Below are 144,179 nucleotides of genomic sequence, written 5' to 3' on the forward strand. Positions count from 1 at the left end.
ACTGTCGCCCTGTAGAGGATCAGACCTTTGCATGGGGGTAAACTGACATGAAATCATAGAACTATAGAATCAGTTGAGTTGGAAGGAACCCCTACTGGCCATCTAAGTCCAACTTCCCTGCAAAGAACAGGAACAGCTCTGAGTCATCCTTGCAAGTGCCTGCAAGTGAAGGTGACCGTATTCCATATCTAAACCTTTTGACTCTCTGCCCTTCCAGGACAACAGAAAACTGTAAATTGTGGTTTCTTCTCTGTTTCGAGGCCTATACGCTCGGCCAACAGTGCAGTCTTCAGTCAGCACAGGAAGGGCAGGAACAGACTTTGGCAAACATACATTCTACCATATCTTTAAAGGTAGAAGTATTCCCCTGTTATGGTATAGACATTTTCCCTTTATTTTTCATGAACATGAACACCAAGGAAAAAGAATCTATTATGTACAATTGGTATTTGAAAGGATCAAGAAAAGATTTCTTCCCATGCACGTTCCTCGTGCATGTAACCTTTATCTACATTTAACATCAGTTTTTAAGCACTTATGCTCAACAATCTAGTGATGAATGCATTTCTGTTCATGTGGGGTGCTGGATTTGTTTATAACTAGTCTTATGGGTTTTGCTAATTTCTTGTACTTTGCTAAGAAATTGCCAAACATGTTATTAATCTTGAGTTCTCTGTAAGAAACACAAATAAACAGTGAGTCATTACTGGTTTTTGTGTTTTGTTGGTGGCTTTTATTTTGTATGGCTTTTTGTTTTGTCCCACCAGTGAAATGATAGCAAGTAATTCCTCTGAGTGAGAAAATAAGGAAGGTCGTTGCATCTACTTGGCATGATTTAAACACAACGTACTTCTAGAAGGGCAGAAAACCAGAGCCAGCATAGTCAATGTGTTTCTCTCTCACTGGCAGCTCAGCCACACGGGATGCTGAATAACAGCTGTACACACTCTGGTAAGAACTTCTGCCCCTTTGATTCCTTCCTGAGGCTGTGCCAATGTCTGCGAGGAAAAGGCGAGCAGCGAGCAGAGCGGAGCTGACCCAGATTTCTGCAGAGCTCTCCATGCCAAACTTTCACTAGAGCTGACTTCTCTTTGCAAGATTACTTAACCTCTCTGTAATACTACTGTAAGCATTGGTACTATTACTCATAATAGGAACAAGAACAATAAGAGAGCACGAAGAAATAAAAAGATCATGCTTTGCAAACCTGATGCTGCAATAGCTGCCGTTTGGTGGCGAATGGTTATGAGGAGTTTTGAGTTATCCTAATGATAAAAAATGAGGAAAAAAACCCAAACATCACAAATAAATACTGGCTTTTAAAGACTGGCTCATGTAGGTCTGCAGCTGTTTGAGAGGTGCTTCAGTGCCTTGCAGAGGATTGCCTCTTAGCCATCATGCTCCCTAATCTAAAACCCAGAGATGCCAAGGGGAGGAGGTTTGTTACTACACTGGGTTTCAAACTGAGAGATAGCCTAAAAAATGTGGGACATGGAAGACAGAGTTAATCTTTAGGCTCATCCTGACCTCCTTCAGAATTCTGGGGAGTTTAGCCCTTGATATGTACTCAGAGCTTGCAGTGTGAATTGACTGGATGCGTCTCAGAATCACTGGTTGGTACGCCACAGCAGACATACCTAAAGGATCAGGACAGATGGTAAGACATTCCATAGGCCCCACCTGCATCCCAAAGGACTTCTGCAAACTGCCCCACCGACTGATCTCTGCTCCATTTCAGTATCTGCCAGGTGGAGTAAAAATACTTCAGCTTCCAGAAACTTGCCCAGAAGAAATAAAACAACCATGAGACTCTCAGACTGCAGCAAAGGAATAGTGACATTACGATGGGCTGAAGAGAGGATCCAGGCCAGCACCACCAGAGTCTTTTCTTTGAGAAACTGACAAGTTCAGTCACTTGTTCCTAATTTCCCATTACTGTGAAATTCTGAATCATGCTTCAGAACCGGAAGAGACCTTTTTCCAGGTGCTCAGCTGGTTGAAGTGTGAAGGACAAAACACTGTTGACAACAAGGGCTGTGTCTCTTTGTCATTGCTGAAGATGTGAGTTGTGTCAGAAAACAACCTTCTGTCTCTCCCTGCAAAAACCACCAGCAAGTGACCAAATACTCTGCTCTCCCTCTCCTGTAGGCATCAGGCATTTCATAGAATCATAGACTGGTTGGCTGGAAAGGGACCTTAAAGCCAGTCCAGTTCCAATCATGGTCTGGTTGCTCCTCACCAACTCAGGCTTCCCAGGGCCCCATCCAGCCTGGCATTGAGCACCTTCAGGGATGGGGCACCCACAGTTTTCCTGAGCAGCCTGTGCCAGTGCCTCTCCAGTCTTTGATTAAAGATTTTCTTCTGAACATCTAACCTAAATTTTCTTGTGCTCTTCCCTTCTCAGGCAACCCCAATCATATTTCCTCTTCTATGCATCCCTAGGCAAACTCAGTGACTTTGACTGAAATTATACGTGATCACACCAGCTAAGATGCTGGCCAGATGTCTATACGTGTCTGTGTGACTCATCTGAATGTCCCAACAGCTAAGAATGGGAAAGAAAGAAGATGCTCAGAAGGTGACTGTCCATGAGCCATCTCTGTGCTTACACCCAGCAGATTTTGCCCTTGAATCTCATGAAGGCAAGTTTGCCTGGCTATATCCAGCATCTTGTGTTTCTCCTCATCAATGTTTGTATTAGTGAGAAACAAGTAATTTGGAGGGGAGGATGAGAAGAAATTTGTAACTTTATAAGAACGTGACTGATGTCTGTTTCCATGAGCTTCCACAAAGAGGGAGGCTGAGATAGTGACCTTCTGAGCTGGTCTTAGCCACACACACAGGCACACAAGCTGAAGATCTGCAAATACTCTTCCCCATATCAAACTTCCCAGGAGCAGGCAGAGTGGGCTCATCTCCACTGCTGTATCTGGAAGACTGAAAATGTCACACATCGTGATAACCACATTTCCCATCTTAAAATTGCACTGGTTTCTGGCTTGCTATGATAAGCAGGTCAAGGAAAGGAGAATGCAGTTTTTTGCCTTTATCTAATGACCATGAACTGTTAACCTTGCCCATCCCAGAGGAGCTTTTTGCCAAGGAATGAGTATGCCCAAGGGAAGATCATGGCCCAAGTTGTACTAAGCTGTCCATGTTGAGAACTGGGCTGCAAGAATGGGCAGCTATGGTACCCGTGGATCCTTGGTCATTCTCATGTGTGTTACCAGACAGATTCAAAAAGGAAAGAGCAAACCAAACCAAAGACACTGATGCCCAGGGTGGCTTGTACCCTTGCAAGAAGATGGCAATGTGCACTCCCCGCAAGACTCTTGCTTTACTGGGTGAGATTCCCATCCTCCTTGGCTGCCCAAGCCTCCAAGAAGTGAAAGGACCACGTGCTGCTGTGCAATCCTCCCCGCAAACTCTCAGCATCTCTGTTGTTCAGCAGGTGGCAAGGCCCATGGATAGCCTTGCCTCCATTAACACTGGGGAGACTCAGATCACTGGGTATATGTGTGTGATCAACTGCTGGCCACATTGATGGCTCACTTTTTTTTTTTGTTTTCTCATATAACTTAACCTCTCGTTCCACAGAACAGAGAAAAGGCATGGAAACCCTTGGCATCCATTGTGTGGCCTGATATTCTTGCCCACTAAATGCTCTCCAGGAACCTTTTTCACCCTTTTGCTGCTTCTCTTCTTCTCTTTACATCACTGTCTCTCTTTCTTCTTCAACAAGTACTGTGGGTCTGTCTCCATCATAAAGCCCAGAGCCATTCAGGTACTCGTCCTCCTTGTTGTACTGCTCTGGTCCAGAAGAAGGCATAGAGTTTTCAGATATAGAGCCATTTTTTACATAACCTGGTAAATTCCGGTGTCCATTGAGGGTCCCTGGTATAAGTCTTGTATTGAGATGAAGGGCAAGTGCCCCTCTCGTGGCTACATTTGTGATGCTGGTGTGGGAAACCATTGGTCCATAACTGTAGGTTGTGCTCCCACTTCGTGCTTTCCTTTTAAAATCAAGTGCTAGTGTCCACCTGCTCCATGACTTCTTTATTTCTGCTTGGACCTGAGAGACAAGGGGAAAAAAAGCATGAGTAGAAGGAGAAGGAGAGAGAAAATCATCAGGAGGAGGTAATATCTGCATGAATGGGAATACTCTGGAGGATGAAGCTGGAACAAACATCTTGGGTTCATGCTGCAGGACATAAGGAACTTATCTGTAGTTGCATTTCACCTTTAAATCCATAAACTTTGCCTATAGCAGCCTCATGTTTGTTCAAGAACATAATTCAGTGTGCATTCACTGATCAGCTAAGTTTTTACTGTGAAGGTACAGAGGGGATTAGAAGAAGCAAAGGCAGCTCAAAAACAATCTGAAAATAAAAGCACATCACTTGAAATAGAATAAAAACATCAACAAAGCTTGGCCTAACAAAAGAGCTCGATGATTAGACAGCTATTCTATCAGTCCTCTTTTACTCCTGACACGGCTTTGATGTTAAGTGGCACTAAACAGCACTTGTGCTGGGAAAAGGAAAAAAAAAAACAACACTTTTTTTCCCCCATTAGCTACTTCCAGTAGTTCATCAATTGATGCAGATTGATCTGTGTGTCTTGTATGACCAAAACGAATATATGAACTTCCTGTGTAGATGGACAGATCTTTCAGTGAGTGCAAACTAGGGCTGCAGCTCTCGAATAAGAGGGGTACACTGATGTGCATCCACTTTACCACCCACCTTTGGAACAAGCTTAACACAGGTAGGAGATAATTAAGAAGCTTGTGACTCTTACCTCTCCATTGCAAAAACAGTATATGATGGCAACAAAAAATCCCTAGAATGAAGAAGAAACAGCACATTAATGTTAATCGAAAGAACTGAGATGTGAGAAAACCACCTACATTTTTCTGCTGGCCAATAGTTTACCCAGATCTTCGTGGGGTCAGTGGCTATTTTATCTCAACCTCACCCAGCAAGAACTGTGGAAGTGCACAAATGCAAGCTTTGTCCCCATCTCCTTTACAGTTTATCTAAACTTTCTTCTTCCCAGACCCACTGTTCACCTTTCATTATTCACACCAGTTGACCATGATGATAGGTAGTAGAACATAAACCAAAAGTTAATCACTTGGGGAAGGCATACAGTGACCATGCAACACAACTCTGCTTGCAGACAGTTGCATATTCCTGCTGTTGTGTCTTATATAGGGCCAGTCCTATAAATGAAACTGTATACTGCTCAAACCTAGAACTGAGGAATGAATTCACAGGACTGAAAGACAGCTCGAGAGAAGTAAATTTGAACAAATTTGAAACAACATGTCTCTGGATCTCTACCAGCTTATGTCTGGTCTGGAGCTACATGGATATTGTGGGGCAAGATATCTTTCAACAGCAACACACTGATCCTTTTTACACTCTGTTTTGCAAATATAAAACACACCCGCTGCTAAAATATTGTCAAATGATCTTGTGAATGAAATTTGGCATACTGTAAACACAACCCTGTTTCCAAAGAGAACATTCTGCACTCTCGTTTCCCTCTTCTCTGTGTTGAATATCCCATGGTCTGTGTCCATGGTTTAACAGCTACAACACAGTTAACAGTTACCTGGAAAGAGTTGAACAGCATTTCATAGTGCATTTGAACTTGCCAAAGAATCCCTGACACATCTGTGTATGGCATAGCCATGAAAACAATATAGTGAACGCCAAACAGAGGCATAAGGACGAGGGTAGATTTCAGCAGCTTCCTGTAGCAACAAGGAAAGAGAAAGACAAAGAGGAAGTCAGATGGAATGAAACTCCCAGCCAGGACAGTCCATCCCATACCTTGGGTGTCTGTCATGCATAATTTCATTCTGACTAAACATGCACCCTTAGCTAGTCCTGTATATCTCACATTTACAAAAGCATTGTGTCCATCTGCAGTTTCAAGCTATTTCTTTCCTTATGACTTGTGACACAACCCCGTCTGAAGGATGCTTCAGCACATCTCCCTCTCTACACACATCCCTATGGGATGCTGATGTAGGTACTGGAGATGAAAGCACCAAGGCTTCTTTGTCTCAGACCTTTCACTATACTGGGACAGTAACATGGAAAGAAGGTGGAGAGGTGATATGGACCTTTAACGTTCTCTTCCAACTCAGTGATTCTATGAGTCCATGATCTCCTGGAAAACTCCTGTTTGAAGGAGAAGTTCCATCTCAGCTCAAGTCTTATAGGAGGGGATAGGAGTGAGCTACAATGAAGCCCTGAGTACTTGGCTGAGTTTGCTCCTGAGGGAATCAGCCTTGCCTGGAAGTGATGCTAATTGAAGGATTAAGTCTGCTGCCAAGAGTTACAGCAAGTCACCGAGTGTAGGCAACTATTGAGAGGGGCAGACATAGCTACCAGAAAGCCCTGGTACCATCTCTGTCCAGCAACTGGAAACCACTGAGGGAATGTAAAACATTAAGGAGCAGGCCTCATCCAAACCATAATTAATAGCAAGCTTCAGCCAGGGATAAATAAATAAATAGATAAATCAGAGCTCCGACAGGGTGGCAAAGGAAAATGGAGAGATATTTTCCAGCCAAATCTCATTCCTGCTTCAAATGAAACATCTTGTGTTTGGAGAGTGAGATGGTAGCAATGAGCTCATGGTTTGCAGCCCAAATTAATCTGTTCTTTCCCCTCAGTGTGCATCCTGAGGATCTGTCAGCTCAAGAGATGATGAGAAGCCTTGGGAGCTCTCAAGCAGCTGAGGTGGCTCAGCAATCTGCTTTTTCTGTCCCATTTTGACTATGCTACAAATACCCTAAATTATCAAGAGAATAGAGCTGGCAAGGCAAAAGAAAACAAAACAAATGAGGAAATGCCAGATTTCCAGCAAAGTTTCAGGAAGCACCCAGTGAAGGGCAAGTTTAACAAACAGACTGTGTTTTTACAAAGCACAGGAGGGAAATAAGCAAAGCTAAATAAAACAGCACAAGTTTTAGGGGTATCAACAGCATAAACAATGGTTTTATTTTTGCACTCTTGGTTCCAGGCCAGCACAGTCACTTCCAAACTATCTGGAGGAACTGAACTCCTCTATATACTACCAGGCAGGTCCCATGGGTTGTATTGGAGAAGTTTAGGAGAGATTCAAATGGCTGCTGATCATTCTGCATTACACAGAAGATGACATTCTCCTTCCCTTGTGTTTGGGTGTCTACAGTGTCTTCAGCTGAACCAGCCACCCTGGGCTCCCTCTGTAGTTAAGTGGGGACTCTGACCCAAAACATGAGGAGGGCTTGTGACTCACCTGTACTGTTGTCGTGAGTCACACCTCCCTGCATTTGTTTCCCGTAGCTTGGTTGCTAGGACTCTGATAATATTGATAAAAAGAATAAAATTTACCTGGAAGAGGAAGAAAAAGAAACAAGAAGATATAAAAAGAGATTCAGTCAGTGCTCATATTGGCCATTCAGTGTCTCCCCCAGATGAGTCAAAGGGCTGTGGCATACAATGACCTTGTGATTGTGCCGCGTATGAGCTGGAAGATCTTCTCCTATGCGAGAGATGACGTCCCCAGGAAAAACCCTGTCTTTCACATGAAGGTGGCTTACAACTCTGTATGGGACATTTTTATGGCCTTATACACTTCTCAGTCTGAGTCTGGTGTCCAAGGAGCAAAGTGAAATTTGGTTCTACTTGTCACTTACAGTCAACCCAAGATTAAGGTTGTCTTAGGCTGAAAAAAGCATTAGAATGTTGTTTTTCCATGTTTCCATTGAGGAAACTGCATCATGTGGAAGACACAGAGTAGGCATAACTAGATATGACAGATCAAGAACACAGAAGGACAATATAACTCTCTGGAGGGGTGTTTAGTGTGGACCAGATAAGGACAGTAGGGACAGCAAAAGTAGCAGAAAAAATATATTTCCTAGTACATCACTGCTCAGATGCTGAACCAGGCTAACCCAGTCCATGCTCATGGTGAGCAGTGCAGCAAAAGGTAACATCTCTCAGTTACACTGATACTTATGAGAGGTGAGAAACAGAGAGATTTTGAAGGGATTCCTGGCTTTTTGATGTCCGTGGAGTTTGGTTTCATTGGGGCCAGGATTATGCCTGCTGTTGCCCCAGACACATTTGCTCTTGGTGATGTGGTGAGGCCATGTGCAGAGCCATTGTGTAAGCACCTATATGGCAGCATATTGCTGGGCTAATGCAGATGCCTATGGGCTTCTCTGGAGGTTCACAGTGATCACTTGACTTCTCAGATAACAGTACAGCAGCATTTCAAGGAAATATATTACCATACCACACACAGGCTCATAGGGATTATTGTGGACCTCTAGTTTGATCTCCTGCAAAATACAGCCCATAAGACCTCCTTGTATTCATTTTGGTTTGAGCTACAGCAGATCTGGGCTTCAGTGTTTCCATGACGGAGATCCTACCACAACCATGGGAAGTAGTTCCAATGGTTAATTATCCTTGCTGTTAAAACAAGTAGTTCCCTGAACAGCTGAATGAACACAGCCTGGTTTGCTATGGCTTTGTCTTCTGTGGTTGGATTCTTTCTCCTTTAACGAGGTGCAAGTTCATTTCAAACAGCTCTGTGTTAAAAAGGAGGAAGGTCACATTACGCCCTTTTCCTTGAAAGGGCATTAGTAGAATTTTTCTCCTGTATCTATTTGACTATTTTCACGAGGTTTGTGGGAATTTAACATTGATGCAACCCCATTTGGTTAGAATTTACAGACTGGCAGAAGGGTTCTGAGAGGGATGGACAAACCATAGGCAGCCTACAGATAAATCAGAGAACATGGCCTACAGGCATATATAATTAATTTTCATTGGAAACCAATGTTTAAAGAAAAAAAAAAAGTAAGGAAAAAAGAAGCTTTGTTTCTTTTATGAGTTTTTTCCAGTTTCAAACATGCAACAGTGATGTCTTGTTCAGCCTTTGTCCACTACATTGGAGATACTCAACCTTATCATAGTCAGGAGGAAAACTCCTGTGACTTTTCCTCAAACGTGTGCTAAGTTATAAAAGAAATACAGACAAATTAATGGCATCAAAGGTAGAAACAGAGTGAAGGGATTTCATACCCCTCAGCCTTTAATTCTCTGCAACTATATCCAGAAAATGCATAGCTTAGTCCAGTAACATATGACTAGCCAGTGTGGGAATTGAAAAAGCAGCCAAGTGAACAATATAAACCCACAGAAATTAAACAGAAACAACCCGCAGAATATTTTTACATGATAAATAGCTGCATTTGCATATAGCCAGGGTACAAGCACAGCAGAGCCTCATGGAGGAACGTTATTTTTACAAGGACGAGCCTCAATTGAGCTCTTTCTTCTCTTCTAATTGGGCTTTAAATTAAATGCAATGAGGTTGCTGGCATTCGTCTAGTTGAACTATCTGAACTTCTCCATCCTCCTATTTCATTTCCAATGACCACGATGTGGTCTTGGTGACTTGTTTCTTCCAAGGTGCAGAACTGATTGATAGAGCCAGGTGGAGAATTTCTACCGAAAGCAAATTCTGAAGAAGAAAAAAAAATCCCCCTCAAATCCAAAGCAGCTCACCTCATCACACATATGATCACATTCTGAAACTGCCCTGTTGCTCATGTGCAGATGGGCTGGCTTTCTTCTCACCCACCCTGATCATAGCTCAAAGGACTCCTGCTTTGTGAGTCAGAGCAAAGGACACAGAGTTTGATGCAAAACCCACTGAAAACTATAGGGAGATTCTTACTGACTCTGTTCAGCTACTCATGGTTGCGTGTAATGGGAAGTTAAGACATGGACATGTGGGTGTGGAAAAGCTCTTTTGCTTGTACTTACATAACTATTAGAAAATAGAGGACTATAGAGAAAGACAGGGAGAAGAAAGAGGGTAATGCCTGAAAACTGAAAGCAGGTTCTCAAGCTAGTTTGGACTCCACTGAAAGACACCATGACCCACTAGCTTTCCCTCATTCAGCTTGTCACAGTGCTTCCCATTGCAGGCGCCTGGTGAGAGTACATGAAGAGTGTAATTAGAGCAGGATAGCTTGGCCCACTCTTTGCACTGTGAAGGCATCATCCAAATACAGTCACTGCCTCCCAGTTGTTGTGATCAGCCAGTACTCACCACGATAGCTGCCAGGATGGGCACCTGAATAATCCATTTTAAATTGCCAGCACTCAAGTCCCAACACCTGAAAAGAGATTGACATCCCATCAGGATACCATTGGTTATAAAGACCAACAGACTTGGTGCCTCCTTGGGCAGATCCTCCCTGGCAGGCTGGGGTTTCTCTAAAGTCTGTTGGTTTGTAAAGGCCTGGCTCTAACCCTTCTAACTCGCCCCTTTTCTGCTGTCATACCATTCAATGCCGAAACCTCTGTTAAGTGCATTTAAAGCTGTACTCTCTAGATGGTGGAACAGCTCTTTCTATAGTCATCAAGACTGATCCCCTCGGGACAGGAACCCACCCTTTCCCAGTTCTTCACTTTTTTAAGAGAAAAACATGCACTAAAAATATTTTTGGTTTTATGATAACAAAAGGGGCTATGATGGGCTTTGCACTGGTTGAAATGGCCTAATACTACCCCTTGGAATAAAAAGCCTGCACAGCATTCCTCAGGGATCTGTCCTGCCAAATACATGGTGGTACAGATAATTCTGTTTTTTTTTTTCACATTCAGATTCTGTGTGCCTCCTTCAATCTTTCTCTCAAGGCGAGACCCATTCTACACAAAAGCCTTTATCTTCTTTTCATCTCTAGCCCTTATCCAAGTGAAGACTGAAAGGGAAAGCTGTTGGTAGCATGGATGTTCACCTATGGTCTTCCATCTGCTGACGAGGGGCTGGACACTGTTTCCTCCCATGAGTTTCCAGCAGCCATGGAATAAGGTCACTTGGTGTTAATTACTCTGTTTGAATTCTCTCCAACCACAGAGAGAAGAGTGCCACAGGCCTTTCTTTATCTGAGCCAGACAGCCCCCAGATGGCAGCTGCAGTTTTCATTTCATGGGCCAAACTCTTCCCAGGCAACTATTCAAGGAAAGTGAGAGACAGGGGCAGAGAAACCACCAGTGCTGACTGAAAGGTTGTACGAGGACGAGTCTGTGCCAATGCAGATGTGTCATACTTCAGTAGCTGCGCTACCAAGTCTTTCCATGCTTACAGCTTAAGTTTTTACCCTTTGGAAAGCAGTTTCTTCCTAGGCAAAGCCATTTGAAAAGTTGTCTGTGGCCCCCTCAAATTTCGATAGCAAAATTTTGGGTGTAGATGAAACCTGTAGATGAAACCTGTTGTGTGGTCGGCCCTGGGCTTTGTGGTACCAGGGATGCTATGGGTGCTTTCTTCAGCTTAATGGAGGAATACGGTGTCTTGGGGTGTTTGTGCAGGACCTAAGAAGTGTCTGATTTGGGATCTTTTTTTCTGACAGTAGCCAGAAGTTAATATTTAAGGATAATTGGGCTAGAGGGTTATCATACTATTCCTGAATAATTCTTCCAGCAGTCTGTAGTTCAGGATGACAGTACATTACTGAGTGTTTAATATGTCTGGAGGAATTTATCTTAGTTTTTATGAAGGCTTCTAAATTCTAAGTCCATGCTGGAATCCACCTCTCCTGAGGCAAGGAGTTGCAGCTTCACCTCCTCTGACTGTGCTGAACCTCCTACCTCCCAGCTTCGTGCCATGATTTCCAGTTTTCTACTGGGAGGAGAAGTGAATGACTCAACTCTACCGTGCTCTGCTGGTCATTCATTCATGATTCAAGCCATTCCTGACTCTGCCTAGCTGTGAAAGAGTTTCCTTCAGCCCCATGGATAACAGCTGCAGGTGTTCACATTCATTCAATTCTGTAAAATTCTGAGAAGCCAGGAAAGTTGCACCCATGTTAACCATATCAGTTTGCAAACTCACCTTAACAGTTTGCTAACGTCATAGTGGGAATTGATTCTGGCTTTGCCTGGTTGTTTTTTTTCCTTTTGATTCACCCTCAAAGTCACCTATGCCAAAAACCCTACAAAGGCATCACATAGGAAAGGGAGAAAAGCAAATCCAAGCAGACTTACTCTGTGTCAGCTAGAGTGGCTCTCACGCTGGCCCACGCTGTAACAAATACAGCAGGGAGTCCTGCAAAGAAACACAGATCAGTGGAGTCAGTATGGAGCTGAGGTCTCTCTTAGGCATAAGATCAAGTAGAGAAGGATAGGGGACAGTAAAAGAAGGAGTTTTTAAATGTTCAGGCATAATCTAGACAAGGAATGTATGATCATTGTGGCACTGAGTGGCATGGTTAGTGGGCACAGTGGAAACAGGCCGATGGCTGGATTAGATGATCTCAGTGGTCTTCCCCAACTTTAACAATTCCATGATCTTGGTCTTCTAAGATCTTCTGTAATCCAGGTGTTTTAATGGACAAATCACCCACAGAAAGGAAGAGTTTCATGGAGACCAAATTGCATGGTCTGGACAGGTTCACCCTACTGAAGTCTCCTGGCTCTCAAAACAGAGCAGCTTGCTTTTCCAAGCTGCCCACCATGAGTGGTCTTGGCTTAAGCAACTTTCTAGTTCATGTTTAGAGATGCTCAGCTGGTCCAGGCCTAAGGAGGGCCATGGACTTGTCAGGATGAATCACCAAGTTCCTGTGTCATGTTCTGGTTCTGCCTTTTAGAGACACGGGCTGTAGGACTTGAATGTGTGTGACTGCTCTGGCCAACTGATTCAACTAAAAGCAGAAATGGGTTTCATACAATGCATCATTCCTAATACATCTATTCCTTTGCTCTGACTTCAAAGGAAGGTGGGTCTGGAATCAGGCTTGGAATGTATCGCACAAAAAATGGCCTTGCGTACAACCAAGTGTTGCACTACATCCTGAATGCAGCAACAAAACAAGGTTTAGGCATGCCTTTGGCATCTTCCCCTGTTCATACCTCCCATCCATCCCAAAATACCCTCTGCAAGGCTTTATCCATCCCTTCTCGGGACGGAGAGCAGAGCTGAACAGGTGTGAGCTGTGTGGTACCACTTCCTCAAGGCTAAGAGACACATCTTGTCCCATTTGATTTAAAGGAATGGATGTGGCATTCAGAACAAACTCACCTATGAGCCTTAACTGAACCACCGTACAAACGGCACTGCCCTCTGCTCTGTGTACATAAATACACACTTTTCAGTCGTCACCAAGACAATACCTGACTGATACACCAACCAGAGCAGTAAGAGGCAGCCATCAGATGAAGGAGGAAATTTTGGAGCTGATTTTTTTTTTAATCTATTTTGTTTTGTATGAAATGTCAAGGGCCCTTTCATTGCTTCCGACTCTCTTCAAGTTTTCTTTGCTCCATTTTGATTTTTACTGGCCTGGATGGTTTAAAGGCTTTGCTAAGTATGAGAAACTTGCTGTATGAAGCGGGTAAATGCTGGAATTTGGAGTAATACTTGCAAAATACTCTAGCCTAAGGTTTACTCCCAAAGGAACCATCCTCATTTCAGCACAGTTACACTGGGCATCATCTTTTCCCTGCAAAAAGTAAAAGAATCACCAATATCCAAATGTAATCTTCTATTTATTTTTTTAGGGTCCAGTTCTGCTTTATTTGTACAACTGAGTCCCCTACTGGCTTCCCTTAAAAGGCAGGATCAAATCCACAGTAGCTTCCACAAATTCCAGAAGAATAACCCCTTTCAGGTGGGAAAAAAAAAAAATATATATATATATATATTACAAAATAAATAAAGGCGACATTTATCACCGATGACTGTAAATATGCTGTTCACAGTCTAAGCTCATTGGGGCTCGGCGTGCACAGGCACACGCTTAACTTTCAGCATGCACTTAAGTCTCATTAGAGTGCTTAAAGGCTTTCCTGACCACGGACGCTTTCCTGATCTGGGGTGTGGGGCAGGGACGCCTGTCTCATACACATGTGGACAACGGGGCTGTTATCTTGGTTGGAACCTTTAAATGCTGTGGTAATATAAGAAAGCATAAATAATTAAACACAGAGCCTCACTCAGGTCCAGAGCAGCAGCACAGCCTACAAAGATACATTTATAAGGAATGCACCCTGCTTTACAATCCCCTGTGATGGAAAGAAAATACTTAACCTATTGCACTGGGAACCCATGAGCATGCTGAAGATTAGGGCTTGGGGGTGGCGATGATTTATTGTAACAAGCACCATCTATTTCCTCCTCAGTGTTAAGGACCCATCAATGAAAAATACATGCATGCACCAAACTCCTGGCTACCAAAAGCTTGGATGTGTGTGACTTTGCTGATAGCGCTGGTGATATCCTCATTTCCATCAGCTGCCTGTGCTCAGAGGTTTGCTGCCTGCCTGTGAGACTGCAGTGTTCGCCCATTATGGTGATGCTCTAAATTTGAAAGATGGATTGTTTCAGAGATTAGATGCATTGGACGCATACTTGTTCCTCCCTAGTCTGTCCCGTACTTCAGAAAGGACACTGTTCCCATTCTTACTAATCCTGTGTTGTGTTCCAGGTTCCTAGCAACAATAAAACATACAGGAGAGGTTAATTACATCTAAAAATCCCCTCGTGTATTATTGTGGGCTCCCACCTCAGTCTGCTCAGGCAAGCTTAGGGAAAGGATCCTGGACATTTTCTGCAAGACACACAAACTGAACTCCTGGCACCAGTTTTATTGCTATGTTTGCCTTTGTGCAACTAAAACATGATCCTTTATTGTGATCATAAATATTCTTGCACTCACAGAAAGCAGAATGAGTCCTCTCTCTACCCTGTTCTTAGGTGGAGTTTTTAGTGATGGAGTCACCATCCCCAGAATCATGGAGATGTGGCACCTGAGGACATGGTCAGTGGGCATGGTGGGGTGGGTTGGGTTGCACCTGGTGATCTTAATGTTCTTTTCCAGCCTCAGTTATTCTATATTTCCATGGTTCTAGATTCTTTCCACATCAACACAGCGTGTGGATTTTGGACCACCAGATGATTTCTATAGTTCAACCACTTTTTCCCACTCTGGTAATCCAGTCCATAAGCTGGCAGAGTCAGAAGGCTCAGATTTCCCTCCAACAACTCTCTAACTTTCAGGGATGGATCACTAACTCCTAGGTATCTCCATTAAGAGCAATACCCTGGGATGAACCATCTCTGCTGCTGAGCACTCGTGACACCCATAGACAGGAGAACCATTAACCAGAGCATCAGGACTGAGCACACCTCCAAGTCAGACATCTAAATGTACCCTCAAGCAGGCAAGTGCCCATGAAGATATAGCTCTGCAAGGAAGAAAGCCATTTGTGATTAAACGCATCTGGCCAACTCTCCAAGGGAAGGGTAGCATGTCTCCAAAAAGCCCGTGATCTTATTGGCTGTGTGTATTCTCAGATGCAGGAGCAGACGGCTGCATGTATGTTCTCCCCATGCCTACAGACACAGTGTGCACAACTGGGCGGCGATGCTGTGAGTGACTTCTACAGAATCCACATTGTATGCGCTGTGCATTTCCAGTTAACACACACAGTGTGTACAATGCAGGTGCTATATAGTCAGGTATGGAACAGGCTGCCCAGGGAAGTGATGGAGTTGCCATCCCTGGAGATATTTAAGGGATGTGCAGATGTGGTGCTTAGGGTTATGGACTGGTAGTGTTGGGTGGATGGTTGGACTTGGGGTTCTTAAGTGTATTTTCCAACCTACATGATTCTGTGGATCTATAATCTCCCATCAGACAGAAAAATTGCAAACCTCAAGCTAGACAAAGCCTGGTGGCCACTCCTGCCACTTTTCTTGCATGCTCACCATGCATGTGTCTTCTGGCAAATAGATAAATGGTGAATGCATCAAAGGTGCAAGAGAGGTGGCTTGCTTTGGTGGCTACAAGTACTTTCAGGCAAGGATGATTTTTGCAGAGATAAATGTGTAGGGCTTCCCATCATGTTTCATGTTGGATACTAGGAAACGTTTCTTCTCAGAAATACACTGGCACAGGCTGCCCAGGGAGGTGGTGGAGTCATTGTCCCTGGAGGTGTTCAAGGAATGTGGAGATGTGGCACTGTAGGACATGGTCAGTGGGCATGGTGGAGATAGGTTGGGGTTGGACTTGGTGATCTTAGAGGTCTTTTCCAATCTTAATGATTCTGTGATTCATCAACCCATGGATCTGTTGGTCTTGCTCAGGTCTTCCTGCAATGCTCGCTTACTTACAATGAAGCTGAAAGCCAGTGCAGTCCAGCCAGAGGAATTAACGTGGTGTGAAGGAAAAATGCCAGTGGAATCAGCTTGGGTTTTCTGGCTATTGGTCATGCTTCTTAGACTTCCTTCATAAAACAGCTGCATGGAACTTGCAGACTGCTGGGGAATTTATTGTTGCCCATAATACCATTATTTATTTATTTTTGTTGGGTGCTGGCAAGAAACACATTCCTTTCTGCCACCGGTGCCTCCTTTGCAACTACACGAAGGGCGCTGCTGACTTCCGTGGAGCTGTGCTCCTTTGTGCCAGTGAGGACATAGACTGAAAAGACCCGACTGGAAACCTTTGGATCTGGCATCAAAGACCAAACTGTATGTTCTGGTTTCCGCTGTAGACTGGAAATAAGCTGTTATAGGGAGATCTTTTCTTCCCTTCACCTTGGAAATTTCCAAATGGGATAAAATCCTCCCTTGTTTATCATTGCGCGAGCAAAATAAAATAAAATAAAAATCCCACTTTTGGGGGGGAAATGTATTTTCTATACCCCCATGGAACCTCATAATTATTTATCACCAATTCCCTGTCCTTCACTGCTGTGGTATGGGCAGGATCCGGTGCCCACTGCAGGGAACTGGAGTTTTTCCACTGACTCCAGTGGCTCTTGGATTGGGTTGCCCTTTTCAGTGCCCAAAAGCTATCAAAGCAATACGTCTGTGCGGGCGTGTGTGTGTACATTATCATGCTAATCAAAACAAAGCAAAAACAAATGCAACGGGAGGGATCCTATGTTCTCATTCCAGAGGAATTTAAATGAAGCAACCTCAAACTTTTGGAAGAGCACAGATGATTGGTGTTGTGACAGGTGTGACTTCAGCTTTGTGGTCGCACAGATAAAATGATTATTCTCTGGCAGTGGTTGGAAGAATTAATGAGAGGAACCCATGGCTGTTAGATTGCTTTCCTTTGGCCGCGTTATGAGCAGCATCAAATAGTTTTTTTCTTGTTAAACCTATGGCATTGTTTTCCAGCTGATTCCCCCGCATCCAGAATTTGCTCTGGGGAACTGCTTCTCCAAATCTTCTCCGTGCTGTGCAGTGACATTTTCTGAATAAACAAATTTTATGTAGCTTGAAGGTTTGGAAGAGAGCGTGGGGTTTTATTTGTTTTGTCTTAAAAAAGAATATTCTCTGTCTCAGAGAAGATAAGGTAAGAAATGCTCCATCCCCCAAATCTCTCTATTTATATCCATACAACCCTACAGATTGGATAGGACTCAGCTTTATCTGAGAGATGGATGCCCACTCTGGTCTGACATGGTGCCTCCCATCCTTATGAGGCAGCACTCGTTGCTCCTCATAATATTCATATCCTATGAATACAAGATTAGCAAGGAACTTTTGAGGAAGGAGAAAGGCTGGAGAGAGTCCTGCAGGCTGATTTACTTGCATGTTCATAGAATTGTTTGAGTTGGAAGGGACCATTAAAGGTCATCTAGTCCAACTCACAAAGCAAAAAAGTGCCATTCTCCCTAACCTCAGATTTGCACTATCATCTGGTTTGCTTGAAGCCCTGCTGTAATACATGGTGCCAAAGCAAAATAGCAGCCTGCCATTCATTTCCTGGAACCCTTTCTAATAGTTCTTCATGTTACACATTTACCATTCCTTCCTATGTTTGCAGGCTGTGGATACCTACGCCCCGGTTTGCCCAGATTTTTAGGTATGCCATGATTCATTCAGAACTCAAAAGCCTGGGTTTTCTTCTGGAAGAAGGCATGCCCTAGAATGGGGATGGTGTAGCACATACACTTATCTTGTCCTAAAATGTAGTCAGGATGTGGCCAGGTGCATTTTGGAGCCTGGAGCTGGGAAGTGGCCCGGGGCCATATAGTTTAGAGGTAACCATGGGTATCTCAGAGCTATTTTTGCTGCTGTAAGCTCCATTGTAGACTCACACCCCATCATTTGTAGCTGTGTCCTTCAGGATCATCTAATATATTTCCTGTTCTCCCTTCCAGTCTCCATGCTTCAGACAACGGTGGGCAGTGTTTTTATTGTCCTCATCCTACCCACACCTCGTAACTCCTTGCAAGCCAAAGCTTATGCCAAAAGTGAACAAAAAGCACATTCTCATCTGAAAAGCCTGTGCCCAACAATGTCTTCCACTAATGAGCACCCCCTCTGCACCCACATCCCTTACTCCATGAAAAGATTGCTTGGGTTAAAAGGAGAAAGAAAAGAAAAAGGTTTCCCCACAAACTTCCTTCCAGGGATCCTGGAAGTATCACCATGTGAGTACCACAATTCAGAAGCGATAAAGGATTCATGACAGAGTTCATTGTCCTTGCAAGAGCCACCCTATCTACTTACCCCAGCCAAATAATGTGAATCCCCAAAGATACTTCTTCTCTGAGAAAAAAGCCATGAAGATGAGGCTGTGGAGATAGAGCCCTTCCACCAGAATCCAGTAGTAATTGGTTGCCAGGAAGTAGAGGAAGAAGGTAACCGCTACTTTGCAACCCACCTGCAACGACCACAGAAAGACGGGGTTAGAAACACGGTGTGAAATTCTTGTTCTACATAAATTCATGTTTGCCAAGATGGGCTGAGAAGCAAGGAGAAAGCAAGAAATAAATCAGAACATTCTCTAGCAGAGTTTTTTACAAGGAGGGGTTTACAAGAAGAGATGAACAACTGAAGAAAGCTTCTCCTCAGCTTGACACCATCTCCTCAATATCAAGTCCTCAAGAACCATCTAGATGACATTCTCAGGTATATGGTCTGATTTTGGGGTCATCCTACATGGAGCCAGAAGCTGGATTTGGTGATCCTCATGGGTCCCTTCCAACTTGGAATATTTGATGACTCCATGCTTCTAGGTGAACAAGGAGGTGTAGAAGGGCTGGGATACGTGGGTACATAGTGAACTGATACTTTCCCCCAAACCCAGAGATGAGAGGTTCACCCACTTCCTAGAGTTTCTGTGCTTTATCCTTTTCCTATTACTCATGGCCATGTTAACAAAAGAACTGTGGCCAAGTCACCTTGGGCTGGGTGAACCTGGTGCAAGTCACCTCACCTGGGCCCACTGTCACCTGGAAGTGTGACATCTTCCAGAGCCCACGGAGGGATTTCACCCCAAATCAAGGCATTTTTCTGCACAGATCTGAACTACTAGGTGGGAAATCTAGCAGGTCCCTGATTTTTGATGGGAATATTAGCTGGCATCTCACTTCACACTGAACTACAATATTTTGCTTCAGAGAGAGGAAAACTGAATGTGACTCATTTTTCTCCTGCCCTTTTGGCAGAGTGGGGTGAAACTACCCTTGTACCAACATCCCTCACTCCAATTAGAAAAAAACTGCATAGTGAGGATGCTGCATGTGGTTAACTGATACAAAGGGATGCACAGTGCCTTCTTTTGCAAATGTGGGAAAAAGTGAGACGGAATAGAATGAAGATCAATTTAAAAAAATAACAATAATCCCATCCAGTCTTAACAATAACTTCTATATCCATTAAAAATCACCATTTATCCCCACACAGGGAGTGTCAGGCAGTAATTGCAAAGCATCCACTCCTTCTGGAAACAAAATAAATATTGATTGTTGCTTTCATCACTTGTTTGCCTGTCAGTCCATCAGAATGGGAAATGATATTTATTTTCTAATATCCCTAATAACTATTCCACCCACGGAGAAACAGAGAACAATGCAGTGAAATATTCTATGTTCTTCTGACAAGAATGCACTGAAGTGCACTGAGCACTCTGATCAGAGAGTTGCCGAATTAATGAAATGGATTTCTGGAGCAAGAAGAAAACATGCTACAAGATTCCATTTCAGGGCTCTTAGGCACAAGCTAGCAAACATTTCAGGTGCTGATTTTGTAGTAAGTCATGATCTCTCTTATTGATAACCTGAAGCAATTTGGATGGATGCCCCAAATCAGAGCACAACTGGCTACGTGAGTGTCAAGGTCTCAGAAGCTTATCTCAGTTGGCTATTTCCAAAAGGAGGTGTGCATCCTAACACAGAGGAGTCAACAGGCACGGCTCCCTGGAGGGGTCTGTGGCATGACAGCTGTCTTTGGGGAAGCACTTAGCACTGTCAGCTGTTGGACAACTGCTGTGATTATGGCCACTGAACAAACAACAGACAATAGGGCTGTTTGTAGCCAGGTCCCTGGTAGCAGCATGGGCTGTGAAACACACTTATGGAGCCAAATGAATACACAGGCACAAAGCTTGTGCTGTGAACGGTGATGTCCTGTTGGTGGAGATGCTCTACTGGTGTGTTTGAGCTAGCTCTAATTCCTTATTAATTATTTCTGTGCACTGAAGTTAACATTTGATCTTAATAAAATTCTCCCCTGTCTCTGTAGCATCCAGTAGTTTGTGGATAGCAAGGATCAGTCATGGGTGGTCTGTGGTGAGACCAGAGATGAGAAGAGTAGATAGCTTCATCAAGTGGAGACAACTTTAAAATCTAAGGATAGGCTTCAACCCAACAACCACATGGACAATGCAGATGTCTCCATTTGAGCCATCTGTGCCAGGAAGAGACACAAGTACTTCTGCAGTCAACCTCACCTGACCTCACTTAAGTTTTGACTATGGGATGGGATGAATCATACTCTCTACTGTTTAATCTGATTTCCTTTGACCATAGAAGGAAATGGAGGTGACAAGAGTGAATGAAGATATATCATTTGCAGATCCTCATCCAGCCTGACCTTGAGTGTCTGCAGGGATAGGGCATCCACCATCTCTCTGGGCAACCTGTGCAATGCCCTGGGTGATACTTTGATGGTACAGATGTTACAGTGCATTACAGCACAGCATTGTCTCTATGGCTCATACAGAGAGAAGCTCCAAGTAGAAAATGAGCTGAATACCCTCTGCAGTAAGAATGGGTAATGGTCCAACGCCTTGTTGAAAGGGGTGAGGTGCTGGGCAGAAAGGACAGAGGTATGAGGCTGCTCTGGTGATACTCACAAACTGTGACTTATCTGCTGGAGGTGCTTCAGTTATGGATTTCAGGTCTTCCTCAGAAATCCGCTCCATCTCCTCCAAAGCTGACCCAGAGTACAAGACTGCGTCCTTCACGAAGATGCTCACAGCTCTCAACATGAAGGAGACAAACAGGTGCATGTGGATGTAGTTTCTAGTGCAGTGCAAACGCCTAGAATGGAAGAAAGAGAAGAGTTGGAGTAGGTTAGCCTATCTCTTGGACAGATGGGGTCACTTCTGCTTCTTGAGAGCTCCATTCCATTGACTTCGCATGAGGACAACACAGTACCTATACTCATTTCATAGAATCATAGGATCAGAGAACCATAGAATGGTTGGGCTGGAAGGGATGTTAAAGCCTATCCAGTTCCACATCCCTACTGTGGGCCAGTTGCCCCCCACTAGATCAGGCTGCCTGGGGCCCATCCAAACTGGCCATGAGAACCTCTAGGGATGGGGCAAAGCTCTTGTTTCTCACTAGGAACTTCTGACAAGAAGCAAAAACGCACTTTGCTTCATAGAATAGAATTACAAATGCTGATTGTAAAGCGCTTTAAGATCCTTTGGGGGGAAAAGCTGGATGAGCGAATTGGACACAGACCCATAAGGTGTTTTAGAAACAGTGATCTTGCCTCTGGGGAGAAGCGTGAGCACGAATCAGTGAATGGATTTATACCCCCTTAAATCCCATCAGAAACACAAATATGATTGCACAAATAAGACATGTTCTTTCCACTTTCGGGAGAGCTTGTCACAGAAATAGCAGTTGCTTCCTGTACTATTATAGTTCAAATTAAGCTAAGTGGAATTGTTGAGCTATAAATGAAGATGAGCTTTGCTCTCTGAATTTGAAATGTAGTCAGTGAATCTCTGGATTATATGTTAGCTGGAATAAAGTCTGGCTTGGCCGCTGCTGCTCCTTCGATCCTTGGGGTAAAGACTGTCTCCACCTGTCTAGTTTGGGCTTGGAGGTGACAAAGTGATACCTCTTGAAGCAAGGAGCACTCAAGCATTTGTGGACATTAAATATCTTATTGGCCTTGCCAGTGTAGTGCAGAAAATGGGAAAAAAGGAGAAAGGGTTGAGAGGGCAGGAGGTTGGTGGCCTTTATGGGGTATGGTTGTGTTTTGGGATCATGACTCTAGGAGGGGTCTGCAGCCCGCTCTACCCTGTGTGTTTCATAGGCTCAGGCATTGGGATGCTCTGCTGTCCAAGCAAACCCCCCAGCCTCTTTTTGCTCTCTACAGAGAGGTCTGAGCACTTATAGAACCAAAGGGCACACATTTTATACCAGCTGGTACATCCCTGGGGTTTAGAATATGCTTGTATGGTGTTAGCTGCAAGGTTCATCTGCAGACACCAAATGGCTGTTTGTTGCATGGAGAACTTCCCTTTGCATCTGCTGTCTGGGTCCTGCTGTTTGCTAAGAGACGTGACTGCCAGCAGCCAAAGGGAGGAAAATGTGGGGCTTGTGGCACTGGGCTGTAGGGGTCAGAGCCCTGCTCTACCTGCTTACCATATACAGATGCTCAAAGGACAATTTTTTTCTGTGAACCATAGAATAACAGACTCATAGAATAGTTTGGGCTGGAAGGAACCTCAAAGATTATCCAGTTCCAAGCCCCTGCTGTAGGCAGGGTTGCCAACCGCTAAATCAGGTACCAGATCAGGTTGCCCAGGGCCCCATCCAACCTGGTCTTGAGTACCACCAGGGATGGGTGGTTACTCTCCATTAATGAGACTTTTCATCCCACCTCTGGTCATGATGGTAGCAAAAAACATGCAAAAACCAGCTCAATGGGCTGGATGTTGCAGGTTCATATCAATATTTAGGGACCTAGATCCCTTGGAAAGTGGAGGGGGCAGAAAGAAGAGCAAGTGGTCATTTCTAGCTCCCCAGGTACTGGAGAAAAATGGGGAGTATTCTGTCCAAGACTTTTATATGGCCAGGGTTCCCCTCAACTTGTCCCTCCTTCAATAAAGTTTGGGTTTAGAGTGGCATTTCCCTTATGAAACCTTAACCACCTAAAAATTACCCATCTAACTCTAAGGACAATTAGGAACAGAAATCTCTACATGGTATTCCAAATGAGACAAGTCTCTTCCTGGAGGTGCTTCACTTCCCATTGGTTATAAATCTGGTCCAGAAAACTCCATTGCAGACAATGGGAAGAAGTTCAAACATCCCTCCCCTCATCCCCCAGAAGTTTGATCTAAGTGGGACTAACACAGCCCAAAGCACAGATGCAACCCTTATGGCTTGTTGAAGAAGCACACGCCATCCCAATTTTATCCTTTAGGAAAGCCCAAGGCTTTTCTAGTCCAGCGATAACTCTCTTAGGTAAAAACAGAGCCGCCTACCTGAAGTATCCCAGGATAAGGACAGCAACTGTGAGGGATCCCAGAGAGATGGAGTATCCAACAGTATAAATCAAATAGAGGCGATCAAAGACCTCCTGCAGTACAAATGATGGAAAAAATAGCGTCACATTAGAACGCGTCCTCCTGCATCGTAACACATCCACTGTAGCAGTACAGAGATTCAGGCTGTTGTACCTGGAGGGGTATAAATCTTTGGGCTTGGGAAACGTTGGGCAATCACACCTGATGTCATCTTTTGGACATTAGAGCAGCTTGGAAAGTGGAATTTCTCTTTCCTAATGGCTGGGGGGGGGGGAGCTGTGATTTTTGCAATGGAATAGTGATGAAGATGGGAGTTTTGCAGCATTTTCATCCCAAAGGAACCCAAAGCGCCTTACGAACTCTCAGCCAAATCCAGAGATCACTTGGCAATTTTTGCTCAAATAGAATGCCCACTGACCTGGGATTTTTGCTGGAAGAGCAAAATTTAGCTGTAGGGCTGTGCCATACTATTGCTGATTGACTGATGGCCAGGCTGGTGGAATGCCAACTTACCATGGAAAACATGGGGAGGGCATATTTTGGCTCAGGGTTGTGAGGAGAAATCAATTCAATTTGTGCTTTTTGTTGTTTTTGATCTAAAGCACCCTATAACTATGCTTATCCAATGCAGACACAACTTGAGCTGGCCAAAATCCCAATGGAAACGGTCCTGTTCACAGGAGAACTCATAGCCATTAATCCTGCAGTGTTAGCTGCCTTGCCCCTCTATGTTTTAGAGCTGGGCCTAGAAACCTTTAGCTTTCCAGTAGATTTCGAGATGTTTTTCTTCATTCTGTAGCTGGGGCACATGTCTTAAGCCACATGTGAGGCTTACCAAACATATCTGTCTGAAAAGGGTTAAAATGCTTGCCCCATCCTGGCTCATACTGCCTTTCATCATCTGAACTCAGAAATAAACTCAGAAGAAACCAACTAATTCAGCATCTTTCTCCTTGCTCCCTCCTCCTCCACCCCCCTCTTTTCCTTCACCCCACCCGCTGGGCTGCAATAACATTCATAACACGGGGTTCTGAATGACAGCTCTGATTTTGATTTGAGGCTAGCAATGCTGTCCTGGAATGCAAAACCTCAGCCCTATTACATCAGAATCCCAAGATATGTGAATGTTTCTTTGCGGTTTCCATTGGTAGAGTGGTGTGCTTGCCAATATTAATCTAGTGCGGATTTGTGCACATGTATATATGTATATGTGGGGACAGCAGGCACTAAAAAGTGAATATGAAGAAGCTGGAGAGTTTTAGGGGAAAAAAAAAAAAAACGTGTTATAATAACTTGCTCCCTGCAAGGCCTGGTGCACTTTTCCAGCTGCCAAACTGGGGTCTTCTTTGATCTGGAAAACATTTGCCTCCATGGTGAAAGTTAAAAGAAAACCCACCTAACTCCAAGTTTTGGATTCTTGGTCGTTTGGCAATTCGGAGGTGTTACTATGCCCAGCTGAACAAAAGCATCCCTGAGCCCCATTCAGAAATTCAACCGGAAAGATCCATGTTCCTATCAGACAACGAGACCATTGTAGCAGCAATGGCCTTGGGAAGGGCCTGCTGATTGGCTGGCAGAACACTTTCAGAGGCTGTGGTTAATTCCTCTGATTAACCACAGGGCCTCTTTTTGAAAGGATGTCGAGTCAGAACTGCCAAGACATACACATGCGTGCATTCATGCACGCTACTCTGCCTGCTTGCAGACGTAGGTGCTGCATGTCTCAGCCAGCATCACAACAGGGATTCTCCAGGGAAGGCTAATTTTTGGATGGGGTGTTTAGGTCCTTGAGGAAAGCCTTGGAAGATTTACCAAAATGCTGAGACTGACCTTTGAAAGGGCAGCTCCTTACTAGTTTCCAAGATTACTTTCCTTGGGAATGGGGAGACCTGGATTCACCCAAGGGATAGAAAAAAAAAAGGGCAATTCCAGGTCTCACTCATCTCCTAGCTCAAGGGAGGTCCCAGCTGTGGAAACCGAAATGCTGAATCAGGAAAGGTCCTCCAGGTAACAAAACACTGAGTCATCTGCCAGCTGAAACAACCACCTTCATGGTCTGAGAAACCTCTTTTTCAAGCTAATGGACGATCAAATAATTCACAGAAGACCACAGAAGTCATGCATAGCCAAGCCAAGGACGTTGCTTCTATAGGCTCCAGACAGTTTGTTCTCCAACAGACCATCCTGCTACAGGAGTTCCACATGATCTCTCTGGTAAACCTGCCCTGAACTCACACTGACTGCCTCTGGTCCTCTACCATCCTGTTGGAAGTGGCAACCCAGTCTTCATAAGCGTGGCCTTGCCACTCCATGACATGCTGTTTTAAAAGGTGTGGCACTTTAAATGATGCCATTTAATTCAATTCTTGCTGTAATTCTTCACTGTTTCAACTGTTGATGCATGCACATTGAAAAAGGAGAAGCTGGAAAGAAACTAAAGGAAACAGAAGTCCACAAAACCCCCTTCAAGATCTGTGATGCTGGTGGCATGGATTATTAATAAGATGTTGTAAAATTCACAGTATAATAGCAGGATTAGGGAACATCAGTTTCACAACTGGTGTCCTTGAATGTTGCTGCCTGCCTACTCCATCCCATACCCTGCTGGGATGAGATAGTGCTGGGGGAGATGTGGGATGGATCTAATCTTCATCCTTTCTTCTTCCCAAATGAATACTTTGAAGGCATTCTCATCTCTGAGCCACTCACACTTGCTCCTGGAAGGATTTGGACAGGATAAGGTGCTCTGCTGTAGTTGAGTTGCCTTTGGGGCTAGAGAAATGGTTTCCCATCAAGTCAAGCACCATACTTCCTCTCTAGGTCATGGTCTGTGGTTCTCTCAGGCACCAGAACAGTCTATGGGCCCTTTCTTTCTCCCATGCTCTCTCCATGCATTACAAAGCTACACCACCAGACCACAGCCATCCATCTTGTACCTCCAGGTGAACTGATCTCTCTGCAGTGAACCAGCCCACCTGCTCCTTCCCTCCCCGCCTCACACCATCTGTAACTTAGAGGCCGACGAACCACAAAAGGTGTAAGTACTATTTAAGACATATTGAGTGCTAAACCTGTAACAAGACCTTCCTTTCTCCCTCCCTGTTGGTATGGTGGGAGACTTCCTCTCTGCTCCCTTTTGCATCTCAGCTTTCCACCAGCCTGACCTCAGGGTAGGAACTTTTCTACAGCCTAATGACTTTGGGAGAACAGGAAAGAAAACAGAGAAGGAGGTGGCTTCTATGTGAACTCTGAAAGTGCATGGAAAAAAAGAAAAAAAACAACAAAAACCAACAACTAAACAAAATAAATTAAACCAAGCCACCACTGGCATCCATAGGCTGCATATGCCCCCTCCCAACAGGTCTCTGCATTCCCCTCTCCCTGTGGTTTGGATAACTTCCAGGTGTGTGACCCTCAGAGCAGTTGGCTGTTAGATTTTCTTACCGTGCTCAGGGCTTGACCTGACTCCTAATTTGTCTGCTTCCACCAATGGAGAGGTAATTTGCATTGATCTGAATCTAGAGGAAATCTGTTTTCCTCCACAGAGCTCAGAACTACATCAGAGAACCAGACATGGGGCTTCAGGGCCCCATCCAGTGCAAAACCATGGCTGTGCTTTCGCTTTTATGCTGCAGCCCGTAAAGGACAATCTGTGTCAGCTCCCTTGACTTTTAGCATGAATACATGGAGTTCCTCATAGTGGATGTGGTCCCCTGGTTTGATTTTAGATAGCTTTTGTGTGGATGGCTCAATCAGTTCTGACCACTTGAGGTCCAGCAAGCTGGAAGAAGGAGGTATTTAGGGCTGCAATTCATCAAGAAACCATGCAATTAATCCCCAAGTACAACACCAACCCAGCCCTACCATGCTCACTGAGCACATCCCTCAGTGCCTCATCTCCACAACTCTGGAACACCTTCAGGGAATGTGACTCCACCACCAACTTGGGCAGCCTGTGCCACTGCATCACCACTCTTTCTGAGAAGAAATAGTTTCTAATATCCAACCTGAACTTCCTCTGGCACCATATGAAGCCATCAGGCATCCTATTGGAGTTATATGGGAGCAGAGGCTGACCCCCACTTTACCACAACCTCCTTTCAGGGAGTTATAGAAAGCAATAAGGTCACTCCTTAGCCCCCTCTTCTCCAGATCAGACAATGGTTCCCATTCATTCAAGTCTCAGGTAAGAGTCTGTCACTCTCAGGACTCAATTCAGTCGTCCATACATATGTCCCATTATTTCATACACATAATATCCTATCTAGTTTCAAGCTGCTTTTACAAAAGCAAATAAGTTTCCTATAACCCCATATTGTATAAGCCATCACCATGCAAATGTCTCCCAGACTCCAGGATATTTTGTTTGAACCCAGATATGAACATAACCGATGTTTCAGCCACTGGTCAAGGTCTTCAGGGCTTTGATATTTAACTGTCTTTTTTTACTTCCAGTGACACAGGAATGACTGGCACAGACTGAGAAATTTAAATCTATATCTCTGTGATTGCATATCTATCACCTTGGTGACTGGTGGCAAGCTACGTCCCAAATATCATTTTATTGCACCTTGTACCCAACTTTCTGCTTCACCCCCCCTTCATGAGATAATGCAAGACTGCAACATTTCTGCTGTGAAGCTGAAATGGATCCAGTGGTCTTCTGAGGGGTTGGTAGGTCATGCCAAAGGGTGGGATTGCCAGTGCGTTAGGACAGAAAAATATGTAAGGACTTTCCAGATCAAGTATCTGCAGGCTTTGGGTGGAAGCTGCTGATTCAGATGTTGCTAATGACATGTCTGAAATTAGCAGGGGCAGCACCTTATTGTTCTGAGTGATATGAAATGCCAGGAAGCCTCTGTCACTAGCTCTAGTCACTGCTCCCCTTCCTTTCCTTTCCCTTCCCTTCCCTTCCCTTCCCTTCCCTTCCCTTCCCTTCCCTTCCCTTCCCTTCCCTTCTTCAATTTTACATTCATTTTCATTTAATAAAGATGTCACTTAAAAATCTTAATGACGGGGAGAAAGAATACTTGCAAAAAGTCAGTGATTTCCAAAGCCTGACGAAAATCTCTGTGTTGAGCATGACATTTTCCTACATAATTCTCTTGCCCTCATTCACCAAGGTGTTAGGCATCTCAGGTCCCTGTAATCCCAGTGGGGACTATGGTAGGAGTCTCATACCAAAAAACCCAAATCTAGCTGCATAAATGCGTCTCTAAGTGTGCTAAGGGCCTGTGTTCACCTGATAGACAATAAAGAAAGGTCTTCAGTTTCAGCTGCCTACACCGAATTGTGAGATGCTTTGTGAGATACCTGGGGATACCCATGAGGACTCCAGACACACTCCAGACGAACATGGATTTCATAGATCACAGAATCACAAAACAACAGGGTTTGGAAGGGATGGCTGAGATCGTTGAGTCCAACCCCCTGCTAAAGCAGGTACACTACAATGGGTCTCACAGGTAGGTATCCAGATGGGTCTTGCACATCTCCACAGGAGACTCCACAAGCTCTTTGGGCAACCTGTTCCAGTGCTCTGTCACCCTTACTGTAAATAAGTTCTTCCACGTGTTTTTATGGGATACAAAGGGACTACACCTGACCAGTGTGGCCTTAGGTGTGTTCTCATGTGAAATACACTTGTATGCTGCAGTTATAAACCACCAGATGCCCTCAGCAGTCTCTAGGTGTGAAATATTTCAGCAGCACCACATTAAAAAGTGCTTTAGCATTTGCAGGAATCCATCAGGCATACTTTATACGCATAAAATAAGGATTGCACATCCAGGTTACATGCAAGAATGAAGAACAGGCTTGGATAATACATTTTTATTCCTACTCATCTATCTATCTTTGTGATGTGAATGCACAACACTTTTTGATGGTGCTTCATCTCTGTAATTCAGTACCCAACATATAAATGTGTTTTATGCCATCAGTTTGAGGATACATGAAGTTATTGGTTTCTAAAGGGACCCCAGAGATCTCAAAGGCCAGGCAGAGAAGAACTTTGGTTTTGAATAATGGAGTTCAGATAAAGCAGCTGTGGGCCATGCTGTGCCTTTCCTATTGTGTTTGGTATGTGATGGATTCCTGAGACCTCACTGATTTCTCTGGGAGCAGTAAAACCACCATAATATAAACAAGCAGTAGCAGAAAAAGATGGGATTGGTGGGCTGAGGTTAGATCTTAGGATGGTCCATTTTGCTGGGTTGGTGGTTTCCAGGCTTAGTTAACCTCCCAAATTGCTGGCACATTCCTCTTCCTCACTATTTCAGTAGATGTCACATTTACCCCTTAAGCTCATCCTTGAAAACAGGATGAGTTTGTCTGATTTCTTCTTTTAAAAGGATGTGTTTGGCTTTAGTGTTATTTTTGGAGAGGTGGAAATGAATGGAATTTCTGCTTACTGAGCAAAATATGTCATTACTTCTGATAATGTCTTAAAGGGTAAACATAAAAATGGACATAGGTGACCCACGGCCATTGGCTGGCTGTGTGAAAGGGAAGGGGTCCATGGTCAAAGTATTACTGTGCTTTTCAGAGAGGTATTGCCTTGAAAACTGCATGCTAGTGCCAGACCCCATCAGATCTTCCCAACTGTGCCACTTTTGATCTAAAAACGAGCTTCAAGAAGAAAAGGCCACTCTGAATTAGATTCTTAGAGGAATGTGAGAAAGCTCCAAGGAGAACGACCAGTCTGGGCCAAAGGTCCTTTTAGCTTTAATCTCTGTCTCCTGAGGACAAACAGAACAGAACAGATTACAGAATCATGGGATCACAGAATTGCAGGGGTTGGAATGGACCTCTAGAGATCACTGAGCACAACCCCCTTGCAAAAGCAGGTTCCCTACAGTAGGTTGTACAGGTAGGCATCCGGATGGGCTTTCACAGAGATAAATATACCCACATATAGCATATGTATGTCCAATTGTTCTCCAGGAACCAAAATCCAGGGAAAAGTCTCAGAACAAAACAAATATGTCTTTATAATTACATATATATATATATATATATATACATATATATGTGCCTGAGTTTATATATAGTACCCAATGATCCATCGAGTGACTGGTAGTAGTGAATACCCTCTCCTGATGTTCAGCAGTCTGTGGCTCAGTGACATGAAACACAGCAGGCAGACAAACAGATGGTGTTTAACCACAGCGCCTTCCACAAAGGGTGAACACTGCCCAATCTGTCCCCCTTCCTTCCCTTGTATTCCTGTCTCTTTCTAAACACTGTAAAGAAAATAAATGGTTCAGAGATGCCCTGACAGGGTGCTGGGCTTTGGAGATACAGCTCTCAGCTTGTCTCTTCAGAGGCAAGGAGGATTTCTGAAGAGCCACTGTGCAATTGGGATGGAGGACATCCATGCACAGCTCTTAGGAAGAGAGTTCTTTCCTGGGAAATAACAAAATATCTCATGGTGTCTGCTGCGCCAGTGAAGAGTTATCTTAAAAGAAGAAAATGAAAGTTTGGAAAGCAGCCCAAAGAAAACCATCTTATCTTTCCATGGCATGCTACTAGGATGCTTTCCCATGAAACTCCTTTCTATGACCCGCAAAGATTTGCCTTCTACAGACTGTGTCTGTGAGATGGTTCTTCGCAGCAAGATTTATGCTACCTGCAAGGTATTTGGAGAAATACACTCCAAGAGTGAGCTGCAGCCTACCTGCTGCCCTGGCTGATGAGTGGAAATGAATCTTCTGGGCTGTCCCTCCAGCATCCATCAGCAATGCTAATTTTCCCTTAGAAAACAGCCTGAGAGCAATTGCTCACTGGGCAGTTATGAGCTGTTAATTCTCCCAGGTCTGATGGCTTCAGCATAATTTGCTAATTTCAGAAAGCGGTTTCCTTGCTGCCCTGTGTGAAATAATCCATTACATGATTCAGGAAAAAGTAGCACAAGACACAAACCTTTTTAGGGGCTGTCTGTATGCTACTTTGGCCAATATTGTAATTGTCCCAGAGTGATTAAAATGAGGAAGCTACACACCTTAACAAACATGCGTGGATGTATATATGTATACATGCACATGGGTGTTTATTTAGGTGTGTGTGTCTGCGTACACAGCTATCTACAGATATAGGCCTATTTCTGCCATGCATATATATATATATGTCCCAGACAGGCATTTCTTTCCTAATGCTTTTTGATGCACAGCTTCATAACATTTTCTCCTGTGACATCTGCTCAGATGCTGTCCTACTCTGAGCAGCCCATGATCCCCTTTTGGAACACTGGTTAAATGCAGCTGTTAGTGGTGACGCAAAGATGCCGTGCCCCAGGGGGGGAAGTAATAATAGCAAACAATCTCTCTCTGAAGATGATGAGTCTATCTTGCTAAATCCCCTGATTCTCACATCTCTTGGCATATTTAATTCAAGCAACAACCAAAGGAAGGTTTATTAACACCAGTGCTTTGGAATCATGATTGGGTGCGAAGACAACAGCCTTCCTTGCTTCTGATAGTCACCATATGACAAGGAAAAGAAGAAGGTTATTCCTTTTTTTTTTTTCTTTTATTGTGCTTTTTGTACTGGGAGGTCCAATAGACACACTTGTCACTAAGGTGCAGCTATCTTTGGGATAAAACTTGACTACTACATGGCAGCATGCAGCATTATGAAAATGCAGATACAAGGATAATAATAATGATGATGATGAATAAAATCTGTTGTTGAAAAGCATGTGGTAATCAAGATGCAATTCCAAAGCTAGAGGAGACCTCCTTTATTTCTAAATGTTCTTTGACCTGGACAGGCATTGCTTAGGAAATACGAAATTATCCATTTAATCTGAACAATAAAGATGGAGTAATTTGTCTCACCATTAAAAATCATTAAAGTCAATTCTGTGTATCTAGAACAGAAAAATAATGGCAAAAGATGACTGAACCTTGTGTACAAAGTAATGAGGATAATAAGCTCCTCAGGAGGGTTTAATTAAAACAGCTCATAAGAATAGAGGTCAGGAGGAGTAGTGATTTTCCAAGTAAGGGCAAAGCAAAGAACACAAATGCAGCCTTCTGCATCTTGGCACCTTGTCTAATGTCTGTTAGGACACACTGAGACACCATGCAGTAGTGGAACAGTACCTGGTGTACACAAAGATGTCTACAGCTTTACTGCATGATTGAACATGTACAGACACTAAAATAATGCCTTTCATAACTAAATAACTTTATTCTCCATTCTTGGGGATATCCAAAGGCTGTCTGGACATGGTCTGGGGCAACCACCTCTGTCTGAGCAGGATGCTTGGACCAGATAACCTCCAGAATTCCCTTCCAACCTCAACCATTCTGTGACTCAAACATTGTTTCACCATTGGAGAAGCAATACAAAAACTATCTGTGGTTGGATTTAAAATTAAGAATATTCTCCCAAAGGGACTGTGTGTCATCTTCAAGACAGCTCTTCACTGGCAGTTTGATATTTGTCTCCAGCTGTCTGACAACAACCCTTGCTGCAGACAATCAGTTCCTACTACCATACCCAAGGAGAATATCTGCTAAACACCATTGAGAAACGAGAGATTTCTGCTAAATATTTTGCAAGTAGAAGAAATAAGGGATCAACCACATGAAGGTGGAAATGTCACTTCCTGAAAATGAAGGTCACACCCTCTCTGGTGGCCCCATTGACAGCAAAAGGAAAAAAAGAAAAGGAAAAAGAAAAGATTCTGTGATGCACTTGGAGAAGTCTAGAAGCGTTGAAGAAGCACTACCTAAATGGGACAGACCCAGCAAGAGATAAAAGACATCTCACTGTAGCCAGCTGCTGCTTTGCCAGTTGTCTAAATGCAAAGTAAGTTGAAGTAACACAAATAGATCTGATATGCACAAATATGCATCTAGGAGCATATAAGCCTTATATATGTGCATAGAATCTCTTTTCTGACCTCTGGACTTGTGTCTCTCCTTCAGAATTGTGACTAAACCAAAATTAGTTAAAGATCTGCTCTTACATGTTAATTTGCTTTAGCAACAGGCTTTTCCCCCACCCATCTCCAATAAACAGACCACATAGACCAGATCCTGTAGATTATGCTTTTTAACAAAGAGGTCCCGTGTTAAACAGCTACAGAAACAGGGTCACCAGTGATTTGATTAACACAGGTTTTGCCCTCTGCATGTGCATTCCCTAGCATAGACAAGCACAAATGCAAAGGAATAATTAATAATAATCTGGTAAAAAAAAAGCAATTATTGTTCGGATGGGGAAGAAGGAGTCTCAATGGTATATGACAGTATATGACACGACTTCCAGTCCCTTAGTGTCTGTGAACCTGTTCCATGTTTCCTCACAATCTCTTAGCAAAGGGAGTCATGTCAACTGAGTGAACCCTTCCTGGCTCCAAGAACAATTTCTAATTCAAATACTTCCTATCCAAACCAACACACACCTTTGGCAAGCTTGGGTATGGTTTCCAACAGGAGACATTAAGCTAAAGCTCATCAAGGGTTTTAAATGAGACAGCGCTTCTCTGGCTAGCCTTGGATGAAGCCAACACTTCATGCCCCATGTACAAATGTAATTGCCTACCCTCTCCCTTGTCTCATTGGTGAGGAACTTGGCACATTCACTGTAGTTTGCCCAGGTTCGGTTGTTGCCTGGAACCAGCTCCCAGCTTCCATTCAGGTCACACCGGCGATAAGCATGGCCTGTAGGAGAAACAAGAGGTGGTGTAAATGGAGCTAGACCTGGTAGAACAGGAGAAAACAACTGTTCAATCCAGGGGTGGATCCCAAAGAACTCGATGCCTCTTGCCTGCTTTGAAGCTCAGCCACAAGAATCCAGTTTCTATCTCCTTAGCAATCTTACTAGTTTTCTGATAAACCCCAGAGAGCAAACAAGTTGCACTTAGTTTAGGTCAAGATAGTGGCTCTAAAATCTAAAGAGAGCAAGTGTAAAGTTCCAAAGCACAGTATCATTCTCATAGTTGCAGCACTCTCTATGAAAAAAACCACAGCAATCTTCATTCTGCTGCTGCTCCTTTACAGATTTGGTGTATCTCAAGGTAAAGTTTTCCATGGTCACCCTCCTTTCGATGATGGAAAGGGAGGAGAAGGCATGGTTTCATCTTGTGACAGCTCACAGATGAAAACGTTCTCATTCAGATGTTTGTGTGGGGATACAGTTGCATGGATTGCGTACCAAAATTCTCATTATAGTTAATGAGGATGAGACCAGTTGAGAGATCTGCCTGCCCAGTGACTACAGAGGGAGACTCTGTAGATACATCTAAGATGCTCTCTGCCCTAGGTGGCTTGACCAGTGGATATCTAAGAGGTGAGGAATCCATGCTCTGTTGGTTTATGGAAGAAAAAGAGACAAGTCACTTGTTCCTACTGGACCCTAACCTGAAATGTATGTCTTTGGAAAAGGTCATCTCTCAAGGGTTGGGCTTGCTTGGATCATAGTTTCTAATAGAAAAGGCAGGACATACTACATGCAATCAGAGTGCACAGAAATGTAATTACTTATATTCTGAAAACATCGGCAGGGCTCTGCTGGGAGTTTATCTTAGTTCTCTAACTGTGCAGGCCTTGGGTGCAGAGCCTTGCCTGAGAAAAAGAGAATGCATTCGCTTTGGAAATACACTGAGGGGTGAGTGTGCTTCAGTTGCTTCTAAAAACATGCACAGACTTTGCGGCACCAGAAGTGAGCCAAGAAATGCGGTGCCTGAGGGAAAGTGTGATAGGGAGGAATTCACATGTTCTGGTTTACCAGCACTGTTCTCAGATAGCCACCGTAGGGGTCTGGGCAGTGAGTAGGGGTTAGAAAGAACAAACTTGTGAAGAATATAAATCAGGAGGATATCTTGTAGATTTCTATCACTACCTGAAGTCTGTTTCAGCAAACAGATGTGAGTTCGTCATGCTGCAAGACTACCTAATTGAAGTTATAACCCATTGTGCAGGTGGGAAATTTATGTTAAAACTGGGCTTTTCTCTCAATATATGTATATATTTCTTTACTTCTTTTTCCTTGGCTTTACCCTTGCTTGTATAAGAGTCACCATGTAAGAAATTCTAAAGGGAATTTCTAATTCCATGACCCCCAGGTCTCTCATTGCTGTGGTTTTGCTGACTGTGAGTACAGCACCTACCTTTGTGATTGAAGTCATAGATGTACTCAGGACATGGCATCGCCACCACTTTGCCCGGCACACCTTCTGGCCAGCAGACAATACCATCCCACTCAGGAAGACAGAAGCCATCTGTGGAAGAGACACAAGCATGAACAACAGTCACCATTTTGAAAGGATTGCCCATGGAACAGTCGGCAACACCAGGACTAATCTTGGGCATCATTGCCATTTTCCTTTTAGCATTTAGCTCCAGAAGGTTTTGGTTTAGAAGGATGTGTTCAGCAGTGGGACAACAGGGAGGCAGAATCATAGAATGGCTTGGGTTGGAAGGGACCACAAAGATCATCCAGTTCCAGCTTCCCTCCTGCAGGCAGGGATGCCACCCACTAAATCAGGCACCAACTCAGGCTGCCCAGGGCCCCATCCAACCCAGCCTTGAAAACCCTAAGGGATGGGGAATCCACAACTTCTCTAAGAAAAATCCTGTACTAAGGAGTTAAGTTCTGCTGTGGCTACATCACTGTGAGGCTCATAACAGTCAGTTCAGGCCTCCCTGAAAGGCACTTACACCCAGATTAGATTGTGATTTCATGCCTAGACACCATCAAACCAAATTCAGCCATTATTTACATCAGCCAATGCTATGGTACATTGTTATTTACATCAGCCAATGCTATGGTACACCACAATGCTTTGCTGCTTTCTGAGATGTGCTCACTTACCTAATTCTGAGTGCATTTTAAGTAACCCTAAGTCCATCAACGATCAATAGGGAGGTCCCATGGTAATATTTTTAAGAGCAGGTACAGAATATTTTGTTATGTTGTTACATAAGCAGTAAAGTGATGGAATCCCTGTTTCCTCCCTCGTCTGGCACTTTTTGTCTATAACTTTGCTTGTTCAAGCTTCCCTCTCCCTCTCCTTCCCAGTGATGTCGTCATGGAGAAAGATGCAGGCCATGCACTGATTGATTTGGAGCCCTGCCCATGCTAATTGCCTGGCAGTGCACACATGCTGATTGACCAGCTGCTGCCTGCAGCCAAGCACAGCTTACAATGATTGAGTTTCCCCAGGTTTTCTCCTTGCTTACTCACTGTTTTGGATTTCTGCATTTTGCTCAGTCACCAGTTTTCTCTAATTGAGCAGGGAGTGCACAGGAGAAGAATACCATGGGATTTGTTTGTCTGTCTGTTCTACAACCTCCTATCTTTTTTGGAATGAAATGGTGGGATGGTTCTTGATGGATTTTTCTTTAAATCATTATTGTTCTTCCCTTTTGTACACTGAAGAAAGCTAAAATACCCCCGACAGAGGAACCCTGCCTCCCCCTGGAAAGGTCACCTCTGTGCAGGACTATCTCTTCCTTGTGTGTGGTTTGTTTGCAGAAATCTATGATCAGTGCTTAGTGCAAGGAAAAGGAGACACAAGTCAAGAAAAATGTCCTTTCCCATCTTTTAAGTTTGCTTTGCCAAAAATTGATGGGTATGTAAATATGTATTTTAAATACTTTGATGCTCATCTTGCAGTTTGCAGGAGCTTGAAAATTCATGGAATCATAGAACTATTTGAATCAGAATTGACATTTAACGTCCAATCCCCCTTGCAATGAACAGTGGACACCTACAGCTCCATCAGGTGCTTAGAGCCCCAGTCAGCCAGCCTGACTTTGGGCATCCCCAGGGACATGGGGTGTTCACAACCTCTGGGAAACCTGTGCCAATGTCTTGCTACTCTTATCATAAAAAAACCTTTTTCTTTGCATCCAGACTAAATCTCTCCTCTTCCAGTTTGAAACCATTTTCCTCTTGTCCTATCACGATGGGCTCTGGCACAGGCTACCCAGGGAGGTGGTGGAGTCGTTGTTCCTGGAGGTGATAAAAAAAACTTTTAGATGTTGTTTAGTGGGAAGATACTGGTGATAGGTGGATGTTTGGATGATCTTAAAGGTCTTTTCCAACCTTGATGATTCTATGACTCTATGACCAAATCCAACCTAGTGCTTGCATACCCCTTCGCATTGGGCTGCATTAACTGTACCCATTGGTTAAGATCTAGCTAAAGCAACATATTTGAGATGGAAAGCTGACAGTGGTGAATCTGACCCATCTCTGCGTTCAGAGCAGTCCCTGGACTCCATGCTAATAACAGGCCTCAACAAAAGGAGCTTATCAGCAGCATACAAAGTGTCTGACAGGGAGAAATTACATGAAAATCAAAATAAAATAGAACAGCCTGCTCTTATCTGCAAAAGAGCTCCAATAGCAAAGAAACGATGAGCACAGCCAAGATCTCAGCATGTTTCTTCAATATCAAAGCCAACGTCTTTGCAATCTTTCAGCCCAACTGTAATTTATCCTTTATGATGCATGTGCTTTCACAAGATTAAATAAGAATCCAGGATTGCTTTAAAAACCTTTGGCTGGTGCGATGCCCTCCAGGGTCGGAGCTGACAGTGATCAATTCAGTTTGCTGGTATTTTGGGACATGAAAAACAACAGAAAAGCTCATCATTTAACAGCCTGATTCCTCATCTTTAATTTAGTGTTGATGAAAAGGACTAGCCTAATCACTGCCTACCATCTGAAGCATTAACTGAGAGTGGGGGCAGAACAGCTGACATTCCTTGGCATTAGTGTGATAAAAATGAGGAAGATGTTCAGTGCATGTTCTCTGTTCTGAGGATGTTCTCTGCATTGGAGGAAGAACAGTATGAGGTTTTCCTATCCATGAAAGCTATGTAAGCCCTGTCCTTTGGCTAATTATCTTGCAGGATGGATTATACCATGAAAAGGTTTGTTTATTTTTTTCAGTTCTGTATAAACATCAAAAGAAAAAGAAGGGGAAAAAAAAAAAAAAGCACCACAAAATTTGGATTAGGACAAATGTTATTTCTTCTGAGTTCTTACTGCAGAGAAGAAAATAAATAAGGATTTCATTTAGCCCTCAAAGTGCTGTTACCTAAAATAAAATAAATTCTTTTTTACCAAATAAACTTGGGTCAGCTTAAAAATGAAAACTATGGATAAACAATATTGAGGAGAGAAAAAGAATCATCTGAATGCCGTGCTTTGAAACACTGAAAGGCCCTCCACTTCTCTAACGTGTTCAGAACGACTTGCAAAGTTCAGCCTTCATTTGTAAGCAGATTAATTAAAAATTGCTCGGCAAGATTTGGTCAGAAAGAATTCATCTGGAGAAGTACTATTATGGTAAGAGTGGTCAGGCACTGGCAGAGGTTGCCCAGAGATGGTGGACACCCTGTCCATGGAGATACCCAGGGTCAGGTGGGATGGGGCTGTGGGTGTCCCTGTTCATTGCAGGGCGGTTGGACCAGATAGCCTTTAAGGGTCTCTTCCAATTCAAACAGTTCTATGATTCTAAGTACCTGGTGATGATTCTAGAAAACAGAATACACAGTGATTTGTTTTGGGATACTTTACGTCTTCCTAATCTCCCCAGAAAAGCAGAGGGTTGAAGGCACTGTGCTATTAGGACCCTTCTGGATTGCTGCAGTATCACTTGGGCAATCTAGGGGGACGTCAGCTGTCCCACAAATGTAAAAAAAAATACACCATCTTTGCCTCATCTCCCTGCATTTGAAAACTTTCAGTGCTTTTGTGTATTCACCCATAGAAATGAACCATATGGAGATCTGATGGGACTCAATCTTCAGAAAGCATCTGAGTCTCCCAAGCAGCATAAATTAATCTGTTGTAATTATCATAGACTATTATGACACAGAATCATAGAATCACAGAATGGCCTGGGTAGAAAAGGACCACAATGTTCACCCAGTTCCAACCCCCTGCTATGTGCAGGGTCACCAACCAGCAGACCAGGCTGCCCAGAGCCACATCCAGCCTGGCCTTGAATGCCTGCAGGGATGGGGCATCCACAGCCTCCTTGGGCAACCTGTTCCAGTGCTTCACCACCCTCTGGGTGGAAAACTTCCTCCTAATATCTATCCTAAACCTCTTCTGTCTTAGTTTCAAATCATTCCCCCTTGTTCTATCCTGCCCACCTCTTCATCATCCTCTAAAAGAGTAAGAAATCTGTCATCATTCCCTCCCTGCTAATTTCTTTGTGAGCGATGATTTGTAGAGACCACCCGCACATCAATTCCTTCTTCCATTGCCCTGCTGTCTCTACTCTGGTCTGCACAGCCACGTGGCACCTTTACCATTAACGTGATGGGATGATGGTTGGACTAGATGATCTCAGTGATCTTTTCCAACCTTAATGATTTTATGATTCTGTGATTCTAATTTCACCATCATCTCGAGGACACTGGTGTGATAATTGGGACCGACTGGACCAACATCTGCATCATCTCTCTCCAACTTTCTTCTGCTTTGTTCAGTCTGGAGGTCATTTAGAGTAGATGATGGGGAGGAAAGATTCCACACTGGCATTGTGCTGGAATCCAGACGAGACTTGTTTTTCTGTTTTCCCAAATATTTCCTCAAAATATTTTCTCTTAGTTTATAAAAATATTAACACTGCTAAGAACTCAGCTTCTTCCTGCTGTTTTCCAGGTCATTTCTCAAAACAGATCCACAATGAATTACAGGAAGAAATCTGAAAAATGCCCAGGAGTTTCAGGAAAACAGTGTAAAAATCCACAAGCTGACAGTTTTTCTCCATGGTCATACTTTAGAAAAATCAATTTTACAAGTTTTTCATTTAAGCTGCCTTAAAAAATAATAATAATAAAAAAAATCCAATGCCTGCAAGCAATGTGCTTTTGGCATGATACAAATGAGTCTCTCCTGAGACAATATTGTTTAGAAGGATGGATAATCAGAAGGGATCCTGTTTTTTGTTGTTGATTGAAAAGCTCTTGACAAGGGCAGGTTTGGGACAGGAGGTCGCATGTTCCAAATGAACTGGGAATGTTAATCATTTCTTTCCTTGGAAGAAATGGTAGAATTTGCTGAAGATGTAAGCCAGAAAGAATGCATAAATTTGAAGAAAACAAGCAAGTCTCGTACATATCCCACATCTGAAGTGTGTTGGACACATATCAGTCATTTGGGCAGAGCTGAATGGAGGATACGGCTTGTGTCTCAGGCATGTACATCAATGGGAGAAGCTCCTCTGCATCCAGAGTTGTAGCTGTAACACTTCTGGATGGAGATAGGGAAGGTGGGAATGGCACTGCCTCTGTCATCTCTGGCAAAACTGGGCTGGGACTTGTGTTTGAAGAGAGTTTGTGGGCACTCCTTCAGTCAAGAAACTTAAACTCTTAAAATGGGTTCAGCAAAACCATTTGGCTAAGGAGCTTGATGGATCCAACAAGAAGGTACTGTCTACAGTTGTTTCAAAAAGAAGAGATGTTCATGGGGCAAGCTGCTTTGGTTAGCAGTTCTGGGGTCCTTATTGCTGCCTGTCCCCAGAACCTGGCATAATGCTTTCATTCATCAGATTTCAACCCCTGATATATATATATTCAAGCCTCTGTCCTCTGCCTGCACTTTTGGAATGCAAAGCTGTCACAGTAGGGTTCCAGCAAAGAGGACTTTTAGGGTGGGGAGATTTTGCTGGTGGCCCTGGAGGAAAATAAAGTCCTGATCTACTGAAATGAACAACACAGAACAACACCGGTTCTTCTCATCCTATTGGTAAGCATTGTGAATGAAGATGAGCTACATAAATGGGAGAAGATACATAAAGAAATGTGTTTTAAATGGCAATGGACAAAATTAATACTAGAAATTAAGACAGAACTCCTACCCATCAGATGAGCTTTGTTCAGAATGACGTCTCTAGGGAGAACAGGTTTCATGTTCCCAAGTGATTTTAAGGTGGTATCTCACTAGATTAAATGAAGACTGCAGCATTAATACGACAGTCTGAATTATTCTTTCCTTCCTAAGGACAAAGAAGACAATCCAACCCCTCCTATAAGTGCTTGATATGCTCTCATCTCTTGGTCTTGAGATACTTTGCTCATCACTTCCTCAATATAGAAGAAACCATTGCAGAGATCAGTGTCCCTTTTTTCTTCCCCTGCTATGCTGTTGTAAACGAAGCTCTGGTTTCCTGATGCTTTTACTTTGCTTCTCAGACCACCCAACTCAACTGAGGCCTCATTCTTTCAGATCCCTCTTAACAAGGGTTCTTCCTGGAAAATCTCTCATCTATACCAACACTGACCATCTCACTTGTGTTGCCAAGACTTCTGGTCATATTATTCACAGCAGGCTCTTTTCTGAGTAGTATAAGTGGGACCTAATAACACATGCTTTTTAAGTATATGTATACATTTATTCATTTCAAATGATGGGATTTCAGAATCATGCAGATCGGATTATTTCCCCAAGCATTCCCAGATTTGTTGCCATCAGGTTGAAGGAGGTGATCCTGCCCCTCTGTTCGACCATGGTGAGACCTCACCTGGAGTATTGCATCTAGATGTTGAGTCCTTAGTGTAGAAGATAGAGAAGCATTGGCACAGGTTGTCCAGGGAGCTGATGGATGCCCCATCCTTGGAGACATTCAGAGTCAGGCTGGACCGAACTCTAACCATCTGATGGAGCTGGAGGTTATCTGTTCATTGCAGGGGAGTTGGACTGGCTGGCCTTTAAAGATTCCTTCCAACTCAAGTGATTCTATGATAAAATCTTATTTCTCCCCCTAAAGCGGTTATTTCCCAGTTATTGGGTGCCTCATAGATCCCAATTGGCATTACTGAAAACCAAACATTAGAGGATAGCTTCTGCAGCTCTGGTTGCCTTTGCTGCCAGTCACAGCAGAGCAGCCAAACCCATGGAGACCATGGCCTAGTACATCAGTCCTGGGTGCTCTGAAAGCAAATTATCCAGATCTTCAGTATGAGGCTCTGAGACTCAAGTCTCAGTTGAAGTCAACCCCAAGGGCTCAGGGAACAAAATACCCACTGAACTACTGAGGGATGTGTGTTGAGAGAGATGGTGCTGAATGCTACTTTCACAGTCTTGTAGAATACCATGAGTTGGAAGGAACCTGCATGGATTGATGAGTCCAACTCCTTTCACTCAGTGCTTTCCCAAGGGGAAGGACTCAGGTCACAGCTCTGCAGAGGCCGTACCAGCACCACAAAATATTCACTTTGGCAAGTCAAAGCATTTGGAAACCCATCAGATCACTTTCTAGAAGCTACCAGCGCCTTAGTGAAAGGCACACTGTCAATTGCAATACACTGAGCATATATGTCAAAAATCCAATTTGTTTCTCTGCATCTTCATGCCATTTTATCACAGTTCATCTTTGCTCATCTTCTAAGGCAGCACTGTAAAATCCTCTGGGCAGGCCATATGTTTAGTTCCTGGAGGTTACTATTAAAGTACCCATTCATCTTGGACTGTCATGAATACTCTCTTACAGTAGCACCGTACTACAGAGTAGTTATAGTTGCATAGATTACCATAGTTTTGGAACAGATGTGCCTTACAGTTCTCCTTAGTCCCCGAGGGCTGAAATCTCATTGCACAGAAATTGTCTTCATTATTGCAAGCCAATAAAGTATTCAGGATGGTGCATGTAAATGCTGTTTGATGTCACTGCCGTGGGACTTGTGTTCCCTCTGTGCTGCCCACTGATCAAGTGGAGGAAAGAAGGGGAGAGGGGAATTTTGGGACCATGCCTTCTCACTGCTCATCCTCTAGAGTGCAGTGGGGGCTACTCTCTTATTCACTCCTGCCTGTTATGTTTTCCTTTTCTCCCCTCTCTGTTCTTTCCCCCTGAGTCTCAATTCTGATTTCTATGTGAATGGTACAAGCATGTAGAGAACACATTAAAACCATCTGTGAAGCTGCTTGGCAGCTGGGTAAATGCAAACATGGTCTTGAGGTGTTTATCTAGGGGTATGGAATATAAATCAGCCCAACTTATTCTGGCATCATGCAAGGCCTCAGGGAGACCACATTTGGAATACGGTGTGCAATTGTGGTTGCTCTATTACGGGAAGGACATTTGGTGGATTGGAAAGAGGCAGGGAGGAGCAACCAAAAAAATGACCTAGGATTTTAGGACAGGAGAGAAAGGGAGGGCTGGATGGCCAGTGTCTCTGTGTGGGGGTGTTAGGTGCTGCAGGTTTATTTCATGGCTGGCTGTCAGAGCACGTGTGTATCATATAGATCTCTAGGTGGGCATGTGTGAGGAAAGGGGTCTTAGGTTGCACTGTCTCTGCAGCACAACACAGCAGGAGCACATATCTGTTTTGGTGAAGGATGCTCTGCATGCCTCCAAGGACATTTGCATGGCTGGCTAGGAGCATTGCATGCATCCACAAAGACCTGTGTTTGTGAACAGGTACTGTGTTTTGGGCAACGTGAGGAGTGGGAAGGGATGTGTGGATGGAGGTCCTGCATGCTATTACTCAGAGACATTTGGTGGTCTGTGCATCAGCATTTAATAGGCAAAATACCCCTTGCATGCTCAGTGCTGGAGGAACTGGACTTCAGAGGGGAAGGACACATGGGGCTGGGAGGACACAAGGACAACACATTGCTCCTTGTCACAGTAAGGCAGAATGGGAAAGCCACAAAGTTATATGTGCTAAAAGGACACAGTTGCAGAGAGATGGCCACCATGACATCGCTAGCCCATTTCACATGCTATCTGTCCCCTCACAACCCAACAGATGAACTACCACCTTCAACATCCCATATGGTAACACCCAACATGACAGTACTGGCTGGGCTCATCCAAAGCATCCTTCTGTCCTCATTCTGTGGAATCCAGCTCTTCCAAAACTCTCCTAATCTCCCTTCAGGAGCTGATAGCACTGATCAGAAATCATTAAATATAAATGTAGAAATAAATGCGGCAACAAGTATTTCAGTGCAGCTGTGCGTACTGCCATTCACCCATTCTCCATATACACATGAACCATTTACACCTACTGTTACCTCTAAGAACTGTTCCTTCTTTGCACTGAAAGACCCATAACTGCTTAGAACACGTTTCTCAGTAGGACTGGAAATCTTTAGCCCATAAACCTTTGCAGGTTTTGCACAAACAGGGAGAGGGTAGAAAGAGTAGGAAAAGATAATGGTGTTTATATTGACCTGGGGCGTGCAGGGAACTGAACACACTTGTGTCCTTTTACTTCAAGGCCACCTGAGGATACTCCCTACCTCTGAGGACAGCCTGGCAGGGTGGATGACCAAAGGAAGATGGTGTTGGGCCTCCGGAGAGAAAACCTGGTGCAGAAACTGCTTCTACAAGCCCAGAGATTGCCTAGGCTTGGGTACAGGTCCTTTAGGGACAATGGAGCAATAAACACAGGTGGGCAACCCACATAGCTTGGGTAAAAACACATGGCTTCTCAACTAAAAATAACCCCTCTCCCTAGCAAATAGGTTTGTTATTAAAAATAATAATAACAATAATACAAGGAAAAAAACACAACCATTTTGAGGCAAGCTGCAACACACCGAAGGCTCTGAGAAAAGACTGCCGATGGCCTTCACTAATAACAGGTTTGTGTAAGAATCTCTCCTCCCCCACAAAATGTCCCATCTCCTTTTCCAAACCAGGCAAAGACAGGCTTTTAATTCACGGGTGAAAAAAAAAAAATCAGGGCTGATGGCTTACGGCTGGGAATTTCACTTCATCCCCTTCCAGGTTTAACTTTGGGGTGGCATCAGGCTGCCCACCATGGCTGAAATCTAATATTTATGTACGTAGATGAGAAATTTTAGGGTTTCCTGTTCTTTCTGCAAGTCTTTCATCTAGAGACTATATTTAAAGGGGGGGAAAAAAAAAAAGAAGAGAAAAAATGAGAGAAAAGAAGAAAAGAAGCCAAATGCTTGTGGGGACAGAGGTTTTTTTCCTTTTTTTTGTGTGTGTGTTTGTTGTTTGGGTATTTTTATTTATTTATTTAAATTTATTTTAATTTTTGAGCATCTTTCCCTCAGTCCATTAGCTAAAAGTGGCAGATGAGGAACATATCCTGAAAGACAGATGTGAGAAAGCACCACATGGGGCTGTACCCATGTCAGCCCCACTTCATGTGGGTTAGAGTCCATGGTAAGTCCTGGGGCTCAGAGTTGTGGTGGTTAACCTGGAGAAAACAGCACTGTCTATCAGGTCTGTGCCAGGAGGACACAGGGGTCTCAGTCCTCTCCTAGCAACTTTAGAACTAATGAAAAGTCACATTTTTAGGGGACAAAAAGGGGGATTTGGAGTTTGTACAAACTGTGTTTTGGTACTGCTGAAGAAAGCTTACATATATATATATAAATTTATTTGCTAGGTTTTTCTTATAGACTATGGACTCTGCTAGCAGTATCAGGTGGAACAGACACACATCCCTGCTCTCCAGAAATGCTTGGTGAGTCTATGATGCATTCCGATGCTCTTAAATCCATAGAACCACAGAATCACTAAGGTTGGAAAAGACCTCTGAGACCACCAAGTCCGACACCAACCCATCCCACCGTGTCCACTGACCATGTCCCCACATGCCATATCTCTATGGTTCTTGAACACCAACAGGGAAAGTGACTCTATTTCTTCCCTGGGCAGTCTGTGCCACTGCATCACTGCTCTTTTGGAGAGTAAAATTATACTAATATCCAACCCAAACCTGCTCTAGTGCAACATGAGGCCATCTCCTGTCATCCTATTGCTGTTGTCTGGGAGAAGAGGCCGACCCCCACCTCACTACAACCTCCTCCCAGAGGAATGTAGAATCTAATAAGGTCTTCCCCTCTCCGTGGAATTCCTCCAGATTGATCCAACCCAATTCCCTCAGCTGCTCCTCATAATAAGACTTGTGAAGCCCCTACCACTGTCAAAATGGGATTTAGGTATGTGCCTTGTTAGATTGCATCCGCCTTATTTCAACTGAGCAAGACATTGCTGAGCCATGGCAGTAGATAATGCATTTGAATACTCCACTTGACAGCTATTTGCCTGGTCAGTTTTTCAGGGCATGGGCCAAGGATCAAAAAAAAAGTTAAAATTAAGACAGATTTTCTACAGATTTCGAAGTTTCCTTTCAATAAACATCTCCTTCCCATGTTTTTAAGAAAGTGAACACCACTACCTTCCATGCTCCTGTCAACCTCTTTCTTTTTTTTCCCCCGACAACGAGTTGTTCAACTTTTAGGCACGCTAGCCAGGTTTTACAGGCTTTTTCAGTAGCTGCAGCTACATGGAATCAGCCCTGACACAAAGATTAAACCAACACTGGCCAGATCTGTAGATGTAGGTTGACAGGGACAACAACTTCAATAGCTGTTTCAAAAGACTTCACCTGGAAACTGCTGCCATTCGGCACTGCAGCACAAGGCACAGACACCTGCTAACTACATTGCTAACTACCTGCTTCCAGAAGATAACACAGCTTGATTTGAGATCCTTATCTCTTCTGGGCTTGTGCTTACTGAAGGAGAGCTAATGAAATCTATGCACAGGCAGGATCATATTTTCCAGTCAAAGAGCCTATGCTGGTGTATATTTCCAGCCCAAATTCAAGCCCAAATTGGAAGAGTGCTGCACAGAAACCTGCTCCTCAGTCTTGTCCAGTAATGCTGGACTCATAGGTCCCTCCTGCAAATGGTCTTCTTCACTCACACTGAAGTGTGAAGAAGACATTTCTAACCTGTGATTAACAGGCAAATGTTAAGAGTGCAAAGCTACAGGGAGAAAAAGGGACCAGCAAATATCAGCACAAGAGTTTGATTTTGGGCTGGTCTGGACTATCCTCTCACCTCTTAAGACTCACAGACCTTACTGCAATCCTGATATATCACATTATTCTGAACAAACATTAGCGTGGGGGGAAAAAGTGCTGAAGCATGGAAGAAAGCAATGAATCTGAGACAGATCAATGCCCTCACTGAACTGAATGGGAGTCTGCCAGTTCATACCAGGCAAAGAGCTGGCCTGAGAGATACACTCAGCAGTGTGATGAGGAAAAAAGGAGGAGAATCCATGGAACAGCAGGAAATTTCAAATGTGTTTTCCTCATTTCAAAACAAAACCAAAGGCTTCAAAGTGACCGTGATGATGAGAGTTTTGAGTTTCAGTCAAGTGGGATATGTCCAAAGACTTTCATTACTTTCAGTCCACCTGGATTTGAATCCTTGGAGCCTCACCTTGAATTCCAGGACAAAAGGAAATGTGGTTTGTGGTTTGTGCCCTGGCTGAAGAGTAAGGAGATGAGAATCCAAACTTTGGCTCTGCCACAGACTCTCCTTTGAGTTCGGAGGTGAGGCGTTGAATATCCCTGTGCGTCAGCTCCCCAGAATGAGGGCAGCAACCCTACCAAGCTTTTATGCCAGTTTACGTGATATTTTGTTCTATCTAAAAACGTAGAAATTAAAAATATATATATATATATATATATATATATATATATATATATATATATAAAATCAGGGTGTCCCAGATTCACTCACTGCTTCCAAAAATACACACCATTGCCTATTACAGAATGGAGCAAATGATGTCACTGTGCTGCCATTGCACCCAAGCAGAGGCAGAATTCAAGTAGCCATCTGCCAGGTGGTATCTGGCAAGGGATGGCCAAGCTTTTGAAGAGGGATAGCCAAGCATCCATGGAACAGCATGGTAGCAGTCAGCAGATGCATACACCCCTGGATGTGCAATTGAGCTACGTAGGTGGAATTAGAGGAGGCAACACGGGATAAATCGCCTTGGGTTTCCAAAATGTTTGATGTTTAGCAGGCAATGCTCAGTGCTTACCCCAGTACCTTTCATTCCTGCTCCTCTCTATGATGATCTATGATGATCCTCTTTTTTATGTGGCTGTATGAGGAAGCTGATTCAGCTGAAAAAACAAACTTCCTCCAGAAAGACTCTTTCTCAAGCTCGCCATTTGCCCCATTTGGTCCTGCCCAAACCTGCATGCTAAGGAGAATCTGAAACAGCAAATTAAACCATGATTTCCGTGCTAAGAAAATAGGTCTCTGCACATGGGTGCTGTCTCCATCATCCATTTCTGCTAGTTGGCTGAACTGTATGATCAAGGATATAGATGCATGTTGAACTCACTCCTTGTACTCCAGGGTACAGAGGTGCCCTGTGGGACCAGATAAGATGCAACCCACAGTCAGGAGCCCATGGGACTCCATCTTCTCCTTGTTGGAGAGGTGAGATATTACTGCTGTAAGGTCTTCTGGCTGCCTCTGAGCTGGCAGAAAAAAACAACACTCCATTCAGTCTAGTTCAAACACAGGTATGCTTCTGAAGTGTTGACAAGATCAGATTTGCAGGAAGAAGCCCTCAAGGAGTGTTTTGGGGAAGCAGGGGCTGACTGCAGAAGTGTGCATCCCATAGTTTAGAGGGCTGCAAGAGGGAGGCATCCCTGCATGCAGATGGCAATGGAAGCTTACTTATCTCAAGATCCTCTTCCGATGCTGTTCTGAAAGCTGTAACACTGGATGGAGAGGGGGGGCAGACAGAACTCCACAGCGGAAATATGAGAGTCAGCCATCAGGCTGCACAGCAGTCTTACTTGGCACAGAGCTTGAGTGAGTATCTAGTGCAAAGTAGCTCTAAAACAGCCATAGGGTCGAAGGCCTCATTTCCTGTAACCTTTGTGGTTAAGAGCTTCCCTGGAGAGATGGGACTCTCAAGTCCTGAACTGCTGCTCATTGACCTCGGCCAGGGGTTTTATGCTGGAACTCTCTCCTTTCCCAAACATCCTACACCGCCAGGCTCTCTGCTGGGCTATCCCACAGATGAAGCTGCTGCAGTGCTCCCAGAGTGATAGTGGCTGTGCAAGAAGATTAGAGCTGGGCAGCTTAGACCCGGCTCTTGCTCTAGTGTTTTTTTGATACTTTCAGATAGAGTGAAGTAGAACTAATGGAAGAGATTTCGGTTTCCTTTTTCACCCCTCACATACCAGTCAGTAATAAACAACTAAGTAAGAAAGACTGAAGAAATCTCATCCTTTGACAACTGTGTGATGTGCTTTCCTTATGACACTCAAAACAGATAATCTACCCAGCATCTACTGTACTGGAGTCATCAATCCTCAATACCTGAGCCCCGAAGGGTACAGGGAGGACGTAATCTCTACAAGAGTCTCAATATCCCTATCTTGCAACTCTAAATCACCTCAGTTAAACTAATAGAAATGCTTATTGGAAAGGACCTCTTAACATTTCTTGTCCAGCCTTCAGTCTTTTTAAGACTGAGCCAACCCAAAGTTAGGTCAACCATGGCCTTGCCTATCCAACTTTTGAATGCCTCTACAGATAAGTGATCCCACCACCACCCAAGCAAACTATTTCTGTTCTGGGTACCCTCATGGTGATCACACCATCATCTGTAAGCACATAACAATGTATCCTATGTGTTAGGTGGTTCATCTAAATAGCAATTGTGTGTTTAATCTGTGATCAATTTCTAGAGACATTTGTTATCAAAAGGTGCCCTCCTCCATCCACCAACTCTAGAAGGAGCCTGGATGTTCAAGCTCATCATCAGCACTTCGACCACTTTGGCTCAAATTCATAATGTCCTCTGATGGAAACAATTTTTGACTTATAGGCATAGAAATAGTGGCATATTGATGACATGGGCTGCTGTTATTATTAAACTAGAGGGCTACGTGGACACGAGCAGATCTCTCTGACTGAAGAATCATGCTTTATTTTCTGGAAAGGCCAGGTCTTTCTGAATCAAAATACAAACACATTTTGGGGGATAACTGTCCCACGTCACTACAAGTCCAAAGTCGTGACAGAGGAGGCCTGGTGGGGTGGTAACACAAGAATAATCCTTGTGCCACCCAAAGAGAAGCTCCTCAGGAACACTTTGAGCAGTATCACAGGAGACTGCCTAAAGGCCTGGAGTGGTCACTCAGGATTTATAGTGCTCCAAGTCACAACCATTGTGCCCCAATGCATTCTGTACGTAGGGAGTTGGTACATATTAATTCTGGGAATTGTGTTGCCCTTCCCAGATTTTTTTCCATCTGTGGTGAGGGAAGAAGCAATGGGACTAAGTCCTCCATATGGCTGAGAAGAGCACAGCCTCATATGTCCCTGGGTGATTAGCACAAATAGAAACCAGACCCCAGTTTCCATATCAAAGGATGATGGGACTGGACCTAACCACTTTTCACATTGAGTTATGAAGCTTTTGTACGAAGACTAAGCATATAAGCTTTAGTCAAGCAATGTGATTATGCAGATTACTCTCTTTTGTTCTATCACCCTTTAGCCCTCTAGAAGGTCTAAAGCCACCCACCCCTTCAGACTCATGGAGCATGTAGGAGTGGGCACACCACGGGATGGAGTTTGAGCTAGTCTATTCACTAATACCTTAAGGCACTATTATTTCATGTGTACAGGGCTGTCTATAGTCTAAAGTATCCAAATGGCAGCCCTTCCACTGAGTGGTTAGCTCTTTTCCAAATTGCATAACCCTCTGTCTCTGACCATCTCAGAGATGTTCTGGCAACTCACTGCCTCATGGAATGCAGCTCTGAATTGCTGAGTGCTGAGGAGTCACACAGGTGCTGCCAAACAGCATTTTACATCTCTTAGGAAAGGTCATGGAAAGATTAATCGTGCCTTTGGATTGGGGAATCCCTTAGAAATGAGTTTGATCCTATTATCTATTGCTGATGATTGCACTGAGTCTTTACAGCCTTGACTGTACTGCTGTAGTGTATCAATCAAGACTGTTATTCTTCCTTTTGACTATGCTATTTGGGATTGAGCAGAGATTTTCTACAGAAGATGAAGCAGCAGATAAATGAATTTATTACTTGGGCAGCTCCAGATACTTTTTCCAAGGCCAGGACTCTGCATGGATCCATGGGATGTCTGAATAACACAGGATGACTCCTCTCTGCCACAACCAAAGGAAGAAAGAGCCTCGCAGTTGGAGTCAGAACTTAAAACACAAGCAATCTCTATCATTTCATTCCTTTGTTCTAACAAAGTGACTGTGGTAAAGAGTCCGATGTCTGCTTCTTGGTTAGACACCATCACTGCCTTCCCAGCCCTACTGACACTGCTGCTGCCACTTAAGAGAGGTTAATGCAAAATATTGTTTCACACGGAAGGGTTAGACAATAAGGTGTGAGACCAAGACCAGCTGGTTGATAGCACCACATTCCAAGGTAGGCAGGTGGTCTAAACTATAACAGAAGGAAATGCCTTTGCACATATGGTCTTTAATGAGGCATTAATTGGGCACTGGGTGAACAGGACAAAGAAGCACAGAGGATGTGGCTTGAGGTTTTGGCTGATATGAAGCTGGAGGTCTGGAATAAAATGAAAGGTGGGGCTTTTACATCCCCTTCCTGTGATTTCCAACAGGACAAGGACACCAGGCAGGCAGGCACATCTACTCCAAAGTCACAGCTGACACTGAGGAGCTTTTCTTGACCTGGTGATCCAGTCTCCAAGTACTCCTGCCAGTAGGAAGAGTGATATCTAAGATGCAAGGGTGAAGGTGAAAGGCAATCTAACTTGTCTCCTTTCTCACATACAGTAGCAGAAAGGACAGAATGCCCACCCAGAACTCACTGAGTGGGTGCAAGATGCCTCAATATATACAGCCCTGATGCCAATAATTAACACATGTGAGACTGATGAAAGAAGTCAATGATGGATGATTATTTTGCTGCCCACATGAGAGTTCCCTTCCTTCTCCCTCCGGTCCTACATCTGGTAGCAATTTCATAGCTCCTAATAGAAAGAAGTAGATGAGAGGGGCTTAGTCAAGCTCAGGCCCATTTGAGGAGAGCAGAGACAGTATGCTAGAAGGAAACAGAAGGAATGTGGGTCAACTGTTTTGCTTCCCATAACACTTTTATCCTGCTGTAAAAGATGATAAGGTGTACATGTGGTTTGTGTGATCTCCCATGTGTTCCTTGGGCTTTGGGTATGATGATAAGGGCTGCAAATCCATGAGTGTAATTCTTGCACTCTCCAGACCCCTTGAGTTTATGACACATCATGCTATATAATCTAACTGAAAAAACAGTCTCCTGGGCTGCTTCACTCACATGCTCCAAGCTAAACACAACAGAGTTGGGGGGAAAGGTTGGTATTGTCCCAGCCATGCAGTCTGGGTTGCTATGGGAACACTCACCATGCACCTTGGGCACCTTGGCTTTCAGGTGTCGCTCGCACTTGGCCTTGGCTTTCAGCAGTAGGAAGATCTGCTCCTCTTTGGTGATGACATCATCAGCATCCACCTGCAGTGATGGGAAGAAATGAGGTTAAACCTCAGCATGGAAGAGCAGTGGGACTCAAACTACCGAGATAATGCAGGTGTGATCTGAATGCAAAATCTCCATTGCATAAGCAGTTTCCTCTACCAGCCTTGCTCTTTCCATCTCATTTCAGCAACTGGTGTCCCAAGCAACACCTTCTGCAAGATGCCACGTGGAATCACCTGTGCATATGGCAAAGTACGCATTGAAACTGCTTATGTCTAAAACATGCATGTACACAGGGAGAGATTTCTTGAGTGGCATATCTCAGCTTGGAGAGATGAGGCTACTACCCAAGGGGAAAAAAAACACAAATAATATTGGCACAGCATTTTTTAAACACTGGTCCTCTTGGGACATAGAAGCATAGTTAAATACGGCACTCAGAGAATGGCAAAGCAATGCTATGCTTCCTGACTCCAACCTCTTGAAAAACACTGGGTTAAATCATAAAAGGCTTCTTCTCCCTTTAAGAATCATAGCTTGGCATCATGAATGCAGTGCAGTTTCCAACTTCTCACTCCGGCCTTCAGCCATGAGGCATCAGGTTTTGTCAACATACTTAGGGGGTTTTGTGAGCTGATGGCATTTGCCCCTAAAGACCGAGGAACATCATCCTCCAGAGGTCAAGGGACAATAGTGGGGAAGTGGTAGAGGCAGAATTCTTTCCCCGGAAACTACTTGCTGATACAAGATGTGCAAGACCCTCCAAGGCACTTGCTCATCATGAAAACCCATCTTGCATCATGAAGATGGCATGCTGCCATTAGGCAAGGCTGCCTTCTGGAAGAGTAGACTAGGCTGGATCTATACAGGTGCTTTGCTCATTATAGCATATAGAGTTTTGACATAATGCAGTATGGCTGCTTTCACTGGGGAAAAAAACTTTACTCGGAGAGTGGTGAGGCACTGGCTCTGCTGCCTTGGAGTGGTTGTGGATTCCCGATCCCTGGAGATGCTCAAGGCCAGGTCGGATGGGGCCATGGGCAGCCTGATCCAGTGGATGGCAACCAGCCCATGGCAGGGGGTTGGAACTGGGTGATCTTTGAGGTCCCTTCCAACCCAAGCCATTCGATGCAGACCTTACCCTCTATGTGTTCTATGTATGTAAGGAAAGAGTTGGATGGTATCCATCCACTAGCATGCCTCCCTGTTGAACACATACTTGTGAGATCTTTCAGGTTTGGGTCATCCATGTGTACAGCAGAAGAGTCTCTGGGATATCGGGGCTGGGATCCATAAAATCACCTCAAAAGCTAATTTAAAGAATGAAGTGCCCCTGAGTGGAAGCTGGTGGCTGAGATATTGGACTGAAAGAAGAAAGCAATGTAGTAAGTTGGATAAAATCACTGCTTCCCTCACTGCCTCCATTTCCCTAATATTAGTCTATCTTGGTTAGACTATAAAAGCAATAGGAGCAGCAGTTACATTTCTCTGGATTTACATAAAACTAAGCAGTCACTTGTAATAGCATAATTTAATCAAGAAGGAATGCTGTACTGTGTTACAGAAATAAACAGTCTGTTTAGTTTTTTAAATGTATAAACTTATATTGACTGCTGGTGAGACTGGCACCACTCTACTCCTGTAATGCTAAAACTTATGGCAGCACTCCACATCCAGATGGACTGAGCAGGTCTGAGCATCAGTGCAAAGTACAAGCAGGCAAAGGAAAACACAAGAAAGAGAAGTGAATTGCCTATGGAGGTGACTGCTAGTCTCAGTCCCTCTGAAGCAGGGCAGACGTGACATTTCATTGTATTACTCCCAAACTACCATCTTCAGAATTAAGGTGCCTTCACTTATTTTAATGTTGTTCTTTCTGTAAAGCAAGATAATCTGTTCTCAAGACTTATTACAAATAACGTATTAATGGTTTGTGAAGTCCAACTTAGAAGTAAACACAGATTCTAGTTTACATGCATCTCTGTAGAGTGGAACAGTGGATGTTTGAGCAGCTGATGTAGTAATAGACAAGCAGATGGGTATCTAGGTCTGATAGTGGAATTCTGAGTAAAACAGAAGTATGTTTTTCTTGTCCTTGGAAAAAAAATCCACACTAAAATCCCTCTTCAAAACCACATTAATGTTAAGGCAAATGAAAGGCAACCCTTTCCAGATGTTTGGCCAGTTCACATTTAAGGCAATATCCAGCATTTCAACTCTTTCATTGGAAACATAAAACCTCTGGGTTAAACCCTGCTATCATTTATAGCTGCACAAATCCTGAATGATTCCACCAAAGCCAGTGGAGTTAGTCTGGATTTATAGTGGCTGAATGGGGCAGAGTGCGACCTCAGGCATTTCAAATAATTCATCCCTTCTGTGCCTTCACCCTGAGATTCCTTCAGCCATGCTTTGTTGAGGGAGCAGCTCCTGCCAGCACGATGTATAGTCTCCAGGCTAGGCACAGAAAATGAATTTCATTTCCCAGAAGCAGAGCTGAAGCACTGAGCACTGTGCCCAGGGAAGAGTAGAAAAGCTAGAACAGGGCTTGGAATGGAATGGTTGTCAGTCTTATAATTCCAATACCTGATGCACTAGCTGAAAGAATATCTCCCCACTTCCTCCCCAGACTGATGAGTACAGAGAGAAATGTTTAAGCCTTTGATGTTCCTAGATGTTCCTTGAGCAGGGTGTTGGACCTCCAGAGATCCCTTCAGACCTCAACCCTTCTGTGATTCTCCTTGGCTGAGAATGATGAAGCATAATGGAATCTGAGAACAAGTTTTAAGACCGTAAAAATTATCTTTTTTTTTTTCCCCCCAGTAAATTTGTGACTATTTTCAGTCAGCATATATACAGGATGTGCTAGTTTTCAAATGGGATGTATAGGGTTTCTATCTGTCATTCGACTCAGAAGTCTGATCAAGTCCCTCTACTGCACTTTCATAAACCCCATCTTAACAGAGAGGAACATCTCTTACTTCAGTCATGCGTTATTCACACTATCTAATTGCAAAATAGATACACTCAAGAAATTAGACATATTTCAATCAAGCTTAGCAAAGCTTCCTCTTCAACAAACAATCTCGATTATCTGATCCAAATGCACTGTGGAGAGGCCTTGCTGCCAGGCAGCAAAATAAGCATCTCTACTTTCTGATACAGGAAGGTCTTGAGTCACCAGCCACCAGGAACCAGAAGCTGATAGCTGTAAGAGCTGTTTATAGCTCTGAAGACCTCAGGCTGGCAGCTCCTGGGGATGCTCTGCCAGAACAGGTCAACTCAGTAAGGCTATTTTTACATTACTATAGAACCTATGGTACCTTTTCAAGGCAACAAAACATCATACCCTGCTGTGCATCTAAGAAAATACATGTACATTTAAGACATGCTCCAGCATGGTATGCTCAGCACAATCTATTCTGTGCACCTACTCTTCAGGACTAGGGAAAAGTAGATTAAGGGAAGATACCAGTATTTCTTTTAAGCTGCAACCCACGTAGGCTTATATATTCAGCACTTCTATCATTTTCACTAAGAACCTCTACTACCTGCCCAGAGCTCAATACTTCTTAATCTCTAATTCACTGGACACACATTAGTCAGTAGAAAGGAATAATTATTATACCTCACAAAGATAATTAGCCAACAGAGGACATCTTGAACAGGATTTATCCGTCTGAGGTGTGTGGGTGTTTGTTTACCCAGGGTTCCTTAATAGTCAATGGAGATTCAACTACAGACACCAGCTGAGATTTGAGTCAAGCTACCAGCTAAACCAAGTCAGATCAGCTGTGCTTATTTTCAATCACAAAGAGGCATGAATCAGGTAAAGAAGCCTTTCTTTTTTACAGCCTGAAGCAAAGAGAGAATATATTATCCTAGAGTTTTCCCAGGTGGGTTGGTGATTTCCTCTTCTTTCCTGGTGGATGAACGTAAGCTCATAGGTTATGCTGTTGCCCTTTTTTAATCTATCTCTATCTAATTCCCTTTGTATAAGGGTTCATTAGTTTCCTTCTAAGGGCTGTGGTTGCAAAGATAACTTTTTGGAAGCTCTTATTTATTTATTTATTTTTAATATGGGAGTTCAGATTATAAGAGTTAAACTTGGTTTTATTTCAGGGTGAAGCGTGTCTCTGTAATAGCAGAAAGAGCATACCTTAAAAACAAATGATCGGCAAAACAAAGCCTTCTTGGTAAAACTTTTATTTACAAGAAGCTTCTACGTGAGGTGAGTTTCCCAATTGCTTCTATTGCTATTGACTTAATAACAAGTAAGGATCCAGTTCAAGAGTTGGGGGTATGGATGCTTTGACAGCTCTGCAATGTCAGATTTATCTTTGAGCTCCTGTATTCAATTCAGGCCATGCAACACAAGCAGCCACAAGAATTCTTCTAAAATACCTGAGAATTTAAGGAGCTTGAGGGAATTTTACCCGTATTTCCAAGGAACGGTACTAAGATGAGCCTCTTCAGGAAGTTGGTCTTTGATCATCACTGTTGTGTAATAGTAAAGCTGAAGCTATTAACCAGATCAGGTCAATAGTTGGATCAATGCTAAAGAGAAGCGTAGACAGGAAGGCTCATGTGTGCCTGTCTGACCTATTCAGCTATGTCATCTCCTTCTTTCATGACAAGGTGCTCATCTCAGACTCACCTCTCTTCTCTCATGGGCCATTACATCCTGCTCTCAAGCACTTTCCGAGCCTTGGTTCATCACAGAAAAGACCCCAAAGTTGTGTCCCTGCTCGTGTCACAGATCTGAAATTTTAATGATGAAAATACATGCGCTCCTGCACGTGAAGTTAGGCTGTTGCCTGGGGCTGGATAGGCTCCTTAGGAGGCATAAACAGTCATGTTTTTGGGGGCAGCTTTGATTTTACTCCCAAAGCAGCTGGCACAAAACATGATTGCCCTGAAGAGTGAGAGGTCTTCAGGCTGCAATCTGCACTAACAGATCACTTGGGCAGAGCTGACAAGATCTGCAAAAAGTAGGAGCTCAGTTTTCACTGGCCTGAGCTGTGAGGGCAAGAAAAGCATTTGAGGGCAATCACAGACAGGTATATCCATCTGTTTAGTAGGATGAGGTCAGCATGTCCCTGCAGACAGTAATCTCTGAAGAAGATCTGACAGCAAATCCTTTTCCACGAGCCCTTCCTAACATGCTTCAGAATGAATTCCTGCATTGAGCTTATTTGGCATCAAATTTATACTAGCTCAAAGGTATAACAGGCCTGGAAACACACAAATAGGTGTAGGGGGACAGCTTTTCCCTACTGTCCTGTGATGATGGGGTCTACCCTCTGGACACCCCAGCTTTGCCAGGTCTCTCAACTTCCCAGCACTGCTATTTTTGCCGGGGGGAAAAACAACTGTTTCCAATTGGGAAAAGATTTAGGAAAGTTTTCTCTTCCCTCTGTTCTGAGAATGCAGAAATGCAGAGCAGGAGACAGGTCAAGCTGGGAAGGGTGAAATGACAATGCTATCCAGAGCCTGTTAAGAATCTTTCTATTATTATTTATTATCATTGTTTTTTCCTCTCTCCCCTTGCCCCCAGAGGAGGCCATAGGGTAATTATGCTAATGTTTTCTTGTATTTCCATTTCATTGGCTGATCTCCCAGCCACTAAAGTAAACCCCAAATCTCAACGGGGAGGTCATATTCATCCTTGTTTATGGGACTCATTTTCAGAAATAACACTATCGTTTTTGTGAAACTTGCCTGGCAGCAGCTCAAAAAACAGCTAAAGGCAAACAGATTCCTTGGTCAGGGTTGAGAGCATCGCAGCTGCTGGACAGGCCCAGTGTAAGGGATTGCTGGTGATCACTACCTTGGAGGGCAGTAGGCCAAGTAATTGGCAGCACGGAGAAGGGAGAAGGGCATGAGAAAGAAAGGGTCTGTTGTGACAGGACAAGGGGAAATGGTTTCAAACTGAAAGAGGAGAGATTTAGATTGGATATAAGGAAGAATTTTCTTATGATATAAGGGTGGTGAGGCACTGGCACAGGTTGCCCAGAGAGATGCCCCACACCTGGGTGCACTCAAGGTCAGCCTGGATGGGGCTCTGAGTACCTGATGGAGTTGTAGGTGTTCCTGTTCACTGCAGGGGAGTTGGGCCAGATGGCCTTTCAGTGTCCCTTCCAACTCAAACGATTCTATGGAAAGTTAGATGTGAAAACATAACCCCCTCTCCTAAATTTTGCAAGAATCAAGATATCTGTTCAGATTAGGATGTTAATCCAACCATGTCAAACCAAGGACCAGATCAGTGGCTGCTACAGATGAGCATAACTCTGCTGAGATGAGAGCACCAGGCTGGTGCTAGGGGCGCTGTGGCCAGGCAATGCAGACACATGGCAAATCTAAGCCATGTCCCATAGTATCGACTCAGCTGCCTTTGGCAGAAGCTAATGAAGCTTTCTGCATAGACTGAGGCAAACTGGAGCAGAATAGAGCTTGTGGTAACACTGGATTGCTCAGAAGAAGGAAAACTTGGCAGCACGTAGGTGATCAGGAGCACAAAGTGTTTCACAGAACTGATCAGTAGTGGGGTAGCAATGTGGGATGGGGGAATAATGGAGGTTCTGGAATCTGTTACCTTGTTTTTCTTTTTTCTTTCTTTTAATGAGTGAGTTTAAATGAGAAAAGAGGGATTCTCTGTTATTTTGTCATTGTGTTTAGGTATCTTGTTTGTTTTCTGTTTTTATCCTATGCTTCCGCAAATGAGTATGTGTGCAAGCCTGCATCTCCTGACCACTGGGCTCTGCTGATTTACTGATAAACCCTGTCAAGTATATAGAAGATCCAGGAATTTGTACACATTCTTTTGGACAAAATGTACCTTATGCAGTCTCTGTTAGTGGATCTGCCAATCCTGCAGCAAAATGGGATCTTCCAGGCTGCAGATTGACTGTTGCTTAACGTGGGCCCCGTATCTGAATGTGGTTCATACAAGATGAGAGGATCTGGTAATTCAAATTTCAGTGGCAGCTTACAGCATCTCCTTCATAGAGGGACAGAGCAAAGTAAATACAGATAAATGGTGCTTACTCTATTCCAGTTTGGGCAACACTGGACTTCTGTGTTTGTTTTTTCTTCCCACTGCACAAACAGTCTTATTTCCTTTCCTCACTGCTACCTCTGTTCATCTTCTCTGGCTGCCTGGGATTATCATTATTCCATATTAAAACTATGCAGGAACAACAACAACAAAAATGCATTGGGAGCAAGCTGTTGCAAACGGGTTCTGCCTTGGGGAAGACTGGGAAGCGGGACTTGTTCTGCCTTGAGGGTCTTAGTTTACCTGAATACACATTATTTTCATCTTCAAAAGAAAAATGTGGTTTGCAACTTATTTCCTGTCAGGTTAATGCTGAAAAGATTTAAAAATACATAAAGCTGGAGTGCCAGTTGGTCCAGACAGAGATGCACTAACGATAGCAGTGGCAAAATCCATTGCCAGCTGTTAATGGCAGAAGCTGTGGGAATGGAGGCTTTGATTAGCTCAGGACACCAAGATGTTGAGGAAGATGGTGGGAAGAAAGTCAGTTCATAGCAGAAAGTCCTGTTCCTGGATTTGGGAACTGATAGCCCAGAGATGTGATGGGCTATCCCCATCCCTGGAGACACTCAAGGTCAGGCTGGATGGGACACTAAGCACCTGATGGAGCTGTGGGTGTCCCTCTTCATTGCAGAGGAGTTGGAGTAGATGGTCTTTAAGGGTCCCTTCCAACTCACATGATTCTATGACTCATGTTCAACAATAAAAAGAAGACCAGGTGGGTGCTGAGCTGAGCACTCTGCATGGTTATTTTGCCATCTGCATGCGTGTCCCTCACTCCATTCCACTGACAGAGCCAATAAACCAATCGTAGTAGATGGCTTAGTGCTTTTAAAGGCTGAGATAATGAAGATTAGTCTGAGATAATCAAATCAGTATGGCCTGGAGACAGAAGGGTGAAAGGAGGGGGGATACCCAAGAAGAGCTGATGCATCCTGCTGAAGTGGGATGCTGCCCAGGGGAAGGTTAGCTCATGAGATGCTCTGCCTGTTATTCCCAGCCTCCCAGAGGGTAAATGAAGTCGGTGGTTTTGCCTTAATCCCTTGACCACATCACCCAAACCACTGCCTGCTCCAGAACAGCAGTAGGTCTCTGCTCCTGCTAATTGAGCTTAGGGACCTTGTGATGCATCTAAGGAAAGCTGAATAGCCTCCTGCTGTGCTTAGAGACGCTCAGCCCTTCCCAAGGCTGCCCTCACCAGGCTGTCTGCGATCTGCTCGTCGTCCTACTCAGAGCCTGATCTTCCATGGTTAAGAGGCCCCACAAACCACTGAGAACTTTACTTTCCTATTTATCTATGTCTTGATGACCTGCCAATAGAAGGACATGCTCCTTCCCTCAATCATAAATCCATCCTCTTTGATTTTGTATAGAATTGTAGAAGGGCTTAGGTTGGAAGGGACCTTAAAGATCATCTAGTTCCAACCTCTTACATATTTTCTAATGCAGTCCAGTTCTCAGCATGGATTTCCCATGATTGCTATAGTAAGATGGCAGTGAATGGGAAAGAAGAAGAATGGGCATAGGAAGCTGTTGTACAGAAGTGGGAAAGCCTCATCCTATGAGTGAACGGCATTTAAAGATCTGCAATGTCTAACATGGGCATGGCAAAGTGAATGCACAGCAACCTCTTGATTTTTTTCATCCAGGAAAGGATATTGATCATGTGGGAATTCATTGTCTATGTCACACCATGTCCACATCACACATTACTAGCACTGATGAATGCATTTCCACATGCTATGTGGATGCATACAATTTGTCATCACTAGGAGGGATGGAAAACACATCTGGTCCTGCAGCACATATGTCTGCTGTTCCTTGGAGAACAGTTCAGGCTAAGTCGGTCTCACTGATACTCTTCCAACCCCATTTGCTCTCACTTTACCTTGGGGAAGCTTCACCCTTCCAGCAGCACAGTCAGGAGAAGAAAATCTGCCTGGATAAAGAACAACTTGCAGACTCGTTATAACTCATGCTAAAGGGAATTAACTGATTTAAATGCAGATGGAACACAGATGTCTGCTGTATTTGACGATAATGGCAAAAGATTTTTGGAGGTTGAGGTGATACCATGACAGCAATAGAGCAGATCTTTTATCACTTGTCACTTCTAAACTCTTGAAGATGATTACCTGTGTGTATCTCCCTCCCTAGCCATCCTGTCATGTAAATGCCTGCCTTACTACAAGATCTCATGATTTGCAGTCAGCACATGCAGCTCACCAAGGGGAACTGACATTTATGGTATGCTTCCAGGATGTGAAGTTTTAGTAGAACATCTCCCTCAGTGCTTTCCTGCTTTGCATCCCTAAAGCAAATGAGGTGGAACCCAAGAGGCAGAGCTATGAATAAGTTCCTTCCAAGCAAGGACAAAGCTCGTGACAACTGCTTAGCTGTGCTGCCAAGCAAAAGTGGTATCCTGGTAATTAGAAGATGGTGCTGGTGTAGAGAGGTCACCAGTGATCAGTACTGGTTTGAGTTATATTCTTGGGTCATATACAACACATATTACGCTCCACACTAGTGCAACACAATTACTGTAGTCATCAATTATTAATCTCAACCTAAAGCTAATGTCTAACATGTTCATATTAATTATTCCCTAAGACCATCAGGTCTTAACTCTGACTACAGAGAATCCAAAGAATGTATCTGCTGGGTGTCCAAGATTGAGAGCTCAGCCCACCAACTGTCCTCTCACAGAGGTAGGGACCATAAGGCTTAAACTCAACCTAGAAATGCTGGTGTATGCAATATAGTCTACCAGAAGGATGTAGGATTGTTCCTTGGTGTCCATCTGACAAGCACGAAGCTGTGATTCTTGATGCTCTTGTGACTTGGGGTCATGTTGGCTGTTAATGGAGCTTCTGTCTGTGCCTAGCTGGCTGAAACAGCAGGAGGGATGCAAAAAGAAGTGGGGGTCACTCTGACGCTGTTTTGATGTGCTCACAACAGCACATTTCTCTCAAACCTAAGGAATGATGCAATGAAGTGTTCTGTAAGACCCTCCATTTCCCAGTGTGTGGACCTAGCTACAGCAGTGACTTCTCTCTTTCTCCCTTGTTCTTTGGAAGCAGATGGTTTCTTTTGGTACCATACCTTCCTATCCACAGTGATTATCTCACAACTGTTAAGATTCCAAGGAGATAGACACTGATTTCTGCCCTTTCTTTTTCCATTCACATTTTCTTCAGTCTTTCAGAACTAGAAGTGGAGTCCGATAGGCCGTTAAAATGTCATTTTTTTTTCCCTCTCTTTTATTTCTTATATCATTTGCAAAGTTGCAGGGGGTTAGAAAGAACAATATGTCCTGTGTGGGTGGACTTGGGAGGAGGATGCCAAAAGCTTTTCTTAGCTCTCCAAACTGCACAGAAGCTGGATTACCTGCATTTCACAGCTAAGGGCTGTTACTTGTCTGAAACCAGATCAATAACGTTAATTATGAGAATGAAAGACCCTCAGTAGAGTGTTCAGTTGAAAGCCATTTATAGAAGTGGTCTAGGAGTAAATACCTGTTTTATTAAGAAGTAGTAACAGTAGATATACTACTGTTACAGCAAGTTTAATGGTAGCTGTTAATCAAAATTAGACAAAATGCAGCTTCATATATAAAGAAATTTTAAATATTTTATACGATGATTCAGCCACATGCACACAAATATTTTTGATTTTCTTTCAAACCATACCAGGCCCTGCTTTTCCTACAGTGTTTGTGAAATAATCATGAAGAAGTCATCTCTAACACTGTTTAATATGAACGGTTCCCTTTTTCAGCAGGGAAGGCACAGCTGGAGATGCATTTCTTTTTGGTGGCATCACTTTTAGCACGTACAACCAGAGTCACCCTTGGACCATTGGGCAATATAAGACAGAGCTGAGGTGCATCTGGGAAGGCTCTGGGCAAAAGAGGCAGAGTGAAGCGGAGAGCAATGCCAGGCTGTAAGATGAGTGCATCCTGCTTTGGGGTGCCCTGGCTTCATGCACTAGATCTCCATGCAGTGGGACTACACTGAGAACATCTCTACATTATCATAACTCCTCCAGTGTTCCACCTCACTTTACAGTCATGACACATTCCTTATTTGTTAAGGAGAACAACAGCCTTAACAGGGTGTTTAGCATCATCTGCCTGTATCAGTCTGGTGCTGAACTCAGAGCATGGTCAGGCATCTTTGCATGTATGATGTATCTAAGTGCCTACATGCATCTCTATCACCTGAAGTGAATGCCTTTGAAAAGTGAGCATGGGATTCTGCCCTTTTGCCTCAGTTCCTCTCAGGCACAACAAACACCACCTTTCCTTGTCTTATCTGTTATGCTCACCTCTTTGTGTTCATTGATGTCTCAATAGAAAAGGGAGAGGCAGATTTCAGAGCAAACCCCTGCAGTGAGCAGCAGTGAGTTGGAGAAGCATCCAGCTTCCTTCTGTAGGTATCTACTTTCCTTCCATAGGTATCTACTACTATATATCTATGTATGCTTATTGCTGTTCTGTGCATTCACGCTGGCAAATCATCAGCTTTTTTTCTTGAAGACTTGACTGAATTTCCAATACAGCTGTTCCATGTCACAGTGTGACTGATTTTTCCTTCCTTCCTTCCTTCCTTCCTTCCTTCCTTCCTTCCTTCCTTCCTTCCTTCCTTCCTTCCTTCCTTCCTTCCTTCCTTCCTTCCTTCCTTCCTTCCTTCCTTCCTTCCTTCCTTCCTTCCTTCCTTCCTTCCTTCCTTCCTTCCTTCCTTCCTTCCTTCCTTCCTTCCTTCCTTCCTTCCTTCCTTCCTTCCTTCCTTCCTTCCTTCCTTCCTTCCTTCCTTCCTTCCCTTATTTTATTTTATTTTATTTTATTTTATTTTATTTTATTTTATTTTTAATTTGGCTTGTTCTTTCATTTTTCTCTTTCAAAAGTTTCATTTCTTTTTTCATCTTTCAGCACGCTGCTGAACCCTGATAAGTGATAAAGTGCAAGACTACACAGTGGCCCTGTGCAGCCCATTAATTTTGTGAGGGAGACAAAGACTTGGCACGTTGCCCCTACGGCAGCTTGGAGATCTGGGACACCAAGTCTCCCAGGTCAGGCCAACCTGCTCCTTTCCAGAACCCTGCCTGCATTCAGCTCTCAGTGCCAGACATCCAGATGCATCCAGACTCTAATCCCAGCAATTTCCCAGCCAGATTTAGCAAAGATACAGACTTGAGCCATAGTTCTGCCCTCTGCTCTTCTCTCCCATCTGGGGAAGAAATCACTGGAAGCTAAACTCATTCTTCCCATCCTTGATGTCAAATAAGAAGTTTGGTAGATGCTCCTGAGAAGTTTCTGCTACAAATGGTCCTCCCACATCCCTCAGTCTGCTGCCCCAATGCTGGACTTTGGGATTCACTCCTGCCAGGTCACGTCTGCTGGGGTGATGCTACCACTCATAGACTGCAGGGAAATGAATATTTGTGCCCTCTGCATGCTGTGCCAATGCTGTGGGCCAGGCAGGTATGGACTGAATGCTGCCTCTTCCCCTCTGCACTGAATGTGCCAGCAGCCACAGCCGAAAGCAGAGAAACCTCAGCTTGCAGCACAGCAGCAGTGTCTGTTTGGTCCGAGGTGCACCTCACATACCCCATTACGTGGGACATGCTGAGCAGCACGGCCAGTATAGCTGAGGTCAGTTATGAGTGTCAGATGCCAATGTACAGTTAGGGCATAACAAAGATAGAAGCTAGCATGGCTTTAGGCAGGAAAGTAGTCCCTTGATGGGTGTAGCCATTGTGGTGGGGGTCAGGGCACTGTGACAATGCTGCATCTACAAATGCACCTCAGTGGGCTTCAAGTCATCTGAGTTAAGAGATTAGTGCAGAGAAATACGCATAGGGATCACCTCCTGAAGCAGACATCTCCCAAAGAAGGCCCGTTTGTCTGTGCTGGCTGTTGGCTGTTCAGCTCTGGGCATCTCTGTGACCACAGGAAGGATATTGGTTACAGACAGTGCCCAGGGCTGAAGGTGTTTTTCCAGACAAGTGGTGGAGACTCAATGCTTTGCAAAGGTGTTATGGGTGAATCATATCATCCTGCACTGTTCTCTGCTCACTGTTCTCTCTGTTCTTAAGCTGTGATGCATGCAACGATGTACATTCATGCTGTTAAACTCCTGTACCCTCTAAAAGAAGGTGCCTGCATCCAAACTGTTGCTTGGAAGTGATCTCAGATGCATGATGACTATGAGCTAGGGAGAAGGCTCTTTGGCCTGAGCAAAAAGCACATGAGGGACCACACTGTCCATTTAATGGTAGAGATAGCCACGAGCCCAGAGCCAGGAACTTCTCCAGTTTATGTATAACTTTTATCGGTAATCATAGAATTACCAAGGTTGGAAAAGACCACTAAGATCATCTTGTCCAACCACCAATCAATCCCTACCATACGCACTAAAACTATGTCTCTCAGTGTTACATCCACCCTTTCCTCGAACACCTCCAGGGATTTTGACTCCACCACTTTCCTGGAAATCATAGAATCATAGAATGGTTTGGGTTGGAAGGAATCTTTAAGATCATCCAGTTCCAGCTCCCTGCTTTAAGCAGGGACACTTCCCACTAGATCGGGTTGCTCTGAGCCACATCCAGACTGGCCTTGAACACCTCACAGAGTCAGAGAATCACTGTTGTTGTAGGGCCAATATCGTAACTCATGGGTTCAAAATCTGGAAGCTGTGAAACAAAGAGTCTGCACTAGGCTGCTTTGGTCTCTACTGAAAATATCTCTGTTGCATGAAGACCTGCTCCACTTCAAGTCCCTACACCAAGATGCATGCTCAGAGCAGCACCCAAATCTGAAGGTACTGATGTGAGACACGACAGAGAAATTAGTGTTGTAGATTCAAGTCCAGTAACTAAATGGCTTTGGAGAGAGCAGCACAGGCTACATTCTCCAGGCAGGAAAAAGGGTATGTGAGTTACTATGACTTGCTCAGGGTTTTTGGCGTGTCCATCCTCCCAGACAGACTACACCCAGTCTTATTGCTTCAGTGCTACCAGGTTCCTACCTTGGTTGCACGTAGGCAAGTGCAAACAAACCTTTGGAGCAGGAAAGGGAGGTGGATAAGGGGGAGGTAGCAAGGTTTGGGGAGTCTCTAAGTGGTCTGCCCAGCCCCCAGACCAAAAACCAGAATCCTGGTGGGCGTTGTGAAACAACATAGGCTGGTGGCATCTCCAGGGTTGCTGCAGCACAGTGCACGTATTCTCTGCAGCACTGTAGTGCGTGACACCACTAATAGCTCTGGAGAAGCTGACATGCCAGCATTCCTCAGCTGGTGCCAGGAAAGCCAGGCCGAGTACACAAGGAGTTGGCTCCCTTCTATAATCACATTAAAGGTACTCTCAGGTCTTTTCACGTTTTACTGCAGTGATGCATTATCTGTCTCATTGTTCACAGGAAGCTTTGAAGACAGCTTGGGCCATGGGAGGAGGCTCTTGCCAGGGTTACTTAGCAAGGCTGTGCTCTTGGGAGGGGGGTTGGTCAGCCACTGCACCATAGCAGAGCACCAGCCCCTTTCCTTTCCTCACTAGACTAATCCCATCATGGAATCATTAAGACTGGAAAAGACCTCTAAGATCCTCAAGTCCAACCCCAACCCGCCCCCACCATGCACACTGACCACATCCCTCAGTGCCCCATCTCCACAGTTCTGGAGCACCTCCAGGGATGGTGACCCCACCACCTTCCTGGGCAGCTGTGCCACTGCATCATTACTCTTTCATAGAAGAAATGTTTCTCAGTATCCAACCTGACCTTCCCCTGGTGCAAGTTAAGGCCATTACCTCTCATCCTATCAACTGATGCTCATCCCACATTAGATTGCCAGAAGTGCACTCTTTATTGCTTACAATGTTGGTTGAGCTTCCCTTCTTTTTCCCATTTTCTCACAGCATGGATTGTACAACGCCTCTGATATTGCCATCTCTTATGGCTTTGTGCAAATTATATAATTCCGTGTGTTTCAAACACCTTATTTTAGCAACTCTTGGAGGCTTTATGGTAATTGTCATTTCTATATACCATTTTCTCTCTAAAATGGTCCACAAAGACCATCTGTTTTAATGGAAAGAGAGGCATCAGACTGCAATACTACAGTTACCAGAGTTTTACCCAGATGACTGACTACTTATCAAAATACATGTCAGTATCTCTTCTTAGCATCCTTGAGAGAAAGGTACTAAGGAAAAAAAGACACAACCAACAAAAGAAATCTGCAAATCAGTCTCAAAAAGCTCGTTTGAGTTTGTTTATACTAGTGGCAGGATAAGGGCTTCATACTAAAGAGAGGAACCTTAGGCTAGATGGAAGAAATTCTTTACTCAGAGGGAGGTGAGGCACTGGCACTGCTGATCAGAGAGGTTGTGGATGCCTTATGCTGGGGACCTTGAAGATCACTGAGTTCAAACTCCTTGACATGGGCAGGATTGTCAGCCAATAGATCAGGCTGCCCAGGGCTCCATTAGGCCTGACCTTGAATGCTTAATCCCCCATGTAGATGATCCCCCATGATAGATGGGAATGAAACAAGGACTCTCAGTATACACTCTCAGTAAGTACTTTGAAGGCCACAGAAACTGTCCTATCTAAATGATCACTCCATAATTACTGATTATAAGAAAAAAAGAGATATCAGCTAGTTCAGAAACTTCATATGTTTCCAAATTTAGGCCACAGGTTTAGTAGAAGGGATAGAAATAATTATAGTGCCTTCTATAGCTCTTTCTACATCTTGGAGAGAATACTGAACCCCCAAGCAAGCATAAACCAGATCTAGCTGTAGAAGCCCCTTCTCATTGCAGGGGATTTGGACTGGATGACCTTTAATGATCCCTTCCAACTGAAATGATTCTATGATTCTGTGATATTAAACCCCAGTCACCCTGTGCTTATCAACCCTATTGAAGCTTCATCTCAAAATGTCCACATGGATGCCAAAACAGAGCCAGCTCTGAGATGCCTAACAGCAGAGCAGCCTACCACATAGTAGGTCCCACATGGTTCTTTGTGACCTATGGCTTCCACAAGACTTGCCGTCCTGGTTTCTCTCACCCATATCTTCATCCACTAAGCAGCTCCCAGGTATTGGCCCTCCACTGAGGCATTGCCATGCTCCCACCTCCAAACAATGAGATGGATGAATGAAGCAGAGGCCCTTGCAGCAGCTGAGATGATGATGCAGGCCTAGAGCCATCAGGCCTATTTTTATTGAACAGCATTCTGAATCAGGGGTTAAGTAGTGCCTGGGTGTGTGCACTCTTCTTTATTGGACTAAAACTCAATGCTGTTTATTTGGCAGTAGCGATCTGTGACAGTCAGAGAGTTGTCTGGCTCACAGTCATACAGTCATTTGAGCCTTTCCTCTCCCATTCCTAGGCCAAAGGTTTAGTTTTAGTTTTAGTTTTAGTTTAGTTTAGTTTAGTTTGTCAGATGCCTTACAGAAGTCTGCCCAGATAAGCTGGTCCAAAAGAGCAGGCTGGGTGTGATGAACCCTTTGCTAACCCAGGCACCACTACAACAAAGCCAAGAAGCACTGCCGAGAGTGCAGAAATCAGGCTACCTTCAATATTGATTTCCTTCCCTCTTTTCCAACTCCTTTTCTGTGCTTAATATCCCAGATATACCTGCAGTCCCTTCAGATGTCCAATCTCCTGATGGCAGCTCTTGGTTTTCCTACTCCTCCACAAGAATGAATTCCTTAATCTGATAAATCTCTTCTCAGTGCATTTTTAAGACTCCCACTTGAATTTGATCAGGAATTCCCTTTGATCTTTTGCTATGAGACACAGTTGTCTCTGGGCATCTTTTCCTCAATGAAGCGCCTTTTCTCAGCCCTAGCCACACATTGCTTAATGCCTTTATTCCATGAGTCAGTGCTCAGTCGACCCACGGGTGACCCAAGTGGCTGATTTCAGGTGACAGGTTCAGACTAAATGTAAACAGAGGAAAAACTGGGTTAGGAAGATTTCCATGAAAGGCACAAGAAATGGGACAAAGTAGATTATCAAAGGAAACAATATACCTTACTGCTTGATCCCCAATGGGGCGACCTTCTCCCTTACTGTCTACATGACTGGGTTGAAGAAGTACCTTTGCAAAAAGCAATATGAAGAAATGGAAAATGCTGTAACAAGGATAGGCAACAACACCTGGTGGGATACAACATGAAAAGGAAGGCAGATATTCTGAGTTATGTTGTTGTTTTTTTCCCCAAGGACATTCCAAAGTCATCTTAGATGTCAAAATTCAAGCTCTGCACTCCCTTTGTAGCCAAAGAGGAAAAATAGATGCTTTCAGCCATGACTGATTGGCTCTATTTTAAATGCCTACTTTTATGTGCACGTAAGTAGTGCTTGCTGTATGTTGATTTCATTCACCAGATCTCCATTATTTGTAATGGTACAGAAAGATTCCTGCCCTGTGGGTATCTACAGGAATCCCATGCTGAGTGTTTCTCATATTCTTTTCATTGTCCATCTTTTTCCTACACAGCAAAGTCAATAACAATATTAGCACTGGCTCATTCTTTCATGCTTAGCAGCAAGACTGAGCACTTGAAGGTGGTAACTTTAATAATAGATTCCCAAGAGAAAAATCAACCCAAAGGATGCCAAATGGTGATGACATTCCTAGGAGCTGTAAGGCCAGAGTGTAGTGAACCACTGGTTTGGGTATAGGTAAAAGGTCTTTTAACACACAGAACTTGTTGCAAAGGCTCCTGGGTCCTCTTTTCTCTTGTGGGGCTGATTTGTGGCTGTTAGGAAAAAGACAAAGACTGTTGGAGAGCAATTAGTTCTGCAAGAAAAGAAACAGGCACCATGAGGAATGTTGCTGCGTGGTGCTTTGTTTGTTTGTTTGTTTGTTTGTTTGTTTGTTTATTGTAATCCTGTAGGCTTTTTTTATTAATATATATATATATATATGAATATATAAGTGTATTGGACTAATGTGTTTGCACTAAATAGCTTGTATTTTTACCTGCGCTTATCTTTTGACTCTGAGAAGTGGGAGGGAAAAGACTGATTTTAAGCTTTTTCAGGAAAAAAAAAAAAAAATCTTTCTTTTCTATGAAAAAAGGCATCTTGATGAACATTCTCATCTCAGTAAGAAGCTGTTTTCCATTGGGAATAAAAAGTGCTGAGGGGAACATTCTAATCTGCTGCTACAACACATCTTGCCATCTCAGCAGAGGGTCTGCAGTTGTAATTAGTGGTTAGGGCAGAAATGTGCTGCACAATTCTCTGATGTGAAATGCTCATAAATCATTATTCCAACCACCTGTTGGATCCCAGTTTCTTCTCTTAATTCTGTGTTGCACTGGGGCTTGGCAGTCTTGAGATATACAGAGCCTCTCTTCATTGGGACCAAAGATGGGCTTTTGATCAACAACACATCAGTGCTGAGTGGAAGAATAAGTTAATTAATGAAGACGAAGATTGCTTTCCCCTCTCCTTTTCCACCTGACAGATCTTCCAAAATGGAGAGAAAGTGGAGCTTCCACGGCACAATGTAAGGAAAAATGCTGGAGGAAGACCATCACTGCTGTAACATTGCTGCTAGACTTGGCCATCACCAAGCAACAAGGCCACTGGGACTGACAGTTGGCCAACTGGTCACATTTTGTAGCTCAGAACAGAAAGAAGGCTGAAGTAAGTTTAGTAAGGTTCAGTGCTTAGTAAGGTTTTAGATGGTTAGGTGGTGAAGGGCAAAAGGAGCTAAATCACAAAAATCACAGAATCACTAGGATTGGAAAAGACCACCAAATCCAACCATTGACCCACCCCCACAGTGATCAGTGACCACATCCCTCAGTGCCACATCTCTGTGGTTCTGGAACACCTCTGGGGATGATGACGCCACCACCTTCCTGGACAGCCTATGCCAATGCATCACTGCTCTTTTGGAGAAGAAATTTCTTCTAATATCTAACCTGAACAACACTGGAGGAAAAAAGCTGACTCATAAAGAAAGCAACATGAGAAGCAACGTGTAATCATCCCAGGATCATCTTAACAATGTTCTCCACTGTAGCCAGGCCCCCACTGCATATCTCTGAATACATGAACGCTTGTTGAAACACAATAAAGAATTCCAGCATCCCTCGTGGCCTTAAAGAAAAGACTGGTAGACTTTTTTTTTCACAGTAATAGGTTGGTGGTCCAATGGCACAAGGTGGTGGGTGGCTCAAGCTGGCTCTTGAAGTTATGATTAAAGTTTAAATCCTGCACCATATGTCCGGGTGCATTTAAGTATCACAGTTAAGTATCTTGAGTGCTCCATCATTACAAGAGCTGTTTAAAAACATTTCGTCCATGTCTTTCTGTGCTGGTGTTAAGCAGAAATATGCACAGTAAAATCCTGGATTTCATCAGAAATCAGGCAAGCAGGGCAGACAGAGTGCAGTTTCCAGCTCCAGTCACAGTAAAACATAGCGAGGAAAAAATCTCCACAAAAATTGAATAAATCTCTTCCAAAGAAGTCTAAAATGTTAATGGGAGGATATAATCTACTGAGCAGAGAATTACAGAAGTGCTTGAGCTTTAGCTCACTGTCAGTACAGCTCATTTTGAGTTGAATTACTCTGTGTGAGTGGTAGCATTAATAATCATGGGGATCTGTTGTACGCCTGCACCTCTAGATCTCCCCAAACCACCTCTTATAAAAATCCACCATCCTGGATGCATGGCAGCTACTCCATCCCTTTGTTGGGTGAATTCCAAAGTGAAGGATGGAGCCCCATGGCAGGGAGGCTCTGTGTGTCTGCATGTAAGGAGATTGGAGGGAATCCCTTCTGGGTTCAATCTCTTCCAAGATCTCCCCAGTTCCTCTCTGAACTTGGAGCACTGTGATGTTTGCACATTCTACCCCACTGAAGCCACTGCTCCCTGTACAGTTGTGGTAAGAAAAAAAGCCTATATCATCTTCTGGTGCATAAAGAAGGGAGAGTCTAATCCCCAAATCAGAGAAAACTGGATACAGGAAAAAACTTCAGGTTTGTCATAGAACCACCATGGATGAAAAACACCTGTAAGATCATCAAGTCCAGCTGTCAACCCACTCCCACCATGCCCACTGACCACATCCCTCAGTGCCACATCTCCATGGCTCTGGAACACCTCTAGGGATGGTGACTGGTGTGTCCTACCCTTGGCTATCCCAGGCATATCATATCATCTGCTACGGAGCAGCCACACTCTTTCTTTTCTTTCTTCACCCCCATGACTCTTTTCTTGAACCTGCACCTTTTGTGGAATCATAGAATCATGGAATGGCTTCAGTTGGAAGGGACCCCAAAGATCACCTGGTTCTAACCCCCTGTCCTGGACAGGAGTGCCAGCCATTCAATCAGGCATCAGACCAGGCTGCCCATAGCCATATCTAACCTGGCCTTGAACAGCTCCAGGGATGAGGCATACACAACCTCTCTGGGCAGCCTATGCCACTGCTTCACCACCCTCTCAGCAAGAAATTTCCCACTAAGAGAGATTATAAGACTCCCCTTTTTTGGTTTAAACCCATTCACCCTTTTGCTATCACTGTCAGACCATGTGAAAAGTCACTCCCTCTCCTGCCTACAAGGAGTCCTCCTCTCTCTTAATCTCCAGCATAAAGATATTTCTGCTCATTACACTTGTTTATCCTCATATCAACAACACATATATGACTCTGCGCTGAAGGGAGCAGAAGGGCCAATATGTCGGCCAGACCCTCTACATAGAGAGGTCTGCTGCCTCCCGGGTGCCCGGGTTAAGGATGTAAGGATGAAGCTTCCTTCTCTAGTCCACCCCTCTGACTACTATCCCCTATTAATGTTCCAAGTTGGTAGTGATGAGGTAGGCAGAACTTCCATGAGGACTCTGAAAAAGGATTTCAGAGCTTTGGGGCGACAGGTAAAGGGTTCGGGAGCACAAGTTGTGTTCAACTCTATCCCACCTGCTTCAGGGAAGAATGAGGGATTCAATATAATGGGCCAACAGATCAATACCTGGCTCCGAGCTTGGTGTGCCCGGCAGGGGTTTGGGTTTTTTGACCTTGGGTTCCACCGGTCAAAAGGGATCTTAAGGAGAGAATTGGGTAGGTTCATCCAGAGGGCTTTAAACTAGTTATGAAGGGGGGTGGGGCAGTAGCTGGGGTCACCAATATGGAAACTGCATGCAATGTCCCTGTGCTTGCAGGAGAGGGGTATGCTTCTAAACCCCTAAGGTCTTGGCCCTTGGTGAAGGAGGAGGATGACTTGCCTCCTTGTAGGAAAAACACGAGGGCTGGTGTTAAGCTGGTGGCTGTGGAAACGCCTAATAGTAGTCACAAGGCTATTAGGGCTGCTGCTGATCGCAAGGAGGCCAAGCTCAGGTGCCTTTATGCTAATGCACGCAGCATGGGTAATAAACAAGAGGAGCTGGAGGCCATTGTTTGTTCAGAAAATTTTGATATAGTTGCCGTCACTGAAACATGGTGGAATGACTCCCACACATGGAGTGCAGTGATTGAGGGCTACCAACTTTTTAAAAAAAATAGGCTAGGTAGGAAAGGTGGTGGTGTAGCTCTCTATGTTAAAAAAGATTGTGAATGCGTGGAAATCAATAATGATGATGACAGGGTTGAAAGCTTATGGATCAGAATAAAAACCAAGGCCAACAATACCGATGTTATTGTGGGAGTTTGCTACAGGCCACCTACCCAGGATGATGAGGTGGATGAGATGCTTTATAGGCAATTGGGGGAGGTCTCAAGGTCACTCCCCCTCATTCTGGTGGGGGATTTCAACTTCCCAGACATCTGCTGGGATTACAATACAGCAGACAGGGAACAGTCTCGGAGGTTCCTAGAGTGTGTGGGAGATAACTTCCTGACACAGTTGGTGAAGGAGCCGACGAGGGGAAACAAAACTCTGGACCTGCTGTTTGTTAACAGAGATGGTCTGGTGAGGGATGTAAAGGTTGGAGGCCGTCTGGGACAAAGTGATCATGAAATGCTAGATTTCTCGATCCTTGTCGAACCGCGGAAGGGAGTCAGCAGAACTGCCACCTTGGACTTCCGGAGGGCGGACTTCAACCTCCTCAGGACTATGGTTGAGAGGGCCCCCTGGGGAGTATCTTTGGAGAGTGTGGGAGCCCAGGAAGGTTGGGAATACTTTAAGGAAATTGTCCTAAAGGCGCAAGAGCTGACTGTCCCAAAATCGCGAAAGATGAGCCGACGGGTGAGGAGGCCGGGCTGGCTGACCAGAGACCTTTGGCTTGATCTAAAGAACAAAAAGAGAGTTTACGGTCTCTGGAAGAATGGGGGAGCTACTTACGAGGATTACAGGTCTGTAGTGAGGCTGTGCAGGGAGAAAATTAGGAAAGCCAAGGCGCAGCTAGAACTGAGTTTGGCTTCTAAGGTTAAGGAGAATAGTAAATGTTTTTATAAACACATCAATACCAAGAGGAAGGCTAAGGAAAATCCCCATCCCTTGTTGGATTCTGAGGGCAACTTGGTCACTGAGGATCGGGACAAGGCTGAGGTACTTAATACCTTCTTTGCCTCGGTCTTCAATAGTTATGCTTGTAACTCCCTGGGAACGCAGCCCCCTACACTGGTAGACGGGAAGGGGGAACCAAAAGAGCCTTGCGTGATCCGTGATGAGATGGTCCTGGATCTACTTAGAAAGCTGAATGTTTATAAGTCCATGGGGCCGGATGGGTTGCACCCTAGAGTTCTGAGGGAGTTGGCGGATGTGGTCGCCAAACCACTATCCATAATTTTTCAGCAGTCTTGGCTGACTGGGGATGTCCCGGTGGATTGGAGACTGGCAAATGTGACACCTATCTTCAAAAAGGGCCGGAAAGATGATCCTGGCAGCTACAGGCCCATCAGTCTCACCTCGGTGCCTGGGAAGGTTATGGAAAGGATAATCTCAGGTATCATCATGGACGAACTAAAGGTCAGCCATGGGATCGGGCCTAGTCAGCATGGGTTTATGAATGGTAGATCCTGCCTGACTAACCTGATTTCATTCTATGACAAGGTGACCCGCTTAGTAGATGAGGGAAAGGCTGTCGACGTGGTCTACCTGGACTTCAGTAAGGCCTTTGACACTGTCCCCCATAACATTCTGGTAGAGAAGCTGGCTGCCCGTGGTTTGGATGGGTGCACGCTCCGCTGGGTGAAGAACTGGTTGGATGGCCAGGCCCAGATAGTTGTGGTCAATGGAGTGGAATCCAGTTGGCGGCCGGTCACAAGTGGCGTCCCCCAGGGCTCGGTGCTTGGGCCGCTTCTGTTTAACATCTTCATTGATGATTTGGATGAGGGGATTGAGTGCACCCTCAGTAAGTTCGCAGACGACACTAAGCTGGGAGGGAGTGTTGATCTGCCTGAGGGGAGAAGGGCACTACAGAGAGACCTGGATAGACTTGATCGATGGGCCAAGGTTAATGGAATGAGTTTCAACAGGGCCAAGTGTCGGGTCCTGCATTTTGGTCATAACAACCCCAGGCAATCCTACAGGCTTGGGGAGGTGTGGCTGGAAAGCTCCCAGACGGAAAGGGACCTTGGTGTGCTGATGGACAGTCGGCTGAATATGAGCCAGCAGTGTGCCCAGGTGGCCAAGAAGGCCAATGGCATCCTGGCTTGTATCAGGAATGGTGTGGTGAGCAGGACTAAGGAAGTCATCCTGCCCCTGTACTCAGCATTGGTGAGGCCTCACCTCGAGTACTGTGTCCAGTTTTGGGCACCTCAGCACAAGAAGGACATGGAGGTACTGGAGCAGGTCCAGAGAAGGGCAACGAGGCTCGTGAAGGGCTTGGAGAATCAGCCCTATGAGGAGAGACTAAGGAAGCTGGGGCTGTTTAGTCTGAGGAAGAGGAGGCTGAGGGGAGACCTTATTGCTGTCTTCCAGTACCTGAAAGGTTCTTACAGTGAGAGTGGGGCAGGTCTATTCTCACTACTGACTTGTGACAGGACGAGGGGAAATGGCCTCAAGTTGCGCCAGGGCAAGTTTAGGTTGGATATTAGAAAGAACTTCTTTACAGAAAGGGTGGTTAGGTACTGGAATGGGCTCCCCAAGGAGGTGGTTGAATCGCTATCCCTGGATGTGTTTAAGAGCCGCTTGGATGTGGTACTCAGGGATATGATTTAGCAGAGGTTTGTTGTTGTGGTATTGTTTTGTGGTTGTTTTTTAAGAGATAGGCTACTGGTTAGGCTGCGGTTGGACTTGATGATCTTCAAGGTCTTTTCCAACCTGAGTAATTCTATGATTCTATGATTCTATGAAAAGTCACTCCCTCTCCTGCCTACAAGGAGTCCTCCTCTCTCTTAATCTCCAGCATAAAGATATTTCTGCTCATTACACTTGTTTATCCTCATATCAACAACATATAGTCAAAAAATGTTCAGGTATTAATAACCCACAATTTTAGGGGCACTGTCTGCATCTCTTTTATTATTTTCCTCTGCTTGTTTTCACATCTGTCTTCATAACAGTTACTGTGCTTTTCTGGGAAAAAATAATAATAAAAAAAAATCAGACAAGAATAATTTCCAGCAGCCTTTTAAAATGACATTTAGAAAAAGATTTGGCTGACTAAATGCAGATGTCTCTACTTCACAACCAGGGGAGATGTGCCCAGAATAGCCACTATGTGAGTGAATACTTTCTGGGGGAACACCTTGAGAAAGATCTACCCATCCCTTGGCTCAGCTGTGCCTCATGTCCTTTTCAGACCATTCCCTGGCATGGGTTAGTGGTAGGATAAGCAGTGTACCCAACAGGCTGTTGGGATGGGTACCCCTATTCTGAAGATGAGAAGAGTTTAATACCAAGGAAACATCCCAGTTGGTGACAGAGCACTGGCAGTGTTTAGTTTCCCAGTGCCATCATTGCATTGCGTGGAGTACCAGGCATGATTTATCTCCTTTTGAAGCAGACACATAAACAGGGCACATGAATCATGCCTTAAAAGTGCCTGTTTTTCCTCAGAGGCTGTAAAGGGAGCCTGGGATATGAGCTCAGAGGGAGTGGTTCCCACCCTTGTTACCAAAGGAGAGGTGGCAAACTGCCCTCCTTCCCCTTGCACCTCCGCATCCTCTCTGTGGGTCTGTTTCAGAAGAGCTGTTTAAAACATTAATCCCTTCCTTCTTCTTTTTTTTTTATTTTTTAAATTTTTATTAAGCACTTCTGTTGGAGTATATAAACTCAACAGTCATGGCTTGCTCAGCAGCAGCAGATGTTCCAGATAAGCCATATTCTCCTTAGCAAACATTTCAACAACATTTTCCTTCCAATTCTCTTTCTGCCAGTGCTCTGCAGCAGGGAATAGCAGATCACCTGGCTGGATCCGGGATTCCTTTCTGTTGCTGCTCAACCAGCACAAAATCCACTGTGCTAATCGCCAGGCGAGTGATGATCACCCTGCACCTGCCCCAGAAAAAAATGACGTGCTGCTCTTTCCATTGCAGCCAAGACTCCATGATACAGTGAAATCTCCTTGTGATCTTTTCAGCACATACAAAGGCCTATTACCATTATTTAAGAGAAGAAAAATAAAACCCTAAAAATATCTTGCTGTATTACTACACCACACCAGTTCTCTACAGCTGAGAGCTTTTCCAGAAGTTCACTTTGGATCCTGAAACAAATGAGCCATCGGTGTGTAACAAGTCTGTAAAACAGCTAATGAGTTTGTGTCTGTGTGAAAACAGATTCTTTGTGGGGTGAGGTTGGTGGAGTGATTACGACAAACAACGCCTGCTGACATCCAGATTTGGAGGCTAAACTTGTGTGACAACGAGAAGAGTGGGAAATAACGTAGCTGGAATTGGGAGGATGTTGGAGAGCTGTGAGCAAGAGGCAGAGGTGAAAGCAGGACTCTGGGGCTGTGATTGCAGGCAACTGGAAAACAAAACCATGAAGGGAAAATCTACAAGAAGGAAGGTTCAGTCTGCGTTTGTACCCAGCAGCTGAATGGACATCACTGGTGATGAGGGAAGGAAAGGTTGGTTGTTGGAAGCAAAACGGGTGAGTTTTTCTGTCTCTGTCTCTGCCATCAGAAAATACCCTTGGCCATGATTAATAGACACTTATTAAAAAGTGCTGCCTCAAGCCTTGGGTTCAGAATTGCCCTGGAAAAGTCATTGCTCTTTTTTTTTTTTTTTTTTTTTAAAAAAAAAAAACAAAAAAAAAACAGGACGCATGCAACTTGTCATCACCAGCCTAACAGCTTATTCTCCACGACTTTGGCTTTACTGCCTGAATGTCTTGCATTCAGTTTTCAAATCTTCCTTCCCAAGAAGTCACTAGGCGACCCACTCAGCCTCTGTCTGGAGAGATCGTTTTCTGTTAAGCACCCTGCTCTGCAGGGGCTGCAAGAAATCTGCTGTGATTTCAGCCTTCACCTTCCTTCTGTATATTTTGGCAAACACTTTGGGCCTGCCCAGGACAGCACGGACACTACAGCTGTGGCTCCATGGTCCTGCTGACCGGTCGTGGTAGTTGCTCAGCTCAGGTTTATCACATCCATCTCTAGACACGTGTAGAGCCAGGAGTTGAAATTGATGATCCTTATCAGCCCCTTCCAACTCAGGGTATTCTATAATTCAGTGAGTCTATAATCTTGACAATCAGCTCATCACCCCAGTATGATTTCATCATCAGACAGAGAGTCCTTCTACTCAGCTATCAGTCCACACAAGGAAGCTATAGAGCTGTCCCTCAATACATTGGTCATACACAGGGCCCACAGCAAGCTGACCTCTAATTTAACCACCTTAGACACCTGAAATTGGACTGTCTGCCACACACTGGGGAATAACTGGTATTTATTTTCTGCATTTCCAAGGTAGACTGTGGAACTTCCCAAATCCCAGCAAGTCCTGGACTCAAGTAAAAGTACAACACCAACCATAAACATATTCTCTTTGTTGCTTCTCATGCTAAAGAGTGTTGCATTTCTTTGAGTCCTTCACGCAATTTTTGCAGTGCTGACTGCACCATAGAACTCAAATTCTCCCATGGTCAGCAGCCCCAGTGAATAAACCAAGAGGCAGAAAATGGCCCCAGAATTGAAGCTGGTGTAAATCGAGCTACCCTGCTGACGTCAGCTGGGATAGGATCTCTTACTGAAAGACTCATTCAAAATACCAGTGCTCTTGCTATCACAATACATGATTTGTCTCCACTAATATCTAGACAGTTATGGCTATTAGCACGTGCAAGTATCAAGTTATTCTTTCCCCACTTAGAAGTACTCAGAGGAGCACTGGGCATTTTGGTGCACACCCAGACCTGTGACTTTTTTGCTGATGCACATAAATGTGTCTGTGCCATAAATTCAGCAAAAGATTCAGATGATCCTCCATCTGAAAATGCAGATCGGATGCCTCTTGAAATACAGACATCTCAGCTCAGCTGTGGGAAATGAGCTCTGTGATGGAACGGTGGAGTGAAATCCTGTCTCAAGTTCTACAGAAAAACCTTCTGGCTTTTATATCATACTAACAGATCATTAATGGACATAATGAATGCTGGTTTTCAGCAGCCTGGCATCTCAGAGACTCAGGATACTCTGCTGGCCAAAAGGACTGAATGAAGAGGAGAATATATGCAGGCACACATACATATCGACACGTTGTCAAACCTTATTTCTTTAGAGGAATAAATTTAAAATGTATTTATTTATTTATTTATTTATTTATTTATTTATTTATTTATTTTGGACATCTGAGACTGTTTAGGCCTCTATTCAGGAATCAGTGAATAGAAAATAAACCTGGATGGGGAACAGGTAGAGATACTATGAGACATATAATTTAAAATGGTGCTTCTTCCACCTCTTCTGAAACGTGGGTGTTGGCCACTTCACAAGAAATGGGGTAAAAAGACCCTATCCAGGCTCAACAGAACACTCCCTCTGTTCTTCCTATGAGAACCACAGAAAAATGATGTCCCATGGTTACTGCCATGAGATGCTCAGTACTGTAGTCATGGTCTCCCAACTCCCAAAACAGCTTTTCCCTGTAGGTAACTACATGATCTTTGAGATTCCTTCCAACCCAAGCCATTCTGATGAGTCCCCATGGGCAGGTAACAAGAAGGGAAACAGGTCTTAGAAGAAGAGAAGGGAAAATGTGGCCAGTGCTGTCTGGGAAGCTGGTGACTCAAAAACAAAGACAAGCAATGGGAAACCTATCAAAATACTTGACAGCCTTAGACAGAAGCCAAATGTCTTCAGTCATAAACCAGGCCAAGCTTAGTAAAGCAGATGGTGGAGGAATGAAATCAAAACAGAAGGGCTTTCCCTCCTCATGCATGAGAGGATGCATTTCAGGTTTCCAGAGAAACAGGAGGCAGCTGGTGAGTGTTTGCTCAGGATCTCATTGTATTTGAACAGTACCTGAGTGGAGAGCATTCCACTTTATCACCAGAAGAAGGTCATGGCCATGAGATCATTGCTTCCAATAGACTCAGCATACCTGATTGGCATGCACCGTGCTAACAAGCAGGTCTGTGTGTGGAGAGTATTGCTTTCAGCTGGGGCATTTTGTAAGACTTTCTGAACAACTTGAAATAGCAGAATCCTGGTGTTAAATGGATTTGAGGGGAGTGGGGTGAAATCTGGGACCATGCTGTGCACTGGATAACACAGGAAGGGAGGAACAGTGATCCAGAGCCTTAGAGAACCAGGAAAAGATTTACTTGTGACGGACACAGTTCTCAGCATTTGGGTACATTTGGCTTGCATGTGACTCTAATGACAAGCCTTCAAGATGCAGGGTTTGTTTTGTGCTAAAAATACCACAATTGCCACGATTCAGACTCCTCTCATCTAACTTTACCTACCACAGCACCCAAGTAAGGAACGGCACTCTGTGGCAGCCTCATCTACCACCAACAGCGAGGAATGGGTTCTGGAGGATAATTCAGCCCATCCAAAACATGCATCCTGCAGGATGAGCCTGCACTGACTTTTGGGAAAGTCTCAGATGACTGGATTTTGACTTAGGCCTCATGGAATCCCATCCATGTTATGAGGGAGAATGTCCTCACATTCAGAAATAGCTTTCAGGCTGTTGGCTCAGATGGAAAAGTCTTTCTTTGCAAAGCACCTCTGGCATTCTTTGTTATACCTCAATGCCTTCCAGTGTAAGAGGTTGGTCAGCTGGAGGACAAACCAAATGAGGACATAATTACACCGTTTCTTGTCAGAAAAGACAGCAATTTAGTGGCCAAAAGTGACATCTGGTCATAAACAGCCCTCAACAAAAGGAACTTGTGAGCATGTCTCCCACTAATGGATGTCTTTGCTAACCACCAACTTGCTCAGCCCTTTTGCAGTGAAGAAAGTGATCTGAGGACTGAAATGCCTGTGTGTGGGTCTACATATATATGCGATAATATATGCTAGCAGAAACCATGAAATTTTCATTGCTGAAAATTAACTGATGATCTCCTGCTCTTATCCACCTTCCTCACTCCAGAACGGAGAGCAGTTACCTACAGATCATTACATCTGTGTCCCTGACTAATGTGGTGACAAAATGTCCCCAACCATTCCAAGCAACGGGGCAAATGAAATAGCACTATTCGTATCACAGAATCATAGAGTCATGGAATGGATTGTGTTGGAAGGGGCCCCAAAGATTATCTAGTTCCAACCCTCCTGCCGTGGACAGAATTGCTTACCACTACATCAGGCACCAGATCAGGTTGCTCGGGGTCATATCCAGCCTGACCTTAAACACCTTCAAGCCAGGCTGGAAAATCTCAATATTGAGGATTTTCTCCCCAAGGGCTTGTATGAACTTTCCTCCTCCTTTTTCAGCAGTTTACATTAAAAATGCAGACATAGGCATTCCCAGCCAGACCTTCTGGAGATGCAGCACAAACCATCACTACTGGAGTGAAGGGAACCAACATGGAGACCGTGAGCTCATATCCCGCCTGGATTAGAGAGGAATACTCAAAGAGGCATCAAGCAGCATCCACCCATTTTGTCTTTTGCTCTTCCTCTGATAGAAATAACACAAAGCAACTATACAGGCTCTTCTGGGCCCCAGACAGACTTGCCTGATGGCTGCACACTGATGTGCCAGGCCGAGATGCACACTGCATTTCCACATCATTTTCCAGTGGCGTCTAAAAGAGAGGATGGCAAGTGTCATAGCTACAAGCTATTTAAATAGATGCTACCCATTTCCTACCCTCCCACACGTTATCTCCTGGTGAGCACAGAAGGTTAGGGAACTTGGCACAGGTTTAAGAAGACCTGGCTGGAGTTTAGAGTTTGTAACAAAACCTGAAGATGAGCAAGCTGCCTGGGTGGGATTTTGTTCCAAAAGACAGCGTATGGATCCCTGGTGCCAGGACAGGACATCAAGTGTCTCGCCTGATTCTGGGAAGATATCCTGCTGAGCTGGAGGCATTTCAGAGCAAAGCAGATTCTTCTGCTTTAAAGGACAAACATTTTACTTGAGCAGCGCAGCTCTGGAGCCTCCCTTGCCTTTGGCATATTTGAGTCTTAGCAGAGGGGTATGAAGTCTACCAGCACCCAGGGGACCAGAAGCAAACATCGAGGCTAAGAAGCACAGACAGACAGTGGTCACAGGGACAGCCATTCTCACTCCAATAGGGACAGGAATGGGGACAGTACCTGCAGGCAGTGTGAGAAACTGTTCAGCCCCAGTGAAGCTGGGGATAGGAAAAGGGTGACAAGGAAAAATTCAGCAGGAAAGGAGAGGGGAGGATAAATGATAAGGAGCACTGGAGGAAAGCCATAAAGCTGTGGGAGAAAGGAAATAAAAGAAGGAAAATCAAGGGATAAACTGTGTAGTCCTGCAGCTCAGGAGAACAGCTGGAAACCAGCATCTCTGACACAGACCCATGGACGGTGTGACCATGGGCCTCTTTTACTCCCTGGGGTCTGCTTTCCCACCCTTTAGTCTGTATTAACTGTTCAGACTGCAAACTTCCTGCAGTAAAAAGAGCTCAGCTTCCTTTGGAAACACAAATCCAGAGGAGATGCAGGGCAAGGAAATAAGTAAATAAGCAGAGAGAGCATCCAAATAGAAAAGGGGTGCAGCAAAGAAAGTTTTGACTTAGGTTTTTGACACTGTGCCCTGAATACTCAGTATATCTCAGCATCCTGAGAGGGAAATGGGTTTGTCACAGCTGCATGCTAGCTGCTCCCTTCTGGTTTCATTTAGCCATGTGGGAGCACACACGCGTGTGCGAGAGGTGGAGCTGCGGACCAACCTTAACCCTGCACTTTTCTCAATTAGAAACAAATGGAAGCTCTCTGTTTTCCATTCACTGGTTTTATAACAGTTTGAAATTAGACTGATTGGGAGTTTCCTTGCCAGCTCTGTCTATCTTGGGCTAATTACATAGGAGATGCTAATTGCATCAGCCAACCTATAGAACCACAGCATTCCTCTTCTGTATTTCAAGGGGGAAAAGCATGGGGGAACTCACACTATTGGTCACTTCGTCTCTGACTTCTACTTTCTGTCTCTGCCTCCCTGACTGATTATGTTCTTGAAATGATAATGAAAGGATTGCAAAGAAAAAGGGACCTGGCAGGGTAAAACACTGTTCCAGGCTCTGGAGAAGAGCCATAGGTCTGGAGCTTGACTAACAATATGTAGAACAAAAAGTTGGAGAGAGGGAGAAACCTGTAATCCAGTCCACCAGAGGGAAAGTATGAATCCAGAGCTGGTGACTCCACCACCTCCCTGGGCAGTCTGTGCCAGTGTGTTACCACACTTTGTGAGAAGAAATGTTTCCTAATATCTAGCCTGAACCTCCCCTGGCACAACATCACCTCTCACCATTAACTGGCAGCAGAGGCAAACCCCTACCTTGCTACCACCTGCTTTCACGGACTTGGAGAGAGTGGTAAGTTCTCTCCTAAGCCTCCTCTTCTCCAGACTGAACCCCAGCTCGCTCAGCAACTCCCCGTAAGGTAAGGCAGGATTATGAGCCCTTGTTTTCCAGTGAAGGAACTGAGGTGTGGAGGGAGGCTGAGTGACACCATTAGGGCTATCCAGCAATCCTGGTCAAGGCAGGAACCTTAGCCAACAGCCAGCCTTGAAGTTAGCACTTTGTCAGGACACCCAGGCTGCTTTCCCCAGCAAATCCAGAACCTACACGGGATGCAGTGTGATGGATAGACAGAGTTCAGCTCTATCCTTAATCTTACCCTTGAGAACGCAGGGGAAAATAGGGTTCTTCACTGTGTTAGCATGTGTGAGGCTTTGCGGAAATGAATGACTTGACTGAGAACAAGACACGAAGCTCCTAATACAGGAATGGAGGATGGGAAACACTGTAAACCTTCCTGCACCAACCAGGGCTGAGGACCTTATAATGGCATGTACCAACTGACAGGTGGGGCAGAGGGGGAAAGGAGCTTTCCCAGCAACTCTGCTTTGTACTCCTTTTCCTGAGCACCTGACCTATACATATAAAATAGCATGAGGCTGGATAGACTCTTTCTTATCCATTCTGACCTTTAAAAATTCCCATATTGCAGCTAGAAAATAGAGAGCTATGGATAGAAAGCCTTCAGAATTGTCTTTTTTTATCCCTGGGAAAATCCTTTGCATTTGCATTGGCAAAATGAACCAAACCAGGGCCCTTTCTCTGCACCCATCCATCCTGTCCTGCTGCAGGATCTTCACTATCCCAGAGCTGTGATTGTCCACACCATCCTATAATGAGGAGTCTTCCCAGCTAACTTGCTGCAACTAGCTGCAAACAGGGCTCATCTCTGGGTCATTCATGCTGAGTAATATGGAGGGGCTCACCAGGTCTTCCTCAGTTCATGGTCCCCTAGATCACCCTAACAGCTGCATGTGGGCCTGGAGGAGAATCAAGGGCTTGCTTGCTAGTCACTAAACAAGTTCTGGGTTATTTCTGAACGGGATCCATTTGAAGTCTCTGCACTGCTCTTCTTCTCTCCCTTTGGAAAAGGGACCATGCCCTTAACACAAAGGGATGGAGGAATTTCTCTGCCTTGCTCCAGCAGCTTCCCGATGCAGACAGCCAGCACAGTGGGATGCTTCGAGACGTTTGCTGCCATCTATGGCCAATACTAAATAATGCAAAAGCAGGTAGAGGGCTGGGCCCTGACCTCAATCTGAGATTTCCTCTGTGCTGTGTCTCTGCGGGGAGATTTCTCTCCCATGGGGACCAAAGGAATAGGACCACAGGGGCCATAGGAATAGGTACAGGATTCATGGGAGACCAAAGTCATTTGACTCAGGGTCCACCACTAGCAGCTAAATGCAGAGATGAGAGAGACAGGAACTCTCTGTGACAGTCTGGGAGCTGGGAATGATGCTGAACAGCTGCCCCACTGCCAGAGGAGCAACACATCCACACAAGCACACAGACAAATCTACACACATTTGTCCCAGTGCAGAAGGCCTTTGGCTGGTGTTTCTGGAGCCATTTCTGTATGTCTTTCCCTTTCCACCTGGGTGCCTCCAAGGCAGATAGCTGGAGAAGAGCCAGTTCTGATTTTCAGACTCCCTTTGCCTCAGCATCCTCAAAACCTCAGAGAGCTATTTCTGATTGCTGGAGTTTGAGGCACTGTGAGGCTGTGCCCTTTCACTGCTGCAAAAAGTGGAGAAACACTAATCCACTCCACCGAACACAAAACTCAGAGAGGGGCAAAGTCTGGGATGTATTACCAAGCTAATACAAAGGGCCTTTTGGAGAGCGTGCACCATGCAGGGAGCCCTTTGCCCTCCAGGCTGGTGTAGGGGAGCCCAAGGGTGACACATGGCATCAGCACAGGAGTGTCACTCACCAGATGGAGGTCTCCACCAGACACTTTTACAGCGGATTTCCTTTGATCTACTTTGCACATTTCCTTTGTGCTGAAACTGGATCAAACATCTGCACTGATAAGCACATACCAACCAAACAACCCAGCAGTGATTCTCCAGACTACCAACATAGAGGTAGCCACCATCTCCCAAGTCTCTCTTTTCACAGTTAACTTCTCCTTCTGCTTTGATTGCTGCTGTACACAGTACAGTTACTTCATAACATGCTCAGGGGTGATTTCCCATGGTTGTGCCCTGTGCAGTTATCACTGTGCGTAGTTCATGTGTCTGTGTATCTGTGTGTGTGTATGAGCACATGATGTTGGTTTTTTTTGTAGGGTTGCCTGAACTGATCTAGCAGCAAATATACAGGGTGTGCAGCATAAGTGGAACCACTGTGGGCTTTCTAGCTTCTTCTTGAGATAATTTCACAGTGCACACCAGGGCTCAGCAGAGGTTTTGCTTTTGCAGCAGCTGGCAATCACAGAGTGGCCTGGGTTGAAAAGGACCACACAGATCATCCAGTTCCAACCCCCTGCTATGTGCAGGGTCGCCAACCACCATCCCAGGTTACCCAGAGCCACATCCAGCCTGGCCTTGAATGCCTGCAGGGATGGGGCATCCACAGTCTCCTTGGGCAACCTGTTCCAGTGCGTCACCACCCTCTGAGTGAAAAACTTCCTCTTAATATCTAATTAAACCTCCCCTGTCTCAGTTGAAAACCATTCCCCCTTATCCTATCTCTGTGCAAACAGCACATTTCCCTGGCTTCTGCCCCCATTCAGTCCATCAGAGTCCAGACAATGTGTCTGATTTTCCAAGGGCACTGTTTTCTCACTCTTAGCATCTCTAACAGCACTGTACTATTGCCACTATCATTCAGCATACCATGTCAAAGAGAAGGAGAATTTTCTTCTCAGAAAGAGTGATAATGCACTGGCAAAGGCTGCCCAGATAAGTCTCTGGAGGTGTTCAAGAGCCCCAGAGATGTGGCACTGAGGGACATGGTCAGTGGGTAGGGATGGCCTTGATGATGGCTTTCCTCCAACCTTAATGCCTCTATCTGTGCCTAAGCGTCTGAACATGAGTTTGTCTGTCTGCCTACATCAATACATCTCCCAGGGTGTTTGCATCCCCCCATGCTTGACCTGAGTTCCTGGTGCAAGTGCCACTGCACACACAGACGGCTGCGAGCATCTGGGAGCTGCACACTGAGTGCCTCCCTCCCTCTCTCTGTGCACGGCAGCAGAAAGCATTCCCAGTGTGGATGGCCACTGCTAATGGCCCAGGAATCCTCAATGCAGCTGTTTGTTCTGGCACTGGCGCAACGAGGTCCTGAAGTCAGTTGAACCGCATCGACTTCCCTGCCAGGGTCAGATTTCAGAGGTATGCGACTGGGGATGCCCCCACTGAATATTTCCAGCACCTGGCCTCCGCCCCCTTCCCTGAGCTTGCCATCACTGAGAGAAACCCAAGCCTTTTCAACACTGGAGGGAAAACGTGGCCGCCAGACAAGTGATTTACAGCCCTGCAAAATCCCATTGCCCAGCCAGCCCACGAGACAACAGTGTTGCTATTGTGACAGCCGCTTTGGTGATAGCAGAGGACCCCTGGACCAGCCCCTCTTCCTCTTTTCCCTTTCCTTTTCTTCCTTCCCTTCCCTTCCCCATGCCCAGGTCCCATTGCCCCGTGACCCTCTGACATCTGGGGATTCATGCAGCAAAGCATGCAAATGAGCCATGTGGTCCAGGCAGCAGCTCTGGCTGGTGATCTTGGAGCCAAGTCCAAAGTGCTATTTCAGCCTCCAAAACAGAAAAGCTGACACCAGAATGTGATGGAAAAGTCACCAAGACCTCCACAGCCCTGAGGAAACATCCATTCAGCCCATCCCATGGGCAAGTCTGCATGCAGAACATAGCTGATGGGAAGAGAAGGGCACTGAGCTCTTGTCAAAGAATGCCAATGGAAAGGAGTCCTACCCATTAACTACCTGCTGTATAAACTGCTTGAGCAGATTCAAGCCAACTCTATGGGGCAGGATAGTGATGTCTGCTCACTTCTCAGTCCTCAGAAGGATGGAGAGCTGTCTTGGTGTTTCCCTGCTCTCTGCTCTGTGTTCTAAGGCATCCATGTGTGCCCAGACTGCTGACTCAGGTCAATCACACTCCATAGAATCACTAAGGTTGGAAAAGACCTCCAAGATCATCAAGTCCAGCTCCAACCTATCCCCACAATCCCCACTGACCCATGTCCCTCCACAGTTCTTGAACACCACTAGGGATGGTGGCAGACAAGAACATGGATGTGTTACCAGAACCTGGATATGATTTTGAACACAGATGCCCTGTCTGCTTAGGGAAAACATGCATGCCAAAGGACCCCTTATGGGTCTGTGACAGATAGGTATAGAAATTAACTTTCTCCATCTTAAGCCATTTGAGGATCAGCATGTATGAGTTTGGGTGAAACTGGAGAAGTTGTTGCTGCAAAATGTGACTGTGGGAGCTTTTCTGTTTTACAAGAGAACATGGAGGATTTGTGGATGTATTTCAGCCAGAAACTGCAGCAGTCTCTGCAGCTGTATCACTCCCTCTGCTTTCTTCTCTTCCTCTGTCCTCCTTGCCCTCAGAGGGCCCATAGTGCAGATCAATCTGGCTTCATAAATATTTTATGAACTACTTACATAAGTACAGAAGAGACTTTTATTCAAGACCAGAATCCTGTCACCAGGCAACGATGTGCCATCAGTGCCATGCAGACAAAGCCCCTGGGACATCACCAGGAGAGCAAAAGATGGCCTCCCTGTGGTGATGACTCCATGTCTACTTGTTATGGCATGGATAGAGGTGAAATGGAGTGGAGAAGTAAGGCTGCTGTCAAAGGGGCCAAGGTATCCCCTCCTAATTTGGTTCCTTGATCTTTGAGGTTTTATCACTCCCCTCATGAGACTTATCTCATGGAAAGGTGCGAAGAGCCCACCTGGTGAGAGGCTGTCAGTCCACTTGATGCTATGTTTTACACCACTCATCACTGGAGAGTATCTCTCCATCCTATCTCCAGCAGAGTCCATTCTCCCAATTGCATTCACCTCTGAAGAGGTGGATGATGTCCTAGATATGCCCTGTCCTTCCTGTTTCATGTCTCTTCATGCCTGAGAGGTAGAGAACTTGAACGGGCTGCACGTCCCAGCTTGGAGTTCCATCACTACTGACTAAATTTCCTCTTCTAACTCCAGCCCACTAGAGTGGGCCCACTGATCTCCCACTAAGACCTCCCGTTTGTTTTCCATCAGCTCACAACCATAAGATAAAGAAGAGTGTAGCACGGAAATACCATCATTGCAAGACCACCCTGATGACTTTTACAAGAAAATGATACGCTCTTTCCCTGGAAGTCAGGCAGAGATACATGGTATTAGGGCTCCCTTTTGTTTCCTTCCTTATGGGTATTAGCTAACAAATCTGTCTCTTTCCAGTCTTCTGCCTCTTAGCTACTTTACACTATTAGATAAACCCATGGTAGAAGGAAAGGAAATTGAATTAAATATTGATCTGCTCTACCTCTGGGGAGCTCTGTGAAAGGCAGCATAGCCAGCGCTTCCTGGGTAGAGCAGGAGGAAGGAGAAATAATAACTCACATAAAAGGAGGAAGAGAGGAGAAGCATCACTAATTAGACCCAAAAATACACAGGTTGCAATGCTCGTTGTACTTCTTTGTTATCTAAGGAGACAGAAGGTACAAATCAGGTCTAGATTCAGAGGATACAGGTTTCCACACAGAACATCCATCCTTGGTGCAAGTGCAGGCTGACCCAAGTCCTTGCCGTGCTCCTGCACCTGGCTCTGCAGTGACTTTATGTGCCTACCAGAAAGTCATGACATGGAGTATGTATAAACACTCAGTAAAACGCTACCAACAGAGTAAGCACAATGAAGACTGCAGAGAGCAATGTGGCTGGCCTGCCTTCACTGTTTTGTAGGGCTGTGGTGATGCAAAGCAGCTGTCAACGCGGTCATTGCCATGAACAGCCTTCTCGTGTTAGCCAAGCCATGCACTTGGTCTGGGCATACTTGGGAGTTTGCAGCTCTGATTGCACCTTCAACGCACATGCATACGCTCAGGGCACTGAAAGATATCTTCAAGATACGGGCACGCCGTGCAAGTGCCTGGCAGCTATGAGCAGTGAATAAGAAACCCACTGAACCGAAGCCAAGTGTGGAGAATGTAATTACACAGTTAAACTCGGAGGCCACTGATGGTTACATAACAAAGGCGTAGCTGGAGGCAAATCGCTTTTGTTCTGCCTGAGAAAGGAAGGTTTTGTTGACAGCTCAGATACGGAACACTTGAAAGAGTCACCCGGGTAAATAACAACAGCTTACTACTCCATTAAATAGCTCTTCCCAGGATGAAAGGCTTCCCTGTCCTAGAGGAAGGCTAAACTGATTGAACCATTAAAACTGCAAGTCAACTCGTCCAGTCCTCAATTAACCACCACCATCTCGATATATATATATAAAAACACCACAACACCAAACAAAACAACCAACCAACCAAACAAAAAACCAACACCCTTCCAGGAGCATATAAAAAATGGAGCAATTAGTTTAGGACATGTTTGTTTCCTCCTCTCCTCTCCAATTGCATGTAGAAGGCGTTGTCTCAAGGTTTCCAAATATCCCAATCAGGTTTTTACTTAATCTATACACTGCTGGGAGGTCGCCTTAGAGAATGCAGGCAGGTCTTGGGTATGGAGGAGAAGTTGAAGGTGGAGGGCTAAGTGATCTATGGGAAAATCACATCACTTCTGATGTGTTAGAAAGAGAGATCTGAAGGACCGTGTCCATATTCTTAATCTAACATGGGACAAGCCCTGTTGTGATTGCTTTGGCAAAGTGCTTGAGCTGTTTGAGAAACTCAGTGACAGACCTTCTCTCCTTTTACAGGGTAGTCTGCTCCCCTGCCCTACTATCCTGTTAAAACTCTTCTGCTGACATTTAGTATGATTTCCTTTGCTCTAATCTGAGGTCACTACCTCCTATCCCTGAGGGACATGAGGAGCTTTTTCTTCTCTTCCTCTGTGAAGAAGTCTTTTATGTGTTGGGAGGCTGTAATCATGTGTCCCCTTGATCTTCTCTAGACCAGACGTCTCCTCAGTCTCATGGATCATGAGTTCTGGGTCGCTCGTAGGCCACCTCAGGACAGAGCTGAGTGTCTGCATGGGTGAACTTTGCACTTGTTATGAGTTTTATGGCAACCAAAGAATGCTGTCATTATTGTCTGCAGCCAAAGTTAAAGATTTCTCCCATAACCTGGGCAGAGGACATGGGAGTCTCCAGGGATCAAGGTCTCAATCCCACTTCCGAGTGGGCAGCACAAGAAATGGAGGACATATGACTTTCCAGTCTTTGATGTCAAAGACTCGCCTTACCATGTTCCGACTGAGACTGTGGGGTCTCTTTTCAGGTACTGGAGAGACTGGAACAGGATACAGATATGTTATACCTCATCTGGAAAATGCAGACTGTGAGCAAGAAACCCCTGACCCCAGGGCTGTTTTGGTAATTTTATGGCAGTTCATGGGACTGTGTAAACGAAACCAAGAGGCGGCCATGAGCCATTACCCAGTGCTTGAGAAAACACATTTCCTGGGCTCTGTTATCTTGGACAAGAACAAGATTGCTCAGAAACAATGAACTGAAGGGGTCAGATGCATAAACAATGAGTCACAAATCTTCTAATGGGTCCTTAACAACTTAATTGTTAAGAGTCTGTGCTGACAGGTCATTGGTAAGTGATACCAAACAAAGCACATCCTCATGGTCTGAGAAGACCTCTGAAGATTGCTGCGTTTTCCAGGGAGGGAGAAGGATGGGTTTTAACAGCACTTTGGCAATGCTTGGCTGCAAACGCTGCAGAGTGACACTGTGGGACATCAGACATTAGGAGGTGGTAGATACGGGGCTCCTCTCATGCGATATGTATTAATTCATGGGATTAATTGCTGAGAGATGTGGTGGCATGAAAGACTGAAGTTGTGACTGAATTAGGTTTTCTCATGGAGGAGAAATCCAAAGAGGGTTACTCAAAGCAGAGACCCCAGTGTGTAATCATGAGTTTAGTGTAGCAGTGAAGTAGATTCGTCTTTGACTCCTTCTCCTGTGGGCAAAGCATTTTCATTCTTTAAAGACTTCTGGAATTTGCTGGAGTCTTTGGATGCTCATAAATACAATACATCAAACTTTCTGCTTTGTAGTCTGGTAGGAAGAGGCAGGTCTCTGGCCTCTGCCTGAAGGAACTGCAAAACCATGTTTGTTTGTGATGCTCTTGATCTACCCTTGTGATACTCAAATAAACAAACAAACAAACAACTCTGTCTTTGATTCTGGCCAAAGTCACTTGCTTTACATAAAGTGAGAAGAAATGTTGTGATACACAACTATTAAATAGTCTTCCTTTGGAAGAAACTTCTCCTTGACCTTTATTTTGGCTAACATTTTGCCCAGAGGAGATAGACTGCCTTATGTCTCCAAACTTCATGGTATCTTTCATCTCCTAAAGAAGTTATCAATATTACATGTTAATCCATTTTTATACCCAAACAGGAATCCTTTTCCATCTCTGGACGTAATGCTGTGTTACAGCAGTGAGTTCCACAGATGAAATGTGTATTGGCATGGAAAAAAAAATCAGCTAGAGTGAGATATTTTACCCAAAAACTACTGTAGGCTACACCTAAAAGTTCACAATTTTCATCGTCTTTTTCAGGACAAATGAGAAGAGACAGGAGATAGTTTTGGAGAAAAGCGTTAAAGCCTTCCTGATAAGATTCCATTATTGTGATCTCTCAAACCCATTAACCGTGATTTTTTTCACCCATCCTGATGTTGATTTGCAGCAGAGACAATAAGAAAGCAGAAAGCTTCTCTGGACGGAGTCCAGTGTGGGTGAGCAGACACTGGGGAACAACCTCACTTCGACCCCAGATCCTCCACTACCACACCACTGAACAGCAGCTGGTATTATCACCGAGTATGTAAACTGTAATCTCTGTATACGTCCTCCCTGTCACCCTAGAGAGAGTCTTTGTATTTGAAAATAAAGCCCTCTCTGAATTGACACAATAGATTCTGGAGGGGAAGGACGGAAAGATGTTATCTTTGGCTGCTTGCCCACAGCAAAATCAGCCACCCCTTTGAAGCCAATGGATCTGTATTAGTGTCTCCTGTGGGAGGCATCAGAATTTGTAGTAGGAACACATTCTGAGCTACAGATAAGAGTCTGTTACTGTTACACTTGTCTTTCTGCAGGCAAAACACATCTCTTCTCTGAGGAAGTTATGGCCAAAGCCCAGAAATTCAGGTGTGAAGTTCTTTTGTTGACAACTACCTTAGACTCTAGTTAATACCTGTATATGTCTATAGACAAGCCCAAAGGAGCAAATCAAAGGATAGAAGAACCGGAAAAGAAAGGATCTTCTCAAAGTTGCCCAAGGATGGCTGAAAAAGATAGAAATAGCACTCAGGTGGTGCAGAGCTGTCTCCATCCTCAGCCAAGTTAACCTAATGTGTTGGTGAAGGATCTTCCCATAGACCACCAAGAGGAGCAGGAACAAACAACAGGTGATACAAACCACTTCGCATGCAGGACAAGATATTTCTAATGCTGATTGTTGGCTCTCTCCACCGACTATAGAGGAATAACCAACTTTGTAGAAGTCAGATAAAATGAAATTAATCCTAACTGCTAGTCCACGGTTCAGGAGAGGCCAGCAACTCTACATCTAGGCTAGCGTTCACATGCCATATATCACAACAGCTGGTAGCTGACAAGGTCTTAGTTAAGAGATCCCAAGTTTCTCTACAAAAGCACAGCAAACAACAGCATTTATCAGTTAAAGGTCAGAAGTTTTAAATCACAATGATCTGAAGGAAATAGTGGCTTACTGTTGCTTTAGCCACAGAAATGTGGATGCTATTGTCTGAGCAGTAGCTTTCAGCCTTTCTCTGTCCTTTGTGTTACTTTCCATCACTTCCTGGTGGAGGTGTGGACCCTATATGAAAACTGTCTGTCCCTTGGTGGTAGACCTCATGGTCTTTGCAAACATCTTATGAGTGTCCATGGCTGCTTGTGAAGCTGGAGACTACACTCTCAAACCCAGGGAAGTAGAGACTGAAATAGTGGGTACTATTTGTAGCTCCAAATATTTCTGAAGAGGTGGGAATCCACAGTCTAACTGCACCAGCCATGAAAATGCAATGAAATGGAAGAGAAAGGGACTTGCCATGATTTCCTCAGAAGTCCTTGCTCAAGTGTTTCTGATCTTTGGATGAATTCTTGTTTTCTTGCTTTTTTTTTTTTTTTTTTTTTTTTTTTTTTTTTTTTTTTTAATCCACAACAAAAAACAGTTTTCCATTTTCATTTACTTATTTTATTTTCATTTATTTCTGTTTTCTATTTTCATCTATTTAAAAGACACCATTTGATTCATAGCTTGACATTACAGACAGAAAGACCTCAACCTCACTGCTGTCTTGGTGGATTTTTATTAGTGACAAATAATTGCACTTCTATAGCAGCTTCAGATTTTGACTTGGAATGGGAACTGTCCAAACCTTCTTACAGCATAACCACACAGGCCAAAATCCACTGCATTCACATGAACTATCCCAGGGCAAGTTCCTCCAGCTTAACAAACAGAGAAGAACATCTCTGCTTGTGAGAAGTTATGTACCATTTCCAGGTGTCTGTCTTGTTTCCCAGGCTCCAGAGAGGAAAATCCCAGATCTTACCTTGCCAGTGGCCATCTAGTAGCATGCACCAAGGTATCATATTCAACTTGATGCCCTACAGTATCTCTCTTGGCTTTCAGCTTCTGTTCTATTGCTTCTTGTTGGCCCTGTGCTGCATCTGCCTTCCCTTGGCAGATATTTCAGACACATTTGAGGTCTCTATACATCTATAAATAGATTAATCCTTCATTGTCTATAGAGATTGAGCTCCCCAGGGTCAACACTGTGTTGGATGGAGCTCCATGTGCTGTGTCCAGGGAGACACCTTGACATCTCAGAGTAGGCAAGAGTATTCTCCTGCCCAGAATGCCTAAGGAAGGGAGGATGAACCTGTACCAGACTGCAAAGCAGTCTTTGTTCCTACCCTTCAAGAACACTGGGTAGGCAGCCAAGCAAGAGGACAGCGAGTTCTCACTGCTTTATCTCACACTTATAAAATCTGGTTTGCTTTGAGCCTGAGCTACTGGAGTCATGTGTTGGGTGACACTCAGCTTGCATTTTAAACAAAAGCAAGCATTTACTCTGCATAGTAGCAGAGAGAAGCTGGAGATGATTATCTACAGAGTGTCAGAATTAAAGGAAGAAAAAAGAAAGAGAAATACAGATCTTCCCTTTTCTGAAAATCTCATGATATTTTAGGCAGCTGCCATGACTGGGGGAATATATTAGTTCACATGGGTTCCTAAGGAAGGGTCTCTCTTCACGACAGCACTGGGTGTCACCTGAAATCCTCTCTAGTTCATTGTACTGCAGAGTCTGAAGGGCATTTTTCTACATAGGAGAAGGGCAAAAAAATGTACAAGGCCAATTGTTGGCATCAACTGGCACCATAAATTCAGATCATGCAGAGCTCATGGAAACCAGGAAGCTTTTGAGAACATCCTGCTGATATCTCTAACCACGATTCCACAAACACAATAATATTATTGTCTTAGAAAAAAAAAAAAAAAAAGAAAAAAGGAGGACAGCTTAAAGACCACCATGGTTAAAAGATACAACAGTAAAGCTATGAAAACAGAAAAAGGTAATGAAGAGGGAAAAAAAAGAGGAGAAAGATACACTGCTGAGCCAACAGGCTTGGACTTTGCCTTGGTAGGGCAACCTGCCCTCAAGTTTAGACATGGCTGATGGCTGCCCAGACCACAGGCAGAAGGAGAGAGTGTCAGTCTACCCTGAAGTTACATGTCAAAAGAATGAGGATTCTCCTGCTCTACCTCTACCCAACGCTGGGATTCAGCTTGTTTCACTGCAGATGTCCACTGTGTCATGAACTCACTGTCTTCAGCCTCCCAAGAGAAGGACAAAAATCAGCCATGCAGTGGTGTGACTTTGCTTCTCTTTAGGTATGTGTTGAAGCATCTCTATTCTTGCTGGATCTTTGCCTCCTATGGAGGGAACCTGGACTGCCTCCCTTGGAGATGGAGAGGCTGCACTTAGTCTCATGCCCCTGTCATTGCTTGACTTCCATAGAAGATCCCCAGATCCATGGATGCCCTTACCTTTGGGGTATTCAAGGTAGGTTGGATGGGCAACCTGTTGTGGTACCTGATGTGGTTTGCAACCCTGCTGGTAGCAAGGGTTTGGAACTAGATGACTTTCAAGGTCTCTTCCAATCCTAACCATTCTAAGATTCTACAATATCTCATCCCACAAACCAAACTATTATATCCTACCACACATGATGAGAAACCAGCATGGAGAACTGCAGACTGGTAGACCCAATCCTTAACTCCTGACAGCTCTCTTAAGACATTGTAATACCTGAAACCCGGAAGTAATAGGGTGCTATTTTCCCTGGAGGGCAGAGCAGCTTTAATCACAGCGACAATGAAAGAGCCTTGTCTCCTCCATTCCCACCTTCCAAGGAACAGGAATCTCATTGATTTCTCTCCTACATTCCTCTCTCAGCCAAAGGGTTCTGCATCCTCTTCCTCCTCTACCACCTCACTTGCTGTTGGTCATTTTGCACGCTCTCATAACTTGTAGAAGGGATGTGAAGCAAGCCCTCTGCATGGAGGTTTGGAGTGGCAAGGCAAAGGGTCTGCAGGAAGGCTACAAAGCAGGCAGACCTCTCTTCTTTCTCTCCTGCCAGGAAACCCATGGAGAGGGCTTATTTCAATTTTTTGTTTCCTTTTCCTTTCACCTTCACCCTCCCACCCCTATCAGCCCTTGCCCATCACCGTTCCCCCCCAGCACCATTCCTCCCAGGAACATCGCAGCACTGCTCTTTCATGAGCAGTGTGTGGTATTATGACTTTGGCAATGCTGAGCCCTGCCAGCACGCCTCAAACCACAGGTATCTGACCCTGTCCCAATCCCCATAATACTGATTAATGTCCCGATTCACCTCCCGATAGGGCCAGAACCGTCTGTGGCCAAGGCAGGTCAACACCCCACTCCCTGTGCTCTCCCCTCCTCCCTCCAGGCTCCTCTCTCTTTGCTTGGGGGGGGATCTGTTCCAAAAAATCCCACAGTCAGGGAGTGCAGGAGCTGCCAGCGGCACTGGGAGCCGGGGTGCAGTTACAACAAGGCCAGCTCTGTGATTATGGCACATTAAGCCCTCAGTGCTGTGCAGGCTGCTCTGAGGCATGACGTCCTCACTCCAGCCGGTCAGTTCCAGCATCCCTCCACCCCCCCTCTCCTTCTGCTGTCCCTTCTGGGCTGGAACAGGGAAGGGGCTTGAATATGGGATGCTGACATGGTGCTCACCTGGAGGTGAGGGCAGAGATGGTGTAGGAGATGTAAGGGGAAGCTTGGAGGGGAGTAAAGCTTTGGTGGCCCCAATGGGAGTTGAAACAGATTGGAGTGGGTGCTCAGAAGAGAAAGCCCCATTGCAGGTGGCCCTGGAGCCAAATCAACCCTGGAGCACGTTGCAGGGCAGTATCCACCCATCTTCTTGCAGGGATAAAAGCATCTTCATGCTTCAGGAGCACAAGGTGGTGGCTGCTGGTTGAGGCACCAACAGAGCCCTGTTTCAGGGTTGTTAAAGCTTCAGATGCAGCTGCAATAGAGACTGAGCTGAGCGTCCATGGAGTGGGATCTGCTGCAGTCTGTCATCCCTGCCCATAGGGCCACACTAGTTCTGTGGGAGGAAATAAATCAGCTGTATCTCATTCTTTGTCCCCATTAACTGTGTCCACATCCATATGTCTGTCTTTAACCCAAACAAGTGTGGTCTCATCCGAATCTTCTAGATAGGAATGGGTGATTTGTAGATGTGGGATCTGTTCCAGTGACTGCCAGCCTTGCATCAGTGTATTCCCTCACCTTGCAGTACATAGACTGGCAGAGGATGCACATGTTGAGGCTTTGATGGAACAAACATCCTTCTCTTCCTGACTCCTTCTGTTTTGCATTGGCCTTGGAAACTTGGCCTTCTTGACCTGATGCATTTGGAGGCACATAAACAACATATCTTTGCCTAGTTTGCTCTCTACAAGGTATTAACTCTGAATCCTAAGGAGGTATACGTCAATGAAGTGTTCTCTTTCATTTTATCTTACATGTCCATTTTGGCAGCTGGGTCCAGCAATAGAGCATGGAAAAACAGTTTTACCAAAAGACAAAAGGCAGTGAACAAGAAAATCCAGAAGAGAAGCAAAGACCACCATCACAGCAGTGAGACAACATATAATTAATCCTCTTGGAGAGATACTAGTGGTGTCAGTGACTAATGTCAGTATTCTTAGCAGGGTATATGGGATCTAGGAATGAGGTTGAGAAACAAGGTGGGTATCCAGGTTTGCTAGGGCTCCACCCAGCTCTGTTCATGGATGGCAGTCAGTTGACCCTTTGGCTCGGCCATCATTATGCTTATCTGGGTAACTTAAAGACCTTATCACCCCACAGAGCACTGAGTCAGCTCAGCTGAGCACATACCCGTATCGACCCCTATGGAGATCCTCTTAGTGTGCAGACTTGTTGGTACAGAACCAGGGCTGGATCTTTACTAGTGTGAAAAACAGGGGTTGATGTTGTTCCTTTTTCACCAGCTGAAGCACTCTCCCTTCCCCCTGCTCCTGCAGAAACCTGAGTCATCTTTTGCTGATGACAGAGTAAATTAGGAATACACATTAGCTGTGACTTTGAACGGCCTAATTTCCCATTTACAATCCTACAAAATATGTGCAAAAGGCATCTTAAGCTCAATTTGTTGATCAAACTGATGCTGTCCATGACACCAAGGAATGCCAGGACAAAATCAGCATTAGGAGTGAGTTAGGAGAGAAGAAAAAACAACCGTCTATTGCTCAGTCTACTTGAAACACTGATGATTAATTTGCTCGAATCTCCTACATTCAAATATTATGATTTGACTGCCTTTAAGAATGGACCTAAATCAACTGCTGAATTCAGACCCATCCTGTGGTTTGAATTAGATCCACCCTACCAGCATGCTTATCATACTTCCCACTACCACCATAGCCAGAAACAAGAGTGACACTCCCCCCCTCCAAGATCCCCCCCAAATTGCTCATCTTTAAATGCTTTCAAGAAGGCATTCATTGCACAAGGCAGCCAGCCACAAAAGAAGCTACTGAAGCATGGCTGAACATGGTCTGGAGAAGTATGTGGAATCTGGGGGCTTGTCATCCGACCCAGATCTCTCAGCTTGCAGAATCCTGTCCCTTCCCATCCAGAGGCAACCCAGGGCCAGGAGACCAGTACCAGAATGTGCTAGCTGGGCTACATCAAATCACCCCCTGGCTCTCTTATTTCCCTGCAGTGATGCTGGTTGACATCAGATGAGACTCTTGGTCCTTCTGCACTCCACAGGAACACCACTGATTTATGCCAGCAGAATGCTCTGGCCCCTTGAGCTTTGTGGTTTCTATGATGAGGTTAAGGCAAATCAGAGAGAAAATCTGATCCCAGGAATGAGGCAAAAAACAGCAAACACACTTCATTGTGGTGGTGAAAGGCTGACTGAGAAACACCAGTTGTGGTGGGAAATGAAATGGAGATGAAGACGGTGCTCTGCCGTGGGGTTATGTGCTGGGATGCTCTGAGACTATTTAACAATGCTACAGCATGAGTCAGAGTCATAGTGTTTTGCCCACACGCCTACTTGTATGGATGTGCATACATAATAGTTTTGCATCAAACCTCATTCCTTCACCAGCTGAGGAAATGAGACCTCCAGGCCCACCCAGTATCTTTTGGGTGCAACCACAGATGACCTGAGGGGGGATGCTCTGTGGCTGAGTGGATCCCTTGAGGACACCGTGCAGCTCTGAGATTCATGAATACACATTGCTGATATCTATAGCCAGGCATGGGAAATAACTCTGTCTTGCTTTGTCCCCATCCAGTGGCTGGCCTGGGGAAACACTTTTGGGACATGACAGTCCCAGTAACTCAGCTCAAGTGAAATCAAGTCATAACTGTATTGTATGCAGTGCATCTGACCACCTCTGACCACCCACAGGCACATGTTTTAGTGAGCATGGTTATTTAGAATGGGAACACTTTTTCACCTCTGCGCCTATAGAGACATCTCTCTCTTTTTTATCCTTGGGAAGAACATATTATTGTTGGGAAGAACAATAAAAATAAACCATCTTTCCAAGTGCACCTTCTCTCACAGAATCATAGAACTGTTAAGGTTGGAAAAGACCACTGAGATCATCCGGTCCAACTGTCAACCCATCCCCACCATGACCACAAAACAATGTCCCTACAAGTCCTCTGTGCCTTCACTGCATATACAGAGAAAGAAATACCTGAAAGCATGCAGAAATTCAGGAGGAGAGCTGAATCTTAGTTCCTGATCTCATCTTTGTACTGAAAAGGTCATTTTTGAACAAACCATTCATTGAGCATAATAACCTCAAGAGCACTGGAAGAAAACACAGGCTTGAAGAAAACCCCGATGCCGATTCTGAAAGGTGAAAAGGTCTGATAAGCAGATGACTCTTGGTAAGCCCACAGCACAAGGTTTCAAAGCAGTATGCATCGGGCATCTCTTAGCACTTCAGCTTATCAGCTCTCTCTCATTTTTATTTTTAAAAGAAATTTCCTGTATTTTCACTGAGCTGAATGAAACTGCTAACCATGAAATAGATATGCCGCATAATGTTGCTTTATTGATCTTACTCTTTGAGTGCAGCAAGGGGAAACGGGTCATTTCCTTGCAACTACTCGCTATGGCCATTTTCTCAAATCTATTTTAACTCCAACTGCTCAGCACCTGAAAGGAGAAATGGTCTGGAGTCGAAATGCTGAAAAGAAAGCCAAGGTAACATTAGGGTGAGGTAGAAGTTCAGGCAATAAAAGTTGGATAGATGGAAATAGCTTGCAAAGTTCATGGAAATCAGCCCAATGCTTTGATTGAGTTTGGTTTGTAGCGCTGCAAAACAGTAAGAGTTGCTGGTAATTCCCTCCTGGAGGAGATTAGGAATTTCCTAATGTTTGGATCCATAGGGTCAGCAGTTAAATGAATTACTAGTGGTCCTAAACAGTGTCGGAGTCCCCCAAGGCTCCACTGGGTCTCAGTTAAACGATCACTTGTTCTCTGCTGCATGCCCAAGACATGGTAACTCCCTACCTTCCTCTTCAGAGCACCTTAACCCCTGGCAAAAATAAGCTAAGTTGTACATAATGCTGACTTTTCTGTTGAAACACCAAAGTTCAGTAGTGGGAAGAGAAGGTTTTGTAAGGACGCACAGCGATTTTCAAATCTGCCTTTACAGATGCAATTGTGACTGCTTCTTGCTCTCAGTGTGACAAGACCAAGCATATAGATACACAGAAATGCTTGGAGAGAGAAGGAGACAGACATAAAGATAACATCGAGGAACCCTGATTAACAGTGGGGCAGCCATGTGAGAAGTGAGATAAACAGCCTGCCTTGGGTGCTGAGACAGCAACTGCTATCTCCAGTGCTTGCCCCATACACCAGTCCAAGGGGTTTCTTTTCCAAGAGGCCAGGTTTGCCCTGGATGAACCTTTTACCTGGAAGATGGTGGATATTTGAGGTTTTTGCAGTGAAAATACATGAAGACTCCTAATGCCTTTGGGCTTTGAAGGTCCACTTGTTCTATATTTTGGTAGTGTCAGAGAGGTGGGCTAGGACTGCATAGTTGTGTTGCTTCCAGGCCAATTCTGAGACTTGAGAGTCCTTTTTTTTGCTGCTAAATAAAAGGGCTGGGTCTTGTCTTTTGGTCTTGAAGCCAAGCAAGATGGCACATCTCATGCCTACAACCCCAAACTCATTTTTCCCCAAAAGGAGAATGAGATCACATCCAGTTCCCTGTGCTATCCTGAACCAACGCTTGGGAACATTGTCTGGAGGATTGTTCATCTGCTCAGATGAAAACCCTGCCGAGAATGATGCTCATGGTTAAATAGTCTGGCTGAGGGAGGTGGGGTTCAGAGGTAGAGTGAAGCCTATGCTCCTCACACCTCACTGCGTGTGTATTTACTGCCAAGGGCAGAAGGTACAGCAGACCTCACAGCAGGCTTGGGATGGAGTGTGAGTCTGTCAAAAGGAGAACTGGGGGGATTTATGCTGGGTCATAATGATTTTATGCATGGTGTCAGGGTGGAGCTGCTCACATTGCTGGCTCTCCTTCTTGTGAAGCCCAGTGCCTCCCTCGTGTGTCACAGGAGCTCATCCAAACCTTTGATATACAAACACCTTTCACTGACCCAGCAACAAACTTTCTGCATTTATTTCCAATCCTGAATTATTTTCATGCCAGCTCGGGGAGTTCAGTCATCTCATGGATGAAAAGGAGGTAGAGTTGTGGGTAAGTGGAACTGCTCCTTCCTGAGCTGTTTCATTGGGTTTATTTTCATGTGTCACAGCATCAGGCCAACACCTCCCTGCTGTCTGTACCCTGGGATCCCTCCAATGTCCTCTGAAATATAGGGCTGCCCCAACAGGAGGGAAGGAGAAGATAAATGGCTTTCTCCCCTTGACATCCCTCCTGCCCAGCTACAACGCTTGAAATATTTCTCTCTCACCCAGGGATAGCACAATCCCTGCACCACTGAAATGTTTCAAGCCAGAAAAGCTGGAGGAGTGAGAGGGAAAAGAGGCAGTGAAGTCCACTTTCTGCTTTTGCTGGCTAAAGGGAAAAAATGTGTGGGCAGAAAGACAGGACAGCCGTGCAGAGGATTGCAACAACGAAAGCATCGCCTGAGTGCTCTCAGGGAGATTTGTTAACAGGAGGATCAAAGTACAGCCTGATAAGAGGGTGTCATCCATCCAGAATTTTCCATTCTTGGAAATCAGGTTTCTGGAAGTCAAACCAAGCTGGGCCTCCATAGAGAAGGGAGACTCCCAAAGCTTAGAGCCCCGCTGATTAGTAATAAGGGTCAGCCTGGCCTCATTGGAAACAACAGGTTAAAGTCAAGCCAAGTGTAGCAAGCATGAGTTTGAATGTTTGTTCCCATGACAAATGCAAGCTCAGGATCAGACCCAGACAGGAATTCTGCTGGTTGCATTTCAGCTCCAAGCGTCACTTATTAATGGAACCATCCTGCAAAACGTGCAGCACAAAGATCATCCTTGTTACAGCAGTTTTTGTAGGGTCAGCTGAAGTTTAGGTTGAGAGATCCACATCGGTATTATAGCATCCATGCAGATGCAGAGGGAGAGAGCAAATTCTCAGTGCCAGGGCAAAGTGTCTGTTCTTTTACATGGGTTGGACCTGTTGAGGTCTTCACTTTGGTCAACAGCAAGGGGAATGAGAGGAATCAGGACCCAAAAGTCTGTGATGAGCCCAGTGAGACTGAACAGCAAGGCATGTAAATATGCACTGAACATCATCACCATCTCGCAGTAGTGTGGGGTGAGGATGGAGCTGCTTGGCAGTGATGAGGACCTAAGGACAACTTCCCAGGCAGGGTTTGGGTCAGAGGCAGTCAAGCTCCTGAGAAACCAAGGCAAGGCGAGTATATGTCTATGCTCCAAATATCTGCAAATCAGGGATTGTTTTCAACTGCTTTTCATCAGGCGACAGAGCAGTGAATTTCCAAGCATATCCCTATGGAGGGAAAGCCTCCAAACAACATCTTCCACCCAAGGTCCCTTATCGGCGTGCCCAGAAATGGAGTTACAGAATCATAGAACCATTTTAGTTGGAAGTGGCCTTTAGAATCCATCTGGTCCAACTCCCCTGCAATGAACAGGGACACCCACAGCTCCATCATGAGCACCACACCACACACCACAGCACCACACTCAGAGCCCCATCCAGCCTGACCTTGGGTGTCTGCAGGGATGGGGCATCCACCAGCTCTCTGGGCAACTCTTCCAGTGCTTCACTATCCTTACTGTAAAAAAGCGTTTTCCTTACATCCAGTCTAAATTTCCCCTCTTTCATCTTGAAGCCATTTCCCCTTGTCCTATCACAACAGACCCTGCTAAAAAGATCGTCTCTTTCTTTTCTTACAGCCCTTTTAGATACTGAAAGGCCACCCACAGGACTCCCCAGAGCCTCCTCTTCTCCAGGAAGAGAATGGATGTCAAGACAATGGATGCAAAGGTGTGAGACAGCTCATGCTGTCAGGGCAGGGATTTCAGCATCATTTTGCATGTGGACATGGGAGCACAGGGGCTGCTCAGCGGTGCAGTGATGGGGACAACAGCTGTCCCTGCTTGAGCTGTCTGAACTGGGTTACCCCTGGCTGGGACTGCAGACACACTGCCCTCCCAAGGATAACCCCACTGATCCCAAAGCAATGCTTTGGAGCTATTTCTAGGAGGTTAGAAACCAAACAACAACTGCCTGGACCTAAAAGGCACACCTCAGGTTTCTTTTCCTTCAGCCTTGACCCTCCGTGCACATATTTGCCCCAGTGCATTCCCTATTCCTTCTGCACCAAACCCAGCCTGCTCAGGTCGGATTTGCCACTGAGCACTTTGGGCTTCTGAAGGGTGAAATCACAGCCTGTGTATTACCCTGACGCAGAGCCCTGTTTGCTTTATATTTTGCGGTCGGGTATTTTATAGTCCAGGGATATCTGCTAATCCCAAAGTACAATAACAAAAACCATATCTTTCATAAATACACGGTTCAGGGATGGGCACGCTCCCAAGCTCGTGTGGAGAAAAAGAACATTTCAGACATTGTTTCCTTGCACTTGGAGTCTGTCTTTATTTAATGAACTCAGACAGTAGTCGAGATTTGCAGGATCTCTATGTAGGATTATTTGATGATTATTCCTTTTACTACTGGCCCCATTTTCTCGGACAATATATATTGTCCCCAACTATGAATGCCTCAACCTAAAATCCTTCCCTTCTCCAAATCCATTGAGGTTCTTATCAGAGGGACAGACAAGGAGTGTAGCAAAGAGCAAAGTATCGATCAACACCTCCTTAATCCAATGGCTTTGCTGCAGAGATTTGGGATCTCTGCTACTTGGTGCTCCTCCAGGGAGAAGCAGGGCTTTTCTTATTCCTACCAGACCTTCCCACTGGAGAGTAACATCAGCACTGGTGTGGACACTCTTTTGGGAGTGAGGGCTGAGACCCTCCTGAACAACAGAATCATAAAGGCTGGAAAAGACTTCTAAGATCATTCAGTCCAACTGTCTTGATCATCACCTGGCCAAGCTTGTTCCCATTTTGGGTCATTCCCATGAGAAAAGGGCTCCCAATCCCTTATCGACACCCCCTGAATTTTCAGGGGAGCACTCCAACTTCTCTGCAAAGCCCAACTTCAGCAGTGCCCAAGCAGAGAGGCTAGAGCTGGGGAACCATCAGGCAGGGCTGGAGCCCATTCTGCTGGTTAATCACAGACTCCAGTGGAGCAGCACCTCCTGAGAGGCACTGGAGCATGGCAGAAAGGCAACACTTGGTGCCTTTTTTCCACCCATTTCACACCACACCTGCACCCACTTTTCCCAACCATGCGGAACTCTGCACTTGGCTCTGGCTGTTACCCATTTCCCAAAATTGAGTTATTCCAATCCAAATCCCACGGCAGCATCTGAGCAGGGCATGGCTTTATTATATGTATATATTTAAATTATTCTGCAGAATATCTCTGATAGAGATCACCAGGATCAAGCTGAGGATGTAACTGAGTAAGAACTGAACAGCTCAGCAGAGCAAACCATGGGGGTATCAGCTGGAAGAGGGACACGGGGAGGTTTTCCTTCAAGCAGTCCTGGCAGTGCTTTCCTGATAAAAACAGTGCCCACATCTGCTCCTCTCGTGCCGGTGTTTGACCCACTTTTAAAGCTCCTTTTGCACGCATCATCTTTTCAAGCCCGCATCTGCAGCGTTGTCTGACTCAGGCTGGTCTCACCAAGTAGAAAAATAGACCCAAATATCACCCCTCCTCTTGGCAGTCTGGAGCGCAAAGCACTCAGTCGATAAACTGAAATCTGCCACCGCTTAAGCAGGTGTTAATTAGGAATATTCTTGGGGAAAGTTGGAAAGAAGGGCTTCCTCAAATTGCAGGGGGGTCTGGAGGAGAGCAGAGCATTACCCACTCCTTTTTGCAATGGGACCCACTCCCACTGCACTTTCAAGTGTGCTTGAATTCCCCCATGCTTCAATTTAATGTGGGGACACGCACAGCACCAGCTCAGCCCATTAAAAAACATCATTCCCTACTCCAGTTCTGTTGTCACTTTTTTTTGTTGCCATTTTTGTCTACTGATCAAAGAAACAATGGAAATGACAGCTTTAGATTTAGGAGGCATGGTGCTCTGGGCTTCACCAGTTCAGGGATGCAAAGTATTGAGCAGCGAAGAGCCCAACAACCACAGCTCTCCAAATTCATTGTCCTCCAGCTCTACAACCTCCAACCTCATGTCTTCCAGTCCCTCAACCTCCAACCTCATGTCCTCCATCCCCAGACAGACAAATTATGCCCTGAAGTTCTGAGAACTCACTGCATCATTCCATGGGAATCCTCCTGACCCTTTGCTGGAGGACTGGGTAGCACTCTTAGTCCATTCCAAAGCTATCAGGGAGTCTATCTCTAAATTGCATCCCTTGCATCCCTATCATTCTGCAGCTACACTCACTGTTTAATTTCCCCCAGGTTAACTCTGCAGCTCCTGAATTTTCAGAGTGATTTTTCAAACCTTTGGGTAAGCCGTCATCGTCGGGTTTGAAAATCAATGTCTGAAATATTCATTTCAGCCTGGGCCTGATTACACCGAATGGGGCTTCTGGCAGAGCGATTCCTGATGTATTTCCATGGCATGGGGATCGTCATCTGAAAGGGTCTGTTCTGATGGGCCTATGACAAATAAAACACCTACAGGAGATACCAGATACTGAGACGTGGCTCACTGGCTGCTTCCTTGCATCTTCTGGTGGTACTGGGATGCACTGGGACAGGGACCAAAGAGGGTCTGGGAGTGGAGGTGAGCTGTCAGTGCTTGCATATCTATTCTGGATACTGAAGTTTGCTGAGCTCCAATGGAGCTGTTTCAAGAACACTGGCCCTAATGGGAGTTTTGATGCTGACTCCAGCAGCGTTACAGATGTATATGGGAACAGCAAGTGTTACAGGACCCACGGAGCCTATCCTGACACAGGTGCAGAGTCACCGTGGTGATGGAGATGCTAACCCAACCCAAGAACATGGGAGAAACCTCAGATCTCACTAAAACCTCACTGAACCTGCACCTTCTGCCCCTCAGCATCCCCCAGTTTTCTTTGGCCTTAAAGTTGTAATTAGTTAGATCAGACCAGCATGGATTATGACAGAGACTGTTTTCTAAGGGACTGTCTATTGTCATATATTGATGTTTCCATCCAGCACGATGCTAGAAATGCAGAAATACCTCCCCATCTACCCTGCATGAGGTCCTACCAAACCCAGAAGAATGTGATAGCCCATTGGAGAGGACCTGAACAGAACCAGCACTGGGGTCAGCCCCTTTCCAAACACACCTCAGTTGGACTAGATGATCTGAGAGGTCCTTAATAATTCTATGATTCTATGATCTCCATCCTTTTTGGAGAGCAGACACCGTGTTAAGTGGTATCTGGTGGTCAGGTGGTGGCTGTGCCACTTCCTACACCAAGAACTCACCAAGAAGCAGCAGAAGCGATGGTGATGCCACCCATCATTGCTCTTTCAGGGATGGAGAAAGCAAGCAAAGCACGTGTCAAAGCAGCACACCCAGCAATGAATTAACACCTGGTGGTCGATTTCTGCGTGACTTCATTTCTGTGGCAGGACTCTGGTGAGAAAGTGTCTGTGGATCTCATTCCATTGCCCATTGCCGCCATCAGGGCAGCTTGGGCAGCCTTTGCCCCCTTTTTTTGTCACCTCTGTGAAGGTTTTCTCCCTTGGTGTGTGCAGGAGCAGGTGAAAATAGTGCCAGGGAGCAAAGGGTTAATACTACTTTCACGCTCCTGAGTGTAAACTGTCTGCAGTCCCCACGCTCTCCAAAATCAATCTCAGAGAGCAAGGCAGTGTTTTGCTGAGATTAAGCAGATTTGCAAATTAGGAAGATTAAATGGAAATGTAATGAAATGAAAGTTAAATGTCCCTTTTTTTGAGAGAGAGAGGAAGGAAGGAAGGGGGAAAAAAAAGGAAAAATCGCCCTTTCCTGGGAGGTGTCTTTTGAGTGATCCCCCAAAACGCCTTTTCCCGGAGCAGCTCCCTGTCAAACTACACGCGCTCCCGTCCGGAGGGACTGAAAAGTGATTCAAACTCTCCGGGAAGCACAGACATTTTTAATTTCATCTGGTGTAGCAGTTCGGAGGAGCAGCGAGATCAGCCACCGGGGCTGCAAAGGAGACTCTCTGCCTCCTCAAATGCCCCGAAAGTGGAGCGATTTTACTCATCAAGGAAACAGCCGAGAAAAGAAGGATCGGGGCCACTCACCAGTGCGTAGACCGAGCTCAGCACGGAGCAGCAGAGGATCAAACCCAGGCTGTGATAAACTAGATATGATCCCATATCCAAGGGGCTCCTTCAAGCATCCACGCTCGCTCGGGGAAGTTGGAGGACGGAGAGGTCTTCCAGCGCTCCGCTTGCAGATGATTTCTCCTTCTCCTTCCCTCCCTCCAACCTCCCCCCCCCACCCCCCCCTCCTCACTCTCCAGAACCGGTGTTTGTTTGTTTGTTTGTTTTTTAGCCAGAAAGGCACATGACGAGAAAACCCGGTCCTTTGCTTCGCTTTCTCATGGCTGGAGATGCGGGCAGCTCCCGAAAGGCAGCGGAGGAGCCCATGTGAAGAAGCGGAGCGACTTCGGCTTCGCTCAGAGCCTCAGCCCCCGGTGCTGGTTGTTTTCCGCGTGCATCTGTCTCAGAGCAGAAAAATCACATCCATATGTCAAAGCCGCGCTCTTCTGTTTCCTTTTTATGAGGCAGTGGGAAGTTCAAATAATTTCTTTGTCAAACGCAAACACACAGAAAGAGGCAGAGAGAGAGGGAGGGAGGGAGGGAGAAAGGCGAGAGAGGGGTGGAAGGGGTGGGAGATCGGAGAGGGTGGGGGAGGCTTTAAACCACGGCTTTATTTTTAGATCCAGTAATTTTATCTTTTGGGTTTCGGAGGGGTTTGGAAAGAGAAAGAGAGAGAAGAAAAAAAAAAGCCTTTTTTCTTCTTCTTTTTCTTCTCTTTCGGCACACGAACCGCTCTCAGAGCAGAAAGTTACGGAGGGGGGGAGGGGGGGGGATAGCGAAAACTTGGCAATGTTTTCCCTCCTCAATTACCTTTTCGCAAACAGAGGTGCTCTGGGGGAGCTGTTTTTTTCTGACTTATTATTACTCTTTTTTTTTTTTTTTGCTGCTATATCGCCGCTCGTTTCGCTTCTACAATAGGTTTATTCTCCAGCCCTCCGGGTCGCACGCAGCGTATTTCGGTTACAAACCGGGATTCTTTCGCTCCTCTCTCCCCTCTCTGCCTCAGAGGATCTGCAGTTTCAAAAAGCCGATTGAGTACGGCGTGAAAGCGTGAGGCTGACGAACCCCCCGCCTCCTACCGCCGCTCTCTTTAGGTACTTCATTTTAGAATATACTTTTTTTTTCTCTCGGCATAAAAAGAGAGAAAAAAGATTTTCCCTCCTCGAGATGCTCTGAAATCTTTTTCAATACGTCTCTGTATCTTTACTGTTTCTATTTTTTCCCGGTTTCTCACTCTCATGGGAGCGCACACCTCATTCCGTGCCCCGCAAGGAAGAGCCCCATTGGAGCCCCCAGCGCATGGCATCCTGCTTTCCGCCCCCCCCTCCCCCCCATGTCCCCCAACACCTCGCAACCCCCGTGGATGTCATCAGCATCGCAGTTTCAAGGCTGTGGATGGTACTCCCAGCTGAGCCGGGTTCTTTCATTCATAAAATTGCAAGGTAAATACATATATATATATATATGCATATATATATAATAAAAAAACACTATAGTCCCCGTCCCCCACCCAAAGCCATGTCGCTGGGGGTGAAGCTCCGGCACCCATCCCCTGATCGGGTTTATCTTCAGCGTGGAAGGAGAAGCGAGGAGGAGACAGGGATGCACCAGGCGGGACACAGCGCTGCGCTGCGGGTTGACTCACTGGGGGGGAAACTTCGGACATCAACTCCTGCTCTTTGCTTCGCTTCGTTTATCCTTTCAACTCTTTTTCCCCTTCTTTCTTCCCGGATTTTGTGATTTAGGAGCTCAATAAGAAGAAAGAAAGACAAAAAGAGAAAGAAACCCCCCCCCAAAAAAAAAAACCCAAACAAATCCCAAACCAAACTAAAACCGAACAGACCTTCCTATACCCCACCGGAGGGCAGACGGTACAAAACAACGGAGCTGTGCGCATTTCTCTTTTATTTCGTGTAGCGAAGAGAGAAAAAAAAAAGGAGAGAGAAGGGGGAAAAAAAAAACCAACACAAAAAAGCCTCTACAGTCGGTTTGTTGCTTTTTTTTTTTTTTTTTTTTTTTTCACGGCCCCATGGCTGTGAATAGGTGCCTTCAGCTAATTTTATGAAAAGGGGCTCTTTCCAAGGCTAAGGTAGAGTAAGGCTTCCTGTAAGAGAGAGAGAGAGAGAGAGAGAGAGGGAGGGAGGGGGGAAAAAGTGCTGCTCTTGATGCAATCTTTTCCTCCTCCTCCTTCTCCTCCTTCTCCTCCTCCTCCTCCTCCTCCTCCTTGCGAGCCCTCTGCCTCTCCCAGCCAGCCCCGACCGATCTCTGCACCGCGGGGGGAGAGGGGTAGGTATAAAAGCTCCCATCTTAGATCTTAGTCCCCCCTTCTCGCCTCCCCCCCCCCCCCCCCCCCTTCCCTTTCCGCCTTCCCCCCCCCCCCCGGCTTGGGCTGCATTAGTCGGTCGTATTCAGCCTTTGACCGACGGGCTGCGAGGCACGGGGTCATCCCTCAGCCCTTCCTACCGCACCGCATCGCATCCCACCCTCACCCCCCACCCCGTCCCACCCTCTGCGCTCCGGTTGGGCAATGAGTGCTGAAGGGGACACCCAAGCGAAGGGTTGAGATAAGGATATAAAAGCGATGAAGCCAACCTTCCCCCCTCCCCCCCCCGCAACACCATCAGTCTGCCCCACTGCCCCTCATCCACGCTGTTCCCAAATTTATGTCCCCCATAGGGATTAAAAATATATTTATTAAGGAAGGGGGGGGGGGGGGCGTTCAAAAAGGAGGTTCCTGAGATGAGAATCCTGGGGAAGCTATTTCCACCTTTGCTGCTTTATTTCGTTTCGTTTTGGTGGGGGGTGCTGTTGGCTCACTTCTCTTCAATCTGCTCAGCCAAAGGGGTGGGACAGCTTCCATCCCTGGTGCTGGAGCTGGGCATCAGTGTGTGTTTAAGTATGGGGCAAACTGAGCAAATATGTATCTGGGGCTCTATGGTCTTTCTTAGAAGAAATGGGGAGAGAAACAAAACAAAACAAAACAAAAACCCTGATGTAAAGTTTCACGGGCCCCATCACATCTCTTCTGTTGTTTTTTAATTTATTGGTATTTTTGGGGGTGGGAAAGAGGGAAGAAGCAAGAGAACGCCTCATATATCGCTTTGCCCCCCACCTCCTGCCTTTACCGGGATGTGATGTAAATGAAGTAGGATCTGATACGGTTTAGGAGACATCCAGACTTTGGTCACCTCTCTGTATCCAGTCCCTGGTGTGCTGTGGACTGAGCCAGGGATGCCTTTATGCTGGTAATTTCTCCATCCAGTCATTTAATGATTAAAGGCAGATACTGCTGAACTGCTGAAGCTGCACAAGAGGGAAACTCTTCCCTCCCTCCAGCCCCAGCACAAAGTTGGCCCAGTAGAGCCTTACTCTTATGTCCAGGAAGACTATGATGGATGTTCTTCTGGATCCCTGTTATCTACAAGCAAAATAAACCCAACACCACAGGATTCCCTAAATCCAATTGAAGTAGTCTGTATCTGCATCATTGCTCCTTTCTGGGAGGACAGGAGTTGCAAGGACTGCAGGTCTTTAGAGTCATGGGCATCGAAAGCACTGAGACCAGTTCTAAAGAGGAGTTACCTCAAGTAAAGGATGTAACCCAGCTCCCATGGCACTCAGTGCAAGATAGGAGTGAGAACAGACGAGGTGGGCAGAGCAGGCTTGTGGGAGCTGAGCAGTAGGACTGTGTGACTGAGGGCCCTCTAAAGTCACAGTGAAATCACACAATCATGGAGTCATTAAGGTTTGGAAAAGACCTCTGAGATCACCAACCCCAATTCACCCCACTGTGCCCAATGTCCATAGTTCTGGAACGCCTCCGGGGATGGTGAGCCCACCACCTCCCTAGGCAGCCTGTGCTGCTGCATCACCACTCTTTTTGAGAAGAAATGTTTCCTAACATCCAACCTGAACCTCCTCTGGTACTACTTAAGGCCTAAACCATGACTGGGGCTCCCAGTCAGGCACCAGAGGAGAACATGTGAGAATTTCCCAATTTGCATCATCCCAGCACTTCTCTTCCCAAGCAAACTGCCCAGTTCTTTCCCCACATGAAAAGGGTCTCTCTCTCTTCCTGACTCATTGAACTCTGAGGATCAGACCCTCCGCTTTTAGGTCCTACCACCATTGGAAATTCTGATTTATGCGAGAGCAAAGAAACAGCTGAGTTTGCTTATTTTGGGGGCGGTGTCCCAGGAATATGCTTTTATCATCTCTATTAGTCCCCAGACATTGTATATTCTCTCAGCCAAGGTTACAAGGCAAGTCTTCCCCTCTCTGCAGACCTTTGAGAGAGAGATGAGCAATTCTGCTTGTCCAGATGCCTGCTGTTGTTTGGGATGATACATGTGAGCGTGTGCGGTCTCTTCCCACTGGAGGGCACAGGACTCCATTCTCCAGCAGATCTGTTCCAAGGCATTTCTTTATGTCAAGGCAAAGGTAATTCGGACATCTAAGTTTTGTTTTGTTTTTCTTTCAGATTGTATCCACGAACGTGTGTATAATGAACCCAGAAGGAATGCAGCACTAAAAGAAGCCTTTGTAATGTTGCTATTTTAAGGAGACCCTTGGGTATGGCATGTGTTGAACTGAGTTTTTCCAACATCTTACAACAAACCAAAATGTTTAGATCCTCCTACTGATGTAAAACAGCATTAATATATATATATATATATGTTATGTGTATATATATATATATACACATAATCAGTCTAAACTGGCTAAGAATTTGACCAGGAATTACAGCCCTTGCGAACTGGCTCTGTATTGTAGCTAACTTTTACACAGCCTAATAATAAACATCTCCACCTCCCGGCTGGGTGAATGTTTCCCTTCTGCTGGAGATGAGGTTCCAGCCTGGATAAAACACCTCTTGTCTTTTCTCTCCTGGGTCACTCAGGTTCAGTGAAACATCACGACTTACATCAGTCAAAGCCTTTGATCAGGAAGGGAAAAGTCTGACATGGATGGGGTTGGCAAAAATCCCTCATTGTGCAAGAAGCCAGTCCAATAACAGAGTGTCACCAAGGGTGAAACAGACTTTTCTGCTCTGTTTTCCCTTGGTTATTGCTGGCATTTTGTTTGCTAAGTCAAGGCCAAAATATACAAGAAGCAGCTTTGGACACCTTGGGCTTTTGCATTTAGCCATCATGAATTTCTGGCTATTTTTGTTGTATGTGTTGTAAAGAGCGGAGTTTTGCTGTCAACATTCTATTTTTACATGGTTAGAGAGGAGAAGCAGTAGAATTGAGGTCTAATTGATGCTGTTTGCACAAAGCTGAAGTCGTAACTCTTGGCTGAAGATGACTGTGGAAGAGGTGTGCGATGGCTTCTTTGTTGGCTCTTTAAGAAAACATCTGCTCTGGGTCTTGTGGACAAAACCCAGGGTGAAAAATTCTCTCGTTGCCAAATTAGAAACCAGATGAAAAGCCCAGAGAAGCTGTGGATGTTCCGTCTCTGGAGGTGCTCAAGGCCAGGTTGGATGGAACCCTGGATTGCCTGATCTGGAAGGTGGTAATCCTGCCCATGGCCCAGCGTTGGGACTGGATGACCTTTGAGGATGTTTCCAGCCTAAGCCATTCTATGAGTTTCTCCATCCAGCACTCAAGGAACAGGGCTGCTGTGGAAATGAGTGTCAGAATAAGGATAATACACTTTTTGTACTCACACACTGAACAACCAATGAAGGCTCAAGAAGAATAAGGGGAAGAGTCAAAGCTACTAAAACTTAAAGCTACTAAAACTTCCTAAGACCATATTTTCATTTGCAGCAGCTTTCACTTCTGTTTTGCTTCAATTCCTTCTAAACCCCTCTCCCCTTCCTCCAAATGGTATGACATAAAGAATAGTAATAAATAGATTTTTCTATATAGGAAAAAATAAATAAAAAAATATGTTTCTCTGCAAAGAATCATAGAATCATAGAATCACAAGGTTGGAAAGAACCTACAAGATCACTGAGTCCAACCAGCCTCCCATTGCCATAGCTACAACAAACCACTAAACCATATCTCATAACTAAAGGCTCCTAAATTCTCTAGGTACACAGAAATGCTTGTGATATGTGGTCATAGATGGTCTGTACACCTCTTCTAATGCACTGCAGTATGGTTTACAAGGTGACTCAGTAACTGGGGTGAAGACATCAAGGTGAGGTTGGGTGCCCTACATGAGAAGATGCAGAAAATGTGTGAAAAAGGGGATAACAGACCTGAAAATGGATTGGGAGAAGAGAGAGATGAGGTATGTGAAGTTGAGGTCTTGGGTTAAGGCAGAAAAAGGAGTGTTGGAGGTGACAGATGAACCCAAAGGCATTTTGCATCTTAAACAGGCCAACTGGGCTAGCAAAGTCACCAGAAGAACACAGTTGTCAGTGGCTTCATACAGTGACCTTTAGCTGTACAAAAGGAGCTCAGGGCATGCAAGTAGGTGAAGGACAATCCTGATCAGCAATAGGCTTGGCATCCATTTGGTTGTGTTTTCATGCAGACAAGGTGGGGCAGACATGTTCTACAAAGCAACATGTGCTCTTGCCTTATCCCATCTCTGTTGTTCTCCTTGCTGTAGGCCAGTGCTTTGGACCCAGATAGACACAAGTGGAATGGAGATCAGAGCCCTTGGCTTTTCCCTGCAGAGCAGCAATGGGTTCCAGTTGTAGTTTATTCTCTATTTTTCTCTTCCTAGTGAGGGTCTTCTGTTATTTATCAGCTCCTTCTTTCAAAACAGCAACCTGGGAGATTTCACAGTACTTATCACATGTGGTTACTCTGCCCGTGGCACTCCACAGCTTAGCTGTTTCAGTGATCTCTGCAAAGCATGGAGCAACAGCACTCCTGACCTAAAGGAGAAGTGAGTGTCTCAGACCTCCTTACTTTTCTCCATATGCACAAGACCCTTTTTTTGCTCTTAAAAAACCCCAGACCCCTTTCCCCATATCTGCCAGTTGCATGGCAGACTGGATGTCTGTGGCAGCACACCTGGGCTTGAATTGATTTTTCTTCTTTTTGTATGTGTATGCTGTCATCCAATGCATGGCCAGATCCAAGGGCAGACTCCAGCTGGGAGGTGAGCAAGGAAAACCCCTCCAGAACAGCTAGGAACTGAAATGATTTGGCAAGCTTTGAAGGAGAAAACTGCCAGCAGGGAAAGAAGAAGTGGGAGCATTACTCTGACAGAAGAAGCTCTGATTAGCAGATTATCACTTAAGTGATGTTGATCCCAGCCACGCTGCCTTGCAAATGAGCCCTTTCACAGCTGCCAGCTGTTCCATAGAGTCGCAAATGTAAATGAGTGGGCCAGATCCTCTGCTGGCATCCAGCGAGGCAGCTTTGATGGACCGTCCTGGATCTACAACAGCTGGAGGAGTCTGGCTGTAGTGGGAGCCTGACTTGCTATGCAGATTTCTTTGAGAGCCTGTGGGAAAGGGGCTGAAGCTGGGCATGTTGTAGGATAGGGCAGCATCAACTGCACAGCTGGAGGGACCCTTGAGACTTTGACTTTTGCTGCCAGACAAAGCCTTCTTTGTAAGTAATAAGTGGTTCTATCTTTTATTTTCATGATTTTTTTTAAATTTTCCATTTCAATTACCACCACTAATTAATTAATTGGCTTGTTTATTTATTCATTTTCATTTACTTTCTATTCCAGAGATCAGACTGGAGCAATCAGCCCCCATACGATGCCAGGCAGGGTGCAAAGCAGGATGTCAGAAGCTGGAGCCTCCTTATCAATAGTCTTAAGAGATCCTTGCTGAGTCAGATAGTGGAAAAATGAGATAATTTGTTATGTTTTTTTCTTTAATAATACTTATTTATGATCAAAAGGAGGAGATAGATCTGTAAAAATGATGATGAGAGTAATGGGGAATGGTTATTGAGTGCCTCTCTTAATAAAAACATTGGAAACACAAGACTGAAATTTTTGGGACAGGTGAAGTGCAAACAAAAAGAGGTGTTCTTTTCATAATGGTTGTTCCATAAGTAATGCCTCCTGTTTTATTATGTTGACCTACTACGTCAGAGGTGGATGTTAGTAGTATGGCAGTAGAAGTTGAACCTTCCCACCAACAACACATTACATTTTGTTGCTGTGTGACAGACAGCAGTAGAGGGGTACTGAGAAAATGACATCTGACATAGAAGTGCATATGAAGCAAAAGCGTGTCATTGAATTCCCCCATGCAGAAAAAATAGCACTCACTGACATTCACTGATGCTTTCTGAATGTTTATGGAGACCAAACAGCGAGTGTGAACACAGCGAGGCACTGATGACAGCTACGTGAAAGACAGGCCACATTCTAGACATCCATGCAGATCGTACAAGGTGGCACGTAGTCTCTTGTTCATTGCTGGCAAAAATTCATAGATAAATGGTAGTGGCTAAGTTGAAGAAGAGTGTTTTGTAGCTGAGAATTTGCCTATCGAATCCTTTTATTGTGCTCTTTGTATCTATAGTAATTTCCATGGAAATAAATGGCAGGCATTACTTTCGGGGCCATCCACAAATGTAGAGAAGGTGGTTTTCTATTCTCACAGAAGGCATACTTGACCTCTGTCCAAGTCCATCCAATCTGACAGACTGGTCTTTGGAGAGTGGTAACCAAGAATAAGTTTCATGTCCCAGATGCCACCTGTTCATTTGTACCGCTTCTTCTCCAGCAGCTTATAGGTCAGGCCCAGCCTGGGTATGTGTGATAACTCTCTGGCTGCTCAGATGGAAAATCAGGACTTGAAGAGTGAGGATAGCATGGTGTTATGGAAGGCATGGCTGCAAGAGCATTCTTTCTCCATCTCCATGTGTTTCTGAAAGACCAGTCTGATGCTGGCTCCTGCCAACTCAGGATATTCTGTGATTCTGTGAACAGGTTTAGCAGCAAATCAGCCATATGAAACAACATATTCTCAGACAGTCAAGCCTCCAAATTAAGATGGGAATCCTCGTTGTGGAGGAGATGCTTTTTTTTTTTCCTATGGTAGAAGGAATGTTCAATGCTATTTTGACAAGGAGCAATTCTTCAGCCTTAGACAGCAGAAGGAAGCAGCATAAAGAGACTCCACAGCTCTTGGGACACCTGAGACAACTATCTCCATGCTTTGTGGAAGCAGAGACAAGTGTGAAATTTCCTGCCTAAAAAAGCAGGAGTTGATGTTTGCCTTTTGTTTTTCATAGAATCATGGAGTCATTCAGATTGGAAGAGACCCCTAAGAACATCACATCCATCTCCAACCCACCCCCACAGTGCTCACTGACCATGTCCCTCAGTGCCACATCTCTACTGCTCTTGAACACCTCCAAGGATAGTGACCCCAACACCTCCCTGACATCCCATGCCACTGCATCACCACTCTTTCTGAGAAGAAATTGTTCCTCACATCCAACTTGATTTGGGCCAAAGTTGCCCCTTCTAAGTTTTATATGGAGCAGGTTATAATTTTCTCTTTTGCAAAACTCAAACTTTCTTATTACAATCAGTCATTCTTGAGAGGGTTATTTACTGAACTGAGCTCAGAAAAATTGATGCGTGCTCAAAGGATATCCGCTGAATGGGAGAACTTCACAGCCTGGGAACTGCACCTTGTGATATCTTACTTATCCATTAGTAGCCAAGGAAGATGCCAAGAGGTGAAGGAGTCATGCTATCCAGGAAACCTATTTTTTCATGTTTCCACACTCTGCACGATCAGTTTTGATGAAGCTGGAAACTACCCATCAGAGTTTGAGACACAGGTAGAGAAATGGTTAACCTTATATTCCCCCATTGTCTGCTATTAAGAAAAGTTGTGATGGATGAAAAACTTACTGGCCTCCTTTAGCCCAAAGAAATAAAACTGTTACAAAATCACTGCAGGATCATTAATACTTTAATTTTTTAAAAAAAGCCAATTTCTTTTGTTTGGCTTTGTGCAAGTGCACACATCTGTCATCTGGGTACAAATTTCCAAAAGACAAACTGCATGCTCCTTTCTGGTCTCTTCAGAACTACAAGTGGTTTGGAGAGCATCTGCTGGGCAGCTTTCTGGGTTGTTTCTTTCTGCTAATGAGCAAGCAATATATTTAATTTCCCTTTTGTGCCTTCTAGTTGTTCCTATCCTTTCAAGCCAGGGGGTAGTAAAAGTAAGTCAAGTTCTTCTAAGTAGCAAACAAACCTTCCTACCACCTCCTATCCCCATCCACGCTAGCAAATTATTTCATTACATCTGTAGCTTTTCCATTTATGCCTGAGGAGTTCTTCTGACAGCATTCATGACTTCGCTAAGAAAGGGAACCAAGCAGAGGTCTGGTTAGTGTCTCATGCACAAAAGATGGGCAAATCACATTGCAACAGTAAGCAGAGGATGTATGAGCTTTCCAGCCATCTGTGTTATTATGTCAAGCTTCTGAGTCAATGCCTATGAGAGTTAGATGCCCTGTAAAACCTGAGTGGAAATACTTGTATATGTGTCTGTGCATGTGCTGTTCTTCCTGCAATCTGAACATCTTAAGATCCTAAAATGAATCACATTTCTTGGCAAATATCAAGGAATATACCCTGTTCCCTGGAGCAAGTGACATTCTAGAGTGGACTATGCGTCCAAGCTGTTTTCTTTCTTTTTTTAATACAAGGATTTGAATGTAGATGCCTTAATTGGCTGTGTCAGGAGCTCAGGTCACTGATTCCAAACAAAATATCCTCATTATCCAGCGGCACTTCCTCCAAATTGATACACTGACATGGATTTCTTCCATTTAATCATAGAACCAGAACCTTTGCAGTTGGAAGGGACCCTTAAAGGCTATCTGGTCCAACCCCTCTGCAATGAACAGGGACAGCCACAGCTCCATCAGGTGCTCAGAGCCCTGTCCAGTCTGACCTCAAATGTTTGCAAGCATCCACCACCTCTCTGGGCGACTCTTCCAGTGCTTCACTATCCTTGTTATAAAAAAGCTTTTTTGCATCCAGTCTAAATCTCCCCTCTTTTGTTTGAAACCATTATTTCCCCTTGTCCTGTCGCAACATACCATCTGTCCCCTTGTTTCTTATATCCCATTGTAGATACTGGAAAGCCACTCTGAGCTCTCCCTGGAGCATTCTCTTCCCCAGGCTGAACAGCCCTGAAGTGAGTTCTTTCAGCCTGTCCTTTGAGTTGTTCCATCCCTTGGATCATTTTTTGTGGCCATTCTCTGGATGGGTTCCATCAGGTCCAAGTCCCTCCTGTACTAAGGATTCCACATCTGGATACAGTGCTCCAGGTGAAGTCTATAGTGCAGAGAAGAGGGGCAGATCCCCTCTCTTGCCCTGATGGCTGCGTTGCTTTGGATATATAGAGTTAGCTTTCTGGGCTGTGAGGGCATACAGCTGCCTCACGTCCAGCTGCCACCGTCCATTTAGAAAAGATAATATTGCTTTTAATGAAGAGACTTCAAATATTTTATTATAAGCGTTCTTAAAAAAATCCAGTATTGTGCCTATAATAGTCCATCAGCCTTAAAGGTTCCAACAGTACATCACTACCAGTGGATACAACCTATCCGTTAGACAATTAGTTATCAGTTAGGAAAGTAAGATTTAACAGTTATTTTGTTGGTAGAAGTGCCAGGATAAAAAACGATATTCTGAAAGTTATTTGGTATTTCCTATTGTTGCCAGAGTTCTGAGCATTTTGATAGGATGAAAATAGACTTTGGTAGGAAAACTGTGGAGTTTTTTCTTCCATTTAAGAAGGGAAGGAAGGAGGGAAGGAAGGAAGGGAGACTCTCAATGGGTGGAACTTTATCTTCTGCTGCCTATGCGTAAAGTATTATTCTCCATTTTGGATATTTGGAAGAAAAAGAACTTAAATAAATGTGTTAGGGACAGCTGAGGTAGTATTGTCCTTAATTTAATTTGGGAGATCAGGCAATGTCTTGAGGAAATGGCTGCAAGTTGTACCAGAGGAGGTTTAGATTAGACATAAGGAAAAACTTTTTCTCTCAGAGGGTTGTCAAGCACTGGAATGGCTGCCCAAGGAGCTGGTGGAGTCACCATCCCTGGCATAGTTCAAGACGCATCTGGATGAGGAGCTATGAGATCTGGTTTAGTGGCTTGTGGTAGCAACAGTAATGAGAAGACAGTTGGACTAGATGATCTTGTAGGTCCTTTCCAACCTTGTGATTCTATGATTCTATGATTGATGTCCCTTTTCTATCTACTCCAACTCAATTCAGTGATACATCAGGGATGCTGGAGCACAGGCAGGGAACCTTATCTGGAGCCAGTCATACAGACTGACTTGTTCCCTTGAGTGCCAGATTAGATCTTACAGTGACATTTAATTAAAAAGGATCCAGTTCAACTGAAGTATCAGGAGAAATTTCCATAGCTGTCTCATCCTGTCTCCATAGGATTGTTCACTTCATTGACTTCTTTCTTATTTTGTTTCTTTACAGCAGTGGGGAAATGATCTTTTTCTTCCACATCCAAGAACTTGAGCAAGTCATTAAGTTTCCCAACTTTGCTTCACTGAAGCGACAGCTACTCAGTATACTTAGTTTTCTTCAGCACCTCTGTGGTGTCAGGGTGTCCTGCAGATGACATTCTACTGTGTTTATAACGATCTATGGAAGATCCTGGATGCCAAAAATATAGTTTACAGAATCCCAGATGGGGCCTGATCTGGATGCAGTGATCTAAGCAGTGAAATATCATTTGCTTTCACTTTTTCAGGATGTAATTAACTCATTTATCAGAGTAGGTGGAAGAGCTGAAGTAAAAACTGAAACAAGCTGCAGGTGTCACAGGAAACAAGACTTAGTGAGCCAAGAAGTTAAATCTTATCTCCTAATAAAGAATCAATGTTCATTAATTCCAGATCAGCTAAGGAAAGAGCAATCTGCGTGCCTTGCTCTGCCAGAAGCCACAAGACAAATGGAGCCCCTGGCCATCTGGGTCAATAGAGAGACAAATGGTTTTGTAGAAGCATGGTAAATGTGGGAGCTGGCCACAACAGATTTGTGCAGTTGCAGTTTATGTACCACTTTCTATGACCTCTAAATCAAATTTTGTTTCTTCTTGTCTAGAACAGGCCTTGCTGTTTTCTTTTCCTAAATGACAGCCGTGCACAATAGGAGTGAGATTTGCTATCCAAAAGGTAGGCATTTCCTGTTTTGTGGGATGCTTCGTGTCATACAGCAAATCCATGTGGAGCTAGAAGACTGGAAACTGGGTTTAGAGGGGACTCCTGCCAGTCTGGAGAGGATCCCAGGCAGATCCTTTGAGGCACTGCAACGGTAGTGATCTTGTATTCAAATGGAATCCTTCTGGTCCTCCAGTGAGACAGCAAGTGTTTGTAGCAGAAGGGTCTATATGGTCAAGAGCTAGGGAAGAAGTCAGTACTGTATCCCATTATTATAAGCATTATTGTAAGCACGAAGTCACAGAAAAAAACTGTATCGTATTGGCAGCCCACTCTCATTGTCTGAGCTCAGGTCATTTGGGGCAACAAAGAAAGCAAAACAAAAAATGCTACGCATCATTGGAGAAGGAGAACTGCCAAAGCACTGGGTCCACAGGGATCATGGCAGAAAGAGAGACCCAAAGCAACATCTTCCATGTGGTGTTAGCTGGATTCAATGGGTAACATTAAATGAAAGGGGATGCATTTCATCAGTCTCCTGTTGATGTCAATCTCATGTGTTGAGATGAAATTTCGACCTTACTAAACTGAAATGGTTCCCTTCAGGAATGTTTAAGTATTTTGACTTTGTTCCAGTCTGAGAGGAAAACAAATGTCAAAATATCAGTCTCCTTGTGCAAGATCGATGTCATTGCCCCATGTGCTGTGCAGTTGCATTTGTTCTTCTGTTCATTGCATCTAATGCTTTTTTTCATTTGGAAAGCTTTAAATGGAGATGTTTGGAATTGGTAATGAAGACCTAAACAAGGCCGAGCATACTTCTATGAACTTTCTTCTTTTTCTTTCTTTGTTTTCTAAGTGATGTGATAAACTGAATCATGTATAGATTCCACATGCACATGCCTAGACTTTACTTGCAAATGAGCATGCATTTGTATGCAGTCATGCACGTGCAGTGTCAAGAAGGTAATGAAGACAAACGGAACAGTTTTTATGCCAAACAGTGGCAGCAGAAAAAAGGGAATGGAATTCTAATGATATAATGCCAGAAATGTGGGGAGAAAATATCTAAAAAGAGAAAAGGGAGAACTGATTACTGTTTGCCTAACTCTCAGAGAGAAGAAAATCTTTACCTGAGAGGTAGGAAACTTACTGAAGTACCATAAATAATATAATAGTTGTCCAACATAATAGCAAAATTAATCTTCTGAATTTTGGCCTGAGCTAAAGATACATTTCTACTGTATCTCAGATGCTTATCTTTGGGTGAGGCGGAAAGGCAGCGCTGTCTTCTTAAACTAATGTCTCTAGAAGGAGTATAGAGGATTACTTTAAAGCAGAGAACTTAATTTCAGATGGCTAAAGTTAGGTGAAATTGATCTCGTTTTTCTGTCCATCCCCTGCAGTTGGTCAGGCTCCAGTTGATGACATTCTATACTCATTACCTCCAAGAGAGTTTCTAGTGAGCTAATAAAGGAAGGAATTTATGATTTCGGAAAAGGATAAACATCAAGATCTCTGCTCTCAACAAACAACCTTGAAAAAAAACAACAGTGGGTGATATGCTACAAAGACAGAGGTCTTGAAATAGAAAGTTGGTTCAACATTTCTGTGAGATGTCAGCAATTTTTAACTGAGCTTTGCTTGGAGATATTCAACTAGTTGGAACTAATCCATTTCCAGAAGAGGTGAATCAGTGTCTAGCAATTCACTAAGCCAGTTGCCCAAGTGCTTGCTGCTAAAAATCTGTGCTGGTTGCTAAAAATCTGCATCTCATTGACTTCGTGAGGGTAGAGTCCACTGCATGCACAAGTGCATCCAAGGAGGCAGCCCCCAGGTCTCGTTTGAACTGGTGGGGATGGGAACTGCACCTATCAAGCAGAACATCTCAGGCCAGGCCATAAACCTTTGTGGATGTGAGACGAGTGGGTGAGGGGTGGGGAAGAAAAAGTGCTGTGTGAACTAGGGAACAGTTTCGTCACTGAGTATAAATTGGCCCTAAGTACTTTGCAGCTGCAATGAAAAAGTTGGTCTCTGCCCATCCATGGGGACTGGAAATGAGCCTTCAGGTATAATAGGGGCCGACACTTTGACAGTTACTTGAATATGGAGCAGCATACATTTCCTTACATGTTCTGTAACAACTTTTCCTGAAATATATGGAGCTGGATTAAATGGTCAGTAAGCCTCTTTTGTATCAGCTTTATTTATAGTGAGACAACAGAGATTTGCCTTCAACCCAGTGATTGAGCCCGGCAACAATTTAATCAGATCTCTGCTTGTAGAATGGAATAATGCCTTTCTCTTCCTAGGACACAAAGGAAAGCCAAGAAATTATGCTTCTTGTTTAGGATTTGAATGACATTAAAACACAAACCTAAGAAAACTCCTGTCTGTGAGAATTCCCATAGCTCTGTTACTGCAGATGGGATTCAACTTGTATTTAAAGGCAGCTAAAATTAGAGATGAGATTCAGCCAGATGTTCAGTCATCCAAAAGTGAAGGTACAGGAATATGTAGGAGTCAACTGCAAGTGACTGTTGTGTGATAGGGGTGAATCACACCTTCACTTTCTCAAGACTCATCTAAGGAGGGTTTCTAGTCTTGGGGAATCTGAGTGGATTATAGTTTCAGTATACCCAGTATGATGCTTCTCTGTAGCCCATCAGAAAGGAGCACCTGGGTGACTCATTACTGTAATACAAAATGCAATGGCAAGATTGACTAAGGCATGCATGCTATCCATAACGTGCTCTTCAAACAAATTCATCTCCTCCTGCTACCATGTGACTTTAGAAGAACCTCCATGACTTCTAATTTTCCAGGGATGGACTACTTTATGACAAGGGCACTGAGCTGAATTCAGAAAATGATCTAGATTCATCACCAAATGTCATATTTAGATTGACTATTGGTTACCCAAAGTAGCTGTGCCCTCATCTGGGGTCCAGCAGACTGGGTTAAATGCATCGGCTATATTATTGACTCCTTGACCTTAGGCTTCACTTTATTTTTGACACACCTGTTTTATAGTGTTTCACAGCCTTCTTTTGTAGTACAAGGAAATAGACACAGTTAAATTTAATCATTTAAAGATTGAAATCTGGTCTAAACTAATTGTGTAGGTATTGTACCAGGGATTAGTTCATCATAGAGACCTACCCTAGCCTGCTCTCTGGAGAAGCTGATCTCTCATCACGGACTCTAGAGGGAGCCTGGATGACTGCTATAGAGCAGATACGCAATTTCTAGATAGCTAAAATGAGGTGATACAAATCCTGGCAGGGCTATTTTCTACCCAACAGTTCTTATTACATTTTTCTATCTATCTCAGCAAAATGCAACATTCACTCTTGGAAGCTGTGTAGTTCCAGTTGTGTTTTACTTATGTTCTGGTGAGAAGCTGAAAAGAAACTGCAAGTATCAGAGGTGAAACTCAAAGACAATGGGGACCTTTATAAACTGATGAACAATTCCTATGACTGTTACTTTGCTGATGAATAGAAGAAATGATGGAAGCACTGGTAAATATTGGTGTTTTTCAGTACTAAGGGAAAATTCAAGAAAAATCTGTATCAATCATATTTAGTTCTGTTCTTCCTCATCAGGATAATTAGCTCTATTACAGTTATTTCACAGCAGTACACTTATTTAATTGTATTACAGATCTGTTTGGACCCTATCCTTGTCTACTTGCTTGTCAGGAGTCTCAGACGTTGTCTCAGTAACTTTTGAACCTGTTGCTCAATTTTAAATAAATTTAACAGCTGGACAAAAGTTCTGTAAATACAAAATTACTGCAAGTTTTGTGAAAATATTTTGCTGTGTGAAGAGAAAAAATTCCAGAAAAGAACCATTTGCATGCAATATGCAGCAGGCCGAAATCCTCACTGAAGAAATAGTAAGGATGGAGCTGCAGAAGACAAAACTCTGTGAGCTTTGCTGCTCGTGGAACTGCTTTTCTTTTCCATTTTCTTCTATTTAAAGAAGGAATTGTTTCTCTACCTTCGTCCCAGATTTAGATAAAATTCATTTATTCCGTGGGATGTGTAAGCAGTGGTCATGCAATTGCATTATGGTCTGATGAGTTTGGGAAGACAAAGCCTAATTTAGAACCATGATATAAAAAGAAAAGTAGAAAACCCCCAAAGTCCCAGTCCTACGGTAAAATTTGCTTAAATGCATCTTTGGTATTTTTTTTTAGTGGTCACCTACTTTTGCAATGTTGATTTCAGCAACATAAGGTCACCCAGAGGGAAGCTCTGAGTAAATGTTATTGGACTCTTGAGAAAATCTAACTATAGGATTCCCTGAAAAGGAGATTGTTATGGGAGGGAAAAACAACAACAAAACAATGGAAAGGCAAAAGAAAGGTGGAGAATGGGAAGAAAAAGCATACAAGTCCGTATCCAAACAACAGCACCTCGCTGAGAACAATGTAGCATGTGTTTTTTTTTTTCTCAGTACTGAATTTAGGGTAAGATTTATGGCTCCTACTTCAACAGTTCAGTTTCTTAGCAAACGAGTCAGGCAAAAGAATGTCTTACTCACAGATGGTAGGCACCACCATGGAGAAATTAAGTGACTTGATGGGGGTCAAAAAAACAGATGCTTATAGAGTTGGGAAGCGATCCCAAACCTCTTACATCCCTGCCTGATGATTTCGAATAAGGTTGTCAATGAACCTTAACTCTGTGAAAGTAGAGTGTGAAGTTTAAGCCAGTTATCTGGATGCTTCTTTTTCACATCAAAAAGCAAGCAGCTCCAGATGTTTTGTTTCACTTAGCTCAGTTGTCTGTCATTGGGTGGGTTTATCAAGCTTGGATTGATGCTTCTTTGGCTCCTGTTCGCAAATAAATATTCAAAAGATTTGAGCAGCATGCCACACGCAGAAAGGAAGCCATTTGTTTGGCTTACAATGACTTCTTGCTACAGTACAATGTCTTTCTTCATGTCGTTTATTATATAAGGTCTGCTGAACAGCCAAATCACTCCTCCAAGCACTGTGGTCAGCTGGTTGCAGCTGGATTATTAAGGCCTTAATAGACATCATCTCAGTTTACTTGAAGACTCTGTATGTTAAGCATATATACAATCATTCTGTTTGGAAAAGACCAATAAAATCAAGTCCAACCACCACACGACAAAGTCCAGGAATAAATCATACCCGTCCACATCTACACATCTCTTAAATACCTCCAGGGATGGTAACTTCACCACATCCCCAAGTGGCCTGTTCCAATGCCTGTCCACTCTTGTCAGTTTTCTTTGAAGTCTATAACTTTACTGTGTGTGGACCATCAGCCAAGGCCTAAAGTTTTGCAGTCAGCTTCAGCTGCCACTATTGCCGGAGGAAATGAACTCCAAACCCTTCTCTGCCACCTTATCAATCAAACTGCCACATTCATGTAGGAGGAGAAAGCAGAGACCAATTGTAGACACTATATACCAAATAGACCTTTAAACATGATTTTCCTGTGAGGTTTGTTTTGTTCACTTAATGAAAATGTTGTTAGCAGAGATGTAGGAATGAACCCAGCAGAGGAGTCAGCATGTGACTTTATTGCAGCAACCCTTGTCCCTTTTCACCCCACTTCCATATCAACTGTATCTCCTGTGTAATTACAAGGGTTAATGATAACACTGGAGAGGTCAAACATTATATGGTGACAAAAAAAAAATGGAACTGTTCTTCCATACACCTTGGTTCATTGAGTTCAAAGGCAAGAGAGCACACAGATATGTATATCTTGGTTTGGATTACAACAAAGCTTCACCTGTGAGGCCACTGAAAATGTATAGGCTTGCACTACAAGTAAATTGTAATCTAGAGTGAAATCAACAATACTTTAGGGAAATACATAAATCCTCCTGTCTTTGTGCTTAGGCCACCTTAGTAAGCAGCTAAAGGTTTCATTATCTAAGGGAAATGCCAGAGCTCTTCTAATTCAAGAACTGCTGCACATTCTCTTAAGTAAATTTTGAATATGCGGTCATTTAAACTTAAAGAGGTCTGTTGCCACACAACATCTAGATGAAATCACATTGAATCATAAAATGGCTTGGTTTGGAAGGGACATCAAAGATCATCTAATTCTAACCCCCTGCTGTAGGCAGGGTTGGCAACCACTAAATCGGGTATAGTCAGTGTCTATGATCCTACCATGTGCCAAATGCTGAACACAAGCTAGGACAGAACAGTACAGAATGGAGTAGAACAGAACAGGACAGGATAGGACAGGACAGGATAGGATAGGATAGGATAGGATAGGATAGGATAGGATAGGATAGGATAGGATAGGATAGGATAGGATAGGATAGGATAGGATAGGATAGGATAGGATAGGATAGGATAGGATAGGATGGGATGGGATGGGATGGGATAGGATAGGACAGGGTAGGGTAGGGTAGGGTAGGGTAGGGTAGGGCAGGGTAGGGTAGGGTAGGGTAGGGAAGGGTAGGGTAGTTCAGCTGGAAGGGATCTACAAGGTTCTTCAATTCCAACTACCATGTTAGTGTAGCATGTACCAAAACTATGATGATTTTCATCCTCTGTCATCCAGGGGAGCTGAGAGAACACACCTAAATGGTTACTACCATCAGTAGAATCAGTATGAAACTCACCTTAACTTATTAGTCTGTGGCAGCCTGGACCTTGCAATATCAGTTAGGTGGGTCATCAGATACCATAGGTCTTGTGTCTGAAGTTAAATGGCACGGCAGTGTTTAATGGTATGATTCCTGCCTATGTTCACTGAGAATCATGTGAATCATTCCCACCGCTCCTTTGCAAATTGCACAGCAAACCTGCAGAATAATCAGCACATTGCCATGACTGATCTGCAAGGTTTCCTTAAGCCTGCTCTTTACTACTGGCAGGACTTCTCAGCTCTTTGCTGTCATTTTTGGCCTTGAGGCAAAGAACCATACCTTCAGGTTGCATTCTCAGGCAATGTAACAAGAAGTTTCTTGATTTGTATGATGAAGGACATGTTTCTGTCTGTTTGAAATGTTGTGACTGCTGCCTCGCCTGCCATAGCTGCAAAGCTGTTACAATATTATGACAAGCAGTTTTCAAATCCCAGAGTGCTTGTGAAATGCTGGGAAGTTTATGGCCCACAGCATCCTTTTCCCTGCTGAGCAGGATGGAAAAGAAAGAGCAGGATGGAAAATAAAGTTGCCTTATCAGAAATGAATGAATGGATGGTCTGTTATTAGCTAAGGGTCCCGAAGGCAAGAAGAAATTAACAGCCAGCAAACTCCTACCATGAGTATGGTAATGGCTAATGCCCCAGGGATATTTTTTTCTCTTTAAGGAGAAAGTAATCATGCAGAACTGAAATACTTTCCTCCCTACTTCTACTCTGCACAGACAAGAATGAAATAAAAGCAAGGCTTCAGTGGAACTCAGTTTAAGGGGAATGGTGGCAATCTCTCTTGGAAAGCCTTTAAAAGTATGGTTCTTTTCTATTGCTAATTTGCAGAGAGCTCTGTTTTTGGGCACCTGAGCCCTGAGAATCATAGAATCATAGAATGGCCTGGGTTAAAAAGGCCCACAATGCTCATCCAGTTTCAACCCCCTGCTATGTGCAGGGTCACCAACCAGCAGATCAGGCTGCCCAGAGCCACATCCATCCTGGCCTTGAATGCCTGCAGGGATGGGGCATCCACAACCTCCTTCACCACCCTCTGGGTGAAAAACTTCCTCCTAATATCTAACCTAAATCCCCCTTGTCTCAGTTTAAAACCATTCCCCCTTGTCCTATCACTATCTACCCTCGTAAACAGCTGTTGCCCCTCCTGTTTATATGGTCCCTTCAAGTACTGGAAGGCCACAATGAAGTCTCTCTGGAGCCTTCTCTTTTCCAAGCTATACAAGCCCAGTTCCCTCAATCTTTCCTCATAGGAGAGGTGCTCCAGCCCTCTGATCATCGTAGTGGTCCTGAGGCAGGCTTAGCAGGATCCCTGCAGCCCATAGGAAGGATGAGCTGGTTGCACTGGGATGAGCTCTAGGTCCTCTTTGTAGGACAGCAACAATTGCAAGGGTCTGGGTGATCTCAAAATGTGCAGATTTACTGAAGAAGATGGGAAGGACAGTTGTCTCCTCCTCCCTTTACCTTTGGAATGATGATGATCAGTTCAAGGTGTGACCAAATATATGGGTGAATCCAATACCTGCAAAAAAAGAAAAGGACCAAGTCTCTTTATCCTGAAGTGTCTGGAGGGTGTGATAGAGGTGATGGAGACTGAGGATGTGAGGTCAGCTTATCCCTTTTTGTCTTTTCTTGCTCCATGATTGCTGTTAGCTCTGCTTTCTGTTTTACTTAAAAACATTTTCCTCCCTGCTTATAGTCTTTAGAGGGTCAACACTTGTTTTAAACATCATTCTTAAAGTACCAAGCACTTGGCCATTCACAACACCAAGGCAAACTTCTCAGTATTATTATGTAATAGAATGAGAGACAGGATGAGAGGTAATGGAGTCACATTGCAACAGGGAGGTCCAGGCTGGAGAGCTGAAACAATTTCTTATCAGAAAGACTGATGATGCATTGGCACAACTGCCCAGGGAGGTAGTAGATAGTGGGAGGTGTTCCAAAACCATTGGAGATATGGCACTGAGGGATGTGCTCAGTGGGCATGGTGGTGGTAGGTGGATGGTTGGACTAGATGATCTTAGAGGACTTTTCCAACCTTAATGATTTTGTGATTCTGTGATATTATAATGTAAAATTTGGGAGAAACTGATCTCAGCCCCTTTAGCCTGAAGCGCAGAGGTCAATTGTTGGAACTGAACTGTGATCTGTTTGTTTCAATAAGCTGTTGCTTTGCTGCCAGATATGCCTTGCACAATGTCCAACACTCTCTGGACTCATAAAGCATGCTCTCTGACCAGCTATGACAATAAACTATCTTGGCATATTTGGGAAGGCTGTCTATCTATCGTGTTTTATCTTTAGCATCCTTTTCCCTACTCTAACAAATCCCAAACCATTGGAACTGTTGTAACATAGCTCTGCTATTGTAAACCTACTCTAAAATGTGTGCCAAAAAAATTCATAAAGTCAAAGAAGAAAATGCTTATCTCATCAGCATCACAGAAAGGGGAACTTCCTCTGTCATGTTCACTGGTAAGTAAAGTGCATCTGGAGAGCTTGAGTTATTTCATGTGTAAAATTCTTCTCCTTCGTTACACCAGTTGCAATATTTGTAGGCTGATTTTAAATATAAGCTGCAGAAACAGACCATAAATAATAGACCATTTGCTCAGAAATATGATTTAGCAGAGGGTTGTTAAGAGTTAGGATACTATAGTTAGGCTGCAGTTGGACCTGATGATCTTTGAGGTCTTTTCCAACCTGAGTAATTCTATGATTCTATGATAACACAACACTCACCTCGGAGGTATATCCCACTTTTCTAGGAGCAGATTGGGTAAGAAAAAGGGCTCTGGCTCACTTTGAATGTGCTGGATATCTCTGATGAACTTCTCTCTTTTCACACATCCAAGCACTTTGTGATACCTGAGTTTATAAACTCCATACAGACTCCATTAGGTGCCCTCCTGCTCATTCTGATGCTCTGTACTCTACGAGCACAGTTTTGTGAATGGCTGCCAAAAAGACAAGGATAATTCTGTTAGTTTATTGTGATTATTGTTCCATTCAGTGTCCTGACATCAAAATGCAAGCAGTTATTTCTTGTACAGTTACAGTGACCCTAGCACTGTCAAAATTACCTTTTCTTTTTCTTTTTCTTTTTCTTTTTCTTTTTCTTTTTCTTTTTCTTTTTCTTTTTCTTTTTCTTTTTCTTTTTCTTTTTCTTTTTCTTTTTCTTTTCTTTTTCTTTTTCTTTTTCTTTTTCTTTTCTTTTTCTTTTTCTTTTTCTTTTTCTTTTTCTTTTTCTTTTTCTTTTCTTTTTCTTTTTCTTTTTCTTTTTCTTTTTCTTTTTCTTTTTCTTTTTCTTTTTCTTTTTCTTTTTCTTTTTCTTTTTCTTTTTCTTTTTCTTTTTCTTTTTCTTTTTCTTTTTCTTTTTCTTTTTCTTTTTCTTTTTCTTTTTCTTTTTCTTTTCCTATTAATAATGCAACAACTGTTACATTATTATGCACCAACCTCCTGCTATTTGCCCCTTTCTCTGGTCTTATGTCTTGTGTTCATCCTTTCCACGTATCATTGCAACAAATCATCATCATGCCAACAGCTATACCTGAAGAGTGCAATATTTCCCCAAGCCATGGTTTGCTAGGGATTGCTTTATTTTCATTTCAAGTTAACTGTTAATACCTTTTCCTTATTTGCTCCAAATATTCATAGAGTGATTCATTCATCTGTTCTTTCGTATTTATGGAATATTTTCTTTTAGGCTAATGCCACACACATGCCACAAATGGTTTACCAATACAAGCCCTGAACAACAGAGCAGACAATGAGCAACCAGTAATTTTCCCACTGTGACTAGGATGAGATAGAACAAGTTAGAACATCTGAATGTAAAGCAAGCTGCAAGCACAGCAGCACTGTCTTAAATAATGTTGCAACTACAAGGACAAAAACACATTAAAATCTAAAAAAAAAAATAAAAGAAGACAGAGCCTGAGAAATCCAGAGTAATGTGCTCCGCTGCTTTTGACTGCAGCTAAATGTTGCGCATTTTGGAGTTCTTGTTCAAGAGGATTAATTTTCCTAAGAACAAAATTGAAAAGAGGCCCAATAGCAGAACCATCTGCATAACCGGAGCTGTTTGGAAATATTTCTCTGGCTTCAGTGAAGCTCTTCCTGCCAGCGCAATCTGGCAGTCTGCGGAGGTTTTATCAACAGCTACCATATTAAAAAGATATTATTTTAGTCTGGTTCTGTTTTAATAGTCATAAATGTAAAATTGGAGTCAGTAAATTGATCACAGTGTATGCAAGCTGCAGAATAATATCTTAAAAGCGACACCAGATGCAGAGCTTATGCAGCTACTGGATTGAGATGACAGGGATTTGCTGAGTCAGCAGAGTTGTGTCAGGCTCATGCATATGAGGTGTCAAGCTACATCTAGTTTCCCATTGCTTTTAGTGGGAGATAAATATGCTCAGCGCTCCTGCAGAATGATTCTATGATTGTAAGAGAGAGAAAGGGATCCCCTGCAGATCCTGGGCTCATCTGAAAAAGCAATGAAATACAAGCTTACACTGAAATGCAGTTAGATCTCTTGAGCTTTGGGTCTGTTGCCATAAATTGCTCAGCAAAGTGAAAAAATAGACGGCTCATCATAAGATTGGACTTAAGAAACTGATCATAGAATCATTAAGGCTGGAAAAGACCTCTAAAATCACCAAGTCCAACCCCAACCCACCCCACCATGCCCTCTAACCACGTCCCTCAGTGCCACATCTCCACGGTTCTGGAACACCTCCAAGGATGGTGACACCACCACCTCTCTGGGCAGCTGTGCCACTGCATGAACATTCTTTCTGAAGAGACATCTCTCCTAATACCCAACTTAATGTTTAAAGGCAAATGATAAGAGCCCTGTAACATAACTCCTTTCTGTTCAGAATTTTGAGCAAAGCCAGATCTTTCAGTCACGCTGACTCTGTGGTCATTGCTGTTTTTTTCTTTCTCCTTTGTCCATATTTCATTGAACAGCACAACCAAGAACTGAACATGACAATTCTGCTTGGGTGTGAGCTGTTTTCCCCATCCCAGAACAGCATGGTGTTGTGTACCAGAAGAGAGGTATTATCAGCTTTACATAGGTTGAAACTAGAAATGAAGCCATCTAGTGATACTCAGGTTTTCGTTATGAGATGGTGGAATTGGCACTGTACTCATGGTTCTGCACACCTCTTGGAAGGAACACAAGAAACTTGTGCTCTAGCCTAAGTCACTGAGTATGTTAAAATTTCTTGAATACCCGTCTGTTGCAGTAATAAGTCTTACATACATCATGAAATATTGGTTTTGCCTTACATAACTTGCTGCCAGTGGGAAGAAAAAAGTATTCTTGCCTTTTTGTAGCAGCCAAGCTGTTACAGGAACAAGGAACGTGAATGGAACCAAAATGAGGTAATGTCACTTCTAATGAACCTGTGGTCGACATTGCAACACAAGGCATTTCAAAAAGGGAAAACAGGAAAGTCTTGATCCTTAGCTGAAGATTTCTGCAGTACGAGCAACAAGGCAAGGTAGCTGATCACATCTGAAAAGACTGGGAAACAAAGGCTAAATACGGCATTAGTAGATACTGTAATTAGAGCAGCTGAAAATTGCTTAGGATTCACTTCCAGTCATTGTCATGACTAGATCAAATGCTAACTTCTATCTTGCTCAAAGCAAGGAAAGTACAATAAATGCCGTGTTTACCCATACAGGACAAAGAAATAAGGTGTGGTTTTCAAGGTAAGTACAATGCAGGTTATTGTTGCAGCTACTAATAACAGTAAGCATGGTTGCAACCAGATTGATGGAAGGCAGCGAGTATGCCTCATCCTCATCATATGAGGCTGAGAAGTGCACCCAGAATTCCTGTAATCCCTTCTACAAAAATCTTTGCAGAAATATGGTGGTGTGCACCATCTAGCATGCGTGCAGAGAAGCTGTAATATCTAAAATGTGCTGGACTCAGTGGTACCTGCTGATTAACTTCATGCAACCAGTGCCCATGGTCCCATGGATCAAGGAATGAACATCTAGCTGCTATTGATGAATATTCAGAAGTCATTAATGGCAAACATACTTGTCCAGAATGAGAAAATTGTGGCAAAGAGAGCTACAGTGGAACAACCCTCTTCTTAACTCATGGTTAACAAAGAGACCCAGTTCTTTTGAAGATCCTCTCATGGCAAAGTCAGACCTAGAAAAGCACTGCCATGTCCAGGCACGTTAACAAAGAACGTGACATATTTGTTGGCACAGTGGTTTTTTTTCCCAGATAAACTGCATTTCAGGTCTCTTTCACAGCTAAAGTTTAACTATCCTTGCAGCAAAGCAGCTTTTCAAACAATCTTGTTGGAAGGGATCGGGGGTGGGGGAAAGTAGTTTAAAAATTAATAGAGGTACTTTTTTCGTAATTGAACTATAAATGCTATTTTAATGGGTATTTTGTTATGTGAAAATATAGTCAGGAATTCACGTAGCAGACTGAGAACCATCCACAGTGTCCCAGAATTGTCAGTCCTCTGAATAAGTATGAAATATAGCTCATATTTCCTGTGGGTAGTGGTTTCATAATGCACAAAACTACCACCAGTTTATTGCCCTTCCTTTCATTTCTCAATACTCTGGATGACTTTTTAAATGTATTAGTGAGAAGAGAATCTTTCAAGCAAAACATTCCCAGTAGTAAGTTTGCCACTTGGCTCAGTTATTTCAACAGGACTCTTTCCCTTTACATGTGTTGGTGTTTTTGTTTTTGTTTTTTTGCTATTCTTGTGTCTTTTTGGTATTGTTGTTTTTGTTCTTCTTTCTTTTCTTGTATCTTCATAGAGTTGACATCTAACATAGGTCAGATAAACTACATCTAGAGGAGCTGTTTTCCCACTGCTGACAATAAAGAAGGCAATAAGCTTTGAATATGGTGCATGAATCTGGAGCTGAAAGCCATTGTTTGAAGTGGGATGTGGTGAATCTTAGCTATTGGTTTGGACAAAATTAATTCCTACACACTTATTTAATCTTTGTCTCTCACCTGCTCTGATATAATATGAGCTCTATCAGGTATATGTAGTATACAGCTGCACCAGAGGCCAGGTAGATCAGGCAGATCAAAGACAAAGACACAAAGAGATTCAGAGGCATAACAGAGATCTGCATCTCTCTCAGTTGTCAGCCAAATTCTTTCTAGACCCTGTTTTAGATCTAAGAAGTTATTAATTGGTCGCATTGTGACTCAGTACCACCTAGACTGGAACAATCCTGCTCTAGTCACCCAAAATAGCCTTCTGATTTGCAACCTATGTTTATGCTGGGTCAATCTTTAACCTCTCTTTGTGTGCCAGTAATGACTTTCAGCATAAATGAATAACTCCTTTCTTGGTAGGAGTTCTCTCAGGTATCTGTATTTCCACTCAACATTCACTTTGCTGGGCTAAGCATGATATGCTAGCACACCCCTGTTTTGTTCTGGTGTCCTTGTTTCCTGGTTGTGCACTCTGTTTGCACATTATTTTGCTCCAGAGTGACTAATCAGCTGTTTGACTGGGTCACCATACCTTCAGGTTCAAACTATGCCCCTTGGTATGGAAACAACAGGGCATTCATTTGGACTCGTTCAAAGATAATAAATTCATAGCTTTAATCACCACTAAGCAAAACAATCACCCCTGCCCGTGGTCATCCCAGGAGCTTTTCCATGCAGCTATTTATGTATCTGTTCATCTTTCCTGATCATGCGTTAGTAGGGCTTGGGAAATACATAGGGCAGGAGGTTCATAGGTAGGACTTGTCCTAGTTGCTCGCTCTAATCTAGCCACAGAAACTTTCCTAAAAGTCAGTGCAGGGAGAAGGTGTTTCTAGAGGGGTTGTGTTTACAATAGATAAGGTGATAAAGAGACCTTTATTTCTTCAGTGATGGTTTGGGGTGGTTGCAAAGGACCACCTGAGTCTACATGTGGGATTCACTTCACCCAGCTACAGACATCTAGAATGTTACTCCTTCATCTATGTTAATGACTGAAACTCGCTTATAGTCTATAGGGAGAAACAGGAATTTGGAGAACTATGAGTCTAGGAATCTATAGGGATTTGATCTATCTTACATGTATCTAACGTGTCCTTGAGATGCCAGTTTCTATCCATGGTGTATGAGAGGCTAGGCTGGGTGCAGCTTCGGGCAACCTGGTCTAGTGCAAGATGTTCCTGCCATGGGGCTGGCACTAGATGTCTTTATGGTCCCTTCAATCCAAACCATCCTATGATTCTACAAAAGGTATATGAATAGTGATTAGCCCAAGTGTAAGTATTAGTATAAATTAGATACCTATATTTACTCAGAAAAATCATATGGAAAAATTCATCAAAAGCAAGGAAAATAGCTGCAAATGAAGGACAGAAAACATTTAATTGCTCTGTCACGTTGCCAGTTTTCTTGCAGTAACAATGGCATTCCTTTCACTTGTGTTATTGGAGCAACTCTGCAGAACATCTCCCACTCTGGTTTCCCTGGGCTGTGCTCCGCCAACCAATCCTGACACAGCCCTTCTACATCAAACTTGTGAAAATATGGCTCAGAGACAATCAAATTGCTCATACCAAAGGTTGTGAGGTTCCCACTTCCCCATATTTGTATGCATCTTGGCGATTTGGAGGAATCCCATTGAAAAATCAAGGCACTACTGTGAATGATCATGTCAGTTACTCTGCACACATCACCAAGAGATCTTTTTACCTTAGTATCAGTATGATTTCTTTCATAATGAAAGAAGGGAAATAGGCATCTTCAGTAGTAGATTAACTCAGTTTGTCTTGAATAACTCCCTTAAGACCAGACAAATTTCCTTTTAGACTTTTGAACTTAAGAAAGATTAATCTGTCTTTAATCATTTAATCCAAATGCAACTTCTAGGCTCCCCTGATGGAAAAGGGAAACAGGGAAATCTGAAAAGAGATTCATGATATTTTAAGAGTGAGAGTTAAGGCACGTGGGATAACACTAATGAAATGCATGGTTTCTTTTTGCACTGTTTAGAAAGAAGCCAGTTTACAAGGCAGGGGAGCCTTTAAATATTTATATGGCAAAGGCTGGATGGAAGGTTTTCTTAGGTGTACCAATTCTACTCCTTTCATCCTTTTTCTATTTCTGGATTTGCATATTGAAGCAAAGGCTATATTCAGACCGCCTGCCCTACGAGCCATTGTTTTTCTGTGTCTTTAAGCATGACTCAGTCCAATCTGTGGAGAGACTTTATCCCGTAGCTTAATACCTACATTTGGACCCTAATTCGTAGAATCAGTCATAGAAACATACAATGATAGAATGGTGTGGGTGGCATCAACTTCTTAAAATTTTCCCCATTAACCTCATAGAAAAATCTTTATGTTCTACTTGGTGGTCTATAAGTGCTCTGATTGCTTCCAACTCTCTTAATCTTTGTTGCCTTTGATTACAACCAGATTGACTATCTGAAAAAACTGAGATACCTTTCTAGCTCTTAGTATTTATTAAAACTATTAACTACTATATAAAATGTCCAAGGACCCTGAAAGCAACTGCAACATCATGACGCTGGTCCTGTAGGTAGGCTGTCTCCCTCCAGTTAGGATAGATTGCCTATATGCATACATACAAAGGTATTTTGGGAACAGTTCTTAGCTCATACCATCCTCCTAGTCATGCATAGTCCAGGCACTGTTTCTAAAAGGCAGTTTGGAAGCATAGATTCCATGCTAAAGGAATAACAGAGCTTAAGAATACTCACACAGAGCACTTACTGCCAGTTGGCCTTTGTGCGTGGTACGTGCACATTCAACTCACTGCCACAGACAGAGCCAGCGAGTACAGAGCTCTGCAGGGAGCTGGGTGCTTCATCTCCACCCACAGGCTGTTTACTGGTGGCATCTGGGCTTCTGTGGTTCCTGGAAAAAATGATTAGCCGTATTCTTCCTTTGTGTGAGGCAGTGCCTTCTGATGGTTCCTGCTGAGGTGCTCAGAGAGAAGCCATTGTCTAAAATAGAAATAAAAATGGTGGCAAGGTGCCCTTTCATACAAGGGAAAGAAAGCACAACTTTGGCTTACTACTGAATCCCACCCTGGTTTCAGCCGTGACTGACAGCTGAAGCAGGCATGGCTTGCCATCTGAAATGGCTATCTGAGCTGTAAACTGTGGGCCAGCTCACAGAGCTGAAATAAAAACGAGTGATGGGATGGAGCAGCAAGCCAGACTGCTGGTGCTGCACATGCAGCGACAGCTTCCCACAGTCAGGGCTGTTTTCCATTTGCTAACTAAAGCTATCCTGTTTAGACAACACTGACCTTCAGGCTGCAAACAGCTGGTGGCTTTGTGGTTTCCAGGAGGGAACAGCTTGGGAGGCCATGTCTTTTTAGGCTTACTATTAAAGTTGTGAAGGAAAAGAGCTGCTGGAGGCAGGGAGATAGTTTTAGGATGCAGTCTTGTGATGCAAAGTTGTGCTCTTTACTGAATCAAAATGCGATCCCACTTTCTCTTCACTTCTTAACCAAGTACTCTCACATCTTTCTCTCGGATCTTCACCCCTGATGCTACGCAGGGAGGTGGATCAAGGTAGCTGGTTTGTTTTCAGACAGAGTAACTTCCCAGTTTGGCTCACTGCATTGCCAAACAGATGGCACAAAAGTGGGAGAGCAAGCCACTCTTTTTGACAGCAGCGTGCACTTCAAGACTGTGAGACGGTAATGATGGAATAATGAAAATGAATGGCTTTTTGCTTACAAAATAGAAGATTCCAAGGACCAAGGGCCAAGGAGTAAGATCTCAGTAGGAGTGGTTTGAAGACAGAAAGCAAAATGCATCCAGTAGGCTTGGAGAGGACAGACCTCCCCAGAAAACACGGGAAGACAGTTGGCAGCATTTCAGATGTGTAACTGAATGGCAGAGTGCTATGGAAATCAGATTCAGAAATGGGATAAAAAGGGAATAGAGAAGTTTCTGGAGCATATGTAGAAATCCAGTGGCTTAGAAAAGTCCCAAACTACTGACTTCCCCAAACTGGTAGGATGCATCCATGAGAAACACAGCTCTAGCCTTGCCGTGCTTCTTCTGTGCTTACTTCACTGTCTGCTGTCAGAGAACGGATACTGAACTCAATCACTTGTTTTAACTGGATTTTCTTCACTTCAGTTTGCAGACCTGTAACATACAGAGTAGCAAGCATGCATCGTGCCTGGACCACTGTGAGATGCAAAGTCTGCACTTCGAAACAGGATTTGCAGCAAAGGGATTACTTTGCAGATACACTGAGGACATTTGAAATCATAGTCTGCTTGCATGATCCATCTTGTTAATGAGTGAATGCTGGCCAATTTATTCTCCTGCTAAAAACCAAAATCAGCCCATTTTCAAGCAGGTCAAGCAGGCATTCAGGTTGTACAAAACTTACCAGTGAGTCTCTTGGTAACTGTGAAGACTTCTCTATTTTCTTTACCCACCAAACAACACCACCAAAGGAATGGAGAACAAATCATTACTATGGGAGGGCTGTTTCTCTCTTGCAGCACTCAGTATCCTCAACTTGTGTTTTCTGTAAGCAGATGATACAGTCAGGTCATACGATAGGTGTGGCATTGATTTGTCTTTGCACTGAATATCATCAGGAAAAGAGAAGGTAGTAGAAGTTCATCAAGTTTCCTTCCTTTCTGGGCACAGAACGATTTAAAAATAAGGTGCTACTGTGATGGGTTAAATTCCATTTAAAGTTGAGGTCAAACCGTATCTTTCAATCTGAAATTGTAAACATATCTAGCTTAAACCAAGAGACTTTTTTTTGCATTCATACTTGCTTCCTGTGGGTAGTAGGAACGGAGGTTATGAGAGTGGCAGAAGAAGTATAAGAAGTCAACATACGTTTGTTCTTGTTTGTACACCTAATGGGTTCAAAAACAGGAAGATATATTGGCCCTGTGGGTATACCAACTCACTGATGCTTTTTCATTCTCAATAAGTTTGATAGAAAAAATCCCCACATTGTTGTGCCTTTAGCTGTGGTCCAAATTGATTACCTTACCTAATTTTGTTGAGGTCTGTATGTCCATCTCATCCAGCAGAAGAATTCTACTTAAACAAACCATTGGCCCGATTTCACATCTTTGCTTCAACTGCTCCACCATCATCAGACTTCTGCATGAATCTCTTTCCTGGATCAATTCTTCTTAGGTTGCTACCCCAAAGTGTGAAGACAGGCATGAACTATTCTCTGGATGCTCCAAACTGACATTTCAGTCTGATCCAGATTGCAGCAAACATGGGTGCAACACCACAGAAATCACTTAAATATTAAGTATTGAGGTTTATCTTCTGTAAAGGTATTTACCTCCAGTTGCTCCATAGCTTAAGCATGTCTGCAGTTGCTCCATAGCTAGTCTGCAGTTTCAGAGAGATCTCTTCCCTGTCATCCTGAACTCCTTCGGATGTTCTTCTTTATGTGATGTCAGGAGAAGAAAGAAAGCAGACTGTGTTTTATCTTTGTGAGGTTACGATTGGGGAGTGTTTGATAAGGTGAGCCCATGAAGAATAGTGACTTCTGAAAACATCCCATTGTTGGTAATGCTCACAGTTCGTATCAATAGAACCATAGAAAATCCCAGGCTGGGAGGAACCCATTATGTATCATTGAGTCCAACTCCTAATGCTCAGCGTATACCCAGACCAAACATTGCAACTGTTAGAAGGAGAACAGTACTAGTAAGTTACTCAGATTTTAAACATCAGACTTAAATCCGTGGCAGACACGGAGAAAGCACAATTCCAGATGGAGCTATAGTGTGTCTGAAGAAAATACATGGGAGAAATTTTCCCTTCACAGAGTAATAGTATAGGGAAAACCATCTCATTTTCAGGCTTAAGAACTGGAAGTTCTTCACTGCTTTGACACAGAATCAGGTGAATGTCTACATAAATTCTCAGCTGGGGAAGAACATCTAGGGAACCTGATTGCATAGCCTTGCTATACAGTACAAATAGCACAAAACACCACCTGTGCTATGATAGAGCAACATCAAATATCTTTTTTTCCAGAAAAAAATGTGTTCTAGAAACTAATTCCAACCCCATCCCATTTTAGTGACTCCTCTTTCTCTACAACCTTCCAGTCCAGTGAAGTTGTACTTGAAGAGCTGGCCAAAGGAGGAGATGCATTCACTCTACCAATGTATCACAGCAGAGTGGTTTGCCTCAGTGTTAATTGCAGTAGAAGTGCTGCACTGACTGCCATCTGCAACTGGTGCAATTAACTACCAACTAACAGCCTTCTGTGAGGTTTTTGCATGTTTGGTGTTCAATATCCATGCAAGCATGCTTTCTAGATTTTGTTAATCCAGAATCACACCTGGGCCACTCCAGTGACACTGATGCTGTCTCTATCAGTTAATGTAAAGACAAATGGGTACGAATCCTTTAGTTATAAGTTATAAGCTATAGTTTTTCTGGCAAGACTTGCCCCTGTCAGACAACACAAACTTGATTTTGATTGCTGCAGCCCTTCTTTATCTGGATTCTCTTTTATAAAATCACAGCCCACAAAGATCACCAAGTCCAACCAGCAGACCATCCACACCATTCCCACTAACCATGTCCCTCAGTGACACATCTACTCTTTTCTTGAAAACCTCTGGAGAGCACTTTGTAGTCTTTTGGTCTTAGCAAGAAATATCTGTGCTTATTTCTATACTCATCTGTTCCTCATTTGATGTGCAAATGCATTGTGATTGAAAATCACTCTCATTTGTGCTATGATCTTTATTTTCAGATAGCACATCTGCATTAGCGAAATATGATTTGTGCTCCATTCCTGCTGCCTGCTGTGCAGAAAGAAAGGGAACTATTGGCTACAAAACTGAAGTGCTTTCTTAAAGAGAAAAGAATGCAATGGAAGTACAGCTGCTTTGTTGAATATAACTGGTCTGGGGGAAAATAAAGGGAGAAAAAAAATTACTCATTGTTAATGGATGAAGAAGAGAAGGATGGTTCCTCATCCTTGGTGTGAAAATGGTTTCTTGTGCACATTCAGTCCCTGTGGAGTGGGATTCATCATAGCTGTCTTTAGCTGCATAAAAATAAGGCATGCATTCACAGCTAGCTGTCCAACCTCTCAGAAGAGACTGCCAGCTCCTTTTATCTTCCTGAGTCTCTCCTCTTTTTTCCTGCTTTTGCCATTTGCCTATGTGAAATCACATCTTTTCAGATATCTGATGAACTCACAGAGCCAACATACATTTTTCACCTGCTTTTCTTCCTCTGAGTCAGTTTTACTCATTATTCTTAGGCTGGACACAAGAAACCTTTCACAAGTACTAGGGGTTTAAATGATGGATTGAGACACTTCCAATTTCCTATAGGGAATGTTACCAGGCTGTGAGCACCAATCCCTCAGGAACTACCAAATTCCTGTTATGTAAATGAAATGTTTTTGCTGGGTAATGTGTTCCATAATAACCAGCCTATATCACATTCCACAAAGTGATTAAAAGAAACACTAGTGATGTTTTTGCTTTCATTAAGGATTACACAGAGCAGCTGATGCTTTTAATCCATTTAGTTTCTATTTTGTCCTATAGACAGGCCATCAGTTTTTTGTGTATCTGGCTATTTGTAATGGGATGTGGTTACCCACATGTGGGTGTCTTGTTTCCCAAGCTCATATGATAAAGGTATATCCATATTTTCAAGGTACACGAGAAACGTACAGAAGGATGGCAGATGTAAGCTACAGACAATCTGCACTGAAGTCACCAGATAATGAGAGAAGCTGAGAGCTAGGCTGAATTCAATGGACCCTGATAACTATCTGTAGGCACAGGGAAACCAGCCCTGGGCTTACCAAGGGATGAATTGCACACTTACGAGTCAATGAGCTGCAGACTCTAGTCTGTCTTTCAGAATTTGTATATATCTCCAAACATTTTCCTTGTCTTCCTATGGGATAGAGTTGCCTCCTGATTAGGAGATGCTCAACAGCTAGTTTTGGTCACTGTTTCTCCTCTCTTCAAATTTCATTCATCGTGTTGGTTTAGTTTGCTTTGGGAAAATTGCAGAGCAATTTATCCAAAACCCACGAAA

At 44.1% G+C, this 144,179-nt stretch overlaps 1 protein-coding gene across 1 annotated transcript; it reads right to left on the bottom strand.

Moving 5' to 3' along the window:
• Positions 1-3,568: 3,568 nt before the first annotated feature.
• Positions 3,569-109,871, bottom strand: PTH1R (parathyroid hormone 1 receptor). The gene is made up of 13 exons (XM_072327643.1): positions 109,333-109,871; positions 52,776-52,881; positions 35,724-35,834; positions 34,157-34,275; positions 23,561-23,655; positions 21,185-21,371; positions 18,556-18,709; positions 12,072-12,132; positions 10,135-10,201; positions 7,300-7,394; positions 5,620-5,761; positions 4,801-4,842; positions 3,569-4,072 (listed from the first exon to the last, which is right to left on the bottom strand). Exons 1-13 carry the CDS (start codon positions 109,405-109,407, stop codon positions 3,710-3,712), a joined length of 1,617 nt encoding a protein of 538 aa, XP_072183744.1. The 5' UTR covers positions 109,408-109,871; the 3' UTR covers positions 3,569-3,709.
• Positions 109,872-144,179: the final 34,308 nt, after the last annotated feature.

Source organism: Excalfactoria chinensis, chromosome 2 (assembly GCF_039878825.1).
Source record: "Excalfactoria chinensis isolate bCotChi1 chromosome 2, bCotChi1.hap2, whole genome shotgun sequence".
Taxonomy (NCBI): Eukaryota; Metazoa; Chordata; class Aves; order Galliformes; family Phasianidae; genus Excalfactoria; species Excalfactoria chinensis.

What these genes read in the sequence shown, in the direction of transcription:
- PTH1R (XM_072327643.1), bottom strand. Translation starts at nt 109,407, where the DNA reads ATGGGATCATATCTAGTTTATCACAGCCTGGGTTTGATCCTCTGCTGC. An exon ending in GACTCACGACAACAGTACAG is followed by an intron (nt 5,762 to 7,299) that starts GTGAGTCACAAG and finishes TTGTTGCTACAG; the next exon opens with GAAGCTGCTGAAATCTACCC. An exon ending in TGCTGTTCAACTCTTTCCAG is followed by an intron (nt 4,843 to 5,619) that starts GTAACTGTTAAC and finishes TCTTCATTCTAG; the next exon opens with GGATTTTTTGTTGCCATCAT.